The sequence below is a fragment of the Anoplopoma fimbria genome, chromosome 5 (assembly GCF_027596085.1).
Source record: "Anoplopoma fimbria isolate UVic2021 breed Golden Eagle Sablefish chromosome 5, Afim_UVic_2022, whole genome shotgun sequence".
Lineage (NCBI taxonomy): Eukaryota > Metazoa > Chordata > Actinopteri > Perciformes > Anoplopomatidae > Anoplopoma > Anoplopoma fimbria.
In genome coordinates, this window is record NC_072453.1 from 16,151,977 (window position 1) to 16,292,205 (window position 140,229).

At 39.7% G+C, this 140,229-nt stretch overlaps 15 protein-coding genes across 21 annotated transcripts in view; 6 read left to right on the plus strand and 9 right to left on the minus strand.

The window, feature by feature from the left end:
• Positions 1–260: 260 nt before the first annotated feature.
• mylpfb (myosin light chain, phosphorylatable, fast skeletal muscle b) lies at positions 261–2,212 on the minus strand. Its single transcript, XM_054598372.1, has 5 exons — positions 2,131–2,212; positions 860–1,040; positions 615–693; positions 455–503; positions 261–362 (listed from the first exon to the last, which is right to left on the minus strand). Exons 1-5 carry the CDS (start codon positions 2,164–2,166, stop codon positions 261–263), a joined length of 447 nt encoding a protein of 148 aa, XP_054454347.1. The 5' UTR covers positions 2,167–2,212.
• A 2,918-nt stretch (positions 2,213–5,130) lies between these two features.
• Positions 5,131–9,197, minus strand: LOC129091477 (sesquipedalian-1-like). 2 transcript variants are annotated; one of them, XM_054599119.1, is made up of 4 exons: positions 9,125–9,197; positions 7,522–7,632; positions 6,877–7,180; positions 5,131–6,097 (listed from the first exon to the last, which is right to left on the minus strand). In XM_054599119.1, exons 2-4 carry the CDS (start codon positions 7,600–7,602, stop codon positions 5,667–5,669), a joined length of 816 nt encoding a protein of 271 aa, XP_054455094.1. In that variant the 5' UTR covers positions 7,603–7,632; positions 9,125–9,197; the 3' UTR covers positions 5,131–5,666. The 2 variants fall into 2 exon arrangements, with proteins under 2 accessions (XP_054455094.1, XP_054455093.1); XM_054599118.1 differs by lacking the exon at positions 9,125–9,197 and adding an exon at positions 8,988–9,118.
• Positions 9,198–11,008: 1,811 nt separating this feature from the next.
• On the minus strand, positions 11,009–14,876 carry LOC129091408 (zinc finger protein 135-like). Its single transcript, XM_054599013.1, has 3 exons — positions 14,698–14,876; positions 13,153–13,343; positions 11,009–13,048 (listed from the first exon to the last, which is right to left on the minus strand). The coding sequence occupies exons 2-3, from the start codon at positions 13,340–13,342 to the stop codon at positions 12,111–12,113; spliced, it is 1,128 nt and encodes a 375-aa protein (XP_054454988.1). The 5' UTR covers position 13,343; positions 14,698–14,876; the 3' UTR covers positions 11,009–12,110.
• A 353-nt stretch (positions 14,877–15,229) lies between these two features.
• Positions 15,230–16,399, minus strand: LOC129091415 (rho-related GTP-binding protein RhoG-like). Its single transcript, XM_054599020.1, has 2 exons — positions 16,339–16,399; positions 15,230–16,036 (listed from the first exon to the last, which is right to left on the minus strand). Exon 2 carries the CDS (start codon positions 16,009–16,011, stop codon positions 15,439–15,441), a length of 573 nt encoding a protein of 190 aa, XP_054454995.1. The 5' UTR covers positions 16,012–16,036; positions 16,339–16,399; the 3' UTR covers positions 15,230–15,438.
• Positions 16,400–17,285: 886 nt separating this feature from the next.
• Positions 17,286–19,536, minus strand: LOC129091407 (zinc finger protein 177-like). Of its 2 annotated transcripts, XM_054599011.1 has the most exons (4): positions 19,469–19,525; positions 18,995–19,055; positions 18,462–18,654; positions 17,286–18,359 (listed from the first exon to the last, which is right to left on the minus strand). In XM_054599011.1, the coding sequence occupies exons 1-4, from the start codon at positions 19,522–19,524 to the stop codon at positions 17,515–17,517; spliced, it is 1,155 nt and encodes a 384-aa protein (XP_054454986.1). In that variant the 5' UTR covers position 19,525; the 3' UTR covers positions 17,286–17,514. The 2 variants fall into 2 exon arrangements, with proteins under 2 accessions (XP_054454986.1, XP_054454987.1); XM_054599012.1 differs by lacking the exon at positions 18,995–19,055 and having other exon boundaries at positions 19,469–19,536.
• A 218-nt stretch (positions 19,537–19,754) lies between these two features.
• Positions 19,755–25,155, minus strand: pkmyt1 (protein kinase, membrane associated tyrosine/threonine 1). The gene is made up of 8 exons (XM_054599002.1): positions 25,053–25,155; positions 22,500–22,915; positions 21,870–22,107; positions 21,473–21,752; positions 21,269–21,375; positions 21,003–21,175; positions 20,633–20,853; positions 19,755–20,465 (listed from the first exon to the last, which is right to left on the minus strand). Exons 2-8 carry the CDS (start codon positions 22,872–22,874, stop codon positions 20,084–20,086), a joined length of 1,776 nt encoding a protein of 591 aa, XP_054454977.1. The 5' UTR covers positions 22,875–22,915; positions 25,053–25,155; the 3' UTR covers positions 19,755–20,083.
• A 61-nt stretch (positions 25,156–25,216) lies between these two features.
• Positions 25,217–29,992, plus strand: LOC129091419 (elongin-B). Its single transcript, XM_054599025.1, has 4 exons — positions 25,217–25,302; positions 26,768–26,902; positions 27,135–27,243; positions 28,951–29,992. The coding sequence occupies exons 1-4, from the start codon at positions 25,300–25,302 to the stop codon at positions 29,061–29,063; spliced, it is 360 nt and encodes a 119-aa protein (XP_054455000.1). The 5' UTR covers positions 25,217–25,299; the 3' UTR covers positions 29,064–29,992.
• Positions 29,993–32,669: 2,677 nt separating this feature from the next.
• On the plus strand, positions 32,670–43,506 carry LOC129091405 (transforming growth factor beta-1-induced transcript 1 protein-like). Of its 2 annotated transcripts, none has more exons than XM_054599005.1 (11): positions 32,670–32,855; positions 36,677–36,825; positions 36,907–36,962; positions 37,275–37,411; positions 37,493–37,574; positions 38,258–38,342; positions 39,923–40,105; positions 40,289–40,462; positions 40,554–40,635; positions 41,188–41,336; positions 42,608–43,506. In XM_054599005.1, exons 1-11 carry the CDS (start codon positions 32,843–32,845, stop codon positions 42,872–42,874), a joined length of 1,377 nt encoding a protein of 458 aa, XP_054454980.1. In that variant the 5' UTR covers positions 32,670–32,842; the 3' UTR covers positions 42,875–43,506. The 2 variants fall into 2 exon arrangements, with proteins under 2 accessions (XP_054454980.1, XP_054454981.1); XM_054599006.1 differs by lacking the exon at positions 32,670–32,855 and adding an exon at positions 36,248–36,320.
• Positions 43,507–46,327: 2,821 nt separating this feature from the next.
• dydc2 (DPY30 domain containing 2) lies at positions 46,328–51,033 on the plus strand. 2 transcript variants are annotated; one of them, XM_054599014.1, is made up of 9 exons: positions 46,328–46,365; positions 46,449–46,621; positions 48,649–48,774; positions 49,156–49,317; positions 49,538–49,777; positions 49,938–50,060; positions 50,350–50,460; positions 50,642–50,761; positions 50,909–51,033. In XM_054599014.1, the coding sequence occupies exons 2-9, from the start codon at positions 46,475–46,477 to the stop codon at positions 50,936–50,938; spliced, it is 1,059 nt and encodes a 352-aa protein (XP_054454989.1). In that variant the 5' UTR covers positions 46,328–46,365; positions 46,449–46,474; the 3' UTR covers positions 50,939–51,033. The 2 variants fall into 2 exon arrangements, with proteins under 2 accessions (XP_054454989.1, XP_054454990.1); XM_054599015.1 differs by having other exon boundaries at positions 50,353–50,460.
• A 293-nt stretch (positions 51,034–51,326) lies between these two features.
• On the plus strand, positions 51,327–53,897 carry LOC129091414 (peroxiredoxin-like 2A). The gene is made up of 5 exons (XM_054599019.1): positions 51,327–51,674; positions 52,030–52,121; positions 52,914–53,054; positions 53,212–53,376; positions 53,453–53,897. Exons 1-5 carry the CDS (start codon positions 51,539–51,541, stop codon positions 53,564–53,566), a joined length of 648 nt encoding a protein of 215 aa, XP_054454994.1. The 5' UTR covers positions 51,327–51,538; the 3' UTR covers positions 53,567–53,897.
• A 1,350-nt stretch (positions 53,898–55,247) lies between these two features.
• LOC129091422 (PDZ domain-containing protein 7-like) lies at positions 55,248–66,002 on the plus strand. Its single transcript, XM_054599028.1, has 16 exons — positions 55,248–55,699; positions 57,051–57,188; positions 57,291–57,465; positions 57,544–57,720; positions 58,177–58,324; positions 59,575–59,635; positions 59,763–59,940; positions 60,096–60,328; positions 60,418–60,582; positions 61,475–61,590; positions 61,699–61,790; positions 62,531–62,622; positions 62,729–62,800; positions 63,453–64,067; positions 64,844–64,944; positions 65,797–66,002. The coding sequence occupies exons 1-16, from the start codon at positions 55,537–55,539 to the stop codon at positions 65,950–65,952; spliced, it is 2,682 nt and encodes an 893-aa protein (XP_054455003.1). The 5' UTR covers positions 55,248–55,536; the 3' UTR covers positions 65,953–66,002.
• Positions 66,003–66,697: 695 nt separating this feature from the next.
• Positions 66,698–98,110, minus strand: LOC129091400 (leucine zipper putative tumor suppressor 2 homolog). Of its 3 annotated transcripts, XM_054598999.1 has the most exons (7): positions 98,024–98,110; positions 85,787–85,918; positions 73,821–74,351; positions 72,121–72,720; positions 71,855–71,977; positions 71,061–71,207; positions 66,698–69,680 (listed from the first exon to the last, which is right to left on the minus strand). In XM_054598999.1, exons 3-7 carry the CDS (start codon positions 74,322–74,324, stop codon positions 68,973–68,975), a joined length of 2,082 nt encoding a protein of 693 aa, XP_054454974.1. In that variant the 5' UTR covers positions 74,325–74,351; positions 85,787–85,918; positions 98,024–98,110; the 3' UTR covers positions 66,698–68,972. The 3 variants fall into 3 exon arrangements, with proteins under 3 accessions (XP_054454974.1, XP_054454976.1, XP_054454975.1); XM_054599001.1 differs by lacking the exons at positions 85,787–85,918; positions 98,024–98,110 and adding an exon at positions 82,009–82,074; XM_054599000.1 differs by lacking the exons at positions 85,787–85,918; positions 98,024–98,110 and adding an exon at positions 76,053–76,592.
• A 10,772-nt stretch (positions 98,111–108,882) lies between these two features.
• twnk (twinkle mtDNA helicase) lies at positions 108,883–114,726 on the minus strand. The gene is given in 8 exon segments (XM_054598998.1): positions 108,883–109,689; positions 110,378–110,519; positions 110,638–110,745; positions 111,161–111,401; positions 112,184–112,886; positions 113,636–114,154; positions 114,157–114,310; positions 114,523–114,726. Coding segments are annotated over 7 exon segments (2,175 nt in total). The 5' UTR covers positions 114,286–114,310; positions 114,523–114,726; the 3' UTR covers positions 108,883–109,356.
• Positions 114,727–114,822: 96 nt separating this feature from the next.
• Positions 114,823–119,600, plus strand: mrpl43 (mitochondrial ribosomal protein L43). The gene is made up of 3 exons (XM_054599024.1): positions 114,823–115,070; positions 117,906–118,012; positions 119,009–119,600. The coding sequence occupies exons 1-3, from the start codon at positions 114,940–114,942 to the stop codon at positions 119,224–119,226; spliced, it is 456 nt and encodes a 151-aa protein (XP_054454999.1). The 5' UTR covers positions 114,823–114,939; the 3' UTR covers positions 119,227–119,600.
• Positions 119,601–123,774: 4,174 nt separating this feature from the next.
• Positions 123,775–140,229, minus strand: part of sema4gb (sema domain, immunoglobulin domain (Ig), transmembrane domain (TM) and short cytoplasmic domain, (semaphorin) 4Gb) — a 33,020-nt gene continuing 16,565 nt past the window's right edge. Inside the window, exons 3-15 of the mRNA XM_054598994.1 lie at positions 139,421–139,569; positions 139,024–139,086; positions 138,609–138,707; positions 138,424–138,517; positions 137,510–137,623; positions 136,957–137,111; positions 134,212–134,387; positions 132,298–132,436; positions 131,978–132,200; positions 131,125–131,240; positions 130,353–130,507; positions 126,838–126,899; positions 123,775–126,376 (exon numbers count right to left, since the gene is read on the minus strand). Of these exons, the coding sequence (XP_054454969.1) occupies positions 125,418–126,376; positions 126,838–126,899; positions 130,353–130,507; positions 131,125–131,240; positions 131,978–132,200; positions 132,298–132,436; positions 134,212–134,387; positions 136,957–137,111; positions 137,510–137,623; positions 138,424–138,517; positions 138,609–138,707; positions 139,024–139,086; positions 139,421–139,569 (2,504 nt within the window). The 3' untranslated portion in view covers positions 123,775–125,417. The remainder of the gene's footprint in view (positions 126,377–126,837; positions 126,900–130,352; positions 130,508–131,124; positions 131,241–131,977; positions 132,201–132,297; positions 132,437–134,211; positions 134,388–136,956; positions 137,112–137,509; positions 137,624–138,423; positions 138,518–138,608; positions 138,708–139,023; positions 139,087–139,420; positions 139,570–140,229) is intronic.

A 140,229-nucleotide genomic window follows, 5' to 3' on the forward strand; every position in this document is an offset into this window, starting at 1 on the left:
GCCACAAGATTATTTTTTATTGAAAATAATCCCCCTGTTGCTGCTCACACACAAACAACCCCCACAGCCTTCAGTCCTCTCACTGAGTGTCTCAATAAACGAGACAAGTCTTTTTGTAGTGAGCTGGCAAGCAGACAGAGCGGGCATAGGGGTGCGGAAGTATGCGAGGAGGCCACGTGGTTGGAGAGGAGGGTAGTGAGAAGATGGTGGGTCGGGTACGGGGTTTGAAACGGAGGTAGAGATCTTGAGAGAGGTGGATTTTACTCCTCCTTCTCTTCTCCGTGTGTGATGACGTAGCAGATGTTCTTGTAGTCCACATTGCCAGCCACATCAGGGGGGAAAGCAGCCCACAGGTTGGTCATCTGCAGGGGGAGAGATTAAAGACATGGGTTACAACTCTGAGCAGCTAAAGACAGAGTGGAAATAAGAGCGAGACAAAGTCGGTTGAGCTCACCTCCTCGGCGGTGAATCTGTCGCACTGGGTGGTCAGGAGCTCCTCAAGGCTGGAGAGGGAAAATAGAGAAAAATATATCAGATGGTCTATATAGATTCAAGATCACCAGAAATACCAAAGGTTGTCGTGGTAGACGGGAAGTTAAAGGTAAAGCTCTTACAATTCCTTCTTGATAGAGCCAGTGGCCTCGGGGTCCAGGACCTTGAAAGCGCTCACAATAACGTCCTCGGGGTCAGCACCTAAAAGTAAAAGCAGCTAATTAGCCTCAACTATTATAATGATACTAATTACATATTAATCCTGAATTATATCAAGCATCTAATGTGGGGAAAATGTACGAAATAAGACAAAAAGTGACACAAGCAATGTTGGCTTGAGCTGCGTGAGTGTAGTGCGTCAACACACCCTTCAGCTTCTCGCCGAACATGGTCAGGAAGACGGTGAAGTTGATGGGGCCGCTGGCCTCCTTCACCATGGCCTCCAGCTCCTCATTCTTCACATTCAGTTGGCCCATGGTGGCCAGAACGTCCCTGAGATCATCCTTGCTGATGATGCCATCTCTGTTCTGGTCAATGATTGTGAAAGCCTGCCAGGAAAAGTGAGGTAAGAAGCAGTGAGTCAGTAAATAAAAATGTATTTTATTTGTTGGGGCTACACCAAACGTTTCATCACCTCCTCAGGTGACATTCAGAAGCCATCAAACTATAAACTACGATTCATTTAAACTACGAAAATTGAGATCCTCACATTTCTCATAAGTGCTAGTCATAAGACTTGCTTAGGGGTAGCCTGCCAACACAAACGTGTAAATGTGGGGGCGTTCTCCACCTCTTGTCCCACATAGCTGGGCGTAGCACCCAATGAAACCAAAGATGGCATTGCAAACCTTTTGGGACCTGGCAGCTGGTCGTCCACTTGTCTTTCTAAGGTGTTAAAATGGTCTCGGAATGTGAGACAAGCCCATTGCGACATTTAAGGAGAAGGCATTGATTACAGCTGTCACCCGCCCAACCACCCCACCCCTTTTCTTTTTTTGCCTTGTGAATAAATCTGATGGCCCTGTCCCCAATGTTATTCCAGCTAAGCTACTGTCACCATTTTATTCTCTTTTCTCTATACCTGTATACTAAGAAAAAGCCCCAGAGAGACCCTTGGGACCTAATAACAGCCGCAATTTTCTAGATGAGGAAGGTGCTACATCCTTAATTATTAAGAAAAACGTTCTTGAGGTAACAACAAAACCTTTTTTTCCTCTTTCTCTTCCCTAAACGCAGACTCAACTTTAGGATCTCCAATGCTTTCTTGTTCTTTCTACCTTGAGCCTCTATTTCCTGCTTCGATAAATATTACTGTCCACCAGCTGTTGGGAAGCATTCCAGTGGGGTCACAGAGCGAGTGTTTTGCGTCTCTGAGGAGGATTACTGGGCTACCCTGATGAAGAGGTAGCCGATGTCATCGGAAAAAACTCTGATTTACTGTCCCGTCATGCTGACAAGGACATTCTTGCTTTCAAGCAGCCACCTGATGAGGTCTATAGCTGCAGAGGTCAACCGATACATGCAGTCTTAGCAGCGTACAAAATGTCCCCTTTCTCACATGGCCTAGCAAGACCTCAATTTATACCGGTCGAAAACTTTAGCTTTGAAGTATGTGAGATGCGATGAAGAAAATGTTACCTCCTTGTACTCCTGGATCTGGCTCTGCTCAAACATGGAGAACACATTGGAGGATCCACCCTCACCCTGCTGCTGCCTCCTCTTGGCCTTCTTGGGTGCCTGGGAAATGAAAGGTAAAATACACTTTTAACATACAAAACATCAATCAATCAGACTTCACTATAAAATGCAGTAATCTTGGCTAACTCTAAGCGAAAAGAATAAGACGGCTGTCAAGAATGAGAGGTCAAAAGCAAAAGGAGGCAAAGGAGTCCTAAATTGCTTGTTTCAGTAATTTCTCCATCCGTATTCTGGCTAAGATCAATGAAAGGATGCTCCAGAAAGTCTAATTAAATCACTGTTTGGCGGCTTTTGCCAAATTGCCAAACAAATCACATATTTTAATCTCAAAGAGGTTTTTTTTCCCCATAAAAGGAATCTATCCATTTAAATCTATAACCCAATTAAGAGTCAAGTTGAATGTAATGGCTTTGGATGGCTACAATAATAAGCCATTGATCCCAAAACATTTTGTAATTTAGTAATTCATCCCGGTTAAGATTATAGATGTTTAGCTCAAGCCAGGAGATAAAGTTAAGACTTGGTCCAAATCCACAGTTTGGGATGCTCAGTTCAAGAGAATGCTTCGTGGTCAGTTGGTGATCCAGATAGCAAACGTATCAGTGATACTGTCATCTTATCAAATAACCTAGATCCCTAGAGACTGTTCTTTCAAGGAACATGGCCACACTCACCATCTCTCAAGTATTTTTGGGGTTGTTGGTGGTCAAGAAGAGAAGCCTACGGCAAGCCGATGTAACTGACATGTAAGCATCCGACCCTAGGGGCCTTATATACTAGCCCACGGGGGGGCTAACTTTAGCCACACCATCAGGTTTGGCAGGAAAACAGAGCTGAGGGAAAGTAAGAGAACGTGGGCGGAGTGAAGAGGTGGTGGGACGGATCGGCTTACCGATGATCCAAAATAGGCCCCAGGAGTCTTGGAATGAGGTGAATTCAATGCCAACACGCAGTCCTAACTTTGGTGTCATCCGTGGACTAATATGGCCAAGCTGATAGGACATGCTGGGGACAACTGATCTGCCCCCGTACCCCTCTTCTTCTTCCAGACACACAGAGAGTCTATTTTTGTTTATTTTATATCCACCGTGAGAGAACAAAACCATCGTATAATGACAAGCTGCTTCTGCTCTACTTCCTTGATACACACACACACACACGTAGAGGATTAACATCAATTAACAGCCTCAAGCTGCTCAAGGCGCCAACATGTACTCGCAGTTGACATATCCTGAAGTCATCACCTCACTACATGAGAAGTTTGGTTTGATGCCTGCTACCAGATCAGTAGTGGCCAGCTGGATTTATAAACAGTAATGAAACCTGAAAACGGTTGGCTGATGGATATTGGTCCCTCTCCAGGAATGACACGCGACTACTAGTCGTCTTCGAACACTGACCTTGCATCAATGAGAAATGTAAACAGTACTTTAATACTGGCGGCCGGAAATACTTTCTAATTCTGTTTGCTTTAAATAAGTAAAAAAAACTTCCAAAGTCAGCCTGCTGGTTCATTATTCATGTTGCTTCGTGGCTTTGTGCTTTGTGTCTGGAAGGGGTGCAAAATGCTGTACACCTTAAGAAAACAAAGAAAAAGTTCAGAACTAGAATTCTGTTTTATAGCACTTGCAAGAGAATATCTCAAATATTTAATCTCTCTCTGTAGAAGGAAGTTTATGTCTCCCTTTTTGTGACAATAAGTCACATGTGTGATGGGAAACAACAAATGACGATTGGACTAAATAAGAAGCTTTGGGTGCACTAATTTGGATCGCTCCTGGAGGTTCCCAGTATAGTTGCAGGAGGACAGTGGCCCACCCACTGAACTCCATATATGAGCTCCATAGGCTGCCATCAATCACACCACTGTACAGCTACGGTATGTATTGGGATCCAGCACCAGTGTGAACCGATACTCTGGGACCAATTTGCCTTTTTTTTAATATTCTGGCTGTTGATTTAATTTATTTAAAAATCTGAGATAGTTATTTGCAAAGAAGGAAGCAAAAGTTCAATCCTAAGTGGAAAAGGTCGCGGGCAGCGGAGCAGTCACTTCAAGTATAGGCTTGAAGGTGACAGAGGGAGAAAGAGACCAAGCTCTGTCAAAGACCATAAAGCAAGACAGCTGTAGAGACTGAAATAGCACTGCCTCCCTCCCACCATTCTCTTTCTCAGCCATTTTGGCTCCCTTTTAAAATTCGACTGACTTTGCCCTTCTTGGCTTGGCCCATACAAGTGCCAGTCCTGTTTTTACCCACAGTCGCTGCTCCTGCTTTGAATTGAAAGGGGTTTGGAATTAATTCAATGGCATACAGACACATGGCGGTGATTAAGTGATCAATAGCACACAGGGCTCAGTATCTGGTATGAAAAACTATTTATTGTCAAGCAACAAATCTGGCATTAAACATCCCGTTATACTTTTTATTTATAATTTGATCAGTTAGGCCCTGATTAAAACCATTATTTTGTTTAAATTTCTGACTATTTAATTTAGGCAAACTTCTTGTACAGCTGTTTGTGTTTGGACAACATCGAACAATTTCTAAATATAAGCGAGGCTTTTGTAGAGAGTCATGGCTATACATCTTAAAGGTTTCAGAAAAAGTTTAATTTAGGTATCTGTACAGAAACTCTGGTATCAAGTCAGCACTACTGTGAAACAAGATTCACGGTCTCATTGTTGTTGTTTCAGCCAACCAGGGAAGTTGCAGCTTTCATCCATATCTTTCCAAAATGTCATTGTATCCTTTTAGACATTTGTGTGATATTGTCGTAATTGGCATGTGAATTATTGAGTTATGCTCAAAAAAGTGTTTTGTGAGGTAACAGTGACCTTTGACCACCAAATTCTAATCACTTCATCACTGAGGCCAAGTAGACTTTTGTGCCAAATTTGAGGAAATTTCCTTAGGCACAACGCAAAAAACAGGTGTGGATTCATTCGGGTAACCGGACATGAATGTTGCAGGTCTTTGTTTGCAGACCAGAATTAAGGTGCCTGTATTTAACTTTCTAATTTCATGTAACTAGTTTCTCTTTCCTTATTTCTGCAATCATGGAATGTAAAACTTGTCAGGTGCTGTCCCTTACTTTAATGACACCCAGGCCGACTGATTTAATAGATCTAGGTAGACCAGATGGACTATGTAGAGTATATAAAGATCAATTAGATAGCGGTCACTCTTGCAGTTGGTGTTAGTGTCTTTGAAAATATGGCGTGTGATCTGTTTTTAAAAGTTCACTTTGAAAAATCACTTCACTGTTCAAGATCAAGAAATGAAGATCAATAGAGCATGAGATCATTTATGGCATAATAAGTAAAAAATAAACAGTATGCTCTTGAACAACAAATATACACAAATACATCTCAACAATAATTGTTGTATTTCTAATTCATATATATATAATACTGTAGCTTTGTAATGCAACCACAGTTATTGAAATTAAGGTTAAGAAACTGTTAAATTTCACACTTATCCAAAATCAATTAAGTTTTCATTCTGAACATCTTCACCTTGTCCCCTCTTTGACCAATCAACAATCAGCTCCTTCACCTCTTTTCCAAAATCTTCATGCAACTTAATAAAATCCTCCTTGGTGCTTAAACAGACCCCTGACCACTCCCCCAGAGGCGGAGCGGGAGTGTTAACAGGCACAACATTTGCGCTCCTCTTGGGCCAGAGTTTGGGCGATTTCTTATTGGCTGACTTGGACGAAATGCTAATAGGTTGAAGCATCTGATTGGCGCTCAGACTGGGTCCTGCTCCCGCACCTGCCGCTGGATACAAAGGTAGCGCTGCAGGTAGTGTGCTCCGATTGGCTGCAGGATATCCCGCTTCTGCCGTGCTGAAATCTGGCATGATGAACGGGTTGGCTGGTTCACTGGCGAACTCCCCTAATGCATCTGGGGAGAGAGCAAATAAGACAAACAGAGAAATACATAAATAACAGCTGAAGTTACATTAACAGATATGCTAAAGCTGCTTACATTACACTTCCTCCTTTTTCTCTGGTATAAAGTGTGTGAAGTAATCATTTCATTTATTAGCAAGGTTTCAAAATCCGAGGATAAAAAGTGCTCTAACGCTTTAACTATGACCAGCATCACCCTTAGCTTACCATGGCACACTTGGCAGCAAAAATAGCTCTTTCTAAACCCACATTTACAGTTCAGCCAGAGCTAAAGACTGTTTCAAGAACAGTGCACAACTGATAACTCTTTCTTGGCCTTTAATGAGATGGCTACCTGTCTCATTCCTGCCCATAAAAAAGATGTCCTACTATATATACATAACACAATACATTAAACATAAAAACCAAGCTTTGTGAAACTTATCATGTTTGGTCGTTGTTGACCATCAGAGGCGTTATTTTATATCTTACAATTAAAATCAAATAAAACAAAACGACAAACTCCACCCTCAAAAACTATGACAGAGTTGAATAAACCCCTCGTTAATAAAGTTTTTTAAAATTTAGATTGCTCCAAACTGGACTCAATGTGTTCAAAATATCTGCGACAGACTAATCTTATGACATTATGATGTCTGCACACTATGTGCCATGATGTACATGGAGTTTGATGTGGAGCCTGTAAACAATGATGCCTCACACAGCTGCTCTAAAACAAAGGCAGCGTTCTTTCACCCACAGACAGAAGGAGACACTCAGTCTGTCTCTCACCTCTGTACTTCTTCTCCAGGTCCATCACCAGCAGGGCCAGGTAGCTGTGGTTGGCAGACAGCAGGGCTTTGATCCAGCTCTCCTGACTGGCCTGGTCCTCGGCAGCAAACTTGTACGTTCGCAGTCCCGGCTCGCTCCACACCAGCGAAAAGGCGAACTGCTCCTCGGACTCGCACAGCTGGATGGTGCAGCCCTCCAGAACAATCACTCCTGTCACGTCCCGGTCAGCCGGCCGGTCCTTGTAGAAGAGGAGGTTCCCCTTCAGAATGCACCAGCGCTTCTGATAGGAAGTCTTTATCTCGCCCTGTGTGACAATTGTGCCATCTGTGGTTTACTCACTCATGTGATAATTACTCATTTACTCAATTTCTTACTCAACAGTTGGTGGTGAAATAAGCAACCTACTGGGCGGTTGAATGTTTTATGAAATACACCAAAAAGGGAAGTGTAATTCTTGTTGTTTTTGTTTGTTTCTATGTGCTTTTTTTAAAGGCTGCCTATAAATAAAGTAATAAAGATGATGTTTCAAATATTACAGACAAAGTGGTTATTGTCAGGTGTGTAAAACCTCAATTAACGTTTGATAATAAACAAAAACATGTGGGCTACTTCCTCTTAAATATGGATGTGGTTTTTGTCCCCTACCTTCTTGGAGAGGTAACCTTCTTTGTCCACTTGTGAGGTGCAGGATTCAAAATAGGTGATGACTTTTTCATCAATCTTCATTTCTACATCACAGGCTGCTTTGACCTCAACCTGCAACACAGAAGAAACAACAGCAGTTTTAGCCTAGGCTACTTACCCATGTATTACTAATTATGTCTATTTATGGAGATCTAATAATGAATATTAACGAGCTTAATGATGCACAGTTAAGCTCGCGTCCGTGGGCCAAATACATTTTACGTTTTAGCGATAAGGAAATTCAATTCAGTTTATTTTGTATAGCCCAGAATCACAAATTACAAATTTGCCTCAGAGGGCTTTACAATCTGTGCACATGCGACATCCTCTGTCCTTCCCTCACATCGGCACAGGAAAAACTCCCCTAAAAAACCCCTTTAACAGGGAGAAAAAAGGAAGAAACCTCTGGGAGAACGACAGAGGAGGGATCCTTCTCCAGGATGGACAGAATGCAATAGATGTCATGTGTACAGAATGAACAGCATAACAGAGATACAACACATTCAATGTATATGACATAAATGATTCATATAATCACAGTAGTAAGCAGAGTAACGAAGGAAACATTAAGACTACTTATGATAACAGCAGCAATTATTATAGTAGAATTATAATTATGAAATAGGGAATAGTATTAGTAATGTGACTAATAATAATAATGGAAGTAGCAGTGGGTGTCAGCCAGGTCACAGCAAGAGGCATGACTACGGTCCAGGGACTACAACGATTTGTGGAAACCTGCGAGGCGAGAAAGCGGAAGGGCTTCAGGGTGGAAGCAAAGCTAATATGCGTAATGGTAGAGGTAATAATTCAATTCAATTCAGTTCATTTTGTATAGCCCAGAATCACAAATTACAAATTTGCCTCAGAGGGCTTTACAATCTGTGCACATGCGACATCCTCTGTCCTTCCATCACATCGGCACAGGAAAAACTCCCCTAAAAAAAACCTTTAACAGGGAGAAAAAAGGAAGAAACCTCTGGGAGAGCGACAGAGGAGGGATCCATTACATTACATTACATTACATTACATTACATTACAGTCATTTAGCAGACGCTTTTATCCAAAGCGACTTACAGGAAGAAGGTACCTTCTCCCAGGATGGACAGAATGCAATAGATTACATTACAGTCATTTAGCAGACATGTCATGTGTACAGAATGAACAGCATAGCAGAGATACAACACATTCAATGCATATGACATAAATGATTCATATAATAAATCTACTTATAATAACAGCAGCAATATTTATAGTAGAATTATAATAATGAAAATAGGGATAGTAATATGATTAATAATAATAATGGAAGTAGCAGTGGGTGCCACAATGATTCAAATGCTCCTCATTAACTGGTTCAATACTGATCAAGTGTATTATCGTTTATAGTTGGAAACATGCCAAACTGGTCGCCATTAATAACTCGCCTGCTGTTTTCTGATGCGTTACCGACTCTCACCATCCGCGTTACCGTCTGGATTTCGGTTTCCTTTCGTGAAATGTTTCACTTGAACTCGAAGGGACCATACTTATTCCCTCTGCCACATGGTTCTTGTTTACTCACCTTCCAGAAGTGTGCAATGCTTGTTTCAGTTTCCTCCTCTGGGTGTGTGTCAATCACTTCCTGGTGGCCAAGGTGAGGCAGCTCCACGTCAAAGAGCTGCTGTTCAACAAAACAGGAACTTATTTTATGTTGAAGCAAGTTGTTTGAATATGAAAAAGCATTCAAAAAATAATGGAGCCTATGTTTCTTATGGTTCATTGTCATAACACCAATGACTTTACACATAGATGTCCTTTTTTTGCAATTGAAAATTACTTTTAATTCACATGTATAAGATATACAGTACCAGTCAAAAAAGTTTGGACAACACCTTCTCATTCAACTGCTTTGAAGAATGTAAAATATAAAACATATTCTGGTTTGTTGAGCTTTTGTTTGTTTACCACAGAATTCCATATGTGTTCCTTCATAGTTTGGATGTCTTCAATATTAATCTACAATGTAGAAAATAAAGAAAAAACATTGAATGAGAAGGTGTGTCCAAACTTTTGACTGGTACTGTACAAAAAAAATATTATAATTCTCAGAAGTCAAATACCTTTTCTCTTGCAGGCCGTATCCTCTTCCCTAAAAAGGCAAGTCTGCTAAACCAGTCTGACCTGCTGGACGCAGCATAAGTGCAGATGAGAGTATCTGTATGTTAGGCATTCTGAACCAGGAGCCAACTAAAACAGGTTTTTGGATTATTAGGAAATTGTGTGGCTACTATTGAGGCCCTGTTTAAAAATAAAGTGTTAGGGTTTTTGTTCATATTGTGCACGTTTAAATTTCTAAAAATATATAAATATGCATATTAGTTGTTGCATTCGTATTAGTTGTTGCACTTACTGTATTCGTATCAGTTCGCTGCACTTATTGAATTCGTATTCGTTTACTGCACTTATCCTATTCGTAGTAGTTTGTAGCACTTATTATATTCGTATTAGTCTGTTGCAATTATTGTTTTCGTAGTAATTTGCCTCTGCACTATACTTTTGCTCTGGTTTATGCTTTAAGATGCTTGTTTAAGAAAGGAGATGCACTTATGACTTCTGGTGACTAGTAGTTCTCTTGAATACCTATGTTGAATACACTTCCTGTAAGTCGCTTTGGATAAAAGCGTCTGCTAAATGACTGTAATGTAATAATGTAATGTAATAAATAACCGTGCTAACAATAATAAATAAATCATTGATTAAATTACTACAAACTTTCATACTGAAATCCTGGAGGTAGTTACAATTACTCCAGCATTTTATTCCATTTCTTTTCTATTATTTGTAATAGGGGCCACGTATAATATAAAGTATAAATGAGGACATTTGATGTACTAAACTTGAGTGAGGGTAAAGCAAATTTTCATAGTAGGTCTCTGGTCATATAATAAAGGTGCTATGTGACTTACTTCCTGTAAGTCGCTTTGGATAAAAGCGTCTGCTAGATGACTGTAATGTAATGTAATGTAATGCGTCATACTGCAAGGATGGCTGGTGGGGGGAGAATACCTTCACTAAACAACTGAACATACATACTATAGTCTATGTTCCCTCTTCATCTTGTATTTCAAATGTAACTAATGCATGACCTGTGGTTTATTAGATGCTTCCGTGTAAACCACAGTGTGAAATGCTGTTGCCATGCAGTTTTATGGCTGTGGTATCTATTGGTTGTTTTGTGAAGATCACTAACATCTGGTATGTAAAGTCAAGTGGGTGCATGTGATAACTTCTCACACATTCTAGCTGTATAATATTACTTGAGGTAAATACTAGAAACATCCACAGATGTTAATTAATGAATTAATTAAGCCATGACACTATACACCCCTGACTACTTCAACGAGCCTCTGAGTGATGTTAACGAGACTGCTAAAGAACAGACGCTCACTTGGCCGTTTGTGGTGGTAATAAATATATTTATTGTTTTGCTGTGCAAACTCTATTTTCCTGGCTTTTATGATTAAGAACTATAAAAAAAAAATGAATTAATATATCCAGAATACAGTACACTTCAATCAGTCTGGAAATCAGGCAATTTTAATCATAATCATGCTATCCAGATTTTTAAAAGTTTGAATAATTGTCTTCCAAATTTACTGATTTGAGAAAACTCATAATATACACAATATATAAAACACTGTCATCTTACAATGTTTCTATCTGCTCTTTAGACCAAAGGCTCACTGGAGTTAAATGTTTTGGTCCAAAATCAACAATAGATGTTACAACAAAGTAGAGATAACTAAAATGTTAAGTGTCTTAAGTTTCCCTTTTGTATTGTATGACCCATTACTGATAATATTATGCATTGTAATAAAATGAAGTTGACAATTGAAGGTGCAAAATAAAATGTGCAACTTACTCATGCCTATCTTAAAAGCCCTACACACCCCTGCAGGTGTGTCAGTTATTCTGATTAGACCTCTACTAAAGTTGAGGTTAAATGATGTACAAAACTCTTTGTACTGACAAGAATGATGGTGGTGCAACAGGTACAACACAGCAAACAGGAGAACAACAGAGATGCCACATGTAATCAGCCGTGATAATTGTAATCACCTGTATGAATGTATCATGGCTGTGGACGACCTTTGAGGTCATTTCTTCAACAGTTCCATGATGTGAAATTCCACAATTGACCAAATCACGTTAGCCAACATTAGACAGATATCAATTTATATACTCATAGAATCAGTGCATCTCTATCTGTAAAGCTTTAGCCTCTTTGGTTATATGATTACCTTTTACATCCCCGTTTCATCACAATCAGAGGGATGAAAAGACGAGCGTAACAAGCTCACAGCTGGCTACACACCAGAACGGCACAACTCCTTGTAACACACTACAGTTCCCAAAGAGCTACAAGAGAATTGCCTTTCAATGTGTTCTGTGCAAATAATTGCAACTATTTCTTAAACTAAGGGCAAAGTCCAGAAAAGATCCTTCACAGTTTCTAAACAAAGTCAGTGTGCTGATTTAGTTGATATGCAGTCAGTCTAGCATATCAATCATTGCTGTTGCTCCCTCCACACTTGCTGTAACTGTAAAATCTCTCCAACGTGTATCTTCTGATGTCGTTTCAGATTCTCCCCCCGACTGAAGCTCTTTCCACACTGGTTGCAGTAGTACGGTTTCTCCCCCGTGTGGACCCTCTTGTGTTTTTTCAGGTCTCCTGCCTGACTGAAACGTCTCCCACACTGTACGCAGCCATACGGCTTCTCTCCTGTGTGACAACGTTGGTGGATTCTCAAGTTCCCCACCCTGCTGAACCTCTTTCCACATACAACACACAAGTGCGATTCATCTCTCCTGAAGTGCTCCATACGGATTTTTCTCCCGTCATATGCAGTCCTGTTGGTTTTTGCAAAGCCGTGCCTCCTAGGTATGGCATGATTTGAGTGAACAAAGACACGACCGTAAGGTTCGGCACTAACTGGCGACCTGGGCGTCTCAGCAGAGTTCTGACGAGAAGAGTTGCAGCTTAAATCTACACATCCACTATATTGTTGTTGAAGAGACGGTGGTTCTAATGTTGTGCAGTGTGTTAGTTCAAACTCCCTTTTGATATTCGCCAGGTTTACCCCTAGTGAGGTGCTTGGGTGAGAAGTGCACTCATTATTGGATGAGACACTGATTTCTGTGTCTGCACTGTGTGATGTGTGGACTGTCATTGCATCCTCATGAATGTGTGTCACCTCCTCTGGTTGTGCTATGCAATGTTCAGTTGTTAGTGCAGAGTTGCACTGAGCTTGCGGTTCAGTGTCATTGAAGTTCTCCTGTGGTGTCAATTCTTGCTTCACGTCATGGTCAGGTTTGTGGCTGCTTATCTGTTTCGGCTCTGCGAGAGGGAAGTCCAGGTCCTGTCCCAAAGCGAGCACCAAATCCTCCTCTTGATTCTGCGTGTCTTCTTCTTCTTCCAGTAAAGGATTACTTGTTGGTAGAAAAGCTTAAAAATAAGAATTGTTATATTTGAGTCATAAATAACACACTTCAACCAGTATAGGATAGTAAGATTACCTATAATTCAAGGAAATTACACTCGTTACCCACCTATGCTCTCTCTTGTTATCTTTTCCTCAAGCTCCTGCAGCCTTCTCTTTAGACTGTCGTTCTCTCTCTGTGTTCTGGCAGTTTTCTCCTGGTACTCTGACACCGTCTCCTTCACCACCCCCAGTACCTCATGCACCACTTCAGTCAGTAGCTTGGCCACTCGAGCGTTCAAACGTTCCAGTTTAGACATCCTGAAATAAAACGGCACTTAGGGTAAGAAAATGACCGTGGACTGCTTTTGCAAAATCCTCTGCAAAAGGGAGCCAAATGCATATAACTGTTATTGCATAATCATTAACAGAACATGTTTCACAAACTCTGCTGTGTGACAACACTACTTGCAATTGTTATTATTCACCAACTGATCACAACTTGCACTGCTGTGTTTAACAATTTTTATTATTATTATATTCCTTTATTGATCCCCATGGGGGAAATTCAAGTGTTGCAGCAGCTCAACTACACAGACACAGACAATAAATACACATACTATACAACTACACAGACAATAAATACACATACTATACAACTACACAGACAATAAATACACATACTATACAACTACACAGACAATAAATACACATACTATACAACTACACAGACAATAAATACACTATACAACTACACAGACAATAAATACACATACTATACAACTACACAAACAATAAATACACATACTATACAACTAATGTACAGTATATCCACATGGGGGGGCTGGTCAGCATGTTGCAATATAAACAAATATGTGGCTAGACAAGGGCAGTTAAATGAAGGGTTTAAAAAGGAACAAGTATTGTTATTGTTATGCCAATGCAGTTTCAAGCACTTCCAAGTTACTCTTGATATGAAACGTTTTATATGGTGTAATATTCTGGTCATTTTAACCTACACCAGGGTCATTTATTTATTTTGTTGTATAGTATGTGTATTTATTGTTTAAAAAGTATTTAACAAGTATTGTATTTATTGTTATGTATGTAGTATTTATTGTCTGTGCTGTGTACTTATAGTATGTGTATTTATTGTCTTGTATATAGTATGTGTATTTATTGTCTGTGTTTTATATGTATGTGTAATATTCTGTGTCTGTGTAGTTGTATAGTATGTGTATTTATTGTCTGTGTAGTTGGTATTTATTTATTTTGTTGTATAGTATGTGTATTTATTGTCTGTGTAGTTGTATAGTATGTGTATTTATTGTCTGTGTAGTTGTATAGTTGTATAGTATGTGTAGTTGTTTATGTGTATTTATTGTCTGTGTAGTTGTATAGTATGTGTATTTATTGTCTGTGTCTGTGTAGTTGAGCTGCTGCAACACTTGAATTCCCCCATGGGGATCAATAAAGGAATATAATTAATTAATCCTGCCAGTTTAAGTGAATTACTATGTCCATAATTCAAGTAAAATGTTGCCTAAGTATCACACTCTGCTCTGCATCTCCACTGAAAGGTAATGTTATGTTCAAGCTGTTTATATGTCATGTAACATCAGAGGAAACACAACAAACACGTGTTGAATAGCAGCTGCTAACACCAGCATGTTACCTGTAGGCCAGTCGTGACGTCAGCGGCTGGATAGCGAATGTACGGTGTCCCTTAAAGGTCCAACCCGACGCGTCATGTGATCACTGTGTTAACAAGACTTGTTAGTTAAGCTCCAGACACCTACAGCTGGTAAAACCAAGAAAAACAAAAACAGAAACTGAAGCAACGTTAACAGCTCACGACCTCCGGAAGAAGAACCTCAATCACATGTGCTGTGTGATTGAGCTGGTTTTTCAAAATAAAAGTCCAGTTTTCTCTGTAAATAATACAAATGCATGAATTCACTTGACATCTGACCTCCTACTGAAGTATTCTGTTGCATCAAATACAATTGGAATATTTGATGACCTGTTGTTTTATAAAGCTACTAATAAAATGCCCCAGAACTAAATAATCAAAACTGTATCCAAGTCATAACAGCGAAAGAGAACAACTTAGTCACTAAATTGGCCAACCTTTATGCTTAGAAGTATCCAAAACAGTATAGTGCTTTTTACCCATCATTAAAATAATAAAAGAAATACACAAGTGCTAAAGTTAAAATAAAACAACATTTAATTATGACACAGTCAGTTACATATTTATATCAAGTTAGATACTTCTGTAGCCTCCTCAAGTGCAAACATCATAGCACATCCACAAGCATATAAAGGTGCACAGATATACAGAAACATATGGAAAAGCACTTTAAATAAATGAACTTAACCTCATCGAAATAAATTATTTATATGCAACCTTAACTTACAAGAGTACACAGCGTTTCTTGGTGGTGGTTGAATGACTGAGAAAGGCATGCACAGCCTCATCAAACACCTCATCTAGTCCATGCTGGTTAATTGAAGCACACTCAAGATATTTAAAGGCCTTAAGTTGCTTTGCCATTGTTGTTCCCTGCTGCTTGGTGACTGTGGTCTGATTCTGCTCTCCCAGTTTCTCCTGGATCTCCTGATCATCATATAGGTCACTCTTCGTTCCCACAAGGAGAATAGGCACTTTAGGGCAATGGAGTTTAACCTCTGGATGCCATTTGCTCTTGACATTCTCATAAGATGTTGGGCTTGCAACAGAGAAGCAGATGATGATGACATTGGCGTCGGTGTAGCAGAGGGGGCGTAAACGGTCGTATTCCTCCCTGCCGGCGGTGTCCACAAGGGTCAGGCAGACAGTCTGGCCGTTTACGTCCACCTCGGTGCAGTTTGTGTCATAGAAACCTGTTACGTACTCATTAGGGAAGATCTTTTTGATGTAGGTGTAGATTAAGTAGCTCTTTCCTACTCCACTGTCTCCAACAATCACGCACCTGACACTCTGCATTATGAGAACTTTGCCTCCAGAAATTCTGAAATAGAAAACTTGAGGATTAAGCATACCACAGAGGTTTCAATTGAAACAGATTTGTATTTCCACATAACACTTTAACATCTGCACACATTCCACGGAATGTTAAAAAAACTTTTATTGCGGTGTCTAATCTAAATAATATCGAACTGGGTTTAATCAGTTTTTTTCCGACTCAAACTGAAATACAAACTGAATTTAAAAGCTAGTCATAGGACAATTACGTACATATGTTTATTTTTAACCAATGATAGAAACAGAAACAATATCAATAAACAGAATATATGTAAAAATAAAACTTACTTCCCAAATATGTTGTATCAAAGTCTTCTTGCACTGATCTTGCAGCTTGTCTATGAGAAAAATCTATGTAGTAGGAAGTGACATATCTAGTTAAGTAGGCCGTCCTTTGAATCCAACATCAAGCTTAAGAAAGACACGCCTTGGTTGTGAAGGAAAGGGAAGTAGTAACTTGAAATTTTGGGATTGGCAAACGCCTTCAAAATGTTGGCAAAGACGTTTCATCATCCCCTCTGAAAAGTGAGGTCATGAGGTGCTGCAACATATTCACCTTATCTGACAGGGCTTGGCGTGCACAGATAACTGTTTATCTATGCTGCATCTCAATTAAATCTAAAAAAGTTAGATATTATGAATACATAATGCAAGCTGAACACAGTCACAGTAGAACGACATTTCTGTAATGTAAACGGTTCAGTAGGCAATGTTGGTCTACAACAGATGGGGCAGATACATACAGACACATGTATGGTGTCGTTTCAAAAAGATTATATTTATGAGCCTTAAGAGGCCTAATAAAAAGGTAGGAATACAAACCTTTGAACGGCTTGAAAGCTTTAAGGAACAGTCTAGTCTTGGTATTTGATGCTTCCACTTTGCCCATGATGGACCTGCATCATTTGTTGGGGATTGATTTTTTTCATATATGCCCAGCCTTGATAAACATTCAGAGATTGATAATTTGTGATTTATACACTTTCCATTCTCTAAAGACAGGATTTACTATTGAAACACACAACTGCCTGACATCCCTCACCAGACTGCAATACATTCCATCACTGACAACTAATCAGTCCTGAGACAGATCAACTTTAAAATAGAAGTTCAATATTTTTGAGTTGACACCAAATGTCTGGATTTTGTTTTGGGGATTCAGGTTGCGTTGGATCATTGCAAAGAAATCTTGTTTACAATACAGAACACTTTACCATTAAGAAGTATCAAATATGTTTATTTGATTTGGAAATTGGACTGAATTAGGCTCTTATGGCAAAAACAGAATTATAAGACTGTGCTGGATACTTGAAACTTTATAAATAGGATTGCAATACGCTCAGTGAACCATAACGGATAACTTGACATTTAACTTTTATTATTCTATCAGCAGCTTACAAACAGGCAACCCTTTCACTGTCCAGCAATAACATGATATGACTTATAGAAAGATATACAGCGGCCTCACAGATGAGTTTGCTGGTGTTTCTTCATGTTACTTGAGTGACTAAAACTTTTCCCACAGTGACTGCAGCCAAACGGCTTCTCCCCGGTGTGGTAGCGCTGATGCACCGTCAGGTATCCCGACTGGCTGAAGCCCTTCCCGCACACCGAGCAGCAGTACGGCTTCTCCCCCGTGTGCACCCGGCTGTGTTTCTTGTAGTCGCCCGCGTGTCTGAAGGTGCGACCACACAGCGAGCAGCAGTATTGTTTTCTGACGTTTCTCGGGAACGCTTTCGAGCCGGAAGCGCATGCGTTTGTGTTTGTTTGAGCGGTGTTTCTGTGCGTTTCTGCTCCAACGCAGTTTGGATCGTCGTGTCTTTGGGAAAGTTGCTCTTCTGATTGACCGTAGAGTGCAGAATCAGCTTGAGGAGGTTCTAGGTTGAGTCTGTGTGAGGATGTGAAGCTTGCACCAGCATCCTCATAAAAGTCATTTGTGGTGCGCATGACTCCTTCGTCCAACATGGGCTCTACTTTCATTGTATGATCATTTCCAGACATTGTAATTGTGATAGAGCCTGCATGGTTTGACATTGACAGTCCCCTCTCAGTCTCTGTTTTAAGAGCTGTTGGATTGTTCGGCTTATCACCACCTGAATGTTGTGCTGTCGTAGGGGTGAGACAGGAAGTGGCCAATGGTGTGATGGATGCTTCACAACTAAGGTGTTGAAATGAATACGAGGGACAGATTACTGCGATGTCCTTATCAGAGCAGATGAGTTCAGTGTCCTCTTCTTTCTGTTTCCGCTCCATCAGCTGCAGCTCTGCGTCATCCTGCTGGGACGCAGGGGAAGTTTGTGCCACAATTCCTGCATGACAACAAAGATGGCAAAGAGCAAAAAAAAGATCAATTAAAATACATTTCTTTTTATCAAACAGTTTAAATATTTCCGGACACAAGTCTGACTTACCATTGCTGCTTTCCAGGTCAAACCTCTCCTGCAGCTCCTGCAGCCTCCTCTTCAGACTGTGGTTCTCTCTCTGTGTTCTCGTGGTTTTCTCCTGGTACTCTGAAACAGTCTCTTTCACCGCCTCCAGAACCTCCTGCACAGCTTTAGACAGCAGCTTTTCCACTCGGGAATTCAGACGTTCAATTTTGGACATCTTTATTTAATGGTGATTAGAACAAAAGAGAATAGGTGTCGATCCCAGTGTGTATTTTCATAGATATTTGTAAGAAACTTTCAACAAATATTACAGATACAGTACCAGTCAAAAGTTTGGACAACACCTTCTCATTCAACTACTTTGAAGAATGTAAAATATAAAACATATTCTGGTTTGTTGAGCATTTGTTTGTTTACCACATAATTCCATATGTGTTCCTTCATAGTTTGGATGTCTTCAATATTAATCTACAATGTAGAAAATAAAGAAAAAACATTGAATTGTGTCCAGACTTTTGACTGGTACTGTACAAAAAAAAATATTATAAGTCAAATACCTTTTCTCTTGCAGGCCGTATCCTCTTCCCTAAAAAGGCAAGTCTGCTAAACCAGTCTGACCTGCTGGACGCAGCATAAGTGCAGATGAGAGTATCTGTATGTTAGGCATTCTGAACCAGGAGCCAACTAAAACAGGTTTTTGGATTATTAGGAAATTGTGTGGCTACTATTGAGGCCCTGTTTAAAAATAAAGTGTTTTTGTTCATATTGTGCACGTTTAAATTTCTAAAAATATATAAATATGCATATTAGTTGTTGCATTCGTATTAGTTGTTGTATTCATATTGAATGAGAAGGTGTGTCCAGACTTTTGACTGGTACTGTATGTACCAACTATCAAATGCTATTACTTTTAAAATACCATAGCCTACAGATATAACTGCAACGATACAGATTGATCTATAATATAAACACCATCACACTATTAAAGGTCTCAGTAGTAACATTTCTGAACTGAAGAAAAAGCAGCATACCTTGAACCTATTGCAAGATGCGGGTCATCCTTTGCACCAAACATAAACAACCGCATCTTCCCCTTTCCGGGGTTTTTAAGGCAGCTGGCATCTGACGTGAAATGCGTTGCTGCCATCTACTGGTGAGCACTGAATACATTACATTCAGTCATCCACTGCTGGTCTTAACATGTGCATTTTTCTGATTTGACTCAGTGAATGAAAATCTGTCCTGTCACAGACTGCCACACAAACACGTTTTTACATTTGAAAAGTTCCTACTACCTAAAACATATTGCACAAGTTTAGATTGTTTCCCCTCGCTGTTTTATTGTCTTCTGTAACTCATGAGGTTAATAACTCGAGTACACACAGCTAATGATAACGTATTTAACATTACACAATGACTTGTCATTTCAGCAACAGATTGCATTTACACAAACATAAAAAAAAAGTGCTTTAAGGTCTGATTACATGTTTAACCCTTTTCCCTAAACATATATATTTTTTTCAAATCCACATAAAAAGAAGTTGTTGTAAGACTGTTACAATATGGCAAAAAGCAGTTCATACAAACTAGGCACATTCATAAATGAGTGAAAGCACATTTCCCCTGAGTGTAAACTAGCAGTCTCCTCACGGCTGTCCCTCTAGTGTTGTATCATCAAACAGACTGAGCAGGTTCTTTGGTTCAAAGTTGGGTCGGGGTAAAGCCTCGTCTGTTTGGATCCAGTTGCGACCACCTCGCTGCGAGGACTTGCCGGATGATGAATGACGGCTCTGCGTGGAGTTTTCATTCAGATCTGCGTAAAGCTCTGCGTGTATGGGGCTTGCACTGGGAGTCAGTGTGTGGCAGGAACCATTGGAGTGGATGCTGGAAGGGGTCTGCGCTAAGTTGCAGGAGGACCAATCACCCGGATTTGAGTGAGTAGGGGTGTGGGCAGGACTTCGATAACTGTGTCTCGGTGATCCTGGGAGAGGAGTGGATGTGCTTTCCATAGACAGTCTAGATTTAACCCTGTGGAATGGAGGAAATGTAAAAATCATATGCAGGGAATTTGACAGAAATAACAAAATTTAGCTCAAGGCAATGTCCAAATAATTCTCTATTTACTTTGCTGTTGCTGGATATTCATACATTTCGAATCAATGAATTAGCTACATTTTGAAAACATGATTCTCTACCTGTGTGCGAATGTGGGGGAAAGCTCTGGGTCAGTGGGATCCAACAGAAACACTGCGTCATCCTCTGGGCTTCCTGAGTCAGCATGCATGGCACTGAGGGGCAGGGTTAAATCCTTGTCCCAGCTACCATGAGGAGGAGTGCAGGGCAATGGCTTGGTCCAGTGAGGGAGAAAGGACAAGTGAAGGGAGGACAGGAGTCTACACCCAAAGCAGACTACCAACTGTGAAAAAAAAGAGCAGAAAAATGACACACTCAAGGTTAATTAAAAAGTACACTTTAATGTGTCAGGTTTACATAACATGTTGTGTGTTCAATTATTTGAATAAATCTCCAAGCGTTTATTATCAAAAGGTCCAATAGACACATTACCTGACAGAGGGAGACCAGTGTCAGCGTGGTCTCGGAGAACAAAAGATAGATGCGCCTCCTCCACCTGTGTTTCTTAACAGAAGGGAGAGCGAGAAGCTCGGAGACTGTCGGCCTCTCAGACGGTTCTGGGGCCAGCATCATCCGCAGCACTGCCTGAAGCTCAGTTGAAAGCTCTGCAAATACAGACAGAAATAGTAAAAAAAACATGAGTCATTTCAAAGATAATAGAAAAATATCTGAGGACTTAAAAGAAAAGTGGATCTTACCACTGGTAAACTCTGAGGGGAGGCAGCCTTGTCTGAGCTGTTGCCAGCCCTCTCCACCATTTGGAACCTCCATATTACAAGCAAGCTCCAGAATAGAAACACCCAAACTAAATGAAAAAGGATATTTGAGAACTAATTTAAAATAGATCAATCGGATAAATGTTTGAGGATATCATTTCATTTTGTTATTTATCTTAGTTGTACCTGAAAACATCTGCAGCAGGTCCATACTTCCCACAGAGCAGCTCAGGGGCCATGTATCTGGGATCCCCCTCCTGGACGTCGTCTTTTACTTTCCCCTCTACGGACTCTGTACTCTTCTGTTTGAGCTCAAAGAGCAGCCCGAAGTCCCCCAGCTTGAGACGGCCGGAGTCAGTAATAAGAACATTGGCAGGCTTCAGGTCCAGATGCACAAAACCATGAGAGTGCAAGTGTTGCAGTGCTGAGAGGAGGTCGCACAGGTAGGCCCAGGCAGCAGGCTCATCTGGAAAACGAAAGCCAAGTCAGTACGTCTGGAGCAGGAATATCATACAGTATATGTAGCAAAATACGATAGGTAATACAACATCTGGGTAGATTTTATTGTGTCTTTCGGACATACCTGGGCCAGGAGGCTGGTTCTCAGCATGGAGCAGCAAGCTGGTGCTACACAGCTCTGTCTGGATGTACAGTCGGCCACATTCCTCCCAGGCTGCCACAAAATTCAAGATGTGAGGGTGAGGACAGAGGCGCTCATGGTTCCTGGCTTCCCTCACGCTGCGGTTCCGGTCACTGTTGCCCCTGAAGCGATGAGCAGAGCGCTTGACCGCATACAGACGGCCATCCTTGTTGCTTTGCACCTAGAAAAATAAAGAAAATGCTGAGGTCTTGTCTTCTTCACAGGGATCTCCAAATTAAATTCTTGGTGAGAAAAAACAGAGATATTTAAATTTGAATTTGCATGTTCAGCCATTACAAAACCACAATAAAAATGATTAAAAGAAAAGGAAAGGTGAGAGATAGTAGGCACTGCTTACATTTTTGATCTTCAAATTATAGCTTGTTAATTTCACACCCTAGATTGCCAGCTGCCTTTAAGGGTCTTAAACATATTTATCTAATGGCAACATTCTCACAATTATAGTCATTTAAATGCAGAATTTCCTTAATGTAAAGAACCAACAACATAAAATGTCAGTATATGTAATAACATCACTTTTTTTATAAAAATATATACACAAGTTTTGCTCACCTTGTAGACCTCTCCGAAGGATCCTCTTCCCAGCAGGCCCAAATTAGTGTAGCACTGACTGAAATAGGACTGCTGTTTGCTGGGATCATATACAGAATTCGGAGGGGGAGACTTACTCAGGGAACACGACAGGGGAGTCCAGGGGGATTGATGCTGGGGAAACATCCGACTCAAAGGAGGACATCCCTTTGATGGTGGCAGCGGGGGCAGAGAGTGTGAGAGCCGGGCAGGGGAAGAGTAGGATGAGTTGGACATAGACGACGGGGAAAAAGGGAGACGGCGCTTTTTAAGGGAGAAGGACTGTTCTGCATGACAGAAGTGGGTCGGCAGAGGGAGAGGTACTCTGGACACTGTGGTATCCACTGCCACTGACATGGTGTCGGCCCTTTTCAGCTCCTTTCCTCAAAGATAGAGAGCTGCAACATTCAGGAGAAAAAAATGTGAACACAAGCAATCTTGACTGACACTTAACCCTTTCATGCATAGAGTTCACTACAGTGGACAGCTATTCAAATGTTGTTTTCTTGTATATGCATGGGGGTTTTGATGGCATAGTTGCACATCCGCCATGCTTGGAGGCCCCATGCCTTGCTGCATGGGCATGTTCCCACCACCATAAGAAGGACCAGGCAGCTGACCCCCCATTGACCCCATGGGGCCCCCTACTCTGTTGGATGGGGGCGGCTGTGGCGTAGTGGAGAGCAAGGTAGTTCTCCAATCAGAGGGTCGGTGGTTCGATACCCGGCTTCGGCAGTCGATGTGTCCTTGGGCAAGACACTTAACCCCAAGTTGCTCCTGAAGGCTTGCCATCGGTGTGGACTGGATGTTGCATGAATGTTAGTTAGAGTCTGATGGTGGCACCTTGAATGGTAGCCTGTCATCAGTACATGAATGGGTGAATGATATGTAATATACTACTGATTGTAAGTCGCTTTGGATAAAAGCGTCTGCTAAATGACTGTAATGTAATGTAATATGTAATGGATGGCATCCCTGGGCGCTAAAGAAAGAATAATGCTGATTTCACTTTCAAAATCATATTTAATTACTAAAAAAAACAAGTTTCTTTCTCCAGACCTTTCTAGTACTCACTACTCTCATTTTGAAGAAAATTGTGATTAGTAACCCTTTCATGCATAGAGTTCACTACAGTGGACAGCTATTCAAATGTTGTTTTCTTGTATATGCATGGGTTTTGATGGATATAGTTGCACATCAGCCACTACAATAGCGCTCGCTGATGTGCAACTATGCCATAAAATGAATGTGTCAATGCCATTGTGACCATTCAATACACTTGTTTTCTATGAAGTAATCTATCATACTCATTTAGCAAAGCACCAAAGAAAGTACTTAATATGTATATGCAGCCATAAAACTGAAACTATTTGATCTGCCAATCTGTTCAAACATAACTGTGATTCTAACACAAGAACCAGGAATTGACAGGTTTTGGCCAATTATCTGATACAAGTATTGATTATCTGATATAAGTATTGATTATCTGATACAAGTATTGATTATCTGATACAAGTATTGATTATCTGATATCAATATTGATTATCTGATACATGTAGTATAATTATCTGGTAAAGTATTGATTATCTGGTAGTATTGATTATCTGATACAATCTGATTAAGTATTGTATTAATTATCTGTATACAAGGTGATTGATTATCTGATACAAGTATTGATTATCTGATACAAGTATTGATTATCTGATACAAGTATTGATTATCTGATATAAGTATTGATTATCTGATACAAGTATCAATTATCTGATACAAGTATTGATTATCTGATACAAGTATTGATTATCTGATACAAGTATTGATTATCTGATACAAGTATTGATTATCTGATACAAGTATTAATTATCTGATACAAGTATTGATTATCTGATACAAGTATTGATTATCTGATATAAGTATTAATTATCTGATACAAGTATTGATTATCTGATACAAGTATTAATTATCTGATACAAGTATTGATTATCTGATACAAGTATCAATTATCTGATACAAGTATTGATTATCTGATACAAGTATTGATTATCTGATATAAGTATTAATTATCTGATACAAGTATTAATTATCTGATACAAGTATTGATTATCTGATACAAGTATTAATTATCTGATACAAGTATTGATTATCTGATACAAGTATTGATACATTCTTCTTGATCCTTTGATGGTCAGCTCATGTGTATAGCCAGTAGATATCAAACAGGGTAAAGAGTGATACAAATGTGATAACTTAGTTGAATTAACTATATCTAAACATTGCTATTTCTCATTATTTGACATCACTGACCATAATAACAATACATTCTTATTGATCCTTTGATGGTCAGCTCATGTGTATAAACAGGGTAAAGAGGTAAAACACTCTACAAATGTGATAACTTAGTTGAATTAACTATGTCTAAACATTAGTATTTCTCATTATTGACAAATGTCACCATAATAACAACACCAGTCTAGCTACCCTACAGTTAAATAACATTAAATAACATTACATTACGTTAAATAAAGTAACTATACAGACCATTATCCAGCAGAAACGACGGACTGTCTCTTAAAACGTGTTCATAAAGTCAATATCCAGGTCCAGACTTCCTGCACGTAAATAACGCGCCAAATCCTGCAACCTCTTACGTAGCGCTGCGTAGGTTCCTTACGTGAATACCGGATGCGTATCTGCGCTACGCAATTTACGGAAGCGGTGCATTCTGGGTGTTTCTGCTGCAAAAACACAGGGCTGGCGCAACTGGCTAGCTAGCTGAGCGCTTGAAATGGTAACTTTATTGTTATATCCTGTTGTTTTATGGGGGTTTTCTGATTATATATAAACACTTCGTTTAGTAACACACGATGGTGTAATTGGTGTAATTGTTTATTGCTCGTTTGTGTTTGCTATGGAGCTAGGAATGCTAAGTGTGCTATGCTAACTATGCTAGCCTCGCCGTCTTAGCATAGTTAGCGAGCTAACTCATCCTAGCTAATGTTAGCTAACTAACCCAGACAGGCCTGTGAGATCAGCTGGACGTGTACAGTCACAGTCCAGTGTACTGTGCAGTGTTTCTTTACTGAACTGTCACTTCTCTGTTGGTTAGCTCAGAGCTAAAGAAGCTGGTGATGTTAGCTCAAGAATCAACGAGATGTCAGTGGTGTTACTTCCTCTGTATGACAACAAAACTTTGCCTCACACATCAGCACATCAACCAACTAGTGACTTGGATTTCCACCAACAATACACACTTATTATAACGTCACATACAGTTCAGTAGTGTGTGATTAACCTTTCCCATCTTTACATAGCCTACTGAGAAGTTTTATTACATTATATTACATTATTACATTATTACATTACATTACAGTCATTTAGCAGATGCTTTTATCCAAAGCGACTTACAGGAAGTGTATTCAACATAGGTATTCAAGAGAACTACTAGTCACCAGAAGTCATAAGTGCATCTCCTTTCTTAAACAAGCATCTTAAAGCATAAACCAGAGCAAAAGTATAGTGCAGAGGCAAATTACTACGAAAACAATAATTGCAACAGACTAATACGAATATAATAAGTGCAACAAACTATACGAATACAATAAGTGCAACAAACTAATATGAAATACGAACAATAAGTGCAGCAAACGAATACAATAATTCAATAAGTGCTACAAACTACTACGAATTCAATAAGTGCAGCGAACTGATACGAATACAATAAGTGCTACGAGGAAGGCTCAGGGTAGTACTTCTTGAAGAGGTGAGTTTTCAGCCTGCGCCTAAAGATGGGCAGTGACTCTGCTGTCCTGACGTCAGTGGGGAGTTCATTCCACCACTGAGGGGCCAGGACAGAAAAAAGCTGTGACCGGGTGGATCGGCCGCAGGGACCTCTGAGCGACGGGGCAACCAATCGCCCCGAGGCAGCAGAGCGAAGTGGTCGTGGGGGTGTAGGGCTTGACCAAGGCCTGGAGATAGGGTGTCTTGCCCAAGGACACATCGACTGCCGGGTATCGAACCACCGATCCTCTGATTGGAGAACTACCTTGCTCTCCACTACGCCACAGCCGCCCCATCGACTATAAAGTGGACAGAGGACCCACAGATTCCTCTAAAGGCCTACTTTTTGATGCCATTCTAATTTGAGAGCAACCTTTCTAGCACCAATTTCAAACCCCCATCTTCCAGATAAAATCACAAGTCAAGTTGCCTTTGACACATTTTTGTAATCATATATTTCTATCCTCGCTTTTCAGGACGTGTTCTTAATGATCCGGCGTCACAAGACCACAATCTTCACAGATGCCAAGGAGTCTACCACTGTGTATGAGCTGAAGCGTATTGTTGAAGGAATTCTTAAGAGACCACCTGAAGACCAGAGGCTGTACAAAGTGAGTTCAGGGCCGAGTATGCCAGTGATTCATTATTAAGTCCAGTCACGTATCTGACAGCATCACAATTCTGTGTAGTTGATGGTAGTGGTATGTAACAGTGTTTTTACTAAAAGGGTGACTCAGATATTCCTAAGAATGTCTCACACGCTGTCTCAATATTCATTGACGCAGATACATACATTTTGGGCCAGTAGTGGATCTTGTGACATCTTCAACTTTTGTCCCACAGGATGACCAGTCGCTAGAGGACAGCAAAACTCTTGGAGACTGTGGATTTACCAACCAGACTGCCAGACCTCAAGCTCCAGCTACAGTTGGTCTGGCCTTTCGCATAAATGGTATGTTCAGTCTATGTGATTTGTGTTATTCTAATAATTGGGGATAATTAGTTTTTTTATGCCTCAGTATCGGGGACAGTCGTGGCCAGAGGCAATATCCATTCTTGTGATAACACCTTCAGCCTTTCTTCAAATTTAGCGCTTTCGCTTGTACTCAAGGTTGACCATATTAGAATTTGGTGGTCAAAGGTCACTGTGAACTCAAAAAAACATATGTTTGGCCATAATTCATTCATTCATATGCAATTTATTATAATTATGCACAAACGTCTAATAGGATAACATGAGGAAGTTATGAAATTTTGGAAAGCCATGGATGTGAACTGCAACGTGACTGGTTGGCGGAGAAGTACAGCAGCCAGACAGTGGTAATTGTAGTTCCTCATATTAGGGGGATTTTCAAGGCAACAACAAGTATTTCCTGTCTTTCTGCTTCTTCTCAACGGAGCTCAGCTTTTCAGAGTGGGAAATTATTCTAGAAATCTTGTTTTGGACCTACCTGTTCAGTTTAGTTGAGTGTCAGTAATTAATTGCGTAATTAATGACAATGATTTGTGCAAGTTAATCTGCATCAATCTCAATATTTAGGCTCCCAAGGTCTGTAATTGGGTGTTGCAAAGTATGTCAGTAGATTACTGTGATTATCAACTACTGTAACTCATTCATACTCTTGCACTGTTAAATATAAATCTGAGATGTTCATTGCCATCTAGAAGATATTTTCTCATGAAATAATGTGACTTTAATATGTTGTTCTGATTTCATTCCTTCAGTGATTTTCCTTACATTTAGCAGAATGCCCTTTTACTGTCGGTTTGGCTGTGGAACTTTTTGGTAGAGAGCACACTTAAGATTTTGCAGCAGTATTCAAAAATCATACAGGGACCGATCCAATGCAGACGAGACAGTGATATTAAAATCGCTACTTTTTATGCATTTCAGTAAAATTCCCAATGTAGGGCCACTGAGGCCTTACCGCAGCGGGCTATGTTCAAATCTGACTCCTGCCCCTTTGCTGCAAGTTGTCCCCTCTGTATCCCCCTCTCGTGTGCGTGTGCGTGTGTGTGTGTGTGTGTGTATATATATATATATATATATATGTATAATAAAAAATTGTATGCACTATGTAAAATGTGTATAATAGTAAAAAGCTAACAACCACTGTGTTGGTTTCTTTCTATCACCAGGCCAGGGCTAATTTGGTTTCATGGTAATTTTCATCACAATGTACACAAGTTTAGATTACAAGACTACATAAGGGAAAGAGTGAATGAACATATCCCCTTTTCAATTTGATTTGAGCCTGAGACGTATCTCTACAGATTAAATTTCAAATGAACTAAAAACCGCCTATGAATGCAGTTTGAATATGATTCACAAGAGTGGTTTCCCATGTGGATTTCTTTGGTGCCCAGACTTTATGAAATCAATCTGATTCTATTCTTGATTTACCAAAACTCAAAAGTGATGCTCACAAGGTTCTCACTGGTTCCAGAGAGGAGATCCACTAGTTAGCATGTGACCAAACATGTTGATTAAAAAACATTAGCCACAGTAGTTCCGACTGTCCAATGTAGGAATATCCACTTAGAAAGATATGCCACAGTCAACGTTCACTACATCATATTCGTAACATAACTTGTAAAGCCGCAATCAACTCTGCTGTCTTGTTGGAGTTAATGTTTCCTTGTGTCCTCTTTCCTTCAGATGAGATGTTTGAACAGCTCCACGTCGAGGCCTTCTCCAGCCCCCCAGAGCTCCCTGATGTGATGAAGCCTCAGGACTCCGGTAGCACTGCCAACGAACAGGCTGTGCAGTGATAACAGGGAGAGGAAACGAGCAATGGATGGAAGGATGGAAGTGGGTGTGTGTGTAGATTAACTGCAGTGGAGAAGTAGCAGGGTGGAGGATAATGTAATATAATTTCAGTTGATGGATTGGGACATTATCGGTAACCAAGCCTATCCATGTGACCTTCATGCTCTCATCCCAGCATCTCCCCCAATTTGCTTCACAAATCATTTTTTTTAAAAACTCTATATGGTTTCCACATCACATGCGGCCCTGCTCCTTGACTTTGCTCTTAAGCACCAACTGGCTCGAACTTCTCAAAGCAAATATGTTGGTTTGGAAAGTATGATTGCGTGTGTGTGTGTGTGTGTGTGCGCGCGTGAGTTATTAAAATTATTGTCATTAATATTTTGGAAAAGATGAAAGCGTAGTTGTGTGTCACAGTGCTCTAGAAGTAACATGCATAAGTAAGGAGTCCGGTGTCTGAATCGGCAAAGTGCATGAACAAAACAAAATCAAAACAAAGGCTTTATTTTCACTGAAACAGATAAACCTTCAACTGATAAGTTTCATTGGTGTGATTCTCTCAGTTTTGCTGTACATTTCTGATTTGATTTCATGCCAGGAAAGAAAGTCTTTACAATAATTCTGTGTAGTTTTGTTTCATTATTTTGTTTTTTTTCTGTATGTTTTACTTGTCAGTTCTTTGTTGTATGTTTCATGCACTGAGACCAAAGGCGGGTACCTCTTGGACAACAGAGGGATTTATTTTTTGGTCAAAGGACATTATGTCTGTGGCATACAGTATACATAGGAGGAGAGTTTAGTGGCGTTAAACCTTTAGTTTCATCACCACATGTCCCCAACATCAATGTGGCACCTTCCCCCTAATCACAAAAACATTGCCTGTAACTGTGAGCTTGCATAATTAAAAGTTTTTCCTGTTTTGTTTTTTAAACTGCGGGCTGATTTTTATTTTAAATACAGACTTAGGTAAACATTTAATGAAGATAACAGAATGTAAGTGGTCTGTTGAAGAAGTTGGGCAGGACTGTAGATACCATAAGCTTTAATCACAGCCACAGACATTTTGAGTAGTGACATAGTAGGATACATACAGGTGTATCTAATAACATTAACAAGGGCTCTGTTCTATTTAAGTGGTGACAGTGAGTCAGCATGAACAGCACCAGGACCATTAAACTAAAGCTGCTATTAGAAGTTTATCACACTGGGTTTTTACAAGAACAAATGGTAGTTGATTTTTATATTGTGCCACGTTCCTCAAGTCAAGGAGTTTATCGATGAATATACACGTAAAAAACAACTATTTTCCCCAACCTCTCCAGACCTCGAAGGTCCCCAAAAGTCTGATGCAGTTGGTTTTTGTATTCACTAAATTCCTAAATTGGTTGTTTCAACAAATTACTTTAAACTAACTGACATACAGCAAACCTGGAGAGTAATCCAGTATCACAGAGCAGTGGGGGTTTATGGGTATCTATGCAAATCTAATGAAGCTGCTTAATGGCAATTGGAAAGGGAACAAGGGCCCCAAACAGTTTACCACATTATTTTTCATGTATTTCTTTAAAATTGCTCACACCCTCACATTGATTAATGTTTACATGGTGTAGTTATTTCTACCGATCATACTGGCCACAAAGAAACCCCCTCGTGTGTGATGGTCTCTACTTAATGTGTAAAAAAAAATGCACAATATAACATGAAATAGCTTCAGGGATATATATATTTTTTAAATGATGGATTTCTTTTTCTCTTCTTCTAAATAACCTAATCATTTATTATATTTAAACTAATATCCAACTGGGCCTGTTTATTTGTATAAAATAAATTATCTTTTTTTAAATTATGTTATTCTTTTTCTCTTCTTCTAAATAACCTAATCATTTATTATATTTAAACTAATATCCAATTGGGCCTGTTTATTTGTATAAAATAAATATATATATTTTTTTAAATTATGTTATTCTTTTTCTCTTCTTCTAAATAACCTAATCATTTATTATATTTAAACTAATATCCAACTGGGCCTGTTTATTTGTATAAAAATAATATATATATATTTTTTAATTATGGATTTCTTTTTCTCTTCTTCTAAATAACCTAATCATTTATTATATTTAAACTAATATCCAATTGGGCCTGTTTATTTGTATAAAATAAATATATATATATTTTTTAATTATGTTATTCTTTTTCTCTTCTTCTAAATAACCTAATCATTTATTATATTTAAACTAATATCCAACTGGGCCTGTTTATTTGTATAAAATAAATATATATATATTTTTTAAATTATGTTATTCTTTTTCTCTTCTTCTAAATAACCTAATCATTTATTATATTTAAACTAATATCCAACTGGGCCTGTTTATTTGTATAAAATAAATATATATCTTTTTTTAAATTATGTTATTCTTTTTCTCTTCTTCTAAATAACCTAATCATTTATTATATTTAAACTAATATCCAACTGGGCCTGTTTATTTGTATAAAATAAATATATATATATTTTTTAAATTATGTTATTCTTTTTCTCTTCTTCTAAATAACCTAATCATTTATTATATTTAAACTAATATCCAACTGGGCCTGTTTATTTGTATAAAATAAATATATATATTTTTTAAATTATGTTATTCTTTTTCTCTTCTTCTAAATAACCTAATCATTTATTATATTTAAACTAATATCCAACTGGGCCTGTTTATTTGTATAAAATAAATATATATATATTTTTAAATTATGTTATTCTTTTTCTCTTCTTCTAAATAACCTAATCATTTATTATATTTAAACTAATATCCAACTGGGCTTGTTTATTTGTATAAAATAAATATATATCTATTTTTTTTAAATTATGTTATTCTTTTTCTCTTCTTCTAAATAACCTAATCATTTATTATATTTAAACTAATATCCAACTGGGCCTGTTTATTTGTATAAAATAAATATATATTTTTTATTATTTTTAAATTATGTTATTCTGTTTATTTGTATAAAATAAATATATATTTTTTAAATTATGTTATTTTTCTCTTCTTCTAAATAACCTAATCATTTATTATATTTAAACTAATATCCAATTGGGCCTGTTTATTTGTATAAAATAAATATATATTTTTTTTAAATTATGTTATTCTTTTTCTCTTTTCTCAAATAATTTATTATATCTTCTAAATAACCTAATAATTTATTATATTTAAACTAATATCCAACTGGGCCTGTTTATTTGTATAAAAATAAATATATGTTTTTAAGATAAAGTATTAAGGATACAGCCTACATGTGCATATCCAAATACAAGCATTTACAAGCTCCTTCTTCAAGTGTTCATCCTGCTGTGAGGGACATCACACACACATCCGATACTTTGATACTTTGATACTTTGTGATCCACATGTAGCTGCTCCATCCTCCCAAATATGGACTCGGAATGTCCAGGATGACGTCACATGTGCGGGGAATGCGGGGTTTGTAACCACATTTTATTTAACTACGCCTTCTTCCAGTCTGAGGTCCTGGTAGGCATTACACAGGAAGAGACTGGTGTAGGGGAAAAAGAAAAGAAACGGGACGCCCTCCTCCTCCTTCTCCTCCTCTTCCTCCTCCTCCTCCTCCTCCTCCTCTCTTGGTGGATAACGGTGTCCAAGAAGTTATTCAGGACCGACACAGACAATAGAGTCTGTCTTGGGCTTTGATACGCTTCCATCACTTCTTATTAATGCTGTCCGCGTCCGCATTGTGTCACACAAAGAGGGAAACAACCGGCTGAGATCACATCATGGACGATCTGGGTAAGTATTAGTGCTGTTCTTCTGCTGCATGCTGAGATATCTTCAGGGGATCTCTGGGAAGGGGTGGTGTACCCAAACCTAACAGAGGAAATGAGATCTGCTCATTCTGCCAATCTCACTGGAGCAGAATTTCCTTTTCTGTCCACAAGGACATATTTAGGGCTGTGTAATGAAAAGGGCTTTTTTTTTATTTTTTTTATTGGCTCCCATAATATTTGAAGGCAGAGAAAAAAGCTAAGACACATCCTTAAATATACATATCATACAACTCCTGTGTTAAAACATTGCTTACATTATTCTCCTTCTCTTATGACATCCTGTTCACAGTAACTCTCCCTACAGTGCGCTCCCATCCCCTGAGATTTGAAAAGTGGGGTTTTTTTGTTGCAGAATTGTGTTTACCTTTCCAAGCAAACGGGCCACAAATGCACACATATTCACACAGGTACCACAAGAACAGTCCCACCGCCATTGAGTGCTTTGTGCATGCCCTGCAAATTCAATAAATTCTTTGTAAATTAGATTAAAAAGGGATCCACGGCGGGCTTTCCCATCCATTCATATTAACAAGTCAGCGATAGAGAGAAGCCACATAATGCTCAACAGATTATTCCATTTTGAAGACATCAAAGAGGGTTCTGGGAGCATGACTTCTGTCTTTTTTTGGACAATGTCCGAGGGAGATTTCTTCTTTTTTCTCGAAACAACATTATTGAGAAGCTCACTCTTTGTGGGTCGGAAAAAAGGCCCTGAAATAGCCCAGGGCCACGCTTGCTATTTAAAAAAAGAAAAAAGCCACAGTTCAATGAAAATAGAAAGGCCATTTGCCTCAGCAGCCCATATGCTTTCTCAGGAACTTTTGTCCACTTCAGAATTAGGGGATTTATACTTTACAAGCAATTCTGGAAGGAATGGCTAAATGTAGCCAAGCACATCTGGGCACATCTGGATCGGATTGCACACGGAGAGAGCCAGAGTTACTGGGTGACTGGGTGAGCGTAAGTCAGGCGGTGGCCATGTTCGAGACACTCTGTTTATGCTGTTGTCTAACAAATGTTGTACGTTAAGGTTTTGGATCTGGCGAGGCTTTCCTGCTAGAGAGACCACTTGTTAGAGAGGCCGTTGGCCAAGACAAACAAGTCCACAGGCAGCTCTAAATATGGTCACAATTCCCATTGAGAGAAGTTCAGCTCCTTATATGAGCAGATCGGTCTGTAAAAGTGGGTGCGTGTGAGAGAGAGAGACACACACACACACACACACACACACACACACACACACACACACACACACTAGCGAGGAGGGCCAGTAGTATATGCACAAGTTTCTCACCACATGGTCGTACCAGATGTGTGAATCATCCGTGGAAAAGGTGACCACAGGGATGAACTAATGCAGGGTGAATGGGTTATGTTCATCATGTCACACAACTGATCACCAAAGATGTTTAATCAGTTGAATCAATCATTCATCAAACATTTGTGATATCGATCTGCAAAGGCTACAATAATCTGTTCAAGGTTCAGAGATTCAAACCTTTTATAGATTTTTTTTTGGGGGGGGGGCTGCTTTATTTGATGGTGAGACAGACAGATAAGTCAAGGGGAGAGAGAGGGGATGACATGTAGCAGACTGGGCCAGACCCGATAAAGAATGCGCCCCCAAAGATTCCTTCTTTACGTTGGAACATGATCTACAACCTCAATTCAATCTGCCGTTACCAAAACAAACCAAAGCAAAGTTAACTGGTGTATCTGGAGTGATGAGGTCTTCAGCACACGGTTAAAGTTAAAGCTTTTTAACAAGGGACAGCACCTTATTAAAAAAAGCTCTAACTATAACCATGTGCGTCTGTTGAGGTACCTTGTTTTACGCCTGTATCTACCAGTAGATCAGTGATTCACAACCAGAGGTATTTGTGCCCCAGAGCGTATTTCTGCATTTGCCAAGATGCGTATTTATTGTTTATTAATAACCAGTAAAACAACCTGAGTCCGTGTTAACACTACAACATGCAGTTGGGAGTGTGTGAATACTTGTTCAAGCAAGCAGAGAGGGTCCAAATAGATTTAAAAAAACATGATGGAATAAATGGTTTCAGCATTCAACTTCTTTAACTCCAGACCTAATAAAACCTAATAAAAAAAGGAGACCAAACTTAAAACATCAGCAATTCAAGGTTTTGTATTAAAGAAGTATACAAACAGCATCTACCGTTGCATCTTATTAAAGGCTCCCTCCACATCATGTTTTACTTCTTTCCCAAATACAATATTACATTTATTACACTTAGCACATGTGTCTGGAAAGTTGTTGTCAAAGTTATTTAACTGGTGTTATATACAGTATATACGTATGAGCCAATTATATTGCATCACTTTAGATGTGTATTTAAAGATCATTTTTGTGCATCTTCCCTAATCATTTTGGATTGCCCCTTTAGTAATGTTAAATAATACCCCCTTTAAAATACAAAATGAACACATTTTAACATAAAGGCTGTTGATTAAGGGGTGCTTCAGCTCATCTGATAGGGCTGTGGGGGTGCATCATGCAAAAAAATACACTCATATTTTTCCTTTTGCCTGTAATGCTATTTATGAATCTAGACTGTTTTGGTGTGAGTTGCAGAGTGCCGGAGATAGAGATGTCTTTCTTCTCTCCAGTATCATGGGATTGTACAGTACTTTGCTTGTGGTGCTCAAAGCGCCCCAAAAAAAATACATTTGAAAAACTCAACATCAATGTCTTATTCCAAAAATCATGACCCGGTAATTTAAGATAACCCACAGACCTTGTTTCATGTCGGAACTATGGTTCCTGCTCTTGTTTATGGTTGTTGGTCGGTGGAAACAATCTAGATTGATAAACAACTCTACAGGTAAAGGGAAAAAAATATTTAGGGGTGAACTGTCCCTTTAAGTCTGTGTTAACCCGTTAAAAACAGTGAAATTAAATCTACTCAAAACAGCAGCTCAACGTCTTCAATTTAGAGTTTGTAATTACTCATTTTCAGCCTACTCTTTACAAACTTTAACCTTCAATCGCACGTACACCGACTTTTCAGCTCAAAATGCATCGCTAACCCTTGAGCAAGTTTAGTTTCTGGACAGCTCCCACTTGGAGTGAGTGATTGAGTGGGATGGGGCGTGGAGTGGATATAGATATCAGTTGCCAAACACTCTTCCTCCTCTGCTTCCTTTCAATACTGGCATGTCTTGGATAAGTTTGTGTGCTCTAATAACTTCACCGTGTCGATGGATTATCTCCGGGTTGTGCAAGCGTCTTGACTGTCTGGTCCTCGGACTGATTAGAGTCTGAGGACGCTCATTGTCCTCCATGTCGTTTTCTGGCGTGTGGGCTGATATGCTGCTGCTGTATTATTGGTCACACAGGCTGTCTGTCTCTCCTTAGGAGTGCCTGAGCCACCTAACTACCCTCTCAGTCCGCGTATTGTTGTGTTTGGTACGTAACTGCCTGTGCATGTGTTTGCATGTTTCATTGTGTCTGCCAGGATGCCATTTACTTAACTTCATATGTTCTGTCTAACATCCAGTGTGTTTTCGTCTCCACCTGTACTGCATGTTCTTTAAATCTATTTCTTAATTCATATCTCTTTCTATTTCCGTTTAATGCCTTGTAAACAAACTCATAACACCATCAGGGACATTCATAGAGATAAATAGATACATTATGGGGTAGTTGAGTGTCTTTCATTTTCATCACAACCCAATCTGAAGCTTAATTGAATAATACATATATACAGACTTCCATCACATTTATGCTGTTATATCAGTTTCCTTTACCTTCCTGCCTCGCAGACGCCCTCCTCGCTGATCTGGAGAACACCGGCTCTCCTCTGGCTCGGTGTCCTGTCCTTCTGACCTCTGACCCTCCACAAAATGCTGAGCCTGAAACCCAAGAGTCTGCCGAAACCCGGCCGCCGCCGCCCGCCTACACCCCACAGCAGGTAGACCACTAGCTACTAGGGAGGGATTCATTATATTTGACACTGCAGATTCAGTTTTTTCACTTCTGGTTTGTTTCTCAGACTGTTTCTGCTGCCATGAAATCTTCCCAGAACTCCAACCCAGACAAATTATACAGGTAACTCCCTCTGTTTTACACGGTGTAATCCAGAATATATTATTTCAAAAATGAATAAGTGTAACAAAGTGACCATACACTCTAATCATCAGGATGCAGATTTCTGTAAATATAAGTTCTTCAGATTTTACATCAGAGAGAAAGTGTTTGCATGTGCCCAAAGCTAATTAAGAACCACATTCAAGATAACATTTTTATTTAATTACAAATTATAAATGAATTTAATTTAATTAAGTTTGTAAATGAGTGTGTTTAAATTGTAAAGCACTGCTATGGATAGATGAGAGTATTCTGTTGTTGCCTTTCTTACAGCACAGTGTGTAAACCGCGCTCTCCGCGCACAGCAGATCCTCCGCCGGCCTTCTCCTCCTCCTCGCTGCTGGGAGGAGGTCTGAGTGAACTGGACCATTTGCTACAGGAGCTGAATGCCACCCAGTTTAACATCACAGGTTAGTGTGTGTGTTTTATGTTCCTGTGCTTGACTCTGAGGTGAATCTTTTTCCTATATATGACCTTGTTTTTGTCATCAGATGAGATCCTGGCCCAGTTCCCTTCTTCTAAGAAAGATGACAGGGACAAGATCAAGGATAAGGCCCCGAGCTCCTCCTCCAGGTACCAAATCTAATTTAGTCAAATCTAAAGAACTGACAGAATTCTAGTGAATGCAAACTACTTACTGCAGAGTTCTGACAAGTAGAGGAGAGCTACACAATTGACCATAAGATAAATTAATTAAGTTTAAATCAAATGAAATTAAATTGTGCAAACGCTAGAATGTTTCACTATATTTAAACACGTTGATGAGAAAGTGTGCATCTTGAAGGTTCAATACATGGGATACAGAGCGAGCGTTAATATAGCAGCGAACAACTAAATGCTTGTAAAGCTGTAGTGGCTCAGCCATAGCCATGTTGAGAGCCATTGAGAGGCAATCGAAATGCTCCCAAGTTTTATATAAACCACCTTTTATTAATTCAACAAAATATATTACTTAATGCATTGTGAATTATGTTTTCAACATATACAGAGGGATAATGTTTTTGCCAAAATGTATTCAAGGTCAGTTTTAGTGTCAACTGATTTACAGCAAGATAAGAGTTTGGGTATGTCTTGATTAGCTTTCAAATGCAGGTCTGTTTTATGCATGTTTTACATTTTCAAAGATAGATGGCATATTTAAATAGTTGCACACTAACAGCCATCAGGATCAACATTTTGTCAACAATGTTCACAAAGTCACGACTGATAAATGTTGGGCAGTATACAAGTAAAATGTGATGACATTTTTTTTCTAGCACTGCGAAGCCTTCAGCGACATCAGCCACACTGGAATTGGACAAACTGATGGCTTCTCTGTCAGACTTCAGAGTCCAGAGCACAGTAAGAGTCCACACAACAGCATGAAAATGACCAAAATCAGTATTATGTTATTTGTAAATCAAATGTGACCGCAAGGGCATGCTGTTTACTTTTCTACAATAATTCCCAGACGTTCCAGGCTTTAACACAGCTCATGCTGATTCATAATGTGGTCATGAAGACGTCACTTGACTTCACTATTACTGTGTGGCCGGGCCCCAGCACATGCCTCCTGGTGTAAATCAGTCACCAGATACAGCCCGAGGAAGGAAATTAGTCTCGGTGGAAATATTTTCCAGCCTCAAAAATATTTTCATATAGTTGAAAGTCAGAGTTATAGATCTACATTTGGTATGGTACATAATCCAGTCATTCCCCTTTCCAGGGAGTCTATGTTCTAGAATGTGAGCAAAAGTTTGTTTGGTTCCAGTGTGCAGCTGTGAGTTATAAACAACTGTGAGCATGAGGTTAAGGAACAGTGAGTCTCAAAGAGGAGCATTTTTCTCTATTGGATACTCTTTACTGTTTAAATGTGCAGTACGTTACAAAATATTGATACGTACCCGGTTTAACCGCTTTGAACGGACGGACATATTTCAACTACAATATAGATTGTTTCATATATTTTATACTTTTGTTCTTGACCAACACCAGCATAACCAATGATATGTCTCTCCACTGCACTTTATGTTTAGAGCAAATGTCAGCATGCTAAAAAAAGGTGAACTGAGTAAACATTATACCTGCTAAATATCAGCATGTTAGCATTGTCATTGTGAGCATGTTAGCATACTGACAGTGTTAACATTTAGCTGAAAACACCGCTATACCTAAATACGTCTCACAAAACAGCTAGCATGACTGTGGACTCTAACGCTTGTGTTAAAACATGTCTAAACCTTTCTTACATTTTCTAGAAATGAAAGCTCATAAATGTGTGTATTTGACCAGGGCCATTTCTCTCACAAAATGCAACCTGTAATGCAGTTGTTATACATTCATCAGTTGAGGCTACTATCAGTGGAGGAGTTTGTGCTACTTCTACAATGTTTTTTTCATTCTGCGATTGTTGAATAATGTGTTGAAATGTCGACTTTAAATAAGCCCTTGCTGTTCTGATGGACTCACTGACTCGATGATTTAGAAAACACAAATTTTCACGGCACAATTTCTCAAAATTATCATCGAACATTCCTATATTTGGCCGCTTATCCACAGAAATTGAATGCGACACATCATCATACAACAAAACAAGTTCAAAAGTACACAACATATTATGCTATTTTAAGGCAGCGTTTGAGTGTTTTTCTTATCAGGATTGTTTTTTTCTTACTTTTTTCAACATAAATTCCTTTCTCAATAAAGTTTGGTAAGTTGTCTTTTTCTATGCTCACTTCATTTCCATTTCCCTCTTTCTCTTTTCCCAAACACACTACATGTTTGGTCGCTGTGCCTCAGACAGCCTCATGTTTTAAAAGCATAACAGTCAGTCTCTTATGACAATTCATTTCAAACCAACTGTAGATTAATGATAAACTCTCTGAGAATGTAAATTCCAAAGACAGATGTGCCATCCATCATTTTTCTTTCTCTTCTCCCAGCCAGCTGCGCCTGTCAATCCAGTGGTGACGGCACCACCTCAGCCCACCCCCCCACCACAGGCCTCGTCCGGCGGCTCATTGGACAGCATGCTGGGGCTGCTCCAGTCGGACCTGAGCCGACAAGGAGTTCAAACTTCCTCCAAAGGAAACTGTTCGGCTTGCCAAAAGCCGGTCGTAGGACAGGTGAGTTATCAGCATTAGTCCATAAAGACGTGCACAAAGCTGCATTAAGCTTCTGACAACTCAGTTATATTAATATTTGATAGTGCTTTTAGCACAAGGTTGGACAGGACGTCGTTTCCAGTTCCAGTCACTGTAATCATTAAAGTATAGTGTTCATTAATCACGTTGTGTGTCCTCTTGCAGGTGGTAACGGCTCTTGGGAAGGTTTGGCACCCAGAGCACTTTGTGTGCACCGAGTGTGAGATAGAGTTAGGCAGCCGCAACTTCTTTGAGAAGGACGGACGGCCGTACTGCGAGTCGGACTACTTCACCCTCTTCTCCCCTCACTGTGCTCAATGCAACAAGCCCATTCTGAATGTGAGAGACTTTGTTGTGTGCATGCTTCAATTAACATCTTCAACAACACTCACCTGGAGCCATTTAACTTTTCATTCCTCTTGTCATTCAGAAAATGGTCACCGCTCTGGATAAGAACTGGCATCCAGAGTGTTTCTGCTGTGTAAAGTGCAGCCGGGCGTTCGGAGAGGAAGGTAATGGGCGGCGCACACTGCATCCTGTTTGGGTTCAACACACAACTGTTAACAATGAACTTCATCAGGGTTGCACTTACAAACAGGCCTTAAAAACACAGCATAACCTTCATTTTAAGGTTATAATCTGTCCCAGGGTTTGTTATAGCTACAAATGTGTTTGCATGGATTTGCTGTATAATCACTGGGGGCTCTGTAACATTACTTTAGCCTGCTAACCCCTTTAAAACATTTAATATGAACGGTTTTCAAAGGAGAGTTAATGTTCTGTGGTAATGCCAAGGATTCAGAGGAAATACTAAATCTTTGTCATTAAAAAGTCCAAAATTTAAAGCAGAACATGCTTTGAGACGACAACAAAAAATACCGTCAGCCTATAAAAACTCACATCAGTAAAACCTTAAACCATTATGAATAGATTAATGTTCCACAGACCAGAGTCACATGGAAACGTTTCATACAGAGGTTTCTTTCCCGAGCGTCATCCAGTTAATTCAACATTTATCAAAGAGACTTCTTGAACTAGTAAAACTGTGACTAAATCTTCTGCAGGTTTCCATGACCGTGAAGGACAGCAGTACTGCCAGCAGTGCTTCTTGAATCTGTTTGCTTCTCGCTGTCAAGGCTGCAGCCAGCCCATCCTGGAAAACTACATCTCAGCCCTCAACTCTCTCTGGCACCCACAGTGCTTCGTGTGTAGGGTGAGTGTTTCTCTGTGGGGTTTGAGGGCCGGTTCAATGAAAATGTCTGTTACATTTGGCAAACAGTTGCAAGGAGTGTAGCACAATATTTTCATCCCTGGTGTGTTATGGATGCAGTTGTGACTGACTTAAAGGTAACCTGTGGAGTTATTTACATTCAATCTGTATCCTTCAAGTTTTTCAACTGTGTTGAATGTATTAACTTCCTCATTAAACATCTGCAAAGCTGATTTTTTGAGCATTTTGAAACTAGTCCTGTTTACATCCATGTTTACTTGATAGAGGTCTTGTTCACTACTGTTGTTGGCACATTGCTGGCGTTTCTTGGCGTGTTAACCACCACCTTTTGATCAGTGGTTCCTCATATGTAATGTATGAGTAAAACAAAACGGCGACCCACTCATAAAAAAATGTACGTTTACATTAACCCTGAGATCACGACCAATGCAGACGGTCTGGCCCATAGATACTATGCAGGAAAATCCGCTCGTCCTCTGTTATGTATCTAGGGAATTTGGCCGCTTTATAGTGACATAAAGACGAAAGAAGAATTCTATGCTTACAAACATATTGAGGCTCCTTCAGTCCGATTGTTAAACTGTCCGCCAAGATATTGAACCCCAAATTGCTCCTGAAGACTGTGTGAGTGTGTGTGAATGATTATATTAAATCCTGATGGGCAAGTTGGCACCTTGTATGGCAGCCTCTACCATCAGTGTACAGTGTGTGTGTGTGAATGGGTGTAAAGCACGTTGAGTTTAAAAATACGCTTTATAAATGTAAATGTAGAGTCCATCTACCAATGTAGGGAAATTAAATTCACAAAGATGTTTGAACAGTTATGTAAATGAAGAAATACACTGTGAAAGATGTCCGTCTTTTATTGAAATCTTTCGGAAAATATGTTTCTGAGACCAACGTTTTCAAATGATCCCTTGAGCAAGGCACTTAACTGACAACTGCTACGCTGAAGCTGCTCAGCGACAAACAGATCAGAGTGTGGTTGTGATGATATTACATGTGTAACTGTGTGAGCAGGGCGTTTCCTGCTCCCTGTAAAACTACCATGCACATTTTTTGGGGAAAACCTAAAAATATGTTTGGATTATGTCATGAGAAAGTCGTCATTTCACAAGGCAACTGTCTAATTACAGTTTCATGAGTCAGGGCTCTCTGCGGTGCCTGAATCTCACTGCGTCTCTCTCTCTCTCTCTCTCTCTCTCTCTCTCTCTCTCTCTCTCTCTCTCTCTCTCTCTCTCTCTCTTCTTCAGGAGTGCTACAGCCCCTTCGTCAATGGCAGCTTCTTCGAACACGAGGGTCAGCCGCTGTGTGAGGCCCACTATCACCAGTCCCGTGGCAGCATGTGTCAGGCCTGCCAGCAGCCCATCTTGGGCCGCTGCGTCACCGCTATGGGGGCCAAATTCCACCCCCACCACCTCGTGTGTCACTTCTGCCTGAAGCCCCTGAGCAAAGGCTGCTTCAAGGAGCAGGAGAACAAGCCCTACTGCCACCCCTGCTTCATCAAACTCTTTGGTTGAGGACACAGCAGTACTTTGCCTCCCCCTCCTCCTCTGGGCCTGCCACATGAAGAAGCTGTATGACTCTGAGCTCTCATTTTTGTTTGTTTTTTATTGTGGGAATGAGGGTGGAGCTGGTCTCTTTCTTGGATTTAAGAATTTTAGAGCTGATAGAGCGAGGGGAATAAAAAGCAAATCTTCCAACCCAATTAATTTCTGTTTATTTCACAATAAAAGTGGAATGCATTTTGACTTGCAGTGTGAAATACAACTCTAGCATTGGTTAGACGAATACAAAATGATGCCAAATGATTTTGTCATGTAAGCATACTGTATTGATTCAAATTGAATATTGAAAATTGAATTATTTTGCCAAAGGTAGAAAAGAAACAGTATATTAAGAGCAAATGTATTGTTTCAGTAAATGACTTGTGCAAAAAAATCCCCTTTAATATATTTGCTTTATATTGCAAAAATATAAGTGCCACTGCAATTGCATTTTTTTATATTATATGCTGACTGCTATATGCTGTATGTTTTGTGTAAGCTCTCATATGTTTAATGTCATATTTTGCATTATACTTTCACTATTGCTCTATGCAATTTGCCAAAAACAATTCCAAAGAATGAAATAAAGGAGAACACATTTGTTATGCTCTTTCACGGGTGAATGAATCGAAGGATCAACTGTGAAATGTGAGAAAATTAAACCAAGCAACTTTTTAGGGAATTTTAAGCCTACACATCCTTTATGTGGGAAGAACCAGCTAACACAAAAACAGAACTTCAGTACTTGCATAAACATAAATGCATAAACATCTGAATAATGTATGTTAAGAATGAATAAAAAAAACATCAGCTTCAGCAGACATGTAACTAGTAGTATTAGTAGGAGGCTTGTATTAGTAGTAGTATCATCCATAGAATAAACGGTAGCACACAAAATATGATAATAATAATGATAAACTTTATTAATATTGCACATTTTAAAGTGCTTTAGGACTCAAACATCTCAGGACTTCTGCCAGGGATTAAACTCCCAGGATAATAATAATAATAATAAAAAGTTAAAAATAAAAAAATAAAACCTATTATGAGCACACAAAATATGATAATAATAATGATAATAATAGTTAACTTTATTCATATTGCACATTTCAAAGTGCTTTGCATGGTTGAACAAGGACTCAAACATTTCAGGACTTCAAAGAGGTCTGCCAGGGATTAAACTCCCAGGGTAAAAATAGAATTTAAAAAAAGAAAACCTATTATGAGCACACAAAATATGATAATAATAATGATAAACTTTATCAATATAGCACATTTTAAAGTGCTTTAGGACTCAAACATCTCAGGACTTCAAAGAGGTCTGCCAGGGATTAAACTCCCAGGGTAAAAATAAATTTAAAACCTATTATGAGCACACAAAATATGATAATAATAATGATAAACTTTATCAATATAGCACATTTTAAAGTGCTTTAGGACTCAAACATCTCAGGACTTCTGCCAGGGATTAAACTCCCAGGGTAAAATAAAAAAAATAAAATAAAATAAAACCTATTATGAGCACACAAAATATGATAAAATAATAATAATAATAATAATAATAATAATAATAATGATAATAATAATAATAATAATAATTAACTTTATTCATATAGCACATTTCAAAGTGCTTTAGGACTCAAACAGTGGCGAAGTGGAACGTACCACTCTAGAGGGGTGGTGGAACAGTCCAAGTGCTGTAATAGTAGTACTAGAAGTAGTGGTAATAGTAGTAGTAGTGGTAATGGTGTTTGAAGTAGTAGTAGTAATAGTAATAGTAGTAGTAGTAGTAGTAGTAGTAGTAGTAGTAGTAGTAGTAGTATTAGTATTAGTAGGAGGCTTGTATTAGTAGTAGTATCACCCATAGAATAAACGGTAGTAGGAACCACTTTTTTAAAGAATTGAGGGGAACCCATTGGTGTGACACCGTTACCATGGAGACACAAACAATACATCCGGACGCTCCGTGAAGAAGGATCGTTTTGGAATAATTGAATATTAAGGTAAAAAATAAAAACTTTTCCTTCAGAATTATACGTTTACCACTCAATAATTAAAATTTAAGATGTGTTTCTATTTCTCACGCAGATAAAAAAAATAAATAAAAATAAAAACATGGACTCTGAGTATTTAAAGAGAAGCCTGGGGAAGTGTTTGGCGGACGGACTCGCTCAGGTGGCGGAGCAGCGTCCGGTGAACCCCATCCGGTTTCTCTCCCACTGGCTCTACTGGGTCAACTCCAACGCTGAGCAGGAGGCAGAGGTCAGATGATGGTTTGTTTCTGTCTGCAGGGGATTATTCCCAGGGTAAAAATAAAATAAAATAAAACCTAAAACCTTTAAAAAAATAAAATAAAATAAATAAAATTAAAACCTATTATGAGCATGCAAAATATGATAATAAATAATAATAATAATAATAATAATAATAATAATAATAATAATAATAATAATAATAATAATAGTTAACTTTATTCATATTGCACATTTCAAAGTGATTTAGGACTCAAACTTTCTGCCAGGGATTAAACTCCCAGGGTAAAAATAAAATAAAATAAATTAAAACCTATTATGAGCATGCAAAATATATAATAATAATAATAATAATAATAATAATAATAATGATAATAATAGTTAACTTTATTCATATTGCACATTTCAAAGTGCTTTAGGACTCAAACATCTCAGGATTTCTGCCAGGGATTAAACTCCCAGGGTAAAAATAAATTAAAACCTATTATGAGCACACAAAATATGATAATAATAATGATAAACTTTATTAATATTGCACATTTCAAAGTGCTTTAGGACTCAAACATCTCAGGACTTCAAAGAGGTCTGCTAGGGATTAAACTCCCAGGGTAAAAATAAATTTAAAAAAAAAGAAAACCTATTATGAGCACACAAAATATGATAATAATAAATAATGATAAACTTTATTCAATATAGCACATTTTAAAGTGCTTTAGGACTCAAACATCTCAGGACTTCTGCCAGGGATTAAACTCCCAGGGTAAAAATAAAATAAAATAAAATAAAACCTATTATGAGCATACAAAATATGATAATAATAATGATAATAATAATTAACTTTATTCATATAGCACATTTCAAAGTGCTTTAGGACTCAAACAGTGGCGAAGTGGAACGTACCACTCTAGAGGGGTGGTGGAACAGTCCAACTGCTGTAATAGTAGTACTAGAAGTAGTGGTAATAGTAGTAGTAGTGGTAATGGTGTTTGAAGTAGTAGTAGTAATAGTAATAATAGTAGTAGTAAGTAGTAGTAGTATTAGTAGGAGGTTTGTATTAGTAGTAGTATCATCCATAGAATAAAAGGTAGTAGGAACCACTTTTTTAAAGAATTGAGGGGAACCCATTGGTGTGACACCGTTACCATGGAGACACAAACAATACATCCGGACGCTCCGTGAAGAAGGATCGTTTTGGAATAATTGAATATTAAGGTAAAAAAAAAAACTTTTCCTTCAGAATTATACGTTTACCACTCAATAATTAAATTTAAGATGTGTTTCTATTAATCACGCAGATAAAAAAATAAATAAAAATAAAAACATGGACTCTGAGTATTTAAAGAGAAGCCTGGGGAAGTGTTTGGCGGACGGACTCGCTCAGGTGGCGGAGCAGCGTCCGGTGAACCCCATCCGGTTTCTCTCCCACTGGCTCTACTGGGTCAACTCCAACGCTGAGCAGGAGGCAGAGGTCAGCTGATGGTTTGTTTCTGTCTGCAGGGGATTATTTTTAAAAATAAAATAAAATAAATAAATTAAAACCTATTATGAGCATGCAAAATATGATAATAATAATATGATAATAATAATAATAATAATAATAATAATAGTTAACTTTATTCATATTGCACATTTCAAAGTGCTTTAGGACTCAAACATCTCAGGACTTCAAAGAGGTCTGCCAGGGATTAAACTCCCAGGGTAAAAATAAATATAAAATAAAATAAAACCTATTATGAGCACACAAAATATGATAATAATAATAATGATAATAATAATAAACTTTATTAATATAGCACATTTCAAAGTGCTTTAGGACTCAAACATCTCAGGACTTCAAAGAGGTCTGCCAGGGATTAAACTCCCAGGGTAAAAATAAAATAAAAAAATTAAAACCTATTATGAGCATGCAAAATATGATAATAATAATAATGATAATAATGATAAACTTTATTCATATTGCACATTTCAAAGTGCTTTAGGACTCAAACATCTCAGGACTACAAAGAGGTCTGCCAGGGATTAAACTCCCAGGGTAAAAATAAAATAAAATAAAATAAAACCTATTATGAGCATGCAAAATATGATAATAATAATAATAATAATGATAATAATAGTTAACTTTATTCATATTGCCCATTTCAAAGTGCTTTAGGACTCAAACATCTCAGGACTTCAAAGAGGTCTGCCAGGGATTAAACTCCCAGGGTAAAAATAAAATAAAATAAAACCTATTATGAGCATACAAAATATGATAATAATAATGATAATAATAATGATAATAATAGTTAACTTTATTCATATTGCACATTTCAAAGTGCTTTAGGACTCAAACATCTCAGGACTTCAAAGAGGTCTGCCAGGGATTAAACTCCCAGGGTAAAAATAAAATAAATTATAACCTATTATGAGCATGCAAAATATGATAATAATAATAATGATAATAATAGTTAACTTTATTCATATTGCACATTTCAAAGTGCTTTAGGACTCAAACATCTCAGGACTTCTGCCAGGGATTAAACTCCAGGGGAAAAATAAAATAAAATAAAACCTATTATGAGCACACAAAATATGATAATAATAATGATAATAATAATTAACTTTATTCATATAGCACATTTCAAAGTGCTTTAGGACTCAAACATCTCAGGACTGCAAAGAGGTCAATCAAATCAGACCGTTGAAATAATACAATGAAATGGAATAAACATTAATTAAAAACAATCATTTTTAAAGAGGTAAGACATGATGGAAATAACATTAAGCACACTGCATTTACAAAGAAAATTAAACCTCCTAATATTATATAAAGTGGTTAGAATAGCTCCACCCCTGGCAGCTCTAACATTAAAATGCTGCTTACATGTTAATTACAAGAATCTGAAATACTGATCACTGATATATATTGATATACTGCTGACAGGCCTCCAAAGTTACATTGGTACTTAAAAGCAGTTATAATCAATATTTAATTTTTTACAATGGAGCACATACTTGTGTGTAAAAGATGTGGCTGTATTGTCAAAACCTCAGAAATGATCTGAATACTTATTGTTCCACTACAGGTTAAAAAAATAACAAGGAAACACTGCTGCTAGCTATTAAACAGCTAGTATTCAAGCTACTTCATACCTCTACTGCCACTACTACGACCTCAAAGCCCTGATCTTCATGTTTTGAGAACTTACGCGCTTACGGTAAAGGATGACAGAGATTTAGAAAGTCTAAGCTCTTCAAGCTGAGCGCTGTAGAGCTTATAGTGTCTGTGGCAACAAACATCTAGTCACCCTTTACCTTTAGCTTAATGGACTGGGAATCTATGGCTCCCTCAGGTGCATTAGAAATGAAAGGTCAGAAGGTCAAACCCTTTAGAACGCCTTAAAAGGTGTCCTTGATTTGGTAAAACTATATGTATTAAGGGGCCTTAAAACATGTGTAATAAGATCCTCTTTCTCAGTTGAAGACCTTGTTTTTGTAACACTTTCTTATTTCCAGAAAAAGGCCAATTTGGCGATTCTGCAGCAGGAGAAGGCGAAAGCCAGAGAGGAGGCGTTGCACCAGGAGAAGCTGAGGGAGGAGGAGCGAAAGATCAGGGAGGCCTTGGAAGAGTCCAACAGAAAAGTATGTTGTGTGACAAATCCTCTGTTTTAACTTGGACTCTGATTATAAAGAGCTAATGTAACTGAACCTCCATTTACTTTTGTTCATTTAAAACTTCCTTCTAACCCTTTTTTATTGTTCTGCCGGAGGAATGAAGTCATTTTCAGATATTATTTTCATACGATTAGCCTTAAGAAGATGAATGATCCCCTACTTTCCCTGTTTGAGAAGTACATTTTAGGCAAAGACAGAGAGCTAGGAGGAAGATCAGACCAAGAGAGAAGAGAGGAAGGTTCAGTCATCACTTTAAAGACCTACATATGATCCTATTGGAGTGCATCTTTCACACACTTTACATGATATCTTGAGCAAAAAAATCCTTCAACGTCGTCACATCAACAGATTTTTGAGAAGCATGATGAGCCCACGTCAGCCACAACTGGAGCTGCTGCTGAGGACGACAAGCCTGTGACAGAAGAGAAACTAAACCCCTCTGATCCAGAAAACCAGCAAGACACAAACAAACACCAAGATGAAAATCAGGAACAGGAAACTGAACCGCAGGTGATAAAATAAAATGGAAATCTCAAATCTGTGTGCTTCTGGTGGTGGTTCCTCCCATGGTCTCTTCAGAGGTTTGATTTTGATCTTTGGGTTTGACTCATGAGTGTTGATGAGGTCTTTTCTGGTTATTCTAAAATGCATGACTCGCCTCTTGTGGTGTGGAAATATCCACCAAATGACATCAAAGGGTTTAATGAGGTGGTGTGTCTGCCGGGTGAAGGTTACAGATAATGTGTCCAGTCCAGAGTCGCCCGAGAGTAAACCTCTGGAGGCAAGTAGCTCCGCCCTCCCCGAGGCCCTCAGCACCGAGATCAAACAGGAGTCTGCAGAAATGCCTGATGAAAAAAACAAAGAGGAAGAAGAGAAAACTGAGGTGGAGCCGAGTGACGGTCGTGTAGAAGAGGAAACTGTAATCACCAATCCAATAGAAGAGAAAGAAAATGATGAAGATGAAGATCAGGTGATGAGACACTTTTTATGGATAAATTACATCTATACCATTTCAGTAACATGATATACAACAAATGAAACAAATAATGAAAAAGTAGCTAAGAGGTTAACTGTTAGAGCAGATGTCAAAACACCTACTTATGTTTTTCTGTCTCGTAACTGCTCCACAGGTGGTCGATGAAGCCGACACAACTGAAGCATTACGCTCGACTCCCAGCCGAGACGTTGACGACTTAAAACCAGAAGAGCTACTGGACAAAGAAAGCCCTCGCACCTCTCCAGACGCAGAGAAGGTGATGAAATACTGACTATGTGCAGGAGGATTTAGGTTGCCATGCAGGTTGAGGATGCAAGAGAATGCAGGATAAAGAGCCAGGAAAGATGATGGATAGATGAACAGAGTGGTGAAGGAGATTTGAGGGCAAAGTCAGCTGAAGATAGATCAAACTTGACAGAAAACGACAGCTGAGGAGAGGAAGAGGATGTTCATTTCAGGGCTGTTCAGGTGAAGAAAAATAGAGACAGGAGTCAGGCTGAGAAAAGGCAGATCTACTAATTCTTCACATCGCACCATTTCACCAGCAGGTCGATGGAGACGAAACCGGTAAGTTGGAGGTGGAACCACAGAGTGAAGATCCCAAACCGGAGGAGCCACGGGAATCTGGTTCTCCACCTCTTCAGGACCAGGAAAAGGTGTCTCATTATTATAATTATACTCTCACCAAATAAGAAAAACAAGTCCAGATGGGAGGCAGCGGTGTTGAGTTTGAGGACCAAACTGTTACAGCAGCAGACAGCAACAGAATCAAGATAGAAACGCAAAGACACCTTTGTTTAGTGCTTAACCAGAGCTGTTCTGTCCACCTCATCTCAGGAGGAAGACGAGCAACGTTCAGCTGAGACCACTGATATCTCGGCTCCAGCTGACGGTGACGAGAAACCACAAGAGGAGCCTGAAAACTCTCCTCCAGACACGGAGGACGTCCAGGAGAAGGTAGAGGAATCTATTTCAAATGTTTAAATAAATATCCCACAAACAACTGATCTGAGTTTGTACATTTACACTTCAGATAGGTGGTATTTTTACAGTTTCAGTGGTGAATGAATTGTAAAAAATAAAAAGCATTGTTTTGCTTTTCAGGAAGAAGAACAAGAAGCAGATCATAAGTGATCAAACCAGTGTCGTCTGACGATCCATCTGTTCTTAACAATGATTTTATAGCTGCAGTATATGTGTAGTTTGATGTGCAAATACAAAATAAACATTTATCACCAATTGTTTTTGTTTGATTATATCAGAGCAATGCATGAAAATGTAAAGAGGCTTTTATTGTGATGTGACTTCCTGCCACATGCAAACAAGCAATTTATAATAACTTCATTTTGGAAATAATGGAGATTGCAACACTGTGATTTTTCCCTTTTTTGTATAAGCTTTCCACATTGCAGCCATGTGTGATAATAATCTGAATGACGGTGCACATTTCCTCTACAGACCTTTGACCTGAAGGGGGAAGGCCAACAGCGCTGGTGCATAATGACTGTTTTGTATTGAATTCTTCGGTATTCTAGATTTGCCTTCACTGCCTGCAGAGTCGATGACAGCTTCACTTATGAAAAGCATCTATTCACGAGATCTCTATGCAAAACTGGGTGTGGCTGGCTGTGTTATGAGGAAATCTGGGAGGATCAACAACTCCATCTTGAATTGTTCACAGTATGTCTGACTGCTGAGTCCGAGATGCGTTGAACGGGCAGAGACAAGAGAAATATGATGGAAATAATAGCTGCTGTCGGCGGCTTCATCACCGATGTGATGAACTTTTTCACCGACAAGTTTCTGACTCCACCGCTGAAGGCAACACTCAAACATCTGGAGGAGGCTGAACTGAAAACTTTGAAAGGAGGTAACTTGTTTTAACGCACCAAAGAGATTATGTGAGAGTTATTATTTCATAAATGTGCTAAAGGGTGTGTTTGTGTTGAAAGGAGCTATTATTTAGTTGGAATGCATTTAAGATAAGATAAGACATGTACAGGATTACAGCAGCAAAGAGGATAGTGCAAACAAGAAAGAAAAAAAAACAAGATCAAAATAAGTATTATAAATAAGCAAATGAGCAATAGAAAACAGTAAAAAACAGTAAAGAATCCACAGTAACTGAAATATTATATATACAGACAGAAACTATTATAACTATAGTATTGCACAGTGTATTAGTGTCTTTAGTGTATTTATTTTGTTCTCATTTCTTCCCTCAGAAACACGGACCCTGAAGGCGAGGTCTCTGTGGGAGAGGTCCGGAGCTGTCATCATGGCAGTGCGGAGACCTGGATGATTTATGTGCAGAGAGGTAATGACATATCAGTATTTACAGTGTCTCCCTATTATGACTAAATGTCTTTATGAATGTGCTTCATGAAAATGGAGTAATTAATGATATAAGTATCCTAGACCCCATGTTTTTACAATCTTTGCACCACTCAATACAATTTAAATATTCTTTATGTCTTCTGCATAATTAATAATCCATCCTGACACATTTGGTTTCTTTGGAAGCTTTGGGATCTCCATTACAATTACATTTCTGTGAGGTTTGAACAGTGTTTTTGCTGCATGGCATGTGTTCGGCATCAACCGGTGGGTCAGTGGGTTTAAGAGGTTTTAAACCTCCTGTTCAGCTTGTATTTGTGCAATACATTTGTAATTATCACTCTAAATTGAACTCGTATTAATACACAGAGGGTGAACTAGCTTGGTCCCCCATGCACAGTGACAATAATAAAGAAAAAAACTTCATATAAAAGACATACTGACACCACAGCACTAACATATATTGCAAGAGGGCATTAGTGTAGATCAGCCACTAAGTTACACAACAATATGAAGTACAATTAATCAATTAATAAAAGCTACGTGATGCAGCTTAAGACAAGAACAAAAAACATAGGCAATAAAATGAAACCTTAAGGAAAAACATCTGGAACAAAACCTTAAACGTTATGTACAAATACCACCAGTATAACAAAACATCTTGACCTTTACATTAGATTATGTCTGGTATTTATTCACTGACTGATGTGCAGTATGTTTGTGTTTTTGTAGCACATGTACATTGCATTGTTGTTGTTGTTGTTGGCTGCAGGAGGCTGCAGAGCTGTCCTCTCTGAAGCCCCAGCTGGAGGAGCTGGGGGTCCCTCTGTACGCTGTGGTGAAGGAGGACCTCGGCACCGAGGTCCAGAACTTCATACCGTACTTCAAGGGGGAGATCTTCTTGGATGAAAAGGTGGACTTGTTTTTTGTTCCTCTCATGAATCGGTGTATTGTGTGGTCAGTTTCCCCTCCTCCCCCTTCTGATACTGAGTCATTCAGGATCTGTGGGAAAGTCGTTTAGGTCTGCATGAAAGTTATAAAGGCTCCTTGTTTGTCTGCTTGCATTGCAGAGGCGTTTTTATGGGCCCCGTGAGCGGAAGATGGGTCTGCTGGGTTTGCTGCGTGTCGGGGTTTGGATGAACAGCCTGCGGGCCTTTAGTAGGGGCTTCTTGGGAAACGTTTCGGGAGAGGGCTTTGTCCTCGGCGGGGTTTTCGTCATTGGACGAGGACAGCAGGTAAAACCTCCTCCGGTCAAACTTTGACAGGTTTTCAACTAAATGCAGGTAATACGTTGCTTTTATCCTCCAACAGGGAATTCTTCTGGAGCACAGAGAGATTGAACTTGGAGATAAAGTCAACACTGAGGAAGTCATCCAAGCTGTCAGGAGAATATCACAAGAACTTTTTCCTTTAGAGAGAAAATAATGCTTTGAATTACCCCTGAAGGATAAGAATCTCATATCAGTAAAACACAGAGAACATTTAGAAGCATATAAATGATATCCAGCTGCACGAATGATCATTAGATTTGTGGGTTTGTTGGTTTACTGGTTTCTGGGGGGATAACCAAGATGCATTTTAGGGTTTGACTGTGTAGTGAGAGTCTCTGAGTGTGTTAATGATGGTCTGTCTTTAAACTCAAGGAGAGGAAGCAGATCTGATACCAAACACTCAGTTTCCTGTGTTACTCTGGCATACTGTTATGTTATCTTGGGAGCCAAGAAACCTGAGACCAATAAAACATGGCTTAACATGCTCTAGAGTTTGTGTTTATTTTCACTCACTGCTTGAAAGAAGTTGTTCAGATGTTTTCGGGCTTCTTGAGAAGAAAGTCCTCTGAAGTCCACTTGGCAGAGGGTGGGGGAGTTTTCAGAGACAGCAGTTTCCTGCAGGGCCTTCCTTTCACATTTAACTTTATCTTCTCAGATCAGAATTTTCCCTTAAAAAGCACGTCTCCCTTCTTAAACAGGGAGAAAGCATTTGGGGACCAAGCAGATCTTTCTTCCATCCTGGTGATTAAAAGAAAACAAATTATTAAAAGTCAAATTGGATAAAATTAAATTTTAAAATGTATATTTTTATATAAAATTAATTTAACTGTTTTAAAGTTTGTTCATGATGGTCTCTATCTAAATCCTAAATCCTGAGGAGGCAGACCTGATGCTTGAATCCATCTCAAACCACATTGATGCAATAAAATAAATAATAATAATACAATAAAATAAATCTGATAAATGCTTTACTTATTAGATTCATTAAATAAATATAAAATGCATTTATGTTTATAGTCTTGCATTATTTGTTGGATCAGAATATGAAAGGAATGACTGTTTTTCTGTCTAGTCTGTCAGTTGATAGGCTTATCAGTCGTCCAATCAGATACCCCCAATTAACTCCAATGCAGCCAATCGACGTAGCCGGGGGGCGGGGCCTTCTGTTACCGGTCACAGACATGTCCCAGCCAGGTGAGCTGGATCATTTTGCACAACATGGACTCTGGTGGACCAGCAAGCTGAGTTCAGTTTAGTTCATCTACAGAATATGGAATTAATTTAAAGGTTTTGAGGAACAATTTTTGTTAATGTTGGTGTCCAGTAGTTTTTCAGCAGAATTCATAAGAAGAGCTGCCTTGCTGTCTGCACTAGAAAGGTAAAATGCTTGGTAAGTATTTATTTTTGTTGTGCATATTTGGTTATATAATTATATGTTTGTACACTCATGCATTTGATGCATATGCATAAGTTAAAGAAGGTAAAATCCATCCTGGTCTGGATAATAACTGTGACGCAGCTTTGCACGCTTTGACGTCGCTGTCCGAGGTGCTGAAGCCTGAGGCTCCTGGGGAAACCCCAAGGTGACGACACAGGACACACTGTTATCAGGGGTTAAGTTTAGTGACGGGTTACCATGGCAGTAGCACCACGTGACACCCCCCCTCTTAAGTGGGTCAGTGTCTGAGCTAAATAAACCCATTAAATCCTATTTCTAACCTCACCTGCAGAGACAAATGCAGTATAAAGGAGTCACAGAGTTACTGTGATCTGAGCCGCAGAGAGATGTTTTAATGTTTGCATGCATTGCTGTAGTTGATGGGTTTGTTTTTTTCTGTGAGGTTCAGACAGGTGAGAGAGATGCATCATGGGCGGGAATGGACCAAAGAGTGACTCCAGGAAGCCAGAGAGTCAGCTGTCATGTCACAAAGCAACCTGCATCGGTGAGTTTGATTATCTGAACAAAAGAATATGCAAATATGAGCATAATTTAGTCTCAGTGTGCAGGAAAACATATCGGCTGAGGATCCTCTGTCCTTCTGCTGGATGTATGTAGGCTCCTCCGTCCGGAGCTGAGCCCCCGTTGGAGGAGCGCTTGTTTGAAACGGGACCCCTCCAGCCTCCATGGCTCACTCGTCAGACCCGTCCCGCAGGGAGAAGACCCCCGGGACCCAGGGGTCACACACGGCTACACGCAACCTCTTACGGAAGAAGGAGCAGCGGCGGCGTGGAATCCGATCCTCCTCGCCCATGGGCCGGGTCATCCTCATCAACTCCCCTGTGGATGGTGAGGAGGAGTGGAGCTGGCTGCTTGTGTGTAGTGCTCATTACAACCTACTGGAGACAAAGTACTGGTTTAGTCTGGTTCATAAGTCTGACGGACAAAGACCTGTGGGTTTATATTTTAGGATTAATTGAGACCTACTGAGCGATGTGCCTTTAATATCTTGCATCTGCATTAACACTGAGCTGATCTTTTGAGAACAGAAGTTATTTAATTTTTGCACACAATCAGCATTGAAAAAGCAACGTTTTGATAATAGACACAAAAGAACAACAACATCTTTATCTCACACTGAACCAGTTAATTAAATGGTGAAAAATCACAAAAACCTGAGACAATAACACCATCAATACTTTGGGGAAAGTAAAGTGTCTCAGTATCCATAGAAAACAGTATTCAATATGTGTTGGTTGTAATAAAAGATAAGAAATGTAAAAACAGATACAAAATTGATTAAAAATAGAAAATAAAATTAATATTCCAACCAAATCAAAAGGTTTATAAACACAGAAATCAGCCTTGTGCAAATGCTATAAATAAAAAAAAAGATATGCAATTCCTTTACTTTTGGTTACGTCAACATTTTGTAAAGCCTTGATTGTCTGTTAGTGTAAATTGTAGTTTAATGTTATGTGCTTTCCAGCAATACTGTAACTTACTGTAGTTTACGTAAACATACAAGTGGTTGAAATATATAAGGTTGGTTTTCCTGAATAAAGACAAATGGGTAAAGTAAAAATATTTTAAAAAACCCATTTAGTTTCCTTGAGACAGACCTGAGACTTTATAATAGATAACGTTTTATTTCCATCTTTACTTCCCTGTTTTTGATCAACAATCAAGTCTTCACTTCTTTTTTAGTGGAATATAAACAAATAAAAAGTAGATAGAAAAAATGTTAACCCCCAGAAAATGTTTTGCATTCAGGTTTTTTTAATTCAACGTTTCTGTGAAAGCTTAAAGGACCAGTGTGTTACATTAAGGGAGATTAATTGGCAAAAACTTAAATATAATATTCATAATTATGTTTTTATTAGTGTGTAATCACCTGAAACTAAGAATCGTTAGCTTAGAAAAAGCCATTTCCACATACATAGGTAGCGAGTCCTTAAAAGTGGTGTCTCACATGACACAAATGTTCCTACGGATGTTTCACTTCCGAGAAGAAGAAGAAATGAAAGCGAATATTTATGTTTTGTGTAGAAAGAAAATAGAGAACCACTACTGTATGTTATGCATTGTCAGATTCAAGCTTTACTTACATTGATAATTGAAATACAGGTGTTTCCCCCCTGAGATTTGTTAAAAGAATGTTGGCTTATTGACGCAGCATCCATGTGATATTATTGATCAGGTGGCGATGACAGCGAGGACCTCCATACGATCACAGTGGACAAGAGTGTGGACGGCAAGCTGGGCTTCAGCGTGCGTGGAGGCTCCGAGCACGGCCTCAGCATCTTCGTCAGCAAGGTGGAGGACAACAGCACGGCGGGTAAACCAACAAGCTAGAGACAAACATCGTCTGTGACTTTGTGTGAGATTCCACACTCATATTTATGTGTGTGTGTGTGTGTGTGTGTGTGTGTGTTCACAGAGGAGTCCGGCCTGCTCGTAGGTGACAAACTGGTGGAGGTGAACGGCGTCAGCCTGGAGAGCATCACGATGAGCAGCGCCGTGAAGGTCCTGACGGGCAACAACAGGCTGAGGATGGTGGTGAGGCGGGTCGGCAAAGTCCCCGGCATCCGCTACTCCAAGGAGAAGACTACCTGGTGATGAAGGAGCTACATCTCTGTTTATTGAGAAAAAGAAAATATGAGATTCTGACTGACTGTGTGGGAATCTTCCAGGGTGGATTTGATTCACAGGCGTATGGTGGTGGAGGAGAGCGGACGGACTCCTTCGGACGCCAGCTCAGGGAGCGCCCTCCAGAGGATCGTCCACCTTTACACCACCTCCGACGACTACTGCCTGGGCTTCAACATCCGGGGCGGGAAGGAGTTTGGTCTGGGCATCTATGTCTCCAAGTAGGAACCATGTTCATTCTCTTTCTAAGAACATTTAGTCATTAAATGATCTCTTATGGCGCTTTCACTTTTAACTGAACCCTGGAACGTTTGGTCTGGTGTTAAAGCTGTCAAACAAACCCTGGTGTTGCCCAAAAAACAAACCTAGACTGCTGGAAAAGGTCCCGGTCTGCCTCCAAGTGGACTCTGGTTTGTTTGGTTTGTGGTGTAAAAGAAAACAAACCTACCACAGGATTTTAAGATGGCAGTTATGTGATTGTAGCATGATTTCAAAAGCTAAACTATTAATAAATCCATCTGCTGATCGAGAAATCTGAGTGATTTGACGTGTGTTTTACTAAAATCAGAAATCCAACAATGTGTAATTAATTACCTTTCCCTCTTGGTCTGGAACAAATTAATCAAACTACAGGTGTGAAAGCAGCGTTTTACTCACCCCTTGTCTGCTGGTTTCAGACTGGATCCTGGTGGTCTGGCTGAGCAGAATGGGATAAAGATGGGGGACCAGATCCTGGCTGCCAACGGCGTGAACTTTGAGGACATCAGCCACAGTAACGCTGTGGAGGTGCTGAAGAGCCACACACACGTCATGCTGACCATCAAGGTGAGGGCGCCGATGGACATTTGATCAGATTAAAAAAAGATGCAGCTCCTGAAGATTATACATGTTTATATTGCTGTGACACAAGAGCCAATGATTCAAAACATGTGAACATGACATTTATGCATTGCGTTCATAAAAAACTTTTCATCTTTCATTTCTTTAAAATCATACTTACAAGAAAACTGCTCTTCAGTGGTTTCAAGCTGAAACAGGAAGACATTGCACAAGTAAATATAAATACACGTTGAGGAAGTAAGTTCAGAAATGCTTTGTGTAAAATCTTGAGTTGACAAAAACATATATTTTTTTGTTAATAATAAACATATTTTATCCTCCAGGGATCATCCACGCTGTTAAGAGAATTTATTGCTCCTTTTTTTAAATGATTAATGGTCAGAAGTCATCATCATTTAATGAATCAAACTTTATTTGTATAGCACTTTTCCTTAGTGCAGTTTAATGTGCTCCACAGATGAACGATAAGCCAAAAAATATTAGACATAACACAAAGACAAAGTGTGGACTGAGAAAAAAACAACAGATAAAGCAAAAAAAATAGAAAAAATGAATAAATAGATTACATCATGAACATAAACTGTTTTCCAGAAGGTAAAATGAATCCAATTTGATAGAAAAATAACAGAAAATCAAATGTCTATAATGCTTTGGTGCATTGGTAAAGTGGGAGCTTTCCTCTTATATAACATGTTCTCAGAAGTAAAGATGTCTCAGATGAATGTTTGATGATGTATTCAGTGTTAACCACAAGCTGAAGTATCACATTTCATAACGACTCCTTGTTATTAGAAAGCGTGTCGGTTCTTTGATTACCGCCTCGGTTTGGACGACCTTTTCATCTTTAATTCTCTCACAACCTGACCCCCCCACGGCGGCAGGTTAGTGTGGCGGGGCCCCGACAGCTGGCATGCAGTCGTAATATTCCCTCGCTCACTTTACTTCTCGGAGCTTGGGTTTCTAGCCGGAGCCGTGTGCATTATTCACCAGGCGTCTGGGATCAGGTGCTGATCAAAGCTTGGAGCCGTGTTTAGTTTTTGTCGTGGGATCCCTCGCTTTGCCCCGAAGCAACTGAAGGATGAGAAAGCATCCCGACTATCAAAAGGTTACCAGAAAGTCAAGAAGGGAGAGCTGTGTGGTTCTAAGGTTACGCTTTATCAAACATAGCGATCCTATAAAAGTTTCAAGGTCTCTACTGTATCTCATTTGCATATCTGTGTGCCATATCTCCACAGGAAGCAGGACGATACCCTGCTTATAAAGAGATGGTGGCCGAATACAGGTGGCTCAATAAGCGTATGTATCTGTTTTCATTATCCTGAAAGCTATCTGGTCTGTGTGAGAGTCTGTGAAGATCACAGGACACCCAATGAAACGCTTGGATACATTTGAGTTAGATCTCTTTGTTGTTTTCTTTCCTCAGTCGCCAATGGCAATCAGAAATCTTCCTCCCAGGGTTCAGAATCCAACTCCTCCGCCTCCTCCTTGTCATCCGGGACTCCGGTGAGCTCTCTGAGCGGCCTGTCACAGGTCATGTTCCCTCCCAGCATGCCATTTGGTTCAGACATGGTGGACGTCTGCATCTCTACGGAGGACCAAAGGTCAGGGTCGGCTTCTTTGTTTTCAGAGATTTTAAGAAACCCTAGACCCAGACAATGTTGTATTTTATGGAACGTTTCCCTTGCACTAGGCTTGAAAAAGCTGCAGACCCACAAAAAAACGTGTTCACTTAACGACTAGAAGTTCATTTGTCCAGGTTCGAGTCGGAGCGAACCGAGACCGCCATGCAGACGGACCTTCCCTCTCAGAGGACGGCTGCAGAAACCACTCGCAGCCTGGGCCGAACCACTCTGCTCAGAGACACGGTGATCCGCGGGGAGGAGGGGGAGGGCGGCGGGAGACAAGAGTCCCCCAAGACGGCCGTGCTGCTGGCCCTCAGCCGACCGAGCCGACCAATCAGCAGGTCCCAGAGCCAAGTCACCGTGGCAGGTGAGGCAAAGCGGAGAGCGAGTAACGTCCTAATACACGACGTGGTTGAATTGCACAAATGGCCGACTGTTTATCTCCAATAATCGTAGAGATCAAGCAGAAGAAAGAGAAGAAGCAGAAAGGGAAGCACCCAGAGGAGAAGAGCACCCTGCAGCGCTCAAAGACCTTCGTCAACCTGCTGTTCAAGGGGGGACGCAAGAGAGACACTTCCAAGGGTCGCTCCAAGTCCCCGTCAACTCACAAGGCTGGCAAAGGTAGCGGATTTATCTGTTTAAAAAATGCATTAAAGGTGCAACAGTAACACCTCCCACAAATTGGTTTTGAAAGTTTGATTATTTTCTAAATGGCCCGAGAACTTCACGCAAGTAAATGGTAACACATGGGATAACTAAAAGTCTAAGCATCAAACATTATTCTATACTTTACAAGTGTGACCTTATCCCATGAAAGGCCCAAAACCAGAAACCTTCCCGTCCTCGTCAGCACCAAAACATTTCACTCCTACTGAAGAAAAAAACCTTGCAAATGTATAGTTTTATTTTTACAAAGAAGGGCTCAGTCATTTTCTAGAACATCTGGGCACTGTAGTTTTAAACAAACATTACTCTAAAAGGAGAAAATTGTGCATTTGTTGGGGACTACTTTCAGTCGCGGATTAATACACATTTAGTGCTCCAGGGCATTGATTCTAAAAAAGGGGGTTCGTGAAAAGTTGTCTGATTACTTCATTTAAATTATAATGGTATACTTTTTAAGGGAGGTTGTTTTTCTTACAAAAGCCTAAACTGTTCAGCGAATAATATTTCAATTTTTAATCTATAGTGGTCCCTAGATTACGCTTTAATGTAACAAATCTATAGCTTTTAAAATCTCCAGATATGTTTAATTGAATGTCTAATATCTTTTAAATACATTTCCCAAGTGTTGATCTTTCACAAAATGAAGATTATAGAAGTGTAAAAAATAAGCTACTTCAAATTTTTTCAAGGGACATGTATGAGGGGATCCCGGTTGATGATGGTTTTTGTGACTGATACAAAGGAAGCACAGAGATCTGATGGATCAGATTTACTGAAACTGTACCTCCTGCATGCCCTTAGATAACATAATTAATTAACTTGGTGATGAACCCGGTGATGTGTTCAGGCGGACGACAGGCCGGTGCGATGCCAAACTCAGAGATGCTCGGCGCGGTGGAGGACATGGCCCGCAGGCTGCTGACTGAGGAGGAGGTGGCTGCTGTGATGAAGACGTGCCGAAAGGTAAGAAGCCTTCACAGTCTGTGTTTACAGTTTAAATCACTCAACATATTTCACACATCAAGTCATAATTAACTGGGTAATACATTGTTGTTTTATACTCTTCAACAGTACGTGGCAGAGCGGTCAGTGGAGAACTTGATACGCCACCTGCTGGCCGTGCTGGACAGACCTGAGAAGCTGCTGCTGCTGAGGGAAGTCCGGTAAGGACTGTGAGGAAAAGAGGGATTATTACTGGATATTTACACCAAAGCCTTTTGATACAGATACTGATTCAGTGATTAATATTAAGGTAAACCAGGACCTTAAACTGGTGATGACCACAGGACAATTACTAATGTAACTGCAGAAACCCACTCCTTCATGTAGCTTCATCAACCTGATACCGCTGCTAAAATATGTCCAAAAATACTAATTTACAAGAAGATTTTCTTTGTTACTGTGAGGAACTTTGAAGCAGTCCTAATTTCACACTTATGCTGACCTGCAAAAGTTAATGAGACCATCAGCTAGAAGATATTTTTCGTATTGCTGGATCCTCTGGATGGAAGGGAGGCTCTGGAGAACCAGAACCAGGACTGAGCGGAGCAGACTGTCAGACCTGCTGCAGTAAAATGAGAGGTTTTCTAGAGGGAGTCTGGTACTCGGAAACAATACCACTTTCGTCGCCAAAATCAACACAAAATGAAAGTTCTTTGTAGTTACTTAAATTAAAATTAAATAAATGTGGATCAGCTCAAAACTCACAAAAAATAAAAAATGTCTGCCCTCCGCTGTGTGTAAATCCATTCAGAGAAACTGTGGTATTACACATACTACCAGAAGGGGATTAAGGATTTTTCAGGATAATCTTCTCAAATCCAAACGTTCCTGATGATTTAATTAAAAATGTTTTGTAATGTAACACAACAGTAAAAATGACTCAGCGTTTTGTGTTTCTCAGGATGCTGCTTCCTCCTCCTGACCTGAGTGCATTCAATAACATGGTGACCCCGGTCGAAGTCGAGGCCTACGACATCCTCAAGTATCGTTCAAGTGCGTGTGATGCATGCTGGGTTTGTCAGAATCAGTCCGATCACATGGACTCCGCTCTGAACAGTCCAAGTCACGCTTCTTCTTCTTCTTCTTCTCTGTGTTGTAGTCCAAACTCCTCCTCTTCGCTCTCCAACATCCGGGCGAGCACCAAAACGGCGCCTCATCACTCCAATCCCGGGTCAGTGCTGTAATACTACTGTAATACTACTGTAATACTACTTCATTTTGATGTAGTTTTGGATTCTAGTTTTTTGTTTTGATATTCTCTGAAAAACATGTCTTTAAATTGTATCTTTAAATTGTTTTCACTATCAGAAGATTTTTCTGAAATTTTCACATAAATACAAAACCTTTACCAGGACAACAAAACAAAAACTACAAACATACTACATCAGAAATTACAAATATGTGGATGTAATCTTCATTTGGTTTGGAAACTGGCTATTTGTTACTGCTTAGAAAGGCTGTTTGATGGTTTGCAAATTGGTGTTTTGCTGCGTCTGATCTATATGGAAGTCTGTATCTGCCAAGAAATGAAAAAAAAATACACAAAGAATTAGCCGTTAGAAGAAAAACCAATAAGCTCTTTCTTTTTGACTTGTCTTAGACAAATATATTAAGCTGTAATTTTAAATTAATATCTCTGTAGCAGAGTATCTGTAGATAGAGATACCGTCACTTCTAATGGGTCATAAGCGATACATTTATAATATATAGTTTTTAAGGAAATTGTTGCATATCATACCCTTCATTTTATCACGCATAACTTTTCATCCCATTTTAAACAGCCTGACTTAAAAGTGCTGATCCAACCTGTGTTTTGCCTCCAGATTTCAGAGGAGGCTTTGAGCTCCACAATGCCGAGGAGGTGGAGAAGGAGGGCCACCTGCTGGATGAGCTGGAGAGGCTCAGTGTGTCGGGGCCCCGGGGGTCCATGGAGAGGCCCCGTCCCTCCAGGTCCTTCACCCCGCTGCTGGACATACCCGTGGACGGATACGACACAGAGTCCAGCGACCTCCGACCCCCCTCTGCCGGCGCCATGCTCCCCAACTGGCTGCTGGCCCGAAGCCAAGACTCCCACCGTCCTCCTCTCAGAACGGACATCGGCACGATTCGCTCCATCCACTTCGACGAGGTTTCGCTGCACTCGACCTCCGACACGACCTCAGAGAGAGGGAGGTCAACGTTTAGAAACGGCCACTCCAAAGGCCAAAAGGAGAAAAGTGGAGAGAGGAGCAAAGACACTGTGTTCACGCTGCAGAGCGCCGCTCGCAGGAGTCGGCCCGCGTTGTCTCAGGTGTTCAGATCGAGTCCAGAGCGGCGAGTCGGGACGGAGCAGATGAACGGACACCAGGCGGCCTCTGAAAACGGACTCAACGGCTCCGAGCCTGAACAGGAGTACGAGCTCAAAACCGTCAGCATCTCCAAGACCAAACAGTCACTGGGTAAATGTATATTACTGGTTTAAGGTCAGAATCAGGTTATGAACATGGACAATGTGTCATCACTTAAAGGCTCAGTTCACCCAAATGTTAAACATGCAAGTAGTTTGGGTTTTCGTTTGTCCAAGTTTTATGATATTTCTGCCTCCTTACACACCTTTCTTACTCTTTTTCATAAAAAAAACCCAGTAGATAAAAACAAATGCAAATAAAAGCAAACACGGATCATAAAACACAAGGTGATAAAAATATAAAATAGCAGAAATGGGATGATAAAACCAAGCAACATATTAAATATTCATGAATTCTTCCTATTAAAGAACTACTTTATATTGAGAAAGTAGTCCCGATAAAACCTTTTCACATTGTGGTGTCTTGATACAGGGATACTGTTTCTCGAAACAGTCTCTCTTTATTTTTGTGAGCACCATTGAGGAAATTGGCAGCAAAAATCTCAGAGTCAGACTTGTCAAAAAATTGTCAAATGAAGCCAAAACTATCCACTATTAAAAGAGTGAGAAAATATTATTTTAAATGAAGGGAATGGTAATTAGTACAAATTTAAAAAGCATATTTGTTAAAGCTCTTGTATATCTTCTTATTGATAATGGAAAAAATATAAAAACATACAAATAGTACAGTACAAAAAAACTGCAAAATAGCAGCAGCACAACATCTCCTCTCTTTGCCTCTTTACATAGTAAACCTGTGCTTGTGAAACACAAATATATAAAGCATCACTGACTCCCACCCACTTCTGTTGCTTTGTTGATTTTAAGGCATCAGTATATCTGGTGGGATGGAGTCGAAGGTTCAGCCGGTGGTGAAGATCGAGAAGATCTTCCCTGGAGGAGCGGCCTCCACCTGTGAAGTGCTCAAGGTGACACGAAGCTGACTGACCAGGGTCTTTTACATTTTACATATTATGTACAGGGTCATTCGAAATATTTTTCTTGCATACTAAATAATATTGTAGTAGTAGTAGTAGTAGTAGTAGTAGTAGTAGTAGTAGTAGTAGTAGTAGTAGTAGTAGTAGTAGTAGTAGTAGTAGTAGTAGTAGTAGTAGTAGTAGTAGTAGTAGTGTAGTATTAGTAGCAGTAGTAGTAGTAGTAGTAGTAGTAGTAGTAGTAGTAGTAGTAGTAGTAGTAGTAGTAGTAGTAGTAGTAGTAGTATGTGTATTGGAACGATTACTTTAGACTTTTTAATACCATGTAAAATGTAATTTAATACGTTACACAATCATGCCTGATGGAAAACCAGCATGATGTATTAGTATATCACATTTATGCAGTACTTTCGAGCAGTATATAAAATTATAATTATTATTCAGTGGGTTTTATTTTACATCTAGATATTCATTCTAATTAAGTTTATCTTAACCAGAATTCCTGATGATAAAATGTATTAAATTAAGGCAACATGGCATCAGATAAGCAGCATAAAAAATGAATTAACCAATTAAAAATGAATTAAATCTAGTTCCTTTAAGTTTTTGTTTGCCAAAGTATTTCATAGGTGTAAAATGTAACCCAAACACAAAATAATTTTATAAAAAATGTTCTGACTTTGGCAACAATAGTAAATATTAATAAGACTATTTATTTTAAGGAAACTCAATTAAATGCTTTATAAAACCTGCAGATACCCTGCTGTCAGGCTCTCTGAATGTTTTACACTTTACTGTATTTGTTTTATCTCTTACTGTATCTGACTTTCCCTCTCGTGTCCCCAGGCTGGATTCGAGTTGGTGTCCGTGGACGGAATCTCGTTGCAAGGCGTGACCCATCAGCACGCCGTCGACATCATCCGAAAAGCCTTCAGCAACAAGGCCAAAGACCCCATGGTGTTCGCTGTCAAGGTCCCCAAAAACATTTTGAAAGGAGACTGAGACTCTCGTCAGGACTTTAGACAAAATACTAAACATGGACAGACACGGCCAGAACACACTGATCTGAGGTCAGGTATGTTATTTTGCCATTCATGTTAAAGTTGGGAATAATTACATGGAGTCTGGTGACGTTTGAGCAACTAAGCTGAAGAATGAAAAATTGCCCAAGGAAGCAGATCACAGGATTTAAGGATTAAGCCCATAAACGACTATAGGAGAGGAATGTTGTCATGGAAACACACAAAGTAAACAGAATAGTAAAGAAAAGACATTTACAGTTAATTAAATTTGTGTCCAGAAAGCCAGAAATCATGAAAAAATGGTGCTCCTGATGCCTTAAAATGTCACCAATGCCTGTCAAGAACATTTTATGTACTAAAAATCCAATCCTCCAAAAATAGTAGTGCAACAGTGTTTATGTTTTTAAATATGCAGGATGACAAACTGTAACCTGAGTGCCTTTTAAAAAGCCCTGTTGACTCCATGATGTTGAATCGAAGTTTAAATTCTGACCTGCAGAGGGCGACATGAGACTTTCAGAAACATTTTTGCTCTCTAATGTCGGATATTTTGAAAATTTCACCAAACCACAAACCTTAAAACATCTTCTAAATGTCAGTAGAAATGAGAATAATAAATCCACGTTGTCATTGGAGAGAATTTCAACCATAATAAAACTGTCATTGTGTTACAAAGAATTGGAGTGAACAGATCTGAATGTACCACACAGCTTTTAAATGTTGTCTTTTTTTTTTATTAAAAACATTGTAGTTTTGTTCAACGGATGTACAGCATGAAAATATACATTTAATGTCTCCATACAAATATTGTGGATTATAAAATTATACTGAGGAACCGGAACAAACATCCACAACAAACATTAATTACAGTCAAGCAAAATATAATATGCGACATTGCTTTGGTCTATTCACAGTGACTATGTGTATTTTTTGATGGTTTTGGGATGGACAGACACCTCGTTATGATTGGTCAGGGTTATTTACAGAGGACGATGATTCAATCAGCAGTAATGGAGGAACAAAAAGTGTCTTTTTTCTCTTGGTTCTGGCGTACAGGGACGTAAATAAACATGGAACAGATCTTATGATGTAAATGTTGGTTAAAAAATCAGAAGTGTCATGGTCACTTTATTCAGCACGTTTCCCATCAGTGTTTCTAAAAATCACACACAGAGTAATTAACCTCTTATAGACCCTTTTCTTAATTGTAAAACATTTCTATTTTACTGGTAAAATACACTGAATTCAAGTATTCACACTCTGATTATTACGTGTTATACTTTTGGCTTGTATTACTATGACTAGTAGTACTTATTTAAAACAGTAGGAATGGGCGATATAAGGATATACTCTGTACCATGAGTCTATATTAATTTGTTATTGGGTTTTATACCCAATACATTATAATATAACTGTGATTCTTACCTCCTGAGGACTCACAACACTGTTTATCACTAATATTTGGTTTATTATACAGGACAACTACAATGTTTAAAGTGGAAAAAGGCTAAAAAACATTATACTTTGTTTAACTTAAATGCTAAATTCATGTGTTGTTGGAATAATTAGAAAAGTTACAACCAAAATGGTAAAATTCACTTAAACATCGACTTGAAAAGTCTGCGAAAATGTTGGTACACAACTTGCCTTTGGCGTCCTATTAGGCAGAAACATGGCGGACAAAATAAGAAACTTTATCGATTCACATATTGCATATACATTTTTTGCTCACATGTACTTTGTTATGTAGTATAAGGTTGTAACTGTTGGTTGCTGTTCCCATAGACACCTACATGAGTTATTAAAGTGATTTATTTAGTTAATTTATTTGTTATATTATAAACACTGATAACCAGTCGGGTAAAGCAATAATAATACAATATATTTTAGTGGTTTTAGGAAACAGTTATCACCTGTTGTTTATACGCTCTAAACAATACAACACATCAGCTATGTTTTTCCACATTAAGATTTTAAGGTGATGAAGAACAACTTCCCAACCGGGAGCATCTGAAGAGCATGTGAACGATGAAAAGACTAAAATTTAAGGCAGCAGTTTAGTGTTGTGAGTTCTTTTTGGAGGCAGAAACCACAGAACGTTTTGCATTAATGTGATTTAAGAACCTTCGATTGCTTTCTTCATTGACTTAATAGAAGACCTATTTTTCCACAGAAGACATTTCAACATGTCACTGAAGGAAAAGCACACAGGTGTGAATAATAACATTGAGCTATTCCAAACTACGTGCGTTCAACCCAACTGAAAAAAAATCCAAACTATCCCTTTAAAGCTGAATTAAATCCAGATGTTACTGTGTTTAGTTACATTACTCTACAGATGTTCATTTAGGGTAAAGTGTCCAGGATATGTGAGAACAATTAAAGGAGGGCTTTAACTTTGTTTTATAAAAACAAGGACTTTGTGCTTTATATGACTGGAAAATTAGTGTTTTTGTCCCTACATATTGAGGAAGTAGACGTATTTTAGAAAACATCTACTGTTTACTTCATGATGAGAGTGCATCCGTCGTCACCATCGCCCCGCTCTGATTCATGCTGAATGTGTGCTGTCCCACGTTTGCTGACAGTCGACAACAAGCGTGGGCTCCGGCTAAATTAACGAGAGGTGACTGCTAACACAGAGTGGGAGTGTAGCGTTAAAACCCAGCAGCAGGGGAGGTGGAGTCATGACCGACGCAGGAGGAGGAGAGTGAAAGGTTGAGTGAAGTTACTCACAGATAACAAACTCTACCAGAAATGCATAAAACAGAGAGAGATCACTGGTTAGGTACAGACATTAACGGAGTGGCAGCTGAGGACTTGGAGAAGAGAACAAAAGTATGGCTGCAGATGTTTGTATTTTTGACATTTGTGATATCTGCTCATTTGTCATCTCAACAAACAGCACAACAGAGATCAGATCTGTGACATGTAGCGTGAAAAAATAAACAGACATTTAGCTGACAGTAGTGCAAATCAAGAGATGGAGGGCCACGTGGATCAGATTTCCGTGGCGGCGATCTCGTCAAAGTTGATCTCGTTGCCGCTGCCCTCGTCCTCCTCTCTGCTCTCCAGTTCCTGACTGAGCTCCTGCAGCATCTGCTCCAGCTCTCGGTTCCGGCGGTACATCTGCACATAGTTCTGCTGCAGCTGCTTCTGGTAGCGGATGACTTTGTCCTTCTCCTCCTGCCATATCTTGCGCTCCTCCTCGAAGCCTCCCGTCTGCTGGTCGGCCCGCTGCCGCTCAAAGGCCAGCTCGGCCCTCATCCTGTCCATCTGAGCCTTCATGCTCTGCAGGGCCTCGGCGCCGCTCTGCCGCTGGGCCTTCGCCTCGTCGCTCTCGTAGGCCAGCAGGCGCTCCTCCGCTTCCTGGAACACCTGGCACTGTCGGTTCCCCGGGCCCTGATTGGCCAGAGCGTCTCTGAGATGAGACAGCTCCACATCCAGGCGTCCCACTTTCTCTCTGAGCAGCTCCACTTCGCTCTTGCGCCGCTGGAGCTCGTTCTCGCAGACCTCCAGCTCCAGGGTTCTGGTGCGGGTCGTGCCGTGGGCCTCCTGGAGAAGGACCTGGGCGTTGGTCAGCTCGCCGCGAGCCTCTCTGAGTTGACCCCGCAGGGAGACGATCTCTCCCACGCGCTGGGATAACTCCCCCTGCACCTCCTTCAGCTGCTGCTTCAGCAACGAGATCTCCCCCGACTTCTGACAGACCTGAGCGGAGAAGAGGAACAGTTCAGGATGGTTATTTATTTCTCAGTAAAGCAAAAGTATTTTGGTGCACAGGCAGGTATAAAATAAATATGGTTGCAAATGAAAGCTATTTTCAATTCACTTTAAACCGTCAATTAGTAAGTCTAAGAATGAATGAATTGTTTGGTCTATAAAATGTAAGAATTGTGAAAAATATGGCTTTTTCTGTCTGACTAACAAGAATTCAATTTACTATCATATAAGACTGAGAAAACCAGAACCAGTGACATTTTTCCCTTTGTATTCCGGTTTATTTCTCCCCACCAGCGTTATCTCTCGACACCTCTTTATACGATACAAGACTAGATAGGTGGGAAAATAAATAATTAAACTGTCTGACTTTAATCTATTTACCAATCGGGCGTTCTCTCTTCCAAATAATCCAGCCACGTAACTATCCATTAATGAAATAAAATCGCACACTTAAGGATCCTCCTCACTTTGAGAATATTCACGTACATGAATGGTTTGTAAGGGAGGCAAGGATTTATTTTGCTCCAGGTCCCGTTAAATTGTACATTTCCATCAATGTTAATTCTTTGACAAGTTGTAGCTTTGTCACTTTATTGAATTTCAGTAAATGTGATTTTACCTCCAATAATGATGTCCTTAAACTCAGGCAGCATTTGCCTCACACTCTGGTTAATCTGTGTAACTTTACTGGTCTATGAAACCTCGATCGTTGTCTGTAACAACAGCTGAATGATTAAAGATGCTTCATAAATCCTCCCTGTATGAAAAATGATCAGTTAATCATCAAGTACGTTGACTCACCAAGATCTTTAGACTTCTAGAAATTATTAATTGTGGCACTATTAATTATCTCACACAGCATAGAAGATCAATTTCATTATTGATCCATCTCTGGAGCTTTAAAAGAAAAGACAGTGTTCTTGTGATGTGACTGATTCTTGGCATCTTAGTTAATATTTGTCTCACTGTTATCACATGAACAAGGGCTCCAAAAGATCAGCACCCACAAGACATGTACAAATACATTGTGTCGACATTTTCACTTCCTGTAACGAGAGAGCATGATGTTCAATTCTATTTAGTTTTATTCGGCGCATAAACGTGTCCATAAATATATTATAAGGAAGCTGTCAGGGTCAGATTGATGCTCTAAAGTTAAAGTCCAGGTATAATATGTGCAGTGATTAAGGAAATATGATTCTGAGTTTAGGGATGGGAAACTGTAGAAACAATAAAGGATGGCACTGTGATAAACTTTAACTTTATAGCCTTTTTTCTTTTTATTGTGCTCATTACTATACTGAATAAAAATGTCCCTAACCTGAACACTCCGTTTTCGTTTAAAGAAGCTCCTGTTGAGCCGCTCACCTCCCACTTGCTCTCCTCCAGTCGAGGCCCCAGCTGGATCTTCTCGTGCTCAAAGGAGGTGCAGCGCTCCTCCAGCTGCTCCCTCTCCTTCAGGAGCTGAGCAAAGTCCTCCTGCAGCTTCTTCTTCTCCTGCTGGAGCTGATAAACCTGCAGCCATGAACACAGACGGTGTCAGTACGAGATGACCGTAGCAATTCAAGATCAATGCACTTCTTGGATGTTACTGCAGAGAGAAGAGTGGCTAAATTTCAATCTGGTATTAATTCTTTATGTGATCGATCAACTCTCACATATGGGTTTGGTCTTGCTCTAAAGTCAACATATTTGTGGCAACTTATATTTTTGTTTACAGGGGTTTGAATGCTACACATGCAAAGTAATATTTGTAGTAACCCTGCAGGATCTTCCTCACATTCAGAACACCAATCATTTTACTGGGTTTTTTTGCTAGAAGACTTGAACTTCTTAAAAGGAAAGAGATACATTCTCTGACATTTGGTTTGTGGATCAAAGAATTAATGAACATCTTGACATTTGAGAGAATCAGATACGCTACTTTCACACAACACTGCAGCTGGTTTTAGAAACATAATTACTACAAATACTGACTTTCGCACAACAAACTTGAAGTTCATCAAGCAAACCAAACTACTAAGTTTAAAAAAATGACTTTTGTGTTTTTTTGTTGACAGGACTGATTATCAGTTTGTTCTTTTACGGTATTTGTAGAAAATGGCATCATCACTTGTGTGTAGTGGAACCGGATTGTTTTTTTTTTTGTCGGAGTAGCTGACCTGCAACTGGAGAACCTGCTGTGCACGCTGGGCCTTCTGCGAGGCGACCTGCATCCTGGTGGCACAGCCCTGCCTCAGCTCCTCCAGCTCCAGCTCGAAGCGCTTCTGCTTCTCCTCATAAACCTGCAACAAGCAACAAATCCATTAGGATTTACAGAACAAAAACAAAAAAGGTCCTTTCATTGAAAGAGGAGTTTTTTACAGTGTCAAGTTCTCCATCAGAGCTTGATTTAAATAGAATATAAATGTCTGTACTGTCTACCAACCTGACAAATTGCGGCCTCGTTGTCATCCAGGTTTTCTCTGAGCTGCTGCAGCTCCAGCTCCCTCTCCCTCAGCTTGTCCTCCAGGTCTCTCACCACACCCTCGTAACACTCCACCGGGCCAGGGGAGCGCCCACTAGACCCGCTGTCAGACAGAGGCTGACCTCGGCCACTTATGGACCCGGAGCCCGTACTCTTACTGGAGGACGAGCGCCCGCTGTCTGAGTTGGAGTGTCCGTGTCCGCTGACTGCCGGAGCACTTTTCGTGGGCTCCAGGTGGCCAGCAGAGGCCTCTCCGGATGCCAGACTGTAGCCGCCGCCGCTGCCGTACGGTGGGATGCTGCAGAGGGAGTTGCGTCCGGAGTCGGTCAGCTGGCAGGAGTGGCTGCTGCCGCTGCAGCCGTTACGGGCTCTGCTGTACGAGCTGCTTTTCTCAGAGCAGGAGGGCGACACCTCTGTGTGGGTGGGACTCAGCAGGTTCAGGTTGTTTTGGCTTTCTGATACGTTGGCACAGTGGCGAGGGGAGAGGTACTGCATGGAGGTACGGTTCTTAGGGATGACGGGTTTGAAGGCAGTGGGACGCAGGACTGTGTTCTCCATGTTCTAGAGCAGGAATACAAACATCAGATGAGTTAGATCTGAATTCAAGTGCTAGAAAGTTGATATCATTTCAAAGTAATTTAGTGGAGCTCACTGTTAATGCTGACTCAAAACTAAAATATTGATTTACTCATGGAACACTCCATTATGGTAGACTATTGATACTGTTAGATGAGTCAGAGCGTGTCCTTTTGCCAGTTAAGCATTAGCCCATCCCTCGGAAAAATGCCTAAAATAGCAAACCCAAAAATGAATCCTGAATAGCTCAACCATCAGGCTTATTGGCATATTTCTGGTGTTCTTTGGCAATAACCTAAGAAATATTAATCCATTGTAAGTAAACTGTAACTTGCAATACAGGGAAAAAAAAGAATTTGATCCTCGCCTTGCCTAGTATATCATTTTAATTTTGATAATGATACAACTGAATGAATTTATAAGCATGTACTAATAGGGTTTAAATGTTTTTTGGCCATGTTTACTGTTCACATGTTAAATATTTACTGGGAGTTTTACTAGTAAAATCAAACTCCATCTACTGATTGAAAGCTCCAGAACAGTTACTGAGTGGACTTTGAGGTGGGACTGTTTTTCAAGATAAAGAAATGAACTTTGAGCCTTAACTTTTACATCAACATAAGAAAACTCGATCTGCGGATGAAGATCAAGTCATGTGGTCAATAGCTCCACAATATCTTTGATTGACAGTCAGCATTGCAAATTAATTATGACAGCATTGGGTGTCTGGTTATTGGTCACTGGTTATTATCTTTAAAACGTCTCTCTATAGAACAGACCTAGATACAACAAATGCAGTCTTAAACAACATTCCTGCAATATATTCAACATTCATAAAGTTTCTAATGTTTATTTTTTGAGAGGTGTTAATGAACTGTATATAAAGATCATTTTGAATGGATGATTTACTGTTAAACTGTATTGTTTTATACTGACTTTCTAATATTTGTCCACCCCATTTATATTAATGAAGCACAGCTAAATAACAGAAACTACTAATTTTCTATAATGTAATACAGTTTAAGACCAACACAGCCTCCATCCTACTGCATGTTAATGTAATGTTACTTTATTCAAAGTCTCACCTTCTCAAGTTTTCCGGACACAGGGATGAGTTTTGGAGGAGGTCCCCCCATGTTCCCATTCAGCCCTGATCCTTTAGTCTCATCTGCATCACTTCCTGGACTGGAACGTGTCACATGATTGTCGTTCCAGTCGCCTACATAGTCCTCATTCAGATAGGTATAGTTCACATGCCCGCTCTCCTTGCTGGAAGTGGTGCAGCTCTGATTCTTGAGCGACTGGATGCTCTGGAGTATTAGAGGGTCTATAGGCGACTCGGAGCCCAGGCCAGGGGCGCCTGGCGTGGACCGTCGGACCCTGGCTCCCAGCTCAACCACAGATCGGTGGTCCTGGTAGGGTCCGGGGCGGGTGGCGATGAGGCTACTGACAGAACCCATAGGATCCAGAGTGGAGGTTGGTGCGTGGATGGGGGGTGAAGAGCCGGAGGGGTGTCTCCTGCGGGGTCCTCCACTGTGGCCTTGGTTGTGGGGTTCAGCAGATATGGGCATAGCCTGAACCAGGGCCATGGTGGCAGCTCAGAGGGGTCACTCGCTCTGAGAGAGAAGAACGACAAAGATGATGTTTTAATATGCGTTTAAACAGTTAATCTCAATTATTTTATTTTTTTATCAGATGTCTCCAATTTTTTAGGGTCTCAAGTCACACGTGAAAAGTCCATGCCAAGTCCGGGCGGCAACCTCTGGATCTAAAAAGTGAAGCCAGTGTTGAAGTTCCTTAAACCTGCATTCTCTTTACTGTCCAGCAGGGGGCGACTCCTCTGGTTGTATAGAAGTCTATGAGAAAATGACTCTACTTCTCTCTTGATTTATTCCCTCAGTAAACATTGTAAACATGAGTTTATGGTCTCAATCTCTAGTTTCAAGTCTTCTTCAATACAGCATGATGTTCATTTAGTAAATTATGCTCCATTTAGAGTCAAACAGACCATAAAGCAGGGTATGCTTTAGGGCAGGGCTACCTTGTGATTGACAGGTCGCTACAACATCCTCTCTAAATGACTAAATATTGTAATTTCCTTTCAGTGGTAACAAAAACCCAAGATGGCAGCGGCCAAAATGCCAAACTCAAGGCTTCAAAACAGCAGTCCACAATCCAATAACTGACTACGTCCACTTCTTATACACAGGTTATGGTCAAGTTTTGTAATAGCAAGTCTCAGGTCCTTAAGAACAAGTCAATCTCAAGTCTTAAGTCGTAAATACCAATAGAAAGTCTCACGAAAATTCCAAGTCAAGCAGTGTAGGAGCGTCTGTAATAGCAAGTTTCACCTGAAGTTTTGAAGTTGATTGATAAGGGGTTGTCCCAAGAAGGAAGTAGTTCAAGACAAGTTCAAGTCAAGTCTGATACCAGGTCTCAAGTCTGTCTGGACAAGAACAAGTGTTATGTCTTGTAATAGCAAGTATCTAGTCAGATCTGGTCATTCGAGTCAAGTCTACTCTCAAGTCTCAAGTCATTTCAGATAAGTCAAAGTTAAGAGTCTCAAGTCAAAGAAAACAAAGTCTCAAGTTAAGTCCCAGGTCCGTCCTTAAGGACAGGTCAAGTCACAAGTCTTCAAAAGCTGATAGCTTTGTCATTTGCTATTGTTTCAGGTCTCTAATTGCTCAGCATTAAAATTACTTGGTATTTCAAACATTTCCTGAGTTAATTGTGTTCTTTCAAATAGCCAAAACTAAGACCTGTTGCTACGATATTTAATCACCTCATCCAGGAAACTAAACTCTGGTTGAAATGGCATGTTATTTCCTCCCACATACTAATAAGGTCAAATTCTAGCTGTTCAATCGGCTCACCAGGGTGCATTCAAGGAATTCTTTCCACTAACAAATACAACAAGAGACAAAAAAAAGAGATGATATACAGCAGTAATACAAATCACCCACAAGCCCCACGGCGGCCCACACACAGAGAACCAGGACGGTCCATTCATGAAGCTCATTCAAGCAGCACTAACAGGACTCGAGGCTTCTGAGGCTTGTGAGGCAGCAGAAGAAAAGGGTCTCCTTTCATTTGAGATGTAAAATGGCTCCTAACATGCTGGCATTTCCCCGGACGGCAACAAAGGACGCTGTCTCCACACATCTTATCAGCCTTATGAAAAACTAGAAAAGGTTCATAATTGTGGATAATAGAAACGCAGAAAAGAGGAGACAGGTTGAACTTGCTGTGGGAGGTTAAAGTTTCTGAGTAAATCAAACAAAACAACGTAGGAGGCAAAAAAAAACAAAAGCACTTACTGTTTCCCTCCCTCTCTCTCACGGAGCTGCTGGTAAATATTGACACTGCTAACAGGCGCATACCGACTAAAATGTCAACAACGTGTCCCGTGGATGGTTGAACAGTTGAGGGTTGTGTGTGGGGAACAATGGCCGACAGGATGCGTGATGATGAGGTCATGGTGCACATGGACAACACACTTGACAACAGAGAAACTCGTGGCTTTAAAAAACATCACGGTGAGTCACAGAATATGAGGATATCCGACAGACGGGTGCGTCCTGTCCTCGAGTTTCAGGACTCGTCCAGCAAGTCCTACGAGGTATGACTTAAGGTATGAGGTATGAGAAGACTGCAGCTCAACGACCTGGACTTCCTCTTGTTTCGCCTACTTGGTAACCTTCATCACCTGGGAGGGAAACACAGTCTTTGTTTGCTAGTGAGGTGAAAGAACGACTGACTGATATTTCTAGTCTCCACCTGCCGGGACGGGTCCATGCCAAGTCACTTTGCAACCTGCCAAGTTTACAGCGCGCCCGCTGCGATTTAACTGTGATTACCACACGTTAATTGGCTCACTCAGTGTCGGGCTGATCCCTACTTATACTCATAATAACCGACTGGGACAAATCTGGTGCTGCAATATGTTGTTATATGTAAACACTGTGAAACTGCAACAAAAAATATGATTCTACTATCGTAAATACTGCACCAGCTTCTGATTATACTTTACTTTGATTGTGGTAGTTTTAAGGCATTCTTTCTGTCATATAGGTGAACTATAACAAGAAAAGCATTCAGCACAACACTGATGAATAACTATAATTATTATCTGAAAGGCAGCAGAAAATGATCCAAAATACATTTGCTCACTCCCTTATAAGAAAATGAGACTATAAAAAGCTCTGTCCATTGATTCGTTTTGGTCATTAAATTAATAAAATGGAGTTTAAAATGTATCAGTGTGTTTAAAGGTTAATTCTACAGAGTCGATATGAAGGAAACGGTGAGATAACGGCAGCAGGAGCAACATGTGGTGTTTTGGGGGCAGAATTAACGGACCTACTGAGCAGAGCCTGTAGGATTAATCTTAAGTGATTTCACTATGCACTGAGGAAAAGCTACTTAGTCCATGACAATATTTATTACAAATAATCCTTTCTGAATAGCTTGAAATCAGACAAATTATAGCACTGTGCTAACGTCCAGGGTTTGTTACAAACTGCTGCCTTCAGAGAAACATTAATCAAAGGTGGAACAAAACTCTGCAGGTGAAAAGCTCCTTTGTGCTGGTTCAATCTGAGTTCACCTGGTGTTTAGTAGGAAGACTAGACCAAAGATAATCCTTTTCAGACATGGAATATGCAGAGAGGGAGAGAAGCTGCATCACTGATGATCAACTTCAAAATAAAAATAAAACTCATTCATTAATGACGGTCCTGAGGACTTCTCACTGATACATTTGCGTAAATTTCAAATGAAACGTTATCCTCTATAGTTTAATCACTATTTGTTCAAATGCTGCCTGTAGTGTATTTATTCATCATGCAGTTGGCATGAATTAAACATTTTCAAAATAGTCAGATTACAGCAGTTGTAACAATATCTTTGTTTGTCCCGTTCACACCGCAAAAGGGACATTTCAGTGATAATTCAACTTAAAATTGTCTCTTTCTCAGTGTTTTTTATAGTTTATTCAAAATACTTCTTCTTTCTTTGTGCATAAGAGCTAAAGATTGAGATGTTAAATGTATTTTAGTGATCTTAGAGAGCGAAATAATGCACATATATATATATATACATATATATATATATATATCTTTATCTGTGTGTGTTTCGACTTGTGCTGCTACAGCATTTAAGTGACATCATGGATGCTTATTGACACATGAGACCAACATGTTTAACTGCCATCGGATTAACGTAAAGGGCTGCATGTCTTGAAGGGGCTATGTAGTCAAATTCGTAGCTCTCTGGCAACAAACTGTAAGACACGTGGTTAACATCCATCAATAATTACAACGTGCCACCAGAACATACACAAACTTCAAGGAAAAACTAACAAAGATACGTTAGTTTAAGTAAATTGCATCTCCTCTACGGTGTCCTAAGGCTTCTAGCTGCTTCCCTCAGATCAGTATTTCTCTCTAACTCTCTCCAGATAAAGTGAATAAGCTCTAATCCCCTCCGGACTCGAGACGACTGGAACTATGCATTGGACTCCACCAAGGAAAGCTACCAGAGGGGGTCTCAAACTGGTTTTAAAAGCCCCCGTCATGATCATGCGGTCCTGGTCTCGCTTGTGTTGCCGTGGTGACCGTGGGGCCTCAAACATTAGAAAGGGGGAGTAGGGGTCAGAGGGCTGACAGGGAGGCCAGCAGCACCTCCTTAGCATCTTAAAGCCTTCAGTCGTTCTATGGCTTCCATACGCTCCCATTTGACTCTAATAGAAGATAAATGCAAATTAACAACTAATGACTGGTGGATGAATCCATGACAACCATAAGGGGGGTGTAAATATACTACAGCATGGCTACAAATAAGTATTATCGTTATGGAGTAATCTGAGGAGTATTTATATGATTATTTGCCTAATTGTTTGATAATTTTCCCTGTTTTCTGACTCTTTTTTTTAACCAAAAGGTTATCAGATTGCTTCTTTTGACAAAATAATAGTCCAAAACCCAAATGATATTCAATTTACAGTCATAAATGATGAAGAAAAGTTCACGTTTTAGTAGTTGGAACCAGTACAGGTTTGTCATTTTCTCTTGATAAATGACGTGATGTTTTATGTTCCTTGTGTTTTATTTTACATATTTATTCATTTCTTTTTTTAGGTTATGTGAAGCTTCATATCAAAAAGAGGGGCAAGAAGCGAGACGAAAACTTTTCTCTTTTGTAAATGTTTAACGAATAATCAAACTTATCATTTCAACATTAACGTACTGCAATAACAAAACCTTTTCATCTCATATTTGCAGCAAAAACAACACTGTAAAGCATGTCAATTATATTTTTAATCACCCCCCATGATGTCTAGAGTGTCAGCTGACTGCGAGCAGACTGTTTTTGTCTGGAAAAAGCCCCTTGAAGGTTTTAAGGCCACTCAGTCGTGCAGCAGACAGACGGACTCCGTCGCTCCTCCAGCAGGAGGAATGTGCCGACACACCGACTAATGAGACTAAACATGGACAGAATTAGTGAGTACTGGTCCGTGTGAGGACCGGCCGACTACACAGCCACCGTTTTTAGTTTGTTTTTTTATGTCTCATCATGCACAGTGCCACACGGCTTGGGAGAAGAGCTTTAAAGTAATATTTCTCCTGCGTCATGCGTTTTGCTCTGCAGCGTCTCTGGGGATCTGCTGTCAAACCAAAGCTTCAGAGTTTTATCCCCAAATCCTTCAGCAACGACACTTTTATAGAATTACTCAAAAAGAGAGAATCTGCAACGGGTGCAGTTTTATTTTATTTTTTAAAGTGATCGCTCTGCACAGAACAGTTGTAAAAAAAACTGTTATAACTAAAAGCCGACACACATTACAACATGCAAACTAGAGTTCTTTGTTTGAATTAGTTTTTTATTCTTTATAGTTTGTGGTAATTTGGTTTAACACAAATTTATTTAGGAATATGCATCTTATATTGTGACACACAGACCCCCATGCAAGACTGGAAGACCCTCAACATTTAAGTTATTTTCGTGCTTTATTACCAAATAAGTTTGCTTTTGATGAATGAACATAAACCCACTGATAGACAATGAATATGGGGCTTCATATGGGCCCTTATAACTGCATATATTTTAATGATACTTACATTTTATAGAATCAGGGCCTAGTAAAAAGTCTATTTAAGTTCATATTTCAACTATTAAGCAACAAAAAGTTGTAAATGACGTGATATTTAAAAAACTAATTGGCCTTATTTAGAACTATAACTCAAAGTGTGGCCAGTTATTTGCTAGTATAAGAATAACAACCTGAATGTTTTGTAAGTTGCTCTCTTTGCAAACAAAAAAAGAGAGGATATCAAAGTTTGGGACGAGAGATTTATTAGGAATAAAAGCTTATCCTGATATTCCTACAACCCGTCCAAAAGTGCACCTTTACTTTTTACAAGTCTTATTTCTGTGGTGAAATGAGAGCCGTAACATAAATCCATTCAGCTGGGATCAATATTCTGAGAATTCAGTCTACAAGATGTGACCGACAAACTTGACAGCCAGGTCTCTCCACTCACAGAGGTGTATTTCATCACACATACAGCAGTACGTCCACATAAATAACGGTGACATTCATTGGCATGCAGGGCGACTTTTCTTCAGCAATCAGAGAGGCCAAACAGTGTGAAAGCCTTTTTACAAAGATACAGTATAAACACGGTTTACTGGCCCTGCCCTGAGAGACTGCAACGTCACACAAACCCGCTTTGACACAAACTGAAAGGAGCTCTGCACTAAATCCTTCTTTGTTCGCACCACGCCATAAACACACATCCACACATCCACCGCCTCAGAGGTGTGAGAGGCCAAAAATATATATGTTCTCCACAGCAGGTGAAGAAAAAGAGAAACTCTCTGTTATAATGCTGGCCCTCATCATCACTGAGAGAAAGGAGTAAAGAGAGAGAAAGGAAGGAGAGGGTGTCTCAGTTTTCAGCATGAAGAAACAAATAAATGAGTCTGGAGATCCCCTCCTCCACTCTCCATCTCCCTCTGCACAAACATCTCAGTCCCCTTATTCTCCCCCCTCTCTCACTCTCTCTCTCTCTTTCTCTCTCTCTCTCTGGAAACTGGAACATGAGAGGAAAAGTGTAACAAAGCTATTTTAGTTTTGTAGACAACCTACCTTTCCACAGACAGACACCCTGCAGACACTACGGTCACACGGCCAGAGGTTAACTAGAGCTGGATTAGTTTTTGAATGTTTACGAAACACCTTTTTGATGAACAGATATTTAATTAACAATCCTTACATTAGTATAGACAAACTGATTAATCTTCTTTTTGTTTCAGCACTAAATATGTGCAGAGAATAAATACATGTTGTGGAATATTTTGTGTTTTTGTAACTTTTCTTGGACAGGATTTAAAATCTCAATGACTTCCCTGGTAAATAAAAGTTTATAAAAACTTTTTAATAACAAAAGTGCATGGAATATGATAAACTATAAGTATCCCTTTTTGACTATTAAAAGTGTTAGCCCATGTACAAAGAAAACAGTTCATTAAAACAGGCATTTCACATGAGGACCTACTGGTTGGTTTGATTGGTGCGCTGAAAACTGTCCATGAAAGAGAGCAAGGCCACCCATCACACACACACACACACACACACACACACACACACACACACACACACACACACACACACACACACACACACACACACACACACACACACACACACACACACACACACACACACACACACACCTCAGTTTGTCACTGTTTTTGTTTTAATGAGCAATAAAAAACAAGTTAAAGTTAACTGCAACTTGTCAGTGTTCTGCATCCAACAATTATTTTCATTATCAATTAATCTGCTGATTATTTTCTCTGATAATTGAAATCACACTATTATAGACTAAAGTGTTTAGTCTATAAAATATACAAAAATAAAGAAATTCACAAAAAAAATAAAGTTTTTTTTAATATCTTATTTATGTTGACAAGAAATTGAGATTTGTGTCCAAAAAAATTGAGATTTGTGTCCAAAAAATTGAGATTTTTGTCCATGAAGTGATTAATCAATTATACAAAAATAACTGCACTTTAAATATCTGCCAATGAGCTCATCAATTAATCGTTTGCAACTGTGATTGTTAACTTATTGATCTTTATGAAACGAACATTCTGACTGTCAAACAGAGCATGAACAGCTTTCACCAAACATTCCTGTCACCTTGTTTGCCACAGTAATAAAGTCAGCTTCCTCTTTTCTCCAACGTTCCTCCTCTCAGAGCTTCTTACCCCAGTTTGCTCCCTTCATTCTGCTCTGGTGTCTGACCGGCTGCTTCTGATCTTCCAGCCTCAGAGTCTCCCAGTCGGCTCAAACATGCACTCTGTTCCTGCTCTCCTGGATGTTTGGCTCCGTTTCTGACTAGCCCTCTGGAGGAAAACTCCTCTAACCCCCCGGCTCATTCTTAAGCCAAATGCTGCCGATGTGAATGGGAGCACAGTCCCCTCCCCTTCCTCTCGCTCCCACCTCCTCCTCCTCAGATACACCTCCTCTACCATTTCCTTTGACCGAGGAAACTACACTCTGCAAAGTCCTCGGCTGCTTTTGTCAGGCAGTAAAAAGAAAAGAAAAGGGGGAAAGAAACGGGAAGCCGGGGAAAGAGGAGCTGTCAGTTAAAGACCCTTCTTACTTTGCCTGCTTATAAAAAGGAGAAAGGAAGGGAGAGTCAAAAGAAAACGGAACTGCGTGAGGTTATAATCTCACTTTAAAAAGGCTGCGTTTGCCACAGAAACGCTTCAGCCTTTTCATCTGTCAAATTTGAGTCTTCATATAAGTGAATTAAAGACAAAAACTAAAGATGTGAGTGAAACGAGGGATGGATAAAAGCTGTGAGGTTTAAGAGAAGAAGAAGTGAAACTGATGGGAGCTAGACTAAAGTTTAAGGATGCAAACGTTATCAAATCTTCATCGAACACTGCAGTCCTGCTCCTCATCCGTCAATCTGATCTAAAATGACAGGCAGGAACGGAAAGCTCAGTTAATTACAGAGCAAATTCTTAATTAAAGAAGCCTTCCCTCTTAAATTAAAGAGGTAAACCTGTCAAACATCATTCAGCACTTCATGTTCTGCAAAAGCAGAGAAAACAGAGGACACGTGTGCATACAGTACTACAGTCTTCAAAACACATTTTGGCAAAGCACATGATGGTGACGAGGAGTACATGGCTGTCTCAACTCTACATTGTCTGCTAAGGGAAGAGAAAATATGAAAGAAACCTTTTATACAATAGTTAAAAGGTAGAATGAGAATCCAGTCCTGGTTTGGAGAAATCCCTGTGGTTGCTGGTGGTAACAGGAAGTGCATTTTAATAATTCATGTCCCAGAGTGCAGTACGAAATTACATGTGTCAATCATCTACAGCAAAAGGCCTTAGGCTGCATTCAGACCAAATCAACAGTTGTGGCCAAAAAGCCAGTCCTCCCATATATTTGAATGTGGGTAATGCGTTTAAGCGGCAAAAAACTGCAGCAAAAAGTTTGAAACCGAATAAACTTTTAGAGAAACCCAACCCGACATCACACAGCGGTGTCCAAATCATGTAATCAGTGATCCAGAGCTGTACAACCCAGACACGAAGGAACGAAGACGCTAATCGTCGTGGCGCCGCTTGCCATTAAATGGTCCGTTAATAAGTGACACTCCCACAGTGACGCAGTCCTGCACTAATCGCTGCAATGCCTGACTTGGTGTGAATGCAGCCGTAAGCAGTCAGAAGTGCAAAAGAAGAAGAAGAACTTGTGTATCTGTTCAAAGCACATCCAAATCCTCGACTTGGACGCTTCAATTAATTGTTTTAAAGCGAGAATATGAAACTCTAGATGGAAACAATACGATGAAAAGCACTAAAATGATGAAAAGCACTAAAATGTCACGTGCAACCTGTTTCACATAGCATGAAGTCATTTGATCTACTGTTTACATGAAAATATTGATTAGCGTAGCTTAAAGGATTCCTACGTTTTGACTTGAAATGGATAAATGTAAGATTTGCATGTGTTTCCTGCTAGCTATAATCAACATGTGATATCCATGTGTTCATTTGTGCCCTGGTTAAACCTTGAATCTGAATCATCTTTGATAGGATATTTAGGGTCTGTAACATCCTGTGAAAACCAGTGGATCAGCTTCCAAAATAGCACTTTCTCGTGACAGCGGCGGCACTCAGCCTCTGCCTTGACCTGTAATCCGCCATCTGGCCAAAATGATTTGAAAGAAAAAAAGAGAAACAACAGGATGAGATGTTGCAGTCGGAGCTCTGCTCGGCTCCAAGATGCAAAGAGGGGTAAAGTAGGGTACCAGAAGTAGGCTATGTCCTGGAACACACACACACACACACACACACACACACACACACACACACACACACACACACACACACACACACACACACACACACACACACACACACACACACACACACACACACACACACACACACACACACACACACACACACACTCGCACTCTCTCCCCATGCTCCTATAACTGGGTCACACTGGTTGGCACAAAGTTTCTCCTTAAAGCAGTGAGACGTAGGAGAGGTAGTTCAAGGTCATTCTCTGTCTGGTCTCAATGGGAGGTCTGGAGAAGAGTGAAGTTCCCGACCCGCTGCAGCCGAAACAACAGAATCCACTCTCAGTCGAGAGTCCGAGATTGGACGACAAACACCATCAATCAGCCGCCTCGAAGGCCACCAGCGCCGGGACAAAAAGAGGAAGGCTGCAAATCAATTCTGTGAATGCCGCCATTAACACTGCCTCTTTATAGGCTAGTGGGGAGGGGGGCTCTAACATGACTCAGCCAGCTTTTAAAGGGGGGGTTGATTTACAGGCTGAAACAGCAAAGCAAAATGACAAAGCTGTGGCTTTTCTTCCCTGTCTGAGGGACAGCGAAGGAAATAAAAACATGGGGGGGAATTAAAGTTAAATTCCAGTTACGACACATGATTCCAGTGTGGTTTTGTTGGGTACATCAGCCTGGTGGTTTATGGTTTATCCCCATAAGTCAAATAAAGTGTATTTTTATAAGTTTATCCAATAGAAACACACAAAACATTTGGGAATGCCAATATAGTATAAACACTTAAAATTGGCTCCTCAGAGGCCACAATTCTACTTTATCTGTATCTATGGCGGATGCCCAGCAGGTGGTCATCCATCATAGGCCCCCGTCAGCCTGCTTCCCTCTATATTTTCTTAACAACGCCTCACGTCTGGGACCAGAAACCGACAGAAAAGCTAGGCCATCCGTCAACGTCTGTGCTGCCTCTGTGTTGGGACATCGCTCCCTCCGGACACTGCAGCTAAAACTGAACATGAACCAGCCGGACCTTTGGACCGTTTACTTCCAAAATAAATCTGTTTTAATGGCACAAAGCAATCCAGGAACACCTCCGAAATAAAACCAGTGCAAAGGTTTAGCTTATGAGTTTCAGACACAAATAAAAAATAACAGAGAGAGAGAGCTTTTGGAGATTGAAATAGCTTCTCCTACTAAGTCCCGTCGTAAATCCACAGAAATGAGATGGCCGTATTGAGTTGGCAGGGACCCGATTTAGCCATACTCTGATTTACTGTATAATGTACCAAAGAGATTAGGGTTACGCCTCCAGCTCTGGAATTACAACAAAACCCCTATCCATGATTAAGATCTGTCCCTAACTCCCACACAGCAGGAACGTGTTAAGGTCCACACACAGCGGGGATGCACATTGCTATGTGTGTGTGTGTGTGTGTGTGTGTGTGTGTGTGTGTGTGTGTGTGTGTGTGTGTGTGTGTGTGTGTGTGTGTGTGTGTGTGTGTGCGGCAAGCTCCAGCCAATTCTTAACGTCAATAAAAGTCTCACACTGAAGTGCCCGGTTTCAGATGTTGGAGAAGCAATACGCATTAAAGCAGCAACTTTTCTGCAGTAACCTGAGACAGCTTGCATGAAAACAAACAACCAAAAAGTTCAGAGTTTGGTTTCCTTCTGATTTAAACCACATTTTGTCCAAATAAGGCTCCACTTACCTGTTAAAGACACCCTATCGTTAGCTTCTGGAGGCCTTAGAAAAGCATGGCAGACAGGTCGGTGGAGCATCCCAGGGGACTCACAGTGGTTAGCAGAGCTTCTTTCTTTCTCAGTCTAACTCTTCTCCAAAACTGAGGGCATAAAAAACAAAACAATGCATGTTGTTGAATCGGCTGAAGAGAAGCAGTGAGACTTCTACTGCTGTGGAGAGTTTGAAAACCTGATCTGTGACAACAGTGTGTTTATAGAAGTCAGCGGTAATGAGGAAAATCTGAGTCATGATGGCAAAAAGGCTTCACATGGAGGAGAGTCGAGGGGATTTTCCATGTCAATAAGAGCGAAGACGAAAAATTTGAACCATGTTCACTTAACAAGTATCCCCCTCGAGTAAAATAAAAATATTATAGTTTCATCATCACAGTCTATCATCATATGAGGATTTAACTTATGACGAATAAAGTTTCCAAATGGAGAAATACCTTTAAAAGATATAAAATAAGAAAAAAATGCGGATCAAATTCTGCCTTTACATCCAAAAAGACAAAAGAAGGTAAGAATCCCACTGCTGCCATCTGGAAAGAAGTGCAGAGTCCATCTGTAGTTCATTAAACTGGTGTATTAGTGGCAAAGCAGTATTTAAGTTTGGACTAGAGGAGCCTGAGAAAAGACTAAGTTTTCCGAAAAATTAACAACTGACACAAGAATAATGTTGCTGGAAATGTGAATAGACAAAAATCTACAATATTTAAAACCACTGCCCTCAACTTCCAAACTTCAGCTCAACAGTCTCCCAGTTCAAAGCCAGTTTTTTAAAAGTGTAATTCGTCCCTCCTCGTGTTAACGTATAATTGAATTTCATAAATATATGCAGGACATAAGTGTTGGACTAATTACCAGTTGTGCCTCAAGAGATCATATTTCCAAGTAACACTGTACATGAATTATTCACACAGTATTCAGAGACCAACAGACAGCTACAATGTTGTATCCAAGGCTGTGCAATAAACAAAACTTTTACATGATGAATCTCTAACTGACCTAAATGCACTTTAAATGTCTATAAAGTGACAAAAGTTTACAGACAGTTCAACAACCAACAGACTCTAACTGGTGATTAAACAGGATTAAAGATGGTGAGACAGCTTAAGAAAGGAAATATTTAACATTCAGTGATGTGGAATTTAATGTTTTTATATTTCTTGATATATGCTCCAGCACCTTGTGAATTAAAACAAATATGTCAGTTACATGGTTGTCTATTTGATGCATATCCAAAGTTTCTCAACTTTTTAAAAAATTTAAATAACAATTTCAGTGGTTTCTTAACACGTTGGCAAAGGCATGCACAATCTAAATACTTTCTAATAATCTTTGTAATAACTTCCCTTTATGCATAAAATTACTAAATAGAAAAAAAAGAACTGCACTACGGAACTGCAGGAGCTGAAACAGTTAGTGGAGTAACAGCTAACTGTTTAATGTGCATCCTTTTTTATCAGCAGGATCAGGTTTGTTTGCTAAAAATCACATCACCAACTGCCTGCAACTGTCGGGGCTTAACTTAAACAAACCTTCAGCCTTCCCATCTGCTCCTCACATACTGTATTAATATGTAACAGACAGATGGAAGTGCTGAGGACACTGTGGCTTCCCACATGTAATGCAGCTCAATCCAGATGGCTTCTTACATGCGGCACTGTGATCGTGCCGTAGTGTATACTCTGAGCTCTGTAAAGTAAAAGAAAACTTAAAGAGTTGTTTGTTTTAAAAGGCAGATAATCGAGCCGCAGAGCAGAAACAGATGTTTACTTAGGAGAACCGCTCCCCTCACCTGCTATTCAGAACAGAAAAAGGAGGACCAGACAGAAGAGGGAGGCAGACAGAGAGAGGAGCATGTAGTAAAAGAAAAGAGAGTCCATCACCATTTTATTACATTATTCATTCACCTTCAAAAGACGGCCTTCAACACCATTTAACCTCACTATGGCCTCTTAAATCGACCCGCAAAACAATCAACAATCAATGTGGAGGAGTAAAGAGGACAAGTTGCTTCATTTGGGAGAAAGTCAGACGAGTTAACCCCTCTCAGACAGTTTCTTTAAAGGAGACATGAAGTGTTTTCATGACCATTCAAAGCAGTTAATATGTGAACAACAGATGCAGTGAATAGAGGCTTCTTCTGAATGAAATGCTGAATTGATTGAGCAGGTAACCAAGTGTCATTTCAAAAGGTACTTAACAATATGGATGAGCATGAATGACTAATCGTACATGTACCCGTTTCTTTCTTTCTTTACGTATTGTGTACATGGAAAAAACACTGGTGACACGTTCTAAAATTCTATATTAACCTGAATAGAAGAGTATATATTTCTGTGGAAATACATTTGAAAAAGAGTCTCTCAGTGTCGACTACAGAAACAGACCGGAACCCAGAGGCCAAAGGAGAACAGAGGTAAAGCTGTGTGCATCTGTGCAGTCCTCAAATTGATCCACATATGAAATATATGTGGGTGTAATGGAGGGTTGTACCAGATATCAATCAAAGACCGTTCATATCTTCTAAAATGTGACTTTGGTTATAAATAGATGAGAGAAAAGAAATCACATATTCAGGTTTAATAGGAGAGTCAACAATCTCCCTGTTGGCTTACCTTAATAACCAAGTAAATCAAGTAATACATGATGTATTTCTGGAGGTGTCAAAAAACACAAAGTGCAGAAACAAATTGTAATATACCCAAAAATGTGATGGTTATAGCTCCTAAAATGTCAAATCCAGTTTTGTTGCTCAAATAGTGTGACTTCTAGTAACACATGATTTTAATCATTTCTATTTTGAATAAAGCGTTTTGGTCCCTTGGGTCCTGCAGAAAAAAGTAGTAAACACCAAACTGACATATTATAACGTAATAAAGTTGATATGGCAAACATGCTAGGTTGCCTATTCACACACCCAGCAAACATTTGTCAACATTAGCATTCATTTGGAGTTATTTTTGTGCCCACCAGATACATTTTCACTCTCCTTTTAGCTCTGCTTTGCAACACCAAGGAGAACGTTATCGTACAGAGACGCCAGGAATTCATAAACACAATTAGATCAAAAGCGAACTGATTACATTCATAAACATTCATCATTAGTATGTGCAGTTGTACGTGTTTGTGCATCATAGCATACAGTAAGTTTATGGCTACATTGCTCATTCAGGACCAGGAAGTACATTAAGATACCAACTGGGATTGACAGTGAAATAAAGCGGAGAAATGAGAATAAATTAGGTTCAGTGCTTATACTGCAATACTTTCACACACACACACACACGCGCGCACACACACACAGACACGCGCACACACACAGGGCCAGTGGACTATTAAGGAACAGGGTGGCGGCCCACTTCTTCCCTATCCAAACAGCCACCCACAGCACTTAGGTTTATTATCCTAATGTTCAGCCGTGTGCCAAAGGTTCCAGACAAGCTAACAAACCTCGTGAGACGCAGGAACCAACACACACCCTGAACAAAGGCCGCTCGGAGGAAAACAGGGAAGTTGTGTAGCACGAAGGGAAGTCAGACAAACGATGTGTTGACAGTTCTGTACTCTGGATATCTGAGACAATGCTTCGAATGCACACCAGACCAGACTATTAGGAACGATTGAAAACATGCCATTTCATTTGTATTTTACAGCTGTGGTCAAGAACATAATAGCAGCATGAATGCAGCATGAAAAACAACTCATAGAGATGATTGGAAGTTCAAACGGCTGTTTATTTAAAATAATATAAAATGGGCAGAAGATGGGAAGTGAATCCGCTGGGAAAACTCGATATCTGCGTTGTTTGGACGGCGAGAGATGGCAAGTATGGAAAGCATCACATTCCATCCTAAACAGCACAAGACCTTTGTATTTTCTCAGACATCCTCATTTTGGATCATCAAAGCCAAACCTCAAAACATCCTCCAACATTTTAGAAACCTACAGAGAGAAAACTCCATTTCCAGCGTAGGGAGAGTGGTGAAGGACTGAGGATGAGGAGGAAGAACCAGGAGTGCCGCTGTCAGTGATGAGGTGGCGGGAACAAATGCTTAATAAAATGTCCGCCATAAATATTTACCCAAAGCCTTGTTAGTATTGCGCAACGAGGTTCTTGAAGTGAAAAGATAAGTGGCTTGACCAAAATAAAAATAAAACAACATACAATTTAAAACAGGAAGTCAACAACATGCAGCTTTGACTGCTCTGTTCAGCGTTGATGGACAGATGAACTGCATTGTTTGAATACTCGCCAGCACCTCTCATTTCTTCAGTAAGTCCTTATGCAACGCTGTGACGCAGCTTCAGCCCGACCGTGCGTCCCAGCGCCCACGGAGCTTCTGATCCGCTCCCTCGCTCGTCCCTGCCACCTCCTCACCTCTCAGTCAGCCCGCCTCCCACCACACGGTCAGCCTCTCCACTTCAGGACTGCGTGTCTTGTATGTTTTAATCGAGTGTAAGTGTGTTTATTTTTGTGTCGTCCATCTCGTGGCCTCTCAGCGGGAGATTATAATCAGGGCAGAAATCACACAGAGCGAGGGAGGAGAAATGTATTTAAAACACCCAAACAACCGGCCTCAGGGAGGGATCGTCCCACTTATGCACCTCAAACTGCCATGCAACTGAACAAAGAAAAAAAGGATTTGAGGCAGTTAAAGAGATGTTTAAAGATTGGTGAAACTGGTTTTTTTACTTTTAGGTTTGGCTAAAGCTGTATGATCGTCTGCAAGCTCATATTTCTTACCTCATCTGACCTTTTTTAGCCATGTCACCACATTTTCAGTGACAGATGGAAAGGATAAAAGGGAAGATTTTTCCTTTTCATGGGTGAGAACAATTTTTAAATCTGATAAACAACTCAATCTCAAACTGCTGACCTTTTTTTTGTTTTTTTCTCTCTTTCTCATGTTCCTGACCACAGTCTGTGAGAATGACTGTGGGCTTCACCACGGGCAGAAGGTGTGAGATGGATTACAGCAGGACAGCGGGAAGTTGACACAGCTGAGGAGTTAGTGAGTGGGAAAAACGATGGCGGTGATGATGGTGGTGATTGGTGAGACAGGAGAACTCGGCTCCAGGCCTGTACGTCAGCACACATGGGCCTCTCTGCAGCAGCTGTGAATGTCATGATCACACTCACTGCCTCCGCGGATCACCGGCGCTTGTTGCTCATGCTCGTTTTAACTCTCAGAATCTTCCGCAAGTGACAGCAGAGGACGCAGAGCACTACGTGTACATGAAGCGTGAAGTATTCTCCTAACACAACTTACTTTTGGGATCAAGGCCAAACATAACGATTGTGTGCACCTGTCCTCTAACTGTCACCTCTCTTTCCCATCCATTAGAGGCGTATTTTATCATTCTGACTGCTGTAATTTGAGCTAAGTGCTAACATCGGCCAGCTCAATAGAACATTCTGATCTCTAGCAGGTTTACCTAGGCGGCAATTTTCGTTTTTTGAAGAGTGAAGCCAATTCGGAAGAGTCGTAAACTTGCATTCTCTTTACTGACCATCAGGGGGCGACTCCTCTGGTTGTATAGAAGTCTATGAGAAAATGTTCTTACTTCTCTCTTGATTTATTCCCTCAGTAAACATCGTAAACATGAGTTTATGGTCTCAATCTCTAGTTTCAAGTCTTCTTCAATACGGCATGATGTTCATTTAGTAAATTATGCTCCATTTAGAGTCAAACAGACCATAAAGCAGGGTATTCTTTCGGGCAGGGCTACATAGTGATTGACAGGTCGCTACCAGAGACGTATACATCGTCTGTACGTCACTCCTCCGCCATCCAAATATGGTCAATTCCATTCATCGGTTGCAAATAATCCAATTTATCCTTGAGCCAATGACAACGCTAAACTGCCCAGTAGAGTTCATACCAGAACTGACGCAGTATAAGTAATTCAAAAGGCTACCGAGTCCACTTTCAAGTCATGGATAAGAGCTGTACCCCTTCTCCAAGGACACTTCCCCCCCCGCCCCCCGGTCACTAAGTGATGTCAATGACGGTGACTTTGCTGTGAGGTCAGCAAAGTCCAGCCACTCCGGCATCTTATCTGTGCTGTTTATAAAACTGTAAATCTAATCAGCACTGCAGCGGTTCTCTGGGAGCCGTTCGCAAAGTGGCTGCAGGAAAGGATGCAGTGACGTGGGTCATTCCTGAGGGGAAGAAAAAACGTTTGTGAGAGATTTTAAAAATTCATGTTGGTACAGTAGTGGAGCGGGGAGGAAGGTTATTTCACAGTCATCAGTATTCAAGGAATGAACGCCGTACTGTTAAAGAATAAAAAACAGCATTGGTTGCATAATTTCCACTTTGCGTCATGTTCAGATGCAAAACAACTTTTTTAAATCTGTGGGTTTTAAGAGCCCAATTCAGCTAAGACAAGTGGATGAGACTGAACTGTGGAACAACACAGTAATTGACTATTATTCTGCAAAATCAATTAACTGATGAGAACTGATTTAAGTTAAAAGTTGTGAAATATGGATGGTGGTTGTTTTGATAACCTGATCCATTTCCATTGAAATGGAGCCATTAGTCAAAGGCCCAGGAGAGGAGGTGACAAAATACGACAATTTGGGAGGTAAAAGATGTCGACAGATTAATGGCCGCTGTGCTCTGTACCTGAAAATTGGGCCAAAGGAAAAAATCCCATGAGGCCTGACCAGAGATAATTAAGTGGTAGGTGTGTGTGTGTGTGTGTGTGTGTGTGTGTTTGTGTGTCATACATCTGTTGCTTAATCCTCTGAATGCTTTCTATCTGCTGTATTCTTCAGATATTCATCATCACAGATGTCACCTGCTCTGATCAGGACAGAGACTCATTAGACAGGAAAGGGAAGAAGAAGAAGAAGAAGTAGGCATGACCCGTACCCAGACTCAGGTATCAGGGGTCTCTGAGACCTCGGCCTCAGCCTCCTGGTGCCCTCAGACAGCTGTGCAGTCCAGATGTGCACATAAGTTCGGCTAAGAATACCAAACCAACCCGGGAGAGGAGATAAGGTCACGAGACCTCCGTCTGAAAGGAGGCTGAAAGATGGGAAGATTTCCAATGGCTGATCAATGTTGGAAAATCTAGATTAAAGCTGGGTGGTCTTTCAATTAGGAAACATTACATCTTTAAATGTCTAAATGCCAAAAATGATCAGTTTAAGACTTAGAAAACAGGAAATTAATTCTATTTTTGAAGCTGGTGAAGTGAATTTTGGTTAAAAATGACTAACTGATCATCAAAATGTTCTGACGATCAACTAATCAATTACTCAACTTATTATTTTAGCTATAATATCATTATAATATTGTGATACGAGACTAGATAGACGTTTAAGATCTTTGTTTTCATAAAACTGTATAATGTACATAGATTAAAAGGTACCTATGAAAATGTTTTATGGAGGAAAACAAAGCATTCAACACACCGTGTGTTTGGTGAGAAAAGCTGAATGTAAGACAAGAAATAGCTGCAAAAATGTTTTTGTATTGTGTTTGGAAGGGCTGCCTTACAGCTAGGTGGCAAAAGAAATACAAACAATTCCCCACCACTTTTTTAACGTGGTAAAGATGTCTAGTTCAGAACAAAGAATAAAAACAAAGTCGAAATTTCTGATTTAAGTTTGTGATTTATAGTTGGCAGGTAATTCATATTTTTTTTTTAAAAAGGGGGTTTTATTCATATGTAAATAACATGAATTGCATGCATGCCATTGTACCCAGCGGACCGGGGGTCAAAGAGTGTTTACAAAACGGATTTCTGTGACGTGACAACATGAACAGATCTGATTTGAATCCACCTGCGACAATAAAACTATAAAAGAAACTATAAAAAATAGATGAAGAAGAAGAAAGGAGTGACGGCTAAGGCCAACTGTGCTCACTGTGTTTTGTCAACATCCTGCATGTTGTGGACTAAGCACATTGCCTGGTTTATACAGCGTGTTGTGACACTACAGCAGATCCTTAACAACCCGCAGTCTGACAAAATACCTGAAACAGACAGAAAACCGACACACAGCAAGTCTTCCTTCAGCAGAATGAGATTCAGAGATACACAAGAATCTTTTGTCCTGTACAGACATAATGAGCCCGAAGCTTATTTTACGTCACGGCTCATTGTTTCGAAAAAAGCCACGACGAGTCACGGCGTCATTATTTCTGGACCGTCTTTAAACACTGCGGTGTGGGAAAACTGTGCAACATCACTAATCACAGCCAGAAACCAGAGACAGCAGAGTCAATCCAAAACAAAAGGGACACTACACAAACAAAAGAAAACCCGCAAAATACTAAAGCAGCATTTCTTTCGACATGATGGTCCCTGAGGAAAAAAACAAAAGCACAACACAGTCTTCATGTTGCCTGACAGCAGAACACCTCCCACTTTGTTCCCATTGTTGTCTTGTCTTCTAGAGTTTCTCTTTTTCTATTTGTTCTTCAAAGAGACAGTTTGTGTAGCAATAACACAAAGAATGGAGGGACTTGACCGCCGGTTTTAACAGCTCAAGGGCAAAGAATTCACAGCAGCAACAAGACAGAAAAACACATTATCGATTATGAAACGGGGGCTTTTAGACTAATAAAGACCTCGCCCCTGTTGACCTAATCTCACAAAGAAACTAGAAACCAACAAGGTGTGTCCCACAAATAAATAATTAAAAGATTAAGGGCATACACCCAGATGAGCACATACTGTCTGAACACACTCAGGTATGCTTAATCTCTTAATGTCACATGAAAAGATGAGACGTTGCTACCTAAGAGAATGTTTTGATGATAAATGATTTATTCCTCAAAGCCAGAGAAGAACTTCCATATTGTCCACCTTGAATTTGAAGCAACAAATTTCTAGGACAGGGAGTCGTCCAAAGAAACTTTGTCACATCATGTCAGCCAGCTCAGACATAAATAGGCTCAAAAAACAAAGCAGACAGCTGATTCAAATGCTGAAACAAAAGGGACTCTATAAAAAGAGGAAGTGAGCAAGAAGCTGGTGGTCAAAGATGGAAGAGAGGAAGAGAGATTAACATCTGTATTGAAAGATTCTTCCAACTTGTTTCAATAGTTTTACAAATAGAAGTGATGATATATACTTAACAAAGAAACTGCCAAGGTTTAGGAGAACTGCAGCGCCAAACTTTGAGATGATCAGACAGGTTGTAAAGCCAAAAAATGTAGCCAGATTATCAAAACCATTTTTTAAAAGTAGAAGTGAGCACGTCTGAAACATCTAAAAATCGATCATATCACATCAAAGGTTAGAGCAGGCAGTTGGCCGTTAAAGCAATGATGGATGTTTATAACCGACAGCTTTGGGTCATATTTTCTCCACTCACCTTGGTTTTCTATTCAAAAAAGTTAACCTGGGGGGGTGCATGTTTGAAACCTGTCTGGCTGCTCGTGTTTCTCGCCCTGTCTGACTTCTTTTTAGCCACGTTGCCATTAACAAACCATTCGATAAACTGACAAAAGTTGTACTAAATCAGAATAATACTTTTCTTTAGTGTATAATCACCTGAAAATAATAATCATTGTGTGTTTGTTAGCTTGGAATGAAGCATTTAAATCTAGATACCAATGGGTTTTCACAGAGCCGGCCACTGTGTTTCTACAGAAGCCCAGAACGGACAAACTAAACACTGCCCTTAAGGAGGGATAATCACATTTTTGCGTCATCCACCGTAATTATCCGTTACGCTTGACAGACAGAAGAAGTTTCAGTTGGTTGCAATCTGCAACCTCGCCGCTAGATGTCGCCAAATTCTGCAAACTAGACCTTTAAATACTAAGTTTATTATAACTTTTGCAACTTATAAAGTCAATCGTTTTAAGTTATATTTTTACCACTAATGCATTAAGCAGCTTGATACATTTTTTACATGTAATTTAGAGAGTTAAAAATAATGTTTACATTCACCGAACTATGGTTTTGAAAAAAGTACTGTATCATTTTAGATTCAGTACCAAAACTCATGTATTAGCACCTTTATTCAGTTTTCAAATAAGGTCCAGTCCTACTTTAAGATTTGTTGAAAACAAACAACGATGCAATAAATTATAAAACTAAGAAATGTTCTCCTCCAAAACAAACTAATAGATTCAAGTGATCAAAAGGGGTGCATTCATAAATAAAAACTGGTTTCAGATGAAATAGAATAAAAAACCTAATCCTAAACATGCAGAGTCATAATATTCATGTCATGTAGAAAAACAGAACTTGGAAGAGCTCCACACAGAATGCTAACACCCCGATGAGCTGACGAAGCAGCTCCTCTGAAGATGTTTGAGGCGAAGGTTTGCCATGTGCTTATAAAAATCACTGGAGACATTATCAATGCAAATAAACCCCCCACCTCCCCATTTCTCAAGCTTGCTGAGGTAAGCACTTGACCTCTGTGTGCGTGAAGGCTGAGGAAAAAAATTGAATATGACATCCTGTGAAGTTGTGGATTGAAGGCTGGAGCAGTGAGAGCTGCTCTGCTCTTCAGTTTGTTTGCTCTTCTTTGTCGTGCTATCATCTAGCTTTGGTGTTTTGTTTACAAATGAGGCAGCTGCACACGAGAAACAAGCTGCTTTTTTTTTAACCTCATTACTTAAATGAGCATACTTGGGGAATTTTTCTTCTTGGTATTAAAACACCACAGAGCTTCTGTGCAACATCTAAACCATAAATTCCACTTAAGTGAAATCAAATTTACCAACAAGCTAACTTTTGTGTGCAAAACACTGAATCATATTCTTGTTTCTCTCCATTAAAACCCCAAACCGTCAACGTAATAACACCATGAAAAGTGCCTCTGTGTCGAGCCAACAGTGGGTGCAGACAGGGGAATGCCATACATTTTAAGAATTCCCATTTGCTATTGCTGCGCCCCAAGGCAGGTCGGCCAACACTTGTGAACAACTCTTTCTTACATAGAAGCTACAGAGAATAGACCATGGATTGTTAAGTGTCGTCTCTGGGACGTAAAATCTGCAGATATACAAATTTTGTGAGCTCTTGCACCCTTGAGATGTTTAAATTCTGGGTCTTACTTGCCAAAATTGCTCGAATGTGAACCGTATTTTGCATTTTTAGCTCCTACAAAGTCAGCACCCCCTCATTTTATTGTCTACGGAGCAGACCTAGTTTTCAAGTCCCAAATGATGCCGAGAGATTAAGGATTTACTTTGTGATTTCCATTTCTGAACAAACTGTCCTAGACCTGCATGATAATACGCTGAATGTGGAGGCTTTAAGAGTGAATGCAAAGAGACAACTGTTAAAAGAAGGGAAATACTTTTGATAAGAAAAATATCTAATCTCCTAAACAGCATTAATGTCACACAGACTTTAAAATATGAGGCGCAAAGAGCATTTTCCAGGCCTCTAATTCCAAACTAAAGATAAAAGAAATGAGATTTGTTTTGAGGAGATGGATTCAGCAACCATGACAAGGAAATTGTTGATTTATCATCAGAAATGGAGCTGAAGTCTGAGGCAGGAAATGAGTGTGTATAAACTGTAGGAGGCACTTTGTTATGTCTAACCCCAACCTGCCATGTCTGATGCACACGTTGATAACAGGGGAACCACAGAGGAACACAAAGACCACAAGGGGACATTTTAAACAGAGGATACTGATCAAAAAAACTCTTAATTGCCTCCATGATTTACAAATAATGTTTTTTTTTTTTTGCTAAAAAGGCAGCAAAATGTAACCTTTCACACACACCTGTGCAGTTTGACACATTTGACACATTCTATCTTTATTTTGTTGTATAGTATGTGTATTTATTGTCTGTGTAGTTGTATAGTATGTGTATTTATTGTCTGTGTAGTTGTATAGTATGTGTATTTATTGTCTGTGTAGTTGTTTATGTGTATTTATTGTCTGTGTAGTTGTATAGTATGTGTATTTATTGTCTGTGTAGTTGTATAGTATGTGTATTTATTGTCTGTGTAGTTGTATAGTATGTGTATTTATTGTCTGTGTAGTTGTATAGTATGTGTATTTATTGTCTGTGTCTGTGTTGTTGAGCTGCTGCAACACTTGAATTTCCCCCATGGGGATCAATAAAGGAATATAATAATAATAAAGGAATATAATAATTACTTCCAGGTGTCAATAAACTTAAAAAGAACAGGACACAAGTGTATATTTTTTTTCTTTATATAAATAATTAAAATAAATAAGTAACAGCCTGGTAACTTACCCTGAAGTGGATGGTCCTCTGCTCTACAAAGTCTTCTTCCTCCTTTTATAAAAACGTCTTATCCACAGACGCGTGTGTTGTTGTGAGGAGAGACTCACAGGAGCTGCTGCTGTTCAGAGACTGGAGGCAAAGCCAGAGACAAGCATGACTGCATCTGGTTGTAGATTTCAAAATAAGAAAGAGTGCTTTCACCCCACTCAAGTATGAATCAGAATCAGTGAGCACACAAACAATTTATTTGACTTTTTTTTTGGTTGTCCTTAAAAGAAAACACAGTTCCAGCAACTGCAACAAACCTGAACAAAGATAAAATAAACATGTAACTAATATGTGCATACAAGTGATGGTGACAACACTGTGCACTTGTTTTCTTGTTTATAATGTATTGTTATTATAAATCTTGTAAAAATGCTTTCATACCATATGTGTTTTCTTTTTGTATTCGTCATAGTATTGTGATTTTTTAAATATTATATAGGTGGAGGCAGTGGGCTTTCTGCCTCTTCCTGCACTGTAATATAATTTATCAATGTTGTGTTTTTTATATTTTTCAATTGTGCAAATAAACTAAACTAAACTAAAATAAGTTAATTATTTGTGTATTTGTATATGTATATACAGAGCAAGTGTGTCTGTAAGTTGTTAACAAATGCAGAGAGTGCAAATAAATAATTGAATGGATATAAATGAAGTAAGATTGTGTACAGTGTGCAGGATTTATGAATATCAGCATAATGCAAGGTTATCAACCTTCTTGGCTTGTGACCCTTTTACTTGTGACAATTCATCATTTTTTTCTGAACAGTTCAACTGAGTGATTTTTCAGTCTGAGATTATTTCATTTTTAAGATGTTAAAGCATGTTCAATAAAAATAGCATGCCTTTATTTTGAAGCTCCAGTATCGTCCTGAGCATAATGTGCTTGACTCACCTGGAACGCACTCTCTCTCTCTCTCTCTCTCTCTCTCTCTCTCTCTCTCTCTCTCACACACACACACACACACACACACACACAAGCACACACACACACACGCATTTACCCTACAAACACCAGTAGTGGCACACTTTTTGCTCACAATCTGCCCTAAAGCCAAAGGACAGTGGGGTCAATTATAATTAAATGATAAATATAAAAAGCACAACACAAACGACTAGCAAACTCCTCCCACACAATACGTCATATGAAGAGACACAAACACAATAGGCTTCTTCTTTTTTAGGATATCTTGTACTAATTGATTGTAGATAGTTTGCTTTTGCAAGAGATGTACGACATTTTGTATTTTATGTATATATTTTTGGTTCTTGTGTGTAGAGTTTGGAAAAAGAGGGCCCTAGTTTCAGAAATTGTGTTTTAGCAATTGCAAAAAACTTGAGCAGTTTCCACTTATGGTTAAACAAACAGTGAGAACCAGTGTGGTTTGGTTGTAAAAGAACTACGTGTACAAAGCAGTGTGATGAAGATAAAAGTACCCTAGATTCCCAGCCCGTCCCAGAACAACCAGTTCTTTGCTCTGCATTCTAAATATGTAGATAGAGGTCATACCTGACTAACCTCAACCCTCTCAGGTAAGCCTTTCTGCTCCAGAGGAGTAAAACAAGGCTATACATAGTCCCACTGAGAGTTTTTAATCTGTGGTGAATGTCACCGTGCTTTTTTTCCCCCCCACATGGGCAAGAAAATGAGATAAGAAGCATACTAATAATTATTAAAATTCCCTGTTTGCTCTTCATTATTAGAGTTGGACTCTGGCCATCTGGCCCTACATACTTGCTATAATTAAATCATGCATGACAATGCAAACTTACTGATGTTTATCAAGTTTAATATATACAATGTTCACCATCTTAGTTAAGTGTGCTATCACGCTAACCTTTGCTAAATAGTGCTAGTAGTAATAATATTGTTTGCAGGTCTTTGAGTTCAAACAAACGTATAGGACAAATTAGATGGAATGAAGTTACCAAAGTTCATCCTCTGAGGAGCATGAATGTGTGTACAAAATGTCACAGCTATTTAATTAAATACTTTTCAAGATATTTTAGTCTCGACTGAGGATGCTAGTAAGCTTAAAAACAGGCGATTAAAAGGCATAAAAAGTGAAATCTAGTGAAATTAAGTGTGAAACAGAGCAGAAAATGGTTATTTAAACAAATAAAACAGATGATTTAAACTTAGAAAATAAGGGCTTTTATAAATAAAAGGCTTTAGTAATGCAATAAACACAAAAAGGGAAAAGAGAAAGACATCTGGAAAATGTTAGTGTTACCAAAGATGGATTAACGCGTCAATCTATGTTGACTTTCTTCGTGCAAAGCAGCAGCTAACAAAAACACACTCCTGCATGCTTTTTTTCCACTTTGCACGTTTGTATGTAGCACATTTCCTTAACGTTCTCCTTCATTTTCAAAGAGCTGAAATTAATTTGCGAGGAAATTGGATTTACTGAACTGGGCGTCTCTGTGAAGCTGGTGGAGCTCCAGCAAATCAGGCCTGCTGGGAATGGAGGGAAAATTGTCCTGCAGTTATCTGGCCACTAGAGAATCCGAGAAGAGTCGTTACAGTAATTGATAATTGTGTGTGTGGTTGAATGTAACGTGTCTGTTGATAATGACTCCAGAATCCAAAAAACCTCTGAGTCTGGTGGAAACATTGTGTTCCTGCTGTTTTCTGTACGCGTCCCCAAGATGCCTATCGTTGCCCAAAGCAGCCAGCGTATCTGCAATTATGTTGCTCTGGCTGATAATGACCTTCCCCCCCGCCTCCACAGTGAGCTCATTTTACTCACAAACATGCCGGATGGAGATAATTGGTGAAAAGTAATCAGTGGATGCAGCTCACTCAGAAATCTCTTCTATTTGAGAGTCCATTTCCTGAATGTGACACTGCAGTGCTTATCATTATTATGATACATTAGGCATACATTTTAAAGGTTTTACCAGGTGCACTATAATGGGATGTACTTAGTTGATATTCCCGTTTGAGCACTTTGCATTTGATTTACATGATGTAGAATACTTTCTGTTGAGCATCTTACACATATAGCTCCCTGTGCGTATATGTCTTCATGCATGGACCTCTTCTTTCCTTGATGTATTAAGCAGTGTTTAATCTGCATTTTCATTTTGCAGATAGAAAAACAATAAAATTGATCTAAAAAAAAAGCATGCAAAGAAACAAGTAGGCACTTGCACCCCAAATCCCCAGCAGTCAACCCAATATTTTCAAAATAAAAGCTGAGAAAGGAGGAAAAGTGCCTAAACGGACAGTTTAGGCAGTTATATTCCTCCTCTGACCTGTGGTACTGTTTATCAATCTAGATTATTTTGGTGTAAATTGCATCGTTTTGGAGATATCAGCTGTGGAGATGTTTGTCTTCTCTTAAATATATTAGAACTATTGTTGACATAAATTAGTTCCTTTACGAAACAAGCCAAGTATCATCTAGTGCCATTATATTGTAGAGAAGGCAGACATTGCAATTGCTGCTATCTCCATCTCTCACCAAAACAATCTAGATTGATAAATAGCACTATAGGTAAGAGGAGGAATATGTCATTCTGATTTTTGGGGGTAAACCGTCCCTTTAACTAAAGCAAGCGAGTAGGACAACAAGGTGAATGACCTGCACCTGAACCCAAACCCACTGTTTCACCTTGATCTTTGCTGTTTGGAGAGGAACCAAACAAAACAATGCATCATGGGTGTTTAGTGCTCTTTGACCTGCATCCAAACTCATTGACTCAGCAGTAAATGAAAAGATTGTTACAATATGAACACAAGCAGATTATTACCACAAGCTGGAGAAAAAGTATCTAATCAAAAACAGATTATTTCATGTGGTTGAGTGATACAACTGACAAGAATTCATATGAGTTGTTGAAAAGTTTCAATTTAGGTCCTGTTTTCATATTGTTGGCCATCATTCCTATCAGTTATGATTTTATTGTTCTCACCAAGGTAACAACATCAACACAACAGGGCAATAATCACACAAACAGAGGCTGTAAGTTTTGTTCACCTGAGCAAGACATGCGTTGTTATTTCTTTGCATATTTTGAGAACAGATTATCAATCTGAAATTATCAGGAGAGTGTTGAAAAATAACACAGCGTGAAAGAGAGAGGACAGTACAACGTCTTTGATTAACAGCAGCTATTAACCATATTTCCATGGCAGCTGCAGAATCCAAGAGTTTGTCCCTCAGCTGAACGCAGCATATGGTATTTAAGCTTCTCCTAATCAAGAACAAGTCGATTATGAATCATATTTCCATATGTGTTGTAATAACAACACAGTCAGTAACGGTCCACACGTGTGTCACTTCCTGTTTTCACTAAGAGACAGACGTGCAGGGTAGAAGTATTCCTGCAGGTTCAGTTAAAAAAGCTTCAAATTTATAGTCAGAACATGTCACTTGATATCAATATTAACATTTTTGGCATGGCTCCATGTTGGTTCTGTTTATTTTCTGCAGGATTTCATCTTCTTCTGTCGTTATTATCCGGAGCTGTGAGGTGCCAAAGACTCCCTCAGCCATCTAATCTGTGCACCTCTGTGCCAGGGGGAATTGTTTTTGTCATTTATTGAATAGCTCACCCACTTCGATCCCCATTTTCAAACATTGCCCTTTTGTAATCGAGGAGCTTAATTAAAAAATATGCAATAATTTCATGCAGTGTGAGAGGAATATTCAAACTATTTAGTTGAATCTACGAACACAGCCTTGAAATGATCAGATTTAGCATCAGTTGCATGTTCTTGGCTCTTTCTCATATGCATCTCGATGCACCGTTAGATAATCAGCTTAACTGACCATGCTCATGCAGATAATGCTTTAATTAACTGCTGCACTGGGCGACCACTGGCCCTGGTTTTTTTTTACTGCGCTCTGGCTCTCGTGAAGCGGACGTTCAGTGTGTGCACACAGTCTGAGGAGATTAGCCAGAGAGAGGGGCCTCCTTTAAAGGCGGCCATGCGGACGGCTAATTTGAGAGTGAATGGGCATTTTTCCTTTGGAGAGGCGGTGGAGTATGCCCGGCTGGCTGGGCAAAGCTGTCTCCATCTCCCCTTTCTCTGTCTTTCAGAGTGAATTAAAAGAAAGGTTGGTGTGAGGTGCTGGAGCTCTGCCAGGGGCCTCACTTATCCCCGATGTAGGACGTCGATTCTGACCACTTCGCTGTAGAGGAATGAGGCCCTCGGCTAATTAAAAACAGAGATAGCTGCCCTCTTAAAGCCCCGTTTAACAGATTCCTCCACTATTCCCTCCACCTCAGTCTCCACTTTCCTGACCACAAACCCATCACTCCCAAAGATGCAATTATGTTCTTTATTGTCACCCACACCTGCCCCCCTCTTTTAGCCTCTATGATTTTTCCAGCATCGAGTATGACGGAGCAGCCTCTCCAGTCCCCCTCGGGGCTCTTGAACAGCCTCTCCACACCCATGGTGCCAGGGCAGATTAGGCCCCTCGGCACTCTCTCTCTTTTGGCCCGGATCTCGGTTGTTACATAAGCTCCTGACACTCTCAAAAAGCTTTGCCTGTCGTGGTGAGAAGGCAGAGCAAACTGACACGGCAGGTGTTTTTACGGTACAGCTCTGTGGATGGGGTCAGCTAAAGGCCCCGTTGCTAATGCTACATGACAGTTCAGGATTTTGAGACATGAGCAAACAGTATCCTCTGCGAGGCTCAGAGTGACTGAGGAGGACACAGTAGAGCCACCAAGAGAGTAAGCAATTTGCAAGGATGCTGCAGCTCAATATGAGGGCACCAAAAGCCAATACATGCTGGTTTACCCACAGAGAGGTAAAGTACTGCAGGTCTTCTCAGTGAAGGTCCAGCTCACGTGGAAGACATTCAGCGACACTTTCTGTCACTTGAAAAGGTCTTTAGGGTTCAAAGTATCAAGTTGACACACTTGGTTCATAAAATATTAGTTTCTATTGTGTTATCATCTGAAAATAAGAATAATTGTGTTTTCGTTATCTTAAAATGAACCTACATAAGGTTCCTCTTCACTGAGCCATATTTCTACGGTCGCCAGTCACGTTTTCTCGTCCTCCTACGTAGTTCTTTAACACGCTTGATGCATGGGAGAAGTTTCAGTTGGTTGCAATCTGATATCAAGATGATATGTTGACTTTGTTAGCAACAGTTTTTACAGAGTGAGAAGAAAAATGTCACCGGGTTTATCAGTGTAGCTCTACGGCTCAGAGGAATACAACAAAATACGCTTTGGCTTCACAGTTTTGGTATTTTGACAAGATTTGTTCGCAATAATAATAAAAGAAGCACAGCAATAGCCTCTAAGTTTCACAAAAATCAGCTGAAACACGAGCTTCCTCCTGGTCTGGGAGCACAGAGGGGAGGATGTGCACATGGTTATTAATATACACAGAGGCAGGCATTCTGTTGGGTAATGTGGGTCAAACGTGCAGGGTGCGCACGAGGAAGTGAGGCAGAGCAGCCCCCTCCCATCATGTACCGACATTAAGGGGACGGGGGGGGGCATCTTGAATCAGCTTTGAGACTGAAGCGGCCTCTGGTCTCTCTGCAGGCGACGTGGGACATCGGCGTGCTCTGGCTGCAAATACACAGAGACACAAATATGCACTTTGTGTTTATGAACCTTTCAAGCTGATTATCAGTAGAATTATTGTATCCGATGCAACCACCATCTACTGATCCTGATAGAAATACTGGGTCCAAGTTTCCCACTTTGAAGGATAAGCAAAGTCACTGAGCTTCAAATGAAGAAACCCTAATGTGATGGACACTCTGCAGTGATGAACCTGCTCTACATACTCGATGTAGCCTTGCGTGGCATAATTTCTATTTTAATGTCAGTCTGGGTCAAGTAATGTTCTCTCTCTCTCTTTAAGCTAATGGGGTTTATGAAAAAGTTTTACTCATACCAGTAGAGCTTTGTGAATGAACCTGCGAGTGTGTTCATAATGTAATCAAAGGTTCACATTGTTTGCGATTGACTAAAGATGAGGATATTTGTTTGTATATCATTTATGCATTTTCTGTTTCACTCTAATGTGCTGTTTTGTACTGTTCAATAAAAGCAGAAATTCTTTATAATGAATAAATCAGTTTCAAAGAGAAAGCACAAACGAATAAGTGCATGTACTGTATAAACATGCCTTAAAGGACTAGTTTGTTATTTGTTTAATATGTTCATCCGCTTTATTCTCGAGTTAAACAAAAAGATCAATATCTCTCTCATAGTCGAACTCTAGCCAGTTGCCGGTTAGCTTAGCATAAAGAATGGAAGCGGGGGAAACAGCTAGCCTGGCTCCAGGAAGTCACTGAGTCCAGCCAAGAAACACACACAACACCACAACTTCTTTGTTATACTCTTCGGTTTTTAAACAATCAAAAAATAAGATATAACATAATAATTAGTGAGCTTTAAAAGGAGCTGGTAGATACATGTCGTTACAGTCTGGCTAGCTGTTTCCCCCTGTTTCCAGTCTTTGTGCTAAGCTAAGCTAAAGCTGGCTGTAGTTCATATTTTGCCGTACAGACATGAGAGTGGTATCGATCCTCTCATCTCACATGTAAGCACATTTCACCAAATGTCAAACTATTCTTTTGCATTTATTAAAGAATAAAGATGCTCCTCATGTTTTCTGAGCCGTCTTGCTCTAATCAATATAGAACTGTCTCGCCACCATGTCCAAGATGAAAAACATACAACCGTGACCATATACTCTGAATATGGTCCTGTCTTGAATGGTGAGTAAAGTCCCCCTTCGCAGAGCCAAAGCTCGCAGCAGATTAACTCTGATTGAAGGTCCTGAAATTACCTCCAGACCTGGTCAAATAGTTGGCGTAATGAAGTGCAGTTAATGGGCGGAGAGCTATGCGTTCATGTCATGTATCCATGCGTCCCATCATCAGCAGTGCTGGGAGCCGCTGGAGCTTCCACTGCATTTTTCTCTGACTGTTATAGTATCTGAGGTTTTTCTTTGTATGTGGAATCAGTTCATGAAGTAGATTTAGTTCTAATACTCTGATCTGATCGCGCTGTTTTCAAAGGATTTAAGGTCAAATTCTTCACAAGAGACGGGGGGTTTATCTGCAGCTGAAACATCTTTTCTTAGCCCCATTTCATTTCGCCTCCTCTCGTATCTCGTAGCGTTTTGATTGGAATTCTTTTGGTCTCTGCACAATTTGTTTCCTTCGTGATTAAGAGCTGCGTAACTCGAGTTGTTTCATGCTCTCCAGATGGCAGCTATTTGAATAGACATGCAAAGCTCTGATCAGCATAGGTCACTCAAAACAAAAGACAACAAGCTGACGTACAGAGCGATTTCTGTGTTTGCTCTGGGAAGAGAGATAACTTGAGCTATTATCTTTGAAAACGTCCTTGGATGAAGATCAGTGATGCTATAAAGTATGACTGAAAGCTACAGAGCATAAGTATTTGGGACCGTTTTGTGCATGTATATGACTATTCACTCCAGTTTTTGTGTGTTTTTCCCTCTTTTGAGGAGCTGGCAGGCGACAAAGCCGCCATCATCTGGGCGCAGTAATGCCTCTAAACACAAAGAGCCCCATTCAGAGTTCTCAGCAGCCGCATCCCACACCCACACAGTCAAGAGGACACCCAGACCCATCCAGCACACACAGCCTGGAGTCATTAAGGAAAGCAATGTGTACTTGCACAGCAGTAAAGCATTCACAGGAAAAACATTCAGCAGCAAAGGAAGGATGGGCGAGGGAGAAATGAGAGAAAAGGGATGGAACAAAAACCTGTCCATCACCACATCTGTCCAGGAACTGTCTCCCTCCTGCCACCTTATCTACGGTGATTTACGTTCATCAGACGTACACGGGAATCACTCCCACAGCTTACAACAATATCTTCGGCTATTCAAGGAGCTCAGGGGTCCGAATACAATGTGTGAAATGAATCTGGTGCCAGGAGCTTCCCTGGACCGGTCGGTCAGAGATGGAGCCGGCAGAGAGGCCCGGACCTCTGTGAACTCTAGACTTAGGCCAACAATAGAAGAATAACAATATTAAAGGGTAACTCCACCATGTTTTAAAAGTCTGCTCACAGGTCCTGGGAGGTACTACTTTCAACATATCCTCATACAACAGTTCAATTTTTTCAGTGTTTTCCTACGAAAGCCAGCAACACGTGTCAAATTCCACCTCTTACATGAATACGGGGTTTTCAAAATAAACCTCTGTCTTCAAACTCAGTTAGGTTTCAGCAACAAAACTATTTGGGAAAACATCGTTGTTTGGGTTAAAATAACCACAGAAGTGCATCTACGTTGACTTCTCGTTGCACTTGGGGAACGAGCTGCGGTTTGGCTGAAAGAACGCTGTTTTTTGTACCCATCTACCTCCACTCCAGTCCGCCCTGTGTGCACTTTAGCTGTGTTTAAACTTCCTTGTCTCCTGATTAAGTGGATAACATATATGAAATGATTTTGTGGGATATCTACGTATTAAGACGCATCATTTTTTTGTATGTTTTGCTAAGAATGCTGGATAAGACCAGCCTGCTACTACTGTATATGTCATAAAAGTTGAATAGAAACTTATGTGGCTGCAAAAAGTCTGATAATTTGCCTCATGTGATGTCACATGAGTCAACGTCAGGTTTGAGACTACAAGTTTGAAAATTTAAAATACAAAATTGTGGGTGTTGAGTTTGAGAGAAGTTAGTTTACAAGACATCTGTCTACATCTTAGCTTGAGGCTAGCTGCTTGAGGCTATATTAGCCATTACTAGCTTAACACGACTGAATCTCCAACTCAACTGTAGGGGGTCAAGTTGCATTGTGGGTAATGTAGGCGACTGGTTTTGACAAGAAACTACAATCTCCGGTTGTTTTAAACTGTCCATCACAAGTCTGAAAAATAATATATTTTCTGTACACACACACACACACACACACACACACACACACACACACACACACACACACACACACACACACACACACACACACACACACACACACACACACACACACACACACACACACACACACACACACACACACACACACAATGTTGGTATGAATGACCAATGGTGCAAGAGGAGTCCAAGAGTGTCTTAATGAGATTTCCAAAGTGCAAAGATCCCTAATTTCCAGGCCAAGGGTGAGACTGAATCTATTGTGTGCATGCCAAGGTTGTAAATCACCAAATGCCCTCATATCAAACACTGAACCGTTCCCCTCATATCATAAATCTGAATTTTTACTTGGCTTTGCAGTGGCTACCATGAAATACGACACTTTGAGCATCAACACATCCTGCAGCAGCTCACAATGCAGAGTTTCTCACTTATGAAAGCTGCTGAATCTTCACGGAACCAAACACCGGTGCAGCCAAGGCATGAAATATTCATATGAAGATGTGCATTTGCTTTTCTTAAAAGTCACTCAGTCTAAATAATAGATTGTGTAATGTGACACTGGAGATGTGCATTAAAACCTTTTTAACATTACAACTTAATTATTATTAATTATGTTAAAAAGGTAGAAATACTCACAGCTGGAGGTCAAAATAAGGCCAAAGATCTCTAATGTACTTAACTATCCTGTTAAATTTCCAATTAACCGGATAGATTTATATGAAAAGCAATCACACAGGGGAACTACAGTGCTGCAGAATCAAACATGATTGTGCACTTTCAAGCTTGTTGTTATCTCTAAATCTAACAGACAACTGGGGAAAAAAGATACCACTAATTAAAAAAAACAACCACATATGCAGCCAGTTGTAAATAAGGAAGTGATATTTACTGTGGAGGTTGATTCTTATGTCATGTATGAAGCAAACACTGCCCCCTGTTGGACAGATTAGAAAACACAAACAAAAAGCTGCATGACAAACATTTTATTTAAAAAAAAAAGAAAGCAGCTCATTCAATAAATCATATTTGTACAAAAAGTCAGTAGAGAGCACACTCAATAATGTGATCGTGTGATAGTGTTTAACATTTCCATGAAAACCGTATCGAGCTTGGTGTCACAGTATTTTTTTGTGAAATGAAGAATGTGTTTAGGAGTATTTTACCAACACTTTTAACAGTAATAATATACAGTAGTACCTGCATAGAAAAGCTTATCATATACTTACACTTAAACCATCATTCACTTTCTGGTTGAAACATCCATACTTCATTCCATATTGAAATGAACCTTTAGTTATCTCAAATCATTCTGGATTATTTTTACGTTTCATTGTGAATTACAATCATTTTGCATCTTTATTAAACCTGTTATGGACATAAAACTGTCTAACATGTAAATGTAAATGTGGAGGTGTTAAACTGTATTATATACTATATCATAGTTACTTCTCCATGCTTTCATTCCCTTTCTTAATAGTTCTTTGAGTCTTTGTCGTTTTGGACGTTTTCTCTTTTTTGACTTCTTCCTTCTTCACCGTCACCTCGCTCCTCTCGTCCTCGTCCTCCTCGTTTTCCGGCTTGGCGGCGACCTTCCTCAGCTTGTGCTTGCCTTTGATGGGAGCAGCGAAGGTGAGAGAAGACTTGATGAAATCCAGAGGGAAGATGCCCACGTCTCCGTCGAAGCGGTTCTTGGTCACCTGCAGGGACCGGCGGCCGGGAGACGTCACCAGCTTCTTCTCCTGCAGAATGAGGACGTTGTCGGCTTCTTGGCTGGCCTGGAAGGGGTTAAAGGTCGAGATGGGTCTTTAGTTATGTTGAATAACTGCAGCTTTGTAAAAGATGTTCATTTGTTTAATATCTGCTACTCTTTGCTACAAAAATAGTAACACTCATGAGCAAACTAATAAAATGAAGGCCAAAATGAAAACAGATAAAAGAGTATACCAAGTCACACAATATTTTATGGATGAATACGTGAATTTTATTTTGGTGGCTCAGGACTGGTCAGGTTATGTGCAATTTTAATTTACCAAGGATTCAGATAGATCGTTGTAATTTTGTGCATTTGATCAAATGTATTTCTGGAAACAATAAAGTATGTATTATCTTAAATAATTTTATTTTTCTTTGTTCTGTGCCTTTATACATTGCAATCTATTATTTATTTTCAATTGTGTTTTATTAAAAAATAATTATAAATTATGTCAAATTGCACATTTTCACGTTACTTTTGCTCATTTTTGTTAATTTATTTGTTTGGCCCTCTCCTCGTCTACTTTAAAACATTAAGGGTACTAAATTGACAATAAAATTGTTTAAAAGTAAATTCCTTTACATGAACTACACAGTTCTCACTAAAACATGATAAAGAAAAAGGTTGAAAATGTAATCTTTCGCTGTTTGAAGTGTAAACTGCCCGATTTGCTTCTCAGTTTAGTTTTAAAGAGAAAGGTGAGACGTTACCTTTGCTGAACCAAAGATGGAGGCGGTCTGCAGTTCTCGGTCATCCTCCTCTTTCCTCGGGTGAATGACCAGAGTGACGTGGCAGCTGCTGTTGGTGGCAAACTTCCTGAATGCTCCGATGATGTGGTCCTGGACTGCAAACCTGGACACATTAAACATAAGTTACTTCCATAGTTGTGACCAAAAACGGACCTTAAAAGTATTGTGCTTGAGGAAACTGATATTGGAGAGAGATTTGTCTTAATGTAACTCGTACTCACTTGTCTACTGAGAGGTTTTCCTGCCCCATCATGAACTGCAGGTTGTCGATGATGACGTGGTTGATATCATAAAGGTAGACAGCATGTTGCATTGTGTCCAGCACTGTCCTATAGAAAAGGTTGAAGAAGAGTCAGATCAATAAGAATCATATATAAAAGCTGCTTTTATATCATACAGCAATCTGTTGATGTTAAAGATGTATTACAAGCCAGAGAGCAAAGGGTTTTTGACTGCAGTGAAAAGGTTGTTTTTGAAAGGCCAACAAATATGGATTGAAGCAGAATGTTAAATTAGATAAAAACCTTTTGTGAATGACTTCTTCTATTTTTCTTCATAACACTTTTATTATGATTAGTTGTCTGAAATAATGCAATCACTGGTATATTCTTATAGCTACTGTTGAAGTAATCCAGTTGAATAACTTTATGTTCTTTTCTTCTCACTGAAAATTAGCAGCACATTATGCAGACTGGGATTAAAAAGAAAGAAGGTTGTATCCATTAAAACTTTGCTAGGACTTACTTGATGTTCTGCTGCCCGTGGAAAGTCATGAAGTAGAGCGGCAGCTCTTCAAACTTGTCCGCCCAGAAGTCGTACTGCTCCAGGTTTTCCTCCAGCCTCTGCTCGGCGAACTGCGTCAGCATGATCTTCGCCAGACGCACGTTGTTGATCTCAAAGCTTCCCCACAACGTGTTGACGCCCTGCATGCAAAGGTCCAGGGCGACCTCACTGATGAAGGTGGTCTTCCCACTGCCAGTAGGACCTGGAACACAAAGACACATTCATGTTAAAATATACTATGGATAAAACTGATAATGGTGTGTGTTTACAGCTCATATTCAAACTTGACATGTCCAAAAGATTCAGTCCACAGACCCAAATAAATAATATTCAGGACAGTTTGATTAAAAATAAACTTTGATCTGCTGTGTGAGTGTATGTTTGTGGGTCCTGTTCTTCCTAATCTGTGGTTCTTATATGTGCAAAGAAAATAGCTCTTACACAAAATTACAAAACTAAGAATCTGGCGCCGGTTATTACAAAATGATGCTGACAAAATTAGTTTTTTAAGGCTGTAATAATTGTTTATCTGACCACTTGGGAGCATTGAAACAAGATAAAAATATAGGACTGACTTTTTATCCACTAATTATCATATTCATTCTTTCCCCAGCCACAGCTATCTGCCAAATTTGTCTCCCTGGTGTTTGGTAATGGGCAGCTAGTGTTGTTTATTAAATATTTTCTGCTGAAAACTGCAACCTGCTGTGTGGTTTGTGGTCCAGAAAACCAAAACCAAAGGCTAAAAGAGGCTAAAAGGCTCTGAAGAGCTGTGGGGAACTGCAGCGTTGGGTGATCATTTTCAGTGAGTTCATCACTACTTGCAACACCTTTCATATGATTCATTTGATCCTTTGTTAATACGAGATATTGACTAGTGCAGCTTTGGGTACGTTTACATCGGTATAAAACCAGTATGCACCAGGGCTATATTTTTAATTATGATTATTTCAGAAACATAATTACTGACATCATGTTTCTTACCTGTGAAAACAGTCAGCTCCCCCTTGCGGTGTCCCTTCAGGATCCTGTTGAGCTCCGGAAACCTCACCCACTTCACCCCGGCCACCTGCTCCGTGTTCACCAGCTCCCCGTACACGTCCTCCCTGAGCTGCTTGAAGGACACTATGGACTTGTGGGCCGCTGGGATGGAGGACTTGATGATGTGGCTGAAGTTCTTCCCCTGGGCCAGCGCCTCCACGGGACACGGCCGGTACTCCCCGGGCCGAACCAGCGAGCAGCGCCTCAGACCCAGCTTCCGCGAGAAGATCTTTGAAGCCTCCCAGGAGCGAATGTCGTCTCCCAGCCACAGAGTCACCCTCTTGAACTGTTCCAGGTAAGGCAGCAGGATCGGAGGGAGGCAGCTGACCCCGCGTGGGAGAGCCACACTGGGGAGTCCCGTGGCCTGACTCACAGCCAGGGTGTCCAGCTCATGACCGGTCAGCACCACCTCGGCGTCCATACGGCCCACCAGAGGGAGGCCAAACAGGTTGTAGTACGAGTTACTCTTTGGGACGGTAGCTTCATTATAAGTGACTTTGTCAGTGTCTGTGGTTTGGGCGGAGAGAAGCTTCACCCCCTTTAGGGAGGAGTCGGGTCCACCGAACCAGGGAAACACCAGACTCTTGGTGGGCTTGAAGAGCCTCACGCCAAACCTCTTGAGGGTTGCATTAGAGACCTTTGTGATCTGAAAGAAAACATTGATGAAACTCATCATCCTGTGAGGAAAATAATCATGAGATGCTGTATTTCTTTTATGGTGATGAGACTCCTTTTTAATTAATTTAATGTCATTAATTAAACATTTAAATCCCTAACATGTTAGAAATTCTAAAGGCCTCCTAGCAACTGAAAACAAATCCAAAATAATACAATTTACATTTTAAACTATTTGTCAGTATGTTTTATGGTATTGGTCTGCTCATATTATTTTGTCAATTTGTCTTTAGATGTTTCTTGTTTGTTTTTGTCGTGTTTATTATGCCATGACAACTGCGTTTATTCTCTTCAGATCTTTGCAAAATGTTAGTTTTTAAAAAGGTCTTTATAAAAGTTTGATATCAAGGGTATTAAGTTTGACTTATTATAACTATTATAAATATTTAAATGGAATGCAATTACAACAAATACAGGTGCAAAATCTTTGATAACATTGAGAAATTATCTAAGTATTTCAAGATGGACAAAATATATCAATTTAGATGATATAAATGAATGTTTGCTTGCCTCTTCCACCTTTATCCTCTTCACATTGCTCGTTAATGGATAACCATAAATTATCACGTAATCCGATATATAGATTAACTTTCCCTGCTTTTCAATGATTGTGAGGTTCCCTGTTTGATTATTCTGATGTATAAATAGAAAAACTTAATATGCAAGAATAAAAAACACACATGCAATCCCTCCGAATCACTAATTCACACTCAACATTACCTGGAACATGGTTTTGACCAGCTGAGCCTCGTCCTCAGGGAGGTCAGAGAAGGGCACAGAGCTGGACCAGATCCTCTGCACCTCCCTCAGCTCCCTCTCCCTGTCCTCCTGCTCCTCCACACTCTCTGGGTATCCCAGCAGCACATGGGGGGTGAGGAAGTCCTGCTCCTCCTTCTGCATCACCTCCAGGCAGTCCTGGAGATCCTCCCAGCTCCCTTCCACCATCGTGTCCTTACACAGAAACTGTCCGGTGGTTTTGTCGACGAACAGGGAGAAGCTGTCCCTCCTGGCGGACGGCTCCAAGAAGATGCTCGGGGTGTGGAGGCAGCTGTAGCCATCGTGGAAGGGAATGTCTTTGGAGCGCAGATACTGTTTGATGTCTGTGACTGTGATGGGGCTCACAGGAATCTCCACGGAAGACTTTGCATCCTTTTTATAAGCCCTGGTACCACTGTGTGCCAGGAAGCAGCCTTTACCCTGCAGCTCTGAGCCACAGGGAGGCCTGTGAAGGAGCCTCTGGGGGTCAAAGGAAGGGGAGTCTGGGTAGGAAGTCTCACACTGAGGGGTAGGAGGGGTCTCTGATGGAGAAACCTTGGGGCTGCCACCTGCAGGAGACAGGTGGAGCCCCTCAGCAGCAAGCTCCTCCACATGAGCTATCTGGTTATTTCATTGAACCTGCAACAGACACAAAAACATAAAGTCACACACTGCAAAGCTGCACAGTCCTAGATGACCTATGCTAGTGTTAGTAAAGACAGGGAGGCAGATATCTTGTTTATTTCTATTAAACAGACATTGATTGTTAAATAAAATGATCCTGGATGTGAGTGAAAGTCTCCTCTATAAATACATCACGTTTAAATGAAGAGCAAACACAGATAACTCACCTCACAGGCTCTGATGTCTGCCCTCTTTCTCCTCCATGCTGGTCTAACCCGGGCTTTTCGGTGCGTCTCCAAAACAAGTCCGTGTGAAACATACAGTCACAGCTGCTGAACTGTTTTTGCCAACATTTGAATTTTACCTTTCAAAACTTATTTAAATATACGTGTGAGTAATACGTGTTTTAATGAATTAAAATACAACATTTTAATTTGCTAACAGAAGACGTTTTATTTAGAAATCGTATTTTATGTAATCAGCGTGTTGGTTCCGTGTTGCACTCCGGAACATTTCATCGACGGACCAAAGCATACACATGTCCGTCAAGTTGTCCTCTGTGTTGGATAACGTTTATTTCTGCCCTACGTCGGTTATTTAACAATACTTTAATTAAAATATAGCCTTTAATTGACATTTGAACGATGACATCCAGAGGAACACCGAGTCGTTTCCTGAAGAGCGTCCTTCAGAACGGGGTGGGTCGGTACGTCTGCCAGCTGAAGCGAGTCTCCATCATCTTCTCCAAGAAAGCGCAGAGCTCGTTGGGAGTCAGGTAAAAAAAATACATTAATATATATTAATATAAAAATACTCTTTGCAAGGGAAGTTAAGCCCTGCAAAAATATATAAAAAATTTATATATATATATATATATTTATATATATATATTTATATATATATATTTATTTATTTATATATATTTATTTATATATATATATTTATATATATATATATTTATATATATATATATATATATATATATATATATTATTTATATATATATATATATATATATATATATAGTACCAGTCAAAAGTTTGGACACACCTTCTCATTCAACTACTTTGAAGAATGTAAAATATAAAACATATTCTGGTTTGTTGAGCATTTGTTTGTTTACCACATAATTCCATATGTGTTCCTTCATAGTTTGGAAAACTATTGTGTTGCCTGTTGTGTTTAACTATATTAAACACAACAGGCCTTATCAATAAATCGTGAGAAAAGCAAATATTTGCGTTTAAATAAACTATATACTACTTTCTCTTTTATTTATAAATATATATATATATATATCATAATTGTATTATTTGATATATATATACAGTACCAGTCAAAAGTTTGGACACACCTTATTTTTTTAATTTCATTTAATTTTTTATTTGCAGTTACAAAAATGTGGAAAATACATTATTTTGCAAAATATTTTTTTTTTGGATTTTTCTTCCATTGTCTTTTAAATGAATATGAAAATGTCACAAAATAATATTTATTTCCTCATTTATTTATTTTTTATTTGTTTCTACATTGTAGATTAATATTGAAGACATCCAAACTATGAAGGAACACAAATGGAATTATGTGGTAAAACAAACAAATGCTCAACAAGATATATATATATATATATATATATATATATATATATATATACAGTACCAGTCAAAAGTTTGGACAACACCTTCTCATTCAACTACTTTGAAGAATCTAAAATATAAAACATATTCTGGTTTGTTGAGCATTTGTTTGTTTACCACATAATTCCATATGTGTTCCTTCATAGTTTGGATGTCTTCAATATTAATCTACAATGTAGAAAAAAATAAAAATAAATAAAAAACCATTGAATGAGAAGGTGTGTCCTACAATGTAGAAAAAAAATAATAAAAAAAAAAACCATTGAATGAGAAGGTGTGTCTTACAATTTTTATAAAGTCAAAAGTTTGGACACACCTTCTCATTCAATGGATTTTTTCAAATATAATAATTTATTTTTTTCTATAAACATTGTAGATTAATTGTACAACAAACAAATGACACACCTTCTCATTCAAACACATACCAGAATATGTGTTTTTATATTTTATATTCTTCAAAGTAAAGTTGAATGAGAAGGTGTTGTCCAAACTTTTGAATGGTTTTTGTATTTTTTATTTGTAGATTATAGTCAACAAACTAAATTTATTTATATATAGATAGTAGTTATGAGAAGTCAAAAGTTTGATATATATATATATATAAAAAGTAAATATTGTACTTTACACTCCCAACACATTTATCTGACAATGTTATTGTTACTTTACAAATTAAGACTTTTGCAAACATTCCTGATTGTAATGCACGAGAGATAATAACTATAATAAAGTATAGTACTTTTACATATGATCTGAATATTACGTCAGACTCTGTATATGTTTACATGTGCTGAAACAGATAATGATTAAGCAGATTGTAATAAAGCATATTTTTGAAGATTGATTTATTGTTTAAAGTAATTTATCAAGCTTGAATGTGGATGTGTTGCTTGTTTTGTTTAATGATATTGTCAATTGAATTTTGGTTGAAAAAATTAACAATTCTAAACGTTTCATCTAAGGCTTTTAGGAAATTGTAATAGACATTTTTCAAGATAACCTTTTACAAATGATTAATGGGCCATACAGTACCAGTCAAAAGTTTGGACACACCTTCTCATTCAATGTTTTTTCTTTATTTTTTTTTTATTTTTTTTCTACATTGTAGATTAATATTGAAGACATCCAAACTATGAAGGAACACATATGGAATTATGTGGTAAACAAACAAATGCTCAACAAACCAGAATATGTTTTATATTTTAGATTCTTCAAAGTAGTTGAAGGAGAAGGTGTGTCCAGACTTTTGACTGGTACTGTATATCAGCAGATTAATTGATAATGCAAATAATCAGCCTTCATTACTACATATTCTGTTATTTGATTGTTATCTCAACGTGAACACGCTTAGAGCATTTACATGTTGTAGCTGGTGGAGATTGGGATAATTGATTCACTTTATATACAGTTGGGAAATGTTATCTCTAATTAATAATAATAATAATACATTTTATTTATAGAGCGCTTTTCAGAGTACTCAAAGACGCATTAAAAGCTACACACTAAAAACTTAAAACACACAGCATTAGTCAGACATTAAAAGCAGTTTTGAAGAGGTGAGTTTTGATTTCTGATTTGAACATTGTAAGATCATTGCAGTCTCGGATGTGTTTGGGGAGAGAGTTCCAGTTATTTGTTGATCACGTTTCAGATATAAAATCTTTATCTGCAAAGTAACTGTAGCTGTTTTTTTTTATTGTACTACCGTATTTTGCTCTGAGATGTGGTGGATTTGAAATATAAAGTAGCAGAAAATGGAAACACTCAAATACATGTACTGCAAAATTGTATTCAGGATAAGTAAAGTGCTTTAACAAATGTACTTGTTTACATTCCATCTTGGCCAGAAATGAAAGTAATCATCAGTTGCATTGTAACAAAAGGCAACATCAGATATGCTTTGATCATCCACTAATAAGCAAAGACACTCCTGTATAACGACCACAGCATCATTACCTCTTTCCTTTCGTCTTCAGGGAGTTCATTGAGGAGGGAGTGGTGGATTATGCCAAGAAGAACCCTGCGACCGTCGTCTATGTGTCTCCTCAGTCGTGCAGGATACCAAAAATAGTCGCAGAATACTGTAAGTGCTCATGACTTTGTGTTTTGATGAGATGTCTGACTAATCCTGAATTTCTTTCCCTCATTAAAGCACCTCTTCTTATTTATAGAATAATGCTTTTATTTTATTTTAGATTTTCTTAATATTTCCTAGAACATTTCTGGGAAATAACTATGTAATGTTGAACTAAACACAGGGGAAATAGAGACAAAGTTCTGAGACCGTTATTTGAGTTGAGCTTGTTGTTGTTGATGTGTTGAGTTTATAACCCATTAATGATTTCCAGAGAAATATATTCTAAAGAACTGCATAAATCTTATCTAGAAAAACATACAGAGTATCAAATACATATCCATTTGTCTCTCTCTCTCTCTGTATCTCTATCTATATCTATCTCTCTATCTCATATATATATATATATATATATATATATATATATATAGATAGATAGATATATAGATATATAGATACATAGATAGATAGATAGATAGAGAGAGAGAGTAATTTAACAATAATTTATAGACGACAGCTCTTTTTCTAGGACATTTAACTTAATTGTGGGACCACATTAATACTCATTGCAGTATCTCATTCGATATCAATACTGCCATCAAAGGAGTCCTGGTTCATATATTAAAACTAAACATTTTGCAGAATTGTTCTAATAAAAACATACTTTTCCCATGCAAAAATATCAAAATGGTACTTCTAAGGCGTGCTTTACAGTTGAAAGTCCAACTTCAGGGTTATAATCAATCTTGCTGGTAAAGTTTGTGAAAAGTTTTTAGCCCTGGTGTTTTTTTCAATAAATTAAATTAAAAACAAGAAAAAGAAACCACAGTAAAGTAACCTAGTATTGTGGTTTATGTTTGCTACTACTCCCAGATACTGTAGGGGGCAGTATAACACTGTTTATTATGAGACCTCTATTCAGGTGAAGTGCCAACGCTGTTACAGATTTTTCAGAAAAAAAGTATGACCCTTTTAAATTCACTTTATTCTTTTGCCTTCCTGCAGTAAACGGCAACGTGAGGGAAGAACTCATCACAAGCAAAACGTCTCCACAGATTTCGGAGCTTTTGACCAAGCTGACCAATCAGTCCGGTCTGGACATCATCCGCATCCGTAAGCCCTTCCACACAGACAACCCCAGCATCCAGGGCCAGTGGCACCCGTTCACCAACCGGCCCCCGTCCATTGGCCCCATCAGACCACAGAAACAGGACGCTGAATAAGGACCAAGGAGTTTGAAGTTAAAATTGGACATTAATTGCAGATTAATTTTGCAAGATGTCCTTCTTTGAAGCTGTACAAGTCTACGATCTAAATGAAATCGCAGGTCAAGTATTTTTGCAGCAATTTTTCCATCTATTTGTTGGATGATTCTGCAAAAGACCCCATTAACATCTGAATATCTTCCACCATGCCTTTTCTTTATGTTGGTGGCAGCAAAGCCTCTGAATGTTGAATAGACTTTACATAAATCTACCAGAGGCTTGTCAGCTGGCATATTAAAAAAAAACATTTTTTTAATGTCAAGGTTATTTGGAGATTCATGGTGGTATGCACGGAGCAGATGGAACTTTGTGTGAAATAAAAAAAGATATTATATCATGTAAATGTTGGCAGTGGTGTTTAAATTTAGATTTTGCTTGGAGATCTAGTATGACAGCTTGTCAGAAGATCAACAGAATAAACCTGATTGAAGCTGTAACTGCATTTAAAATACTTTGCAGACAAAACAAGAGCAGATGTACACCTTTTTTTATTTGTATGACACGAGGGAATGTACATGTTTTTACAGTTCAATACTGAGAAGGTTTGAGGGGTATCCTCGCTGCACGACTTTAAACGATCCAGAGCTTAAACGAACATGACAGATGGTTGTGTGATAGCTTGGGGGACAAGTCTTAACCTTCAGCAGCACAGAGCTGTCCAGTGTATTCACTAAAAGAGGAACAGAGAACTCCTCCAGTGGGCGATTTGTACAAATTCAACAAGGCAGATGTTGGCAAAACTCCTTCTCTTTGCAATACTCCCCCTGAATTCATCTTTCTTGACCGTAAAAGGCCGTTTGACCCTTTCCTTTTTCCTCCACAAATGACCTCGGTGTTCCTCTCAACAAAAATACATCAATACAACCGCGTACCAGTCATCAGATGAATACAAATAAGCATGGGGTTAAACGCGAAAGGCGCCCCAAGGAGCAGATTGTTTGTTTCTGCTTGTTGATGGATACTGCTCTCCGCTGGCATATAATAGCTGTGGATGCAGAAAAATGGTTTGGCTACCTGTGAAAATTCATGTAGGGTAGGAGCGTGAGACGCCTGCAGAGGAGGCCGATGAGCGGGAGACAGTGGGCCCGAGCTCTGCAGCGGGACACTGATGCTGATTTCACTCATTCTCTCCCCCAAATATCTGCACTTGAGTTGCATTATTTATGCAGATTGTGGATGCCCTCTCACTTTTAAATGACCCACCAACACATCGACTGCAGTTCCTTTTGTACTCTTTTAATCTAATCTTTAAATTTATATCACACAATTCGGGTACAAATTAGCCGTTTAGCCCGTTAAAGCATTGGAAAGGACTGACAGCGTAACTGGCTGAAACTGTCATCTGTTGTTTCATGCTCCCTCCCTGCATTTGAATTCATCTACAGACATCAGGGCCACTTTGCTCTCATCACACCAACGCTCCCCAATGGGATCCGGCACAGCAAGACCCACGCTAGGACATTAGAGGCTCTAAATCAAGATTCTGTTGCTAAGTTACTGCCTTGTGAATGGTCATTTTTATCGCCCCTCTGAGCTTATGTTATACCTTCCGTATGTGCATGCATGTAAATGACTCTGGCATCACGTGGGCGCTCCGTTCCCAGCGGAGGACAGCGGCCTTGCTGCTCGCCCACGAGCTAAAAACAAGAGTGTTGTGGTGTCTTGAGGATAGGATTTTGTGCGAGCATGTCTTGCATGTCATTTCCTGACTGCCCCCTCTGGGCTGTTGACACTCCCCCAGCTGAACATAAGTGTTTGTATCTGCACAAGAGCAAATGGAAATTTAATGAACTCAAATAAATTAGACATGAGAGACGAGATGAAAGGAAGTCCTTTCTGTCAGCATCTCAGGTGGTTAAACCATCTTACAAGTTATATTCTGAGAAAACCACAAAGATAAGTTCAGTGTGCATCAAAAATCATACGGAACAAACTTGATGGAGGGAGTCACAGTTTACGAGAGTACATGACATGACTTTTACACAACAACAGTGCAAATTGTGATCTCTTTACAGCACTTTCTTTGGCCAACACCCTAGAGAAACAATCTACATGAAATATACTGTACTTTGCATAACGACGCAGCGGGATGCTCTTGCTTCACTGTGGATTTTTGTGCAGAAACAAGACGACTGTTAAATCTGGAAGCCAATATGTTATGCTATTTTTAAAGTCCATACTATAGTACACAGTGCAGAGCCAGAGTCTATTGTAAACAGATTGTCCTTAAAGTGGGAACGAAGCAGCAACAAAGCTTTCAACATGAAGGATTGTCCACAGCTAAAGGATGGAAGCTTTTATATAATACATGGTTAAACTTGCCATAAAATATAACCAAACAAGAACATTTCTTAACAACTTTGTTTTAAATAACATGAAATGCATGGATCAGAAAACCTTCACTTGATCCTGGTCGGTCTTTCTGTCCATTTTAAGGACAAAGATTCATAATAAGGCTTTCTGCGTGCAATGAAAACTATCTTACAAATAACATTTCAGCCAGAAATGTGAGAGTAGACAGATCAGCAGCTTCTATTAGCTAATGCAGAAAAATGGGATTGATTCCCAAACACAAACTCTAGGATTTTAATTGATTCGGGGCCATCACGGCCATTTGTAAACTCAGCACTGTGGATGTGAGCAGACAGAGTAATAGACCACGCTGTCATGCAGCGGTGACGAGAGAGGCGGGAGGAATGAAGATGAGGATGCAAACAAGCGAAAGGGCTTAAAAAAAAAGAAAGAAAAAGGCTGACAAGAGGAACGCTGTGAACATACAAAGTGCAAAGTAGCTTCTGCCACAACGTCCATCTGAGGGGACACAGAGGTCAGGTCCAATGGGCAGGAACACTTTTCAAGATGAGCAACAAGGGCGGCAATATATTTTTATTCAGAGAAATTATATTCACCTTAATATATAATAGCAGAAGATATGAAATGTTTAGTTATAGTATCGTTTGGACGCACAATTAACTGACAGAAGTTCAATTTATAGCCAGATATGCAGAAGGATATGCATTACATATTCTATTTGTTTAGTTTCATCCCAAGTAATGCCCATTTAGTGTGCTGCAGGAATGAGTCAGCATTTTTCATCTTGAAGTCAATGGGTTTTTCCTCACCTCTCCTTACACGATATTCATAGTGTTGCACTCAGCTGTGTGCACAGAGTGACACAATTTGTTGTGTGAAGATTGAAAAAAAGAACCTCATACACAAGCAGGCAAAGGAATTTTTCTAGCGGTTTGAAGAAGCGCATAAAAGGTTAAATATTCTCCACTTTTCAGAGCCAGGTGTGGAGTCACACTGCTTCTCAATGTCACACTTGGTCCAGGCAGCCAATCAAATCATGCAAGAGGCAGACTTTACTAGTTTACCACTGAATTCCTGTTGTGGCCCCTTAGATGTGATAGTGCTAACTAGAGAGCTACGAAGTATGTGAGAGTGAAGGGGAATTCAGATCTCATGTTGTGATAGTTTCATGTAGGATAGAGTGAGCTAGTGATTTATCCCTATTCTGTTAAGTCCAGCATTCATAGCAAAACCTACGAAAAGTGATGTGCTGTAATTCGTAGATAGCCCACACAATTATTTTGTATGTAATCCACGTAATCATGAACGATTAAGGATGAAAAACGCAAAAGCACACACAGGAATGGAAAGAGGGGAGGTGGATGGGTCCAACAAACCGCCATCTTTCAGCCAGGAGGGCGACATTCGTTCTGTGTCAAACGAGAAGTCAACGTTTATGTTTTTGTCACATAACTTGCGTCCTTCAGTAGCTGCCCTTTATTATTAAACCCAGACTACAATCTTCTCTTTAAACCTAACTATGTATTCCATGATCTATTTCTAAAACATGACCAACTAGTTTAGTTGCCTAAACCTAACTAAGTAGTTTCCTGTGAAGACGGAAGTTGATTTTGAAAAGACTGTATGCATGTAACGAGTGGAAATTGACATGTGTTGCTGGCTTTTCGTGGGAAAACGCACGAAAAATGAGGAGTTACTTTAAATAAGATTTACGAATCGTATGAGGAAACATTGGTTAATCACATGTGTGTTTTTGAAGCGCCTGTAGTGACACCTCTCAGTGGGATCAGTCCCTCGCTTTGAATCATACCAAGCCCTTAAGTCTAAGTCTGCACACAGAGTGCATTTCCTGGATCATATTCTCAGAATAAAGTGTTTTACAAGGTTGACAAAGAGGACGACTTTAAAAACCTGCAAGTGCAAAATAGCTGCTGCCCCCTCGTATCATCATCTGTTTCCCGCATGGCTAACCAGGACACTCAGGTCAAATGTTTTCTGTCTGCTTCCAACTGCAGAGACGACAGCGCTCTATGCAAACAGACAAGAGGCCCTCGTCCTCCACCTCTGCTCGTGGAGGCGAGCCAAGCACCGCTGTTACTGTCAGCGGCGCTCTGACAGATGCACGCTGCTTGCGAGTCACAGTCGAGGAGCTGCTGCTGAGCTGCACCGCCGCCCTGAGAGCTGATTCAACACTTTGCAGGAAAATACATTTTTATTCACCGCTGACATGATAACAAACTACTCAGAGATTCATTTTCAGTGCATCTAAGTTATGCATGTGCTATTTAATCATAGCGCTGTTCACCTTGTTAATGAAATACTGTAGGGCGCTGTGGTTTGTGTTGTTTTCGCATTGCTCTGATGTCAGGTAAACACTGAGGATGGCTTTGGGGGAAGCATGTGTGAAGGTTTTCTCTGCTCTGATTCAACAACTCTCACCAACCAGCAGCTTTTTCACAGCAGATGACGAAGAAGATGAAACACATTTTGTCTCTATGCAACATCATTTTCAAAAGAACCCAGTGTCGGCATGAAACTATTGTCGTGATGTCTCATCAAGGTGTCGACACAAACGAGGCTTCAGTCTGACAAAGACGTTTATGTATGTTCATCTGTATAAATATAAAACAGCGAATAAGCATCTTCTTTACAGCATCTGGTCCGTTTGTCTCCAGCCTGTGTTGTGGTTTCCTCTCCTGGGCCACGAAGCCAGTAGGTGGAGTTCTGTGAATTCAATCAATCTGACCACAAACTGGCTGCTCCTTTAATGTCCAATAATAGACGACTCAAGCTGTGTCTTTTCTCGCACAGATGCTCAGGTTTGCTACAGGTGTTTCCACTGGCACTGACACAATAAAAACACTGCTAACAGCTGCTAACAGTGATGAGCTTACTGAAATCTACATGAGGACGGAAGGAATTGAAGAAATAGTGTTTTAAAATATATATATATTGGAAATGTATGCTTTTTCACACCACCTGAGCTCTCGTGTGCTGTAACAACTTCTTAAAGTGACACTCCACATGAAATCTTTTAAGAATTAAACAGGTTTAAAAACGTAGTTTGCTACTTCATAAAGAACAAAAGCTTGTTGACGGATTGAAATCATTATTATTATTATTTGAGGTAATCTTCATTTATTTAAACAAAAAGGCCAAACCTCATCTTCTCAAATCTCAGAATTTGCTGATTTTCTCAGTTTGATATCATTTTGAGTTGGAAATTCTGGGCTTTTCAGGGAGCAGAAAGATCTTGATTTCAAACTCGCAATAAGGAGGGAAATTATGAGGGCACGTCAGGTGAAAGGTAGTTTCCAACTGTAGCCGAATGCTTTGTAACAACGCACAAAAGATTTTGGGTGGAGTATCACTTTAAGCTCCATAGAAGGGTCATGTTACATTGCATGTTCCTGAACACCTCCTCATGAATACGTGATCACCTCCTGGCCTGATTTATTTTTGTGTCCCAGGTGGCACCTTTGCGTTTTCGTGTCATCCGACCGCCATCTTCCACAAGCCTCCAGAGAGTCTAGCTAGCCTCATTAACCTTCTTTCTTGTGGTCATTTGTAACAGTGCAGTCTGTGGCCCAATTTTTTTTACACAGCTACACTTTTTGAATATCAATCTCTGGTTAGTGTAGTCCATTGTTGACTTGAAAACATGGGCCGTTTAGTGTCATGGGAGACGCAGCAGGCGGCACATTTCAGATCAGGTGAGGACACGACCTGCAGGTGACACTGGGTAAATAACAGCAGCGTTTGATACAACAGTCAGTTCTCCCCTCAGCTACGGGTCACCGTTGGGGTTAAAATAAATTACGACTGAGAGGGCCGTCCTAGATGGAGCTTTCGTCAGGCTGCAGGTCCAGCTGTGTGTGTTTCCTCTGCTCCAGGATCCTGTTGAGCTCCTCTGTGAAGGAGTGGTAGAGCGGCGACATGCCGTCGTGGTCGACCTGCCGCAGCAGCACGTAGCTGTTCCCGTTCATCTTCCTCAGCACGCTGGGCAGAGTGGCCGACAGCCCGTTGGCGTAGTCCATGTTGGGCAGCGGAGGCGGCATGGGAAGAGGAGGGGCTGGTGGAGGCGTCTTGCACGGAGAGAACTGGCCTTCGCCTGGAACTATCTGCAGGAAGCCGTCACCCATGTCACTGAAAGTCGGCACCGAGATGGAGCGTCGACTTTGGCGGCCGTTGTAGATGGTTTTAAGTTCTAAGTGGGAGCTCCTCTTTCTCTCGGAGGCCCCCAGGACCTGCAGCCCCTGCTGGGAGAACTTCCGGTCCCGGGACGCCCGTCTGGTGCAGAAGCTCACGTAAAGCAGCACCACAGTCAACACCAGGCAAAGCCCTCCGAGGACCGCCACCAGGGAAATGTACACGGCCTCCATGTGTCTGTAGGTCTGGAACTCAGCTCCTGGAGGCAGCGGGGCGGGAGGCGAGGGCAGAGGCTGCTCAGTGGGGCTGCTGGTGGAGAACACAGTCGGGCTGGAAGCTGTGGTGGGGTTTGTTGTGGCCTCGGGCTCCACGGGGAAGAACGGGTCCGTGTGCACCCTGACTGTGTAAAGATAAATCAGGACTGAGACGGAGTTCTCCACGGCGAAGCAGCGATAGGAGCCGCTCTGCTGGGCCCGAGCTCCGATTATGAGGAGGCCGTCTGTGCCGATGCGGTACCCTGAATTGAGGCCGTATCCCTGGAGTTCCTTGCCGTTCAGCGTCCAGCGGGGAGTTGCCAGGTTGGAACGCAGCTCGCACTGGAGTAGCACGTCGTCACCAGACATCACAGAGCGCCGCCGGTGGACCACTGAGGAGCAGAAAGAGGGGGGGACAAGAGATGAGATAAGGTGAAGAGAGCAAGATAAAGGTGGAGGATGTGAGAGAGACGGCCTGAAAAAAGTGCGTCGGGGGAATATAAAAGGAGATGTCAGGTCACAAAGGTCACGTTTTTCAAAGTTAGCGACCTCTCAGCACTCTCCATCTCATTTCATAAGCCTCTTTAAATGTAGTGAGCACCAGCATGACCGCCGAGAGGAGAGACTGATTAAAATGTGAGCGCTGGGACGTGGGGGGGTGGGTAAGGAGCGCACACCTAATGAAACCACGTAATAGCTGCTAAATGCTTTAGTTTTCAGGAAGAGAGAAGAAGTGCTGTATTTCTCTCACCTCATAATCCGTGTATGTGTGTCAGGTAAAATAAAGTACAAAGCTTTTTTAAATGTAAAAGAGAACACATGTTACATTGTGTGCATGTGTGTGCGTTGTTACCATTTCCTGAATTCTCCCTGCAGCCTCTGATCCCCTTCAGGATATCCTGGGTTAGGTTCGACCTGCAACAAAGTGATTTCAAATTTAGTTCAAATGTTGAAAAAAATGTATTTAAACTTTATTCAAAGTTACTTTGGTTATGAAACAGTCTTAATTTAATACTCATGCCTCTATATGACCTAAATAAGTAAACGAGACCACCAGCGAGAAGATTGGCTATTTCTATATCTACGCTTGACTTTGGGTCCGATTTCCGTGAACCTTTATGGCACACAGGTTCACCAGCTTATACTTCAGCGGGATCCAGATCCGGCTTAGCTGCTAGGCAGTTTTGCTGGGCCCTGCTGGAGGGAAAACCAGAACCAGGACTGAGGGTAGCAGACTGTCAGACCCTGTTGCAATAAAATGAAAGGTTTTCTAAAGGGAGTCTGGTGCCGGGAAACACTATAACTTCTGTCCACAGGAAGCTCCAAAATCAACACAAAATCAAAGTTCCCTGCTGTAGCTTTAACCTGGAGTTTCAAAATCTCTTTTTCAAGTAAACTGTGGCCAAGATATGCAGCAATTTATATGAGATACAGACAAACAACATAAGAGGGAGAAAACACAAATGCTCAAATTATGAGCATTTCTACAATTCAACAACAACAGGAGCTGTCTAAAGCCATAAAAAGAACTAGGACGCATCCAAAACAACAACTTAATGAGGCTAACACAATCAAGATACTAAAATATCCCGAAACATCTGCAGCCAGACGACAGAACACAGCTTCTGCAGCAATTTCACACAGAGAAAACAATTCTGGATCTAACTGCAGGAGGTTCCAGGTAGAGACAGCAGTATATGTATATCCATGTTTTTTTAGTTCAGTGAAGGAAAAAATCCTGCTCAAGCTTCCCCCTCTGTCACCATCTTTGATCAAGAAAAATAATGGACACAGTGCAGTAATAACCAGAGAAGTTTTTAGCTCTCTCCCATTAACAGTCAGTTCTTTTTGCAGCTTTCTCCGAGCTGCTTCCTCCCAAATGAATCCACAGGAGAGGCTCATGTGTCTGCTGCAGTAATGGAGATTGAGATGTCTGCTACTCACTCATGCAGAGTGAATGAAAAGAGGCACAAACACTACCGACTGCAAGAGTGAGCCAAAGTTATATTTATGTATTTGTGTTGAAGTGGGTTTATGTGAACTGGTTCACGTATCTCCCGCTGAATCACCAGCAACAACTACAACATTTTAATTAAAGGTTATTGACGTTTTTTCTAATGGATTTAATCATCCAGCATTCATCTAATATCTTGATAAGCAGTGGTGGAATGTAACATAGTGGATTCACTCAGGCACTGCACTTACGAACAAATAAAGAGAATGTAAAGATAATGAAACATTAAATAAAGAAAATAAAACATTAAATAAAGAGAATGTAAAGATAATGAAACATTAAATAAAGAAAATAAAACATTAAATAAAGAGAATGAAACATTAAATAAAGAGAATAAAACATTAAATAAAGAAAATAAAACATTAAATAAAGAGAATAAAACATTAAATAAAGATAATGAAACATTAAATAAAGATAATGAAACATTAAATAAAGAGAATAAAACATTAAATAAAGATAATAGATGATATTGCAGCCTTCGTGGCATCAACTTAAGATCTTAAAAATAAGAACTTGAAAATTTAAATATATACATATACCGTATTTCCATTTTATGCCACTTAATACTTAAGATTTGACTTAGAAAAAAAGTGCTAAACTTATAAATTATGATCCATTGATATTAATAAAACTATTCAACAGAATCTAAAACATTTCAAATTTGCTCCACCTCGACCAACTATAACAGTAAAATGCTTTTAAATATTAATGCATCTGCAACAGAAATGTTTAATATAATATGCAATAGTACAGAACTCCCATTGTGCATTGAGTACTTTTACTTTTAACACTTTAAGTACACTGTGCTGGTTCTGCCATAGTTTTACTTAAGTAGTATTTTCAGTTCAGGTCTTTTACCTATAACAGAGTATGGTACTAGTACTTTTACATAATTTAAGTATTTGAGTACTTACTCTACCACTGTCAGAAAAGAAAACCACTAAAAGACTTTATGTTATTTTGAAATAGTTAAAGAAAAAATAGGGAAGCTCAATTTAAAGCTGAGTAAATCTTTATTAATTATTAATGTATAATTGTGACTTAAATCTCCAAATATGAAGAATTGTACATTTGCCTGTAGACAAATACTACTGACTAAAATACTCTACAGGTAATAACAGATATTAAATGGACTTAATTAATTGAAAGTGCACCAATTTTACAGCGTCTCTAATTACTCTATAATTTAATTAGTGCAATGTTAAATTGATTTTCCAGAAAAACTCCATAGAAATTATGGTAATACTTAGCTTTAAGACCCCATATTTAGCATTAATATCTTATGTACATAAAAATATGTATTACATTTTATTTTTATAATTCAGCCTTTGTTATTATAACACATTATAGTGTAGTAAGAATAGATACATGTTTACTCGTCTATTTTTTTTTTCATTTTTTATTTAATCTATTTTTATAAGCAACTATATTTCCTCCTGTGGGAATAAACACATAATGAATCACAACATAGTAAATGTAGCTGCTTAAAAGTGCATAATAGTGTGTTATCAGCAATTTACTATATGTTTTTATACTCTTTTTAAATGTTAAACAGAGGACTTTAAGACAAGTGTTACCAAAATGATTTGTAAATTATGGATCTGTAAAATAATCTGTAAAAAATGTTCTATGTTTTCTTGGATTTTCTGTTTTAGATGCTCAGTTAAACTCGACCTAAATGCTACAAGAGACGTGCGTTGGATGTTTTTTGTGCTAATTGTTGAGAACAGAAGAAGCTCCTGCTGAGCTCCTGAAATCCAGGTCGACCACATTGTCTTAGACCTGCTTTCATACAAATTCTGTTAGAAGGGAAAATAAGCCATATGAATAATTAATTAGACTCCAGTATTGCTTTCGGGGCCCAGAAGAAAGAAATAAAGGTCATGTAATGCAAAAATGTACAATGTGTCAACATTATTCATCTCTTTTTGTAGGTATATTACTCATTTCAAGAAGGGCTAACACTTTTCTTTTTCTTGGCAACATATGAGTCTCATATCCAAATGAATGTAAACAAATGTCTCTTTTGACCTGAAAAATGCAACAACAAATATAATTTACAGAAGTTTTGAAAGTTTTTTTTGGCTCTCATCCAAATGCATGCAGCAGCAGATAGACAGGAAATGAACACAGAATAAACAGACGAGATTTATGGAGATAGAGACTCAGGATCTATGAAGCTCTGCAAATGTATCCGTCTCAGCAGGAGTCTGGTTCTATTCCTGGCAAATCTATATGAGTTTGTTGTTGTCTACTTTCTTTCTACCAAAAAACATGCATTTGTTGGTTTAAGTGTGTGTGTGTGTGTGTGTGTGTGTGTGTGTGTGTGTGTGTGTGTGTGTGTGTTCCCTCACCTCTTTGCATGTGAAGATATTTCCACACACACCCTCCCGTCCCAGCCACAGAACGGATCTCTGGCGAATACGCAGTCGTAACAGGAAGTGTACCTCTGACAGGCAGACATCGGTACCTGCACGACTCCAGAGTGGGAACCGACATAGATGCTCCGCTGCAAAATGAAAAAAATGATAAATCTGTTAATAATCTGATTTTACTTTAACTCTATTAACTCTAAAACCTAAAATTAAGCATTGGGCTGCATTGTGATGTAAGAAGAGTATTTGTTGGTTACATTTCCATTGCCTGGTTTCTGCAGATTAGCTTCAAACCCGAAACTTAAAGCTACTACAAGGAACTTTCATTTTGTGTTGATTTTGGCACTCCGTGTGGACAAACGTGGTAGTGTTTCAGAGCACCAGAGTCCTTTTAGAAGACAACTCATTTTACTGCAGCATAAAGAAAAAATCTTCTCGCTTATGGTCTGGTTTACTAATGTAGGTTGCATAGAGGCATCAGTATTCAATTGAGACTGTTTCATAGCAACTTAAAAGTTCCTTGTTGTAACTTGTGTGTGTAGTTTGTAAAATGTAGGCAATTAAATATTCTTTACAAAATTCAAATTTACTGACTCCAAGTAAACCTCCTTTTTGAACAGCATGTTTTCACTCCAATTATGTGTAGTTAATTATGTAATTAGCCTTGCCATGATCTATCAAAGGTTTTCATTTGCATCACTCACACATGAGTAGGCTGTTAACGTATAACTGTACATGCATGAACACGTACCAGAGCGGAGGATATGACCATGCTCTCTATGGGCTGGGGTTTATCAAACAGCTGCAGCTCCTCTATGATGTGCATTTCTCCAGCAATGTCTACAGCTCTGTGCAGCCACCCGTCATCTGTGGGGAAAAGATAGAACCTTGTCAAACAAGACAATTCGGAGGCAATTCAGAGAACACAAACCAGTCTCTGTAAAGAATGGTGTTATTCTGTGTTTTTGTTATTGTCAACAAATCCCATGAAAAAAACAAAAAAAGCAAAAATGACTGAGTCCGTCGCTCAATACTGTCTGGCTTCTGTGGCATGTAGGAACGGAACAAAATAGAATTGTATTGTGGATCACAACAAAAACACACAAAAGGTTGAGTGTGAGGATTTTCCATTATTGGTATGATTTTAAAAATTGTCAAAAGAGTAACTTGCAAAAGCTGTCCAACTCACTATCAGATTTTTTTAAATACAGGAATTATTATCTAACAGACTCCAACAATGATAATATTTTTATTTATTTATCCTTATTTATGGAAGGGAATCTTAGATTTATGATCACCTCATTTAAGATTGTTTGTTTTTTCCACTAAAGAAGATGTTTACTAAACAACACGTCATTTATTTGATGCAATAAATGTTTTTTGTTGTTGCTGCCTGCTCAGCCGTCGCCATGTTGAGAGCCTTTGGGAGGCAATAAAAGGCCCCCGATCTTTAAGCATTATTCTTATCGGGATAATATTGTGAATCGCCTTTATTTTAGCCACAATAATAATGATTTAAATTGTTCATATAGTCCCATGTCTAGTTGCACTCAGCCCCCGAATTTCATTTAGTTTCTTTCAGTGTTCTCAGTATCAAAACTCACCAGTTCCCAAAAACAGAACCGTATAAGTGTTCCCATCCAGCGCCGGCTCCTTGTGCACGACTATCTTCACGTAGTTGACGCTCCTCTTGAACATGAGTGGGCGCACACCTATCGGGTGCACCTGGCTGGCCATCAGCGGGTGCCTTCTGGCGAAAGTGAGAACATTGTCTGGAAGGTCCCGAGATGAGTTGATGCCCTGGGACCTGTGCACATCTGTAATGCACTGCAGAGAGAGACCAGAGTCAGAGAGATGATCAGAGAGGAAAGACATTAAAGATGAAGATGATATAACGTGTTTGGTTTTAATAGGTGAAGCTTACAGATCCAGGTCTTGGCTCTGGAACTTTCCCCGTGTACTCCCTCCACTTTGAGTCCTGCACCTCCATGAATGGACCCTCGAACACCTTCTGCACATCCGAGAAGGCGTACTGGCAGATAGCAGACGCTTTGATGTTCTTCCTGAAAGACAGTTTATTATCTGAAGATTGAATGCTAAAACCATCACAAGTCATAAAGCAAAGAGGTCACTAGGCTGCTCTTCTTTATTCTGTAAAAAAACTGGAGGTGTTAATGAGGTAAAGTTTTGTTTTTCACGTTCACAGTATCCCCTGGTTCTTATCAATATGCCTTGAATGGCCGTGTGGGAGTGGCGTCACTGACAGGTGTGTAATCTCCCCCTCTTTATCTCCAGTAGCTGCTCCCATCATCAACATTTGCTTTACAGGTTTTTTCAACACCATGCTCACAGCACTTGAAATCCCCACTCCCTGTGAGTCATGAATGAAGCAGCACCATTTGTTGTTTTGGTGAAAGAAAAGGATTTGTCCAACGACAGCATTAGTAGGGAACCAGGTGACCCTTAATCTTAAACCCCTTCAGGTGAGATTAGTAATAGAGGGGGGAATGTATGCGTCACATTCTTAAAGGCCATTGTGCTCCTTCAAAAGCATTCAAGTGAAGAAAATGAGATCGAAGTGAAACCCGAACTGGTGAGCAATTTAGCTCCAGGGCTTACTCACCGCTGCTCGCTTGAGACTAACGCATAGTGATGACTACTACTCACACAGGTGTGTTTTTTTTTTTAAGAAAACAAGAAAGAAAGAGAGATAAAAAGATAAAAAGAGAGGCAGCTGCTGCAGTGGATGATGAGACAGAATGACAGAGGTTGATATTGAATATCCACAAAAGGAAGTGAAGCAGTAAAAAAAAAAAAGAGGAAAAAGCAGAGAGAGAAGTAGATCGTGTTTCCGTCCCGTTGCAATGCAATCCTCTCCATCACAAACTAAGCACCCTTGGGACAGTTTCATGCAGCATGACTGGGCGTATCAGCATAAACACACACTCACACCGCTGCCAGATATTCCACCGGCAGACATCGTCCTCTGACATTGTCGACATTGTCACGTCAGCTTCGGCTGCTTCTGTTTTGATAACAACTCTCTTGTTCAGTTATCAGCCAGTGTGCTGAATATTGTTAAGATGAATTGCTTAGTTATTTTGGGAAATGTCAGGAAATAGAGACAATTTATAAGTTTCAAGAGCCTGAGGTGATGTCTGCAAGTGGCTTGTTTAGTCCAAACCGCCCAAAATATTGAAATTACAATAAAAATAGAAAAGCAGCAAAACTCAAAAGTGGAGAAGCTGCAACCAGAAAGTGTTTAACATTTTTGCATAGTTCAATGGCTTTTATGGTTTATGATGTTGAGAAAACTGATAGATATGTATCTCTATTGTGTTCAAACTTCAGCAACTGACTAAGAAAAAATAAATAAATACAAATGTCAGTGTGCAGACTGAAGCCTTCTTGCTCACTTGCAAACAGTCGTCATGTCTGTGTTTGACTATGGAGATTTTCTGTACTTACACGCTGCAGACTCCACTTAAAACAAGTTGATGCAGTTCATCATGTCACTATCATTATAATGAGCTATAGGAGAAGTCGGTTGAAGGAAAGATAATTACCCTCATTTATTTTTATCTATAAGGCCCTTTGCTTGTTTCCATTTAAGATTTTGGACAACATTTTTTTCACTCTAGTGGAGATCCCAAAGTTTCCCAACATACCAGATTTGCCAGGCTGAATGTTGGGGAAATGTGTTTAAAATGATGCTGATACAGAATATATAAAAGACCCTGTCCGACAGTGTAGATTAAGATGATATTTCAAACCTTTAAGCTTCTTAAATGGGGGACAAAATCCATAATTAAAGCAGAAATTTGATGTTTTTTCTTACCATTCCAAGCCAAAGACGCCATAGAAAACGCTGCTTTGAGCGTCTCGACCCTGCAGGACAAACACACTGCGTAGGATATTGAGGTGCAGCTCGTATTCTGGGACCGAACACACCATTCTGGCCTTCAGGAAGGAGGTCCACTTCCTCTGCAGGGTCCTCTGGCCTCCCCAGTCATTCTGCACACAGAGGAGACGACGGATGGATGAATGGAGGATTAAATAAAGTCATTTGAGGTGAATACACACTTTCAAATTACACAAATTCACTCTCATACTCTTATAATCAACGGCCAGTAATCTGTGATTGTAATAACAGTGAAACAAAGCTATGATTATGCACAAACAGACAGGAACTCATAATGTACACTTCACTTTACACACATAAAGAGAGGGAGGAGGAAGTGAGGATAGTTTTATGAAACAGGAGCTGCATGTTAGTGCCTACTTTAGCACATTTGCTCTAATTGCATTTCGGCAGCACTGGGAGGCAAAGCTGCAAGAAAGCTCTCCCTAAAAGAGTCATTTAGCACACCTCATTTGGTAGAGAGGACGAGAGAGACTGACTACTTTTTCTCTTTGTTCGTGGGAATTATAGCGCTTCTTGTTTCTTCGTTTATGTCTTTCGCAGAGGTTTGTCGTTCATCAAAAACGCTCTGCCGGCCTCAGCCTCCCACACATAGAAAAAAAAGGCATATGGAAAACAAAAATGCCCGCATTAAGGACATCCATCAACAACTCAGTTGTTGGCCAAAAGTGAGAGAGAAAGGACTGCAGACAAATGCTTCTCCTAACAGAACAAAGCCTCTGGAGAACTGTTGTTGGCGGAGACGTTCAGATGGACCCCACAGAGTTTCTTATAGAGATGAACACAAGGTGATTATTATGGAAAGAGCTAAAGGGATGCACTGATAGATCACAATTGATGTCAATCAAAGTGACATCCGGGTCATCGGGCGTCCAAGCGTAGTAGCGTAAAAATCACGCCTGTGGGGAAATTAAGCCAAAAGGCCATGATAGAAACAGTTTGAGCCAGACGTGAAGTCGGTTTCTAAAGATTTTGTGCAGTTTTTTTACTCGTACCTCTAGATAATGGAGCTCCAAAATGGCCGATATTAAATAATGTCAGAGTGGTATTGATTTCTCCTCTTTAAGTTCCTGAAGAGACCTTGTTTTCCATGTAATGTACACCCTTCTCTGTGCAAATAGGTCACAATAGTAGAGGAAGTTGCTGCAGTCTGGCAGGGAAGTGACAAACAGAAGAGGACAACTGGTTAGGCAGCTCAAAAATGGAAAGTCTTCAGCGGTTTCAGGCCAGAGGCTACTGCCAGGGCTTTCGCTATCTGCAGATCTGCCAGAGGGGCCGAGCTAGGGACCAGCTCGACATCTGCATGTGCTGCCGTGGCCTAGTTCAGACTGAGTTATTACACCCTCGACTGCTCCGAGAGAGAGACGGCGACAAGTCCAAACCTTATTTCCAGAAATGATTTATTTTGGATGCAGAGAGAATCTTGAGGAGTTTAACTTTTTGAGTCTTTTGGATTAAAAAAGTTCAGGAAGTTCAGAAATAATTTCACTGACAGCTTGTCGGGAGAAAATGTGCAGTAGAAGTACAGTATTTATATATGGAACCAAATAAAGAAAATTATTTATGAATGTGCAAGCACATCTACATATCTACATATCTGTGTTCTTCACACTAACAGTGACAAAAAAAATTTTAAAATCTATCTGTTTTGCAGCCTATGAAAGACAAGATCTTTTTCCTTGATATTACTTTTCAATATCACTTCCTCTCTTACTGTTATTTCGTATCAAAAGGGGAAATAAATTGTGATGAAAAAGCTCCAGAAAGAACAAAAATAAATCAAGAAATTAGGTAATAAATCATTTTTTCTTTGCTTTCTCTTAATTAGATTAATTTGCTGGATGTTTTGAAGTGGTTACTCAATATGCAGCTCTCACATTCATTTCTTTTTTTCCCCTCTCATACATTCAATCGTTTTTCGCATTCTCGCAAAAGGTGAAACACAACTGCAGGGGTCTTATTTCTGAGCATTGTTTCAGCAGCTCACCAGAATCTTTTTGGAGGCAATTTTTTGGGATCCTTCAGAAAAACTCAGCACAAGAGCACAGTGTGATGGTAATTACACCACCGTGCACGGCTGAAAAAGAAACGACGGGGAAGAATGATGAAAGAGAAGAGTTGCTGGGCATGCTGTCTAGACCGGAGATGCTGATCGCAAGTGAAATGAGGTGAGAGGGGGAGGAAAGAGGAGGACGAGGAGAAGGAGGAGGAGGAGGAGGAATAGATGGCAATAAAGAGACGGAGATGGTTTGCCATTGGAGGTGACGACTGGTGGAATTGTAGTTTGCCTGGCAACAGTGGCACAGAAAGAACGTCAAGATTAGAGACAACCAACCTTCTGGCTCATTCTGCACTGAAATAACTGTAAGAGCAGAGCGGCAGCTGAGGGAGAAGAATCGAGGACAGAAAGTCTCCTTAAATCCATTTACTTCACTCTGCATCAGTGACGTAAAGCATCAAATAATCCCACTATTTGTTTTGCACTTTGAATAACTTTTTCTCCTCCTTCATTTCAACCCCTTTCTTTCCGTGACCTTGCAGGCTTGTGAGTCTGGTCTGTTTTGGGGATTTGACATTCCAAACCCGGAGAAAGCATTAATACGATTACGGTTAACAGTATTCGGGTTAGTTGCTCTCTCTCTCTCTCTCTCTCTCTCTGACCTTGCAGACTCGGGCCACCCTGGACACCTTGGTCTGGCTCGGGTAGGCGATCTGCTCCTGGCTTCTCTCCGTGAAGAAGAAGTAAATCTTGTCGTCGTCGCCGATGGAGCTGTTGACACTCTCCTTCAGCAGCACGGAGCCCACAAAATCTGCCTCTGTATGTACACACAGACACACACACATACACAAACAAGACACGCGCACAGGCTTTGATCCACATGTCCAAACACAGACCTATTAGTAGCCTTGGAAGTGTCTCCTTGGAAACCATAGATGGAGCTTTTAAGTATGATTGAATTGCCACAACTAAGCCAGTTAGAGCCGCAGTGCAGTGCAATTTTTGTTGATGTGATTTTCAATCTCCAAGTCAATCAGTTTTTGCAGTAACAGCAAAACATCCAATGAGCTATAAATGTACAAAAATGGCAATGAGCTTTGGTCCATTTAGTAAGTGAAGTGAAGAAACCAGTATCTGCAATGTTTCTGCACACATTTATTCAATATTTGATGATTATCTTTATTCTTTAAATGTGCTGCCATGTGTTGTATTTACCCAGAAGCCACCGGGTCGGGGCTTCCTCCGTCCTGAGCGTTGGGAAGGGGAAGTTTCTGCGAACATCTGGAGAGCTCCGAAACTCGTACTGAGAGGCCGTGAATATCTCACCGTCTAATTAACAGATAGACGAAGACAGGAAAGAAATATGGACACAACAGTTAAATCAGATGTAAATGAAAGCAGCTGGCGTTCTGCTGAGTGAGTAGTCAAACTGACCTATCACCTAATGTGGTTATAATATGTGTAAATGATAATTAAACACAGATCCCAGCATGCTTACGTTGTGGACCAAAATAGTGTTTGAATGTGTCTCCTGAGTCTTTATTTGAATTATAATGAAAAGCTTTAGTTTGTCGAACACTTTAATTTATGAGCAAATACAAAGCCAACAGGAAGAGCGCCAGGCTTTTAAGCAAATTTGACTTTGTGGCCAAACGGTGGAATTAAAACTTACTGTTTAAAGAGAAACTGCACCTCATCAGAAACTGCACCTCACAGATCACATTTTATTTTAAGGTAAATCAACTTCCCAGTATGGACACTTGAATAGCCGTTATTTAAAACATTAAGTCCTAAAAGTTATTAAAGTTAAAATACACTAATGGCTGAATCAAGAGTTTTTTTTCAACCTCCGTTCATGTGAATGAAAACGAGGCTACGCTAGCCAAACAATGACCAATTAGAGTAACTTAAAATCTGACATGAACGTTATAGAAAGTGTAAATTCTTGCAATAATATGAACAATGGATTGTCTTTGTGTCCTCATGAGATGATAACTGATCTGTTAAATGAATTGGCATGAGGTTCCATCAGTATGTGTGAATTCCATGTTGACCGACCGTTTTTTTTTTCAGTGTTTCTTTAAGAAAAATAAAGTACAAAAATATAAATGCAAATCTGGGAGACGGACCTACGAGGAGGCCGGTGAATCCCTTCGCTGGGTCGTATGGACACCTGTCTCTGCCCTCCTCAAAGCCGGAGGTGAAGCTGAACCGCTCTGAGTCCTTACAGAAAGAGAAAAAAAGAAAACCAGTTAATCATTTAAATCCTGTTCTACTCATAATTGCGCTGACAGGAAACCACAGGAGCACTTACTAAATAAGCACAAAGAGGTCTGAAGGCGTTTGTTCCACAGACGTACAGGTGAGTCTCATTGAATCGCTGCAGAAAGCGGATGTGATTGTAGCACTCTGTCTGCGGGGAACAGAGAAAAACAGGTTATTTCTGTCTCCACGAGAGAACATCGGCCAATCGATCCACTTCATGTACACGAGCCAACAGTCAATGAATCAGTGTGATTTCTGTATTCATTTTTTCTTGATGAAAAGTGGATTAAGAAGCAATTGAAAGGATTATCCACTTTGTTGCTGTCAGAAACAATATGCACATCACAAAGCAGAAGTGTTTCATTTATGAGCTCCAATAATAAATCAATAAAGAGTTTTAGCAAAAGAACACAAGGCTGAATTATATAAATAATAATAATACAATCGAATTTGCAGCCAAGTACCTGATTGTCTCTGCCTTTGTTTAGACACTGTTTCTTCTGCTCGGGGGAAGCATCCCAATCAATCTGCAAACAACAGGGAGGATGATTTAGTTACAGCAGCTTATAGAGAGAGAAACATAGATGGATAAATACCATATATGGACAGGGACGGGGATAAACAGGAAGAGAGAAAAGAGAAGAAAAGCTCACTTAATCACTGAGTTCTGACTCTGCTCAGTAACCCTTGAATAAACGCCTGGTGCTTTTTTTAATCCCATATCCATAAAATTGGAAAAGGGACACAATGGGATTTTCTCAATCTGCTTAAAGCTAATATTAGTTTATCCTCCTCGAGGGAAAAACGGGAGGAAACTTGTGAAGCGGCGTTTGCTGTGTGGCGGCGGTCGGTGGCGCTCACCGTGAGGTTCGAGGTCGTGGAGATGTTGGAGGTGTTGAGAGCGTGCAGAGCTCCTCTGCCTCCAACGTACAGCAGCCCGGCCTCCTCCTCCAGCAGGAGGGTGCTGAAGTTCCTGGAAGAGCCGGTGAAACTGGAGCTGCCCAACAGACCTGCAAAGATATGACAGACGTTACTGAAGTTTTCTTTCTTTGGTAAATGGACAAAAATGTGTGAACACGTCTGTGCTTTGGGGTATTTTTAATGGTTTTGGCTATAGTCAACAGTTTATGGAAGGTTCTTTCCTGTTTCAACACGACTTCATTACTTTATTTTCATCCTAATGTGCAATCGTACACAGCACAAAGCAGTGAAATCTGACCTCTGCATTTAGCCCTTCCTTAGAGGTCGGCTGCTGTGAAGCACCTGAGAGAAACTTGAGGTTCATTGTCTCGCTCATGAAAGGATGACCCGTTCTACCACCTGAGCCAAAGTCCCCCCTGAATCATATGCCCCCTGTGCACAAAAGCCCGGTGCACAACCGGCACAGATTTTACTAAACTGTTTATATATATCAGGTACATGAAGCCCTGTTATGTCTCTGTTTTGTATCATGAAATTGTGGGCAAAGTTGCAAATCAATGATCAGGTGTTTAGTTCAATTGATTAACCGTTCTCATCTGGTTATTATAAAAGTTTCTACATTGAATTTCCTAGATTGTGACATAAATGCTATATTGGCCAAAGGTATTTGGACACTGTGTAATTTTGGACAATCCAGCATAAAAGAAAGCTTGAACTGACTATGCTTCATGAGTTTAGATTTTTTCCAA

Excerpts from the sequence above, each read along its gene's own strand:
- LOC129091405 (XM_054599005.1), top strand. Across the intron at positions 40,636-41,187 it reads CCGGGCGTTCGGAGAGGAAG|GTTTCCATGACCGTGAAGGA; the intron begins GTAATGGGCGGC and ends AATCTTCTGCAG. Across the intron at positions 41,337-42,607 it reads CACAGTGCTTCGTGTGTAGG|GAGTGCTACAGCCCCTTCGT; the intron begins GTGAGTGTTTCT and ends TCTCTTCTTCAG.
- pkmyt1 (XM_054599002.1), bottom strand. The coding sequence starts at position 22,874 with ATGTCAGTGGCAGTGGATACCACAGTGTCCAGAGTACCTCTCCCTCTG. Across the intron at positions 22,108-22,499 it reads CCTTCGGAGAGGTCTACAAG|GTGCAAAGCAACAAGGATGG; the intron begins GTGAGCAAAACT and ends TTATTTTTCTAG. Across the intron at positions 21,176-21,268 it reads CCCCTCAGAGTTTACCAGTG|AGCTTTCAACTGAGCTTCAG; the intron begins GTAAGATCCACT and ends CTGTATTTGCAG.
- LOC129091407 (XM_054599011.1), bottom strand. The coding sequence starts at position 19,524 with ATGCGGTTGTTTATGTTTGGTGCAAAGGATGACCCGCATCTTGCAATA. Across the intron at positions 18,655-18,994 it reads TACGGCCTGCAAGAGAAAAG|ATGTCCAAAATTGAACGTCT; the intron begins GTATTTGACTTA and ends CATTAAATAAAG. Across the intron at positions 18,360-18,461 it reads TGACCTGGAAAGCAGCAATG|GAATTGTGGCACAAACTTCC; the intron begins GTAAGTCAGACT and ends GTTGTCATGCAG.
- LOC129091477 (XM_054599119.1), bottom strand. The coding sequence starts at position 7,602 with ATGAAGATTGATGAAAAAGTCATCACCTATTTTGAATCCTGCACCTCA. Across the intron at positions 7,181-7,521 it reads AAGGTTACCTCTCCAAGAAG|GGCGAGATAAAGACTTCCTA; the intron begins GTAGGGGACAAA and ends ATTGTCACACAG. Across the intron at positions 6,098-6,876 it reads CCTGGAGAAGAAGTACAGAG|ATGCATTAGGGGAGTTCGCC; the intron begins GTGAGAGACAGA and ends CTCTCTCCCCAG.
- LOC129091415 (XM_054599020.1), bottom strand. The coding sequence starts at position 16,011 with ATGCAGAGTGTCAGGTGCGTGATTGTTGGAGACAGTGGAGTAGGAAAG.
- LOC129091408 (XM_054599013.1), bottom strand. The coding sequence starts at position 13,342 with ATGTCTAAACTGGAACGTTTGAACGCTCGAGTGGCCAAGCTACTGACT. Across the intron at positions 13,049-13,152 it reads GATAACAAGAGAGAGCATAG|CTTTTCTACCAACAAGTAAT; the intron begins GTGGGTAACGAG and ends CTTATTTTTAAG.
- LOC129091422 (XM_054599028.1), top strand. The coding sequence starts at position 55,537 with ATGGCTCACTCGTCAGACCCGTCCCGCAGGGAGAAGACCCCCGGGACC. Across the intron at positions 58,325-59,574 it reads ACGTCATGCTGACCATCAAG|GAAGCAGGACGATACCCTGC; the intron begins GTGAGGGCGCCG and ends ATATCTCCACAG. Across the intron at positions 64,068-64,843 it reads CAAGACCAAACAGTCACTGG|GCATCAGTATATCTGGTGGG; the intron begins GTAAATGTATAT and ends GTTGATTTTAAG.
- LOC129091419 (XM_054599025.1), top strand. Across the intron at positions 26,903-27,134 it reads AAGACCAGAGGCTGTACAAA|GATGACCAGTCGCTAGAGGA; the intron begins GTGAGTTCAGGG and ends TTTGTCCCACAG. Across the intron at positions 27,244-28,950 it reads TCTGGCCTTTCGCATAAATG|ATGAGATGTTTGAACAGCTC; the intron begins GTATGTTCAGTC and ends TCTTTCCTTCAG.
- LOC129091400 (XM_054598999.1), bottom strand. The coding sequence starts at position 74,324 with ATGGCCCTGGTTCAGGCTATGCCCATATCTGCTGAACCCCACAACCAA. Across the intron at positions 72,721-73,820 it reads TGTCCGGAAAACTTGAGAAG|AACATGGAGAACACAGTCCT; the intron begins GTGAGACTTTGA and ends TTCCTGCTCTAG. Across the intron at positions 71,208-71,854 it reads AGCAGGTTCTCCAGTTGCAG|GTTTATCAGCTCCAGCAGGA; the intron begins GTCAGCTACTCC and ends TCATGGCTGCAG.
- mrpl43 (XM_054599024.1), top strand. The coding sequence starts at position 114,940 with ATGACATCCAGAGGAACACCGAGTCGTTTCCTGAAGAGCGTCCTTCAG. Across the intron at positions 115,071-117,905 it reads CAGAGCTCGTTGGGAGTCAG|GGAGTTCATTGAGGAGGGAG; the intron begins GTAAAAAAAATA and ends TTTCGTCTTCAG. Across the intron at positions 118,013-119,008 it reads AAAAATAGTCGCAGAATACT|TAAACGGCAACGTGAGGGAA; the intron begins GTAAGTGCTCAT and ends GCCTTCCTGCAG.
- dydc2 (XM_054599014.1), top strand. The coding sequence starts at position 46,475 with ATGGACTCTGAGTATTTAAAGAGAAGCCTGGGGAAGTGTTTGGCGGAC. Across the intron at positions 48,775-49,155 it reads TGGAAGAGTCCAACAGAAAA|ATTTTTGAGAAGCATGATGA; the intron begins GTATGTTGTGTG and ends TCACATCAACAG. Across the intron at positions 50,762-50,908 it reads CGGAGGACGTCCAGGAGAAG|GAAGAAGAACAAGAAGCAGA; the intron begins GTAGAGGAATCT and ends TTTGCTTTTCAG.
- mylpfb (XM_054598372.1), bottom strand. The coding sequence starts at position 2,166 with ATGTTTGAGCAGAGCCAGATCCAGGAGTACAAGGAG. Across the intron at positions 1,041-2,130 it reads AGATCCAGGAGTACAAGGAG|GCTTTCACAATCATTGACCA; the intron begins GTAACATTTTCT and ends TTTTCCTGGCAG. Across the intron at positions 694-859 it reads GTTCGGCGAGAAGCTGAAGG|GTGCTGACCCCGAGGACGTT; the intron begins GTGTGTTGACGC and ends TTTTACTTTTAG.